The sequence below is a fragment of the Harmonia axyridis genome, chromosome 1 (genome assembly GCF_914767665.1).
Source record: "Harmonia axyridis chromosome 1, icHarAxyr1.1, whole genome shotgun sequence".
NCBI lineage: Eukaryota > Metazoa > Arthropoda > Insecta > Coleoptera > Coccinellidae > Harmonia > Harmonia axyridis.
Window position 1 is genome coordinate 36,167,224 of NC_059501.1, and position 124,089 is coordinate 36,291,312.

At 34.4% G+C, this 124,089-nt stretch overlaps 8 protein-coding genes across 9 annotated transcripts; 7 read left to right on the forward strand and 1 right to left on the reverse strand.

Moving 5' to 3' along the window:
* The first annotated feature begins 18,474 nt into the window (after positions 1-18,474).
* Positions 18,475-21,050, forward strand: LOC123670801 (larval cuticle protein A3A-like). The gene is made up of 2 exons (XM_045604356.1): positions 18,475-18,829; positions 20,251-21,050. Exons 1-2 carry the CDS (start codon positions 18,818-18,820, stop codon positions 20,917-20,919), a joined length of 681 nt encoding a protein of 226 aa, XP_045460312.1. The 5' UTR covers positions 18,475-18,817; the 3' UTR covers positions 20,920-21,050.
* A 5,031-nt stretch (positions 21,051-26,081) lies between these two features.
* On the forward strand, positions 26,082-27,275 carry LOC123670798 (cuticle protein-like). The gene is made up of 2 exons (XM_045604353.1): positions 26,082-26,233; positions 26,317-27,275. The coding sequence occupies exons 1-2, from the start codon at positions 26,222-26,224 to the stop codon at positions 27,178-27,180; spliced, it is 876 nt and encodes a 291-aa protein (XP_045460309.1). The 5' UTR covers positions 26,082-26,221; the 3' UTR covers positions 27,181-27,275.
* A 5,892-nt stretch (positions 27,276-33,167) lies between these two features.
* On the forward strand, positions 33,168-74,189 carry LOC123670803 (ice-structuring glycoprotein-like). Its single transcript, XM_045604358.1, has 5 exons — positions 33,168-33,300; positions 33,355-34,056; positions 40,800-41,502; positions 45,041-45,088; positions 73,834-74,189. Exons 1-5 carry the CDS (start codon positions 33,229-33,231, stop codon positions 74,046-74,048), a joined length of 1,740 nt encoding a protein of 579 aa, XP_045460314.1. The 5' UTR covers positions 33,168-33,228; the 3' UTR covers positions 74,049-74,189.
* Positions 50,347-51,410, forward strand: LOC123670800 (cuticle protein 16.5-like). Its single transcript, XM_045604355.1, has 2 exons — positions 50,347-50,489; positions 50,570-51,410. Exons 1-2 carry the CDS (start codon positions 50,478-50,480, stop codon positions 51,314-51,316), a joined length of 759 nt encoding a protein of 252 aa, XP_045460311.1. The 5' UTR covers positions 50,347-50,477; the 3' UTR covers positions 51,317-51,410.
* On the forward strand, positions 66,621-67,648 carry LOC123670799 (cuticle protein 8-like). Its single transcript, XM_045604354.1, has 2 exons — positions 66,621-66,721; positions 66,802-67,648. Exons 1-2 carry the CDS (start codon positions 66,710-66,712, stop codon positions 67,549-67,551), a joined length of 762 nt encoding a protein of 253 aa, XP_045460310.1. The 5' UTR covers positions 66,621-66,709; the 3' UTR covers positions 67,552-67,648.
* Positions 74,190-79,377: 5,188 nt separating the features above from the next.
* LOC123670796 (cuticle protein-like) lies at positions 79,378-87,601 on the forward strand. Its single transcript, XM_045604350.1, has 3 exons — positions 79,378-79,509; positions 79,809-80,283; positions 86,958-87,601. The coding sequence occupies exons 1-3, from the start codon at positions 79,498-79,500 to the stop codon at positions 87,515-87,517; spliced, it is 1,047 nt and encodes a 348-aa protein (XP_045460306.1). The 5' UTR covers positions 79,378-79,497; the 3' UTR covers positions 87,518-87,601.
* LOC123670797 (cuticle protein-like) lies at positions 86,290-93,657 on the forward strand. Of its 2 annotated transcripts, none has more exons than XM_045604352.1 (2): positions 86,290-86,360; positions 92,645-93,657. In XM_045604352.1, the coding sequence occupies exons 1-2, from the start codon at positions 86,349-86,351 to the stop codon at positions 93,563-93,565; spliced, it is 933 nt and encodes a 310-aa protein (XP_045460308.1). In that variant the 5' UTR covers positions 86,290-86,348; the 3' UTR covers positions 93,566-93,657. The 2 variants fall into 2 exon arrangements, with proteins under 2 accessions (XP_045460308.1, XP_045460307.1); XM_045604351.1 differs by lacking the exon at positions 86,290-86,360 and adding an exon at positions 92,369-92,504.
* Positions 93,658-97,390: 3,733 nt separating this feature from the next.
* On the reverse strand, positions 97,391-98,278 carry LOC123670802 (cuticle protein 7-like). Its single transcript, XM_045604357.1, has 2 exons — positions 98,124-98,278; positions 97,391-97,992 (listed from the first exon to the last, which is right to left on the reverse strand). The coding sequence occupies exons 1-2, from the start codon at positions 98,133-98,135 to the stop codon at positions 97,453-97,455; spliced, it is 552 nt and encodes a 183-aa protein (XP_045460313.1). The 5' UTR covers positions 98,136-98,278; the 3' UTR covers positions 97,391-97,452.
* Positions 98,279-124,089: the final 25,811 nt, after the last annotated feature.

A 124,089-nucleotide genomic window follows, 5' to 3' on the forward strand; every position in this document is an offset into this window, starting at 1 on the left:
AGACAATTCATTGATAAATTCTTCATACGTTATTACTGGGATTATTCCAATTGCAAGAAAATCGAAAAATAATAGAAATTGGCAAGATTGACTTCATTTGTTTTTCGAACATAATAAAATTTGCAGCCTAACAAAAAAATTCTACATAGTGTGTTATTTGGAAAAATCCGGGTAATATGTGATGTTTGAATTGTCTCGTTTTGAACACCCAGTAGAAATCTCAACGACCATCAAATAATTCGTACTTACCTCCGTTCTTTTAGTATTCACTTCCAAAATAGCATTAAAATAAATTCATTAATTTCAGAGTTATTAAGTTCATCCAAAAAACCCTACAAAATATGACAAATCGAATGATCTCAAATCGGTAAGTTTTAAACATATGAAACTTCGAACATATTTGGGTTCATTTAAATTTTTAAATTTCAAACTTTTATATAGATATTAACAAACTTGCTGAATTATTCATTTTCTGCTATTTGAAAATTCAATAAAAAACATGGAGTTTGAGTAGAAAAAACATAAGTTTGGTCATTTATAATGCTTTGGTACACCCTCTCTATTTCCAACTTGTTTAAATGTAGCTCTAATGGATTCTATAATGATTCGGTATTGAAAAAAGTTCAAAAATTACTGCGCTTAATTAAATAGAGATCCGTATCAATGGTGGAACATCCTGTATGAGAGCAAAATCACAATCAAATAATCGGATTCCTAATCACGTAAATTTAGGATAATTTTTCTCCAATTTTTGAAATTTTCCATTTATGATGGTGTGATCTGCATGAAATTCCGCGTGTAGCTTTTTCATATGAACCAAGAATATCAACTGTATCGTTTACAAAAATATTGTGTATTTTTTCTATATTCTTCTGGCATTTTCTATGGTCTGGTTACGCGATCACTATGAAATTCTGCACGAGACATAAAATTATCATTCTAAATCTAAAACCCGATTTTTGGAAACGCCAAATATCAACTGCGTTTGAAATACGCACCAACAGTGGAACATATTTCTATGAACCAATTGAATAATTCGAATGAACTTGGAATTAACGGAAGACATTAATTTGAAAATTTCGTTATCATGACAAAGTTACGAAAACTAATCAATTTCAATGACGAGAAATGCTTGGGAAAATTTGTGTTTTTATTAGCCGTTCATCCTCATTCTAACTATTATATTTCATATTTGCATGAGAGTTTGGTGTTTGAATTATGAAAGAGAATGTGTCAATAATCTATAATCATCAAGATTGAGATATTTGGATTTCGCTAATCCGAGGCACATCCGGAGATGTAATATAATTAGTATTCAATAGAATCCAGAGGATAGTCTTGTGATTCATGAGATGAATATGGAAATTAATTGCGTGCAAGAAAATATTCTCTCAAGTATATTATTTTATTCTTAGAATAATTTACAGAAAAATGTTTAACTCATGCAATTTTCAGTAGGTTCACCCTTTCGTTAGACGTTTTTCGAGGATTTTTGTTTGATATGAATTTTGTGGAACTCTTATCAGCTAGTTGTCCTGAAGAATTTAAACATTATGGTCCCGGTTCGTATAGGAAATAGTTAACACCATATCACCTAGCTGATTGTTCGACATAGACAGACCATTGATCAATATCTGATATATCCATATTTTGTAATGTTAAAAAACACCAACCTGTTGTAATTCTTAACGCAGACTGACAGAAACTTCATTCTCAAAAATAAAAAACAACTAAATATGTTCCTAATCGGGGTTGTCAACCCATGGCACAAACAATATGGCCAACAATTTCGAATATTATGTGCTTATTATTATTATTTCACCAACTAGCACAATTATTCCATATTTTAACAATATACATCAGGGCATAAACCTTTATATTACTAGAACATCAGCAGGCATTTCTGTTGTCTGCAAATATTCAACTTCAATAAAATTTTCATTGATAGCTACTGAATAAATTCAGGATATATATTCACATGAATATCTGGTAGATGAACAGTATCATTAGAATTATTGAGAGGGGTTTATACAAAGTGGCATTCTCGTGATTAGCCAAAGTTCAACTACTCCACTCTCCTCAACGTTTTTGAGATCACACCACTTTTCAGGATGAGTGCAACAAACTAAAACGTTTCTCTGATTTACCGTCCTTTTCTACCACATGCAAGAAATGAAAACGTTTATTAATCTTTATATTCAATTTGAGAAGAACCGCATTTTTAGTCTTCGACAAGACTTTTCGTATATTATTATATGTTTATTGTATATTTTTATGTGAAAATTCAAATAATGAACTGCACCCGTCTAAGAATTGAACTAAAACAGAGCGAGAAACAGAGTGTGAAATCAAGACGTAATGTTTCTTTTGGTCGAAGGAATTCAGAATTGGTAATCTATATAATTTTCTCGACCTTCCCATACGCCTATTTCATAAGTCATCGAAGGAAGTAAAGTTCATCACTGACTATTACATTAATTCTATTCCTATTTTATTTGACACCCATTGGACACACAGCCCAGTTACGCCAAACACTCATATATTAAATCGTTCTGACTAAATGTTGAAATCATGCAAATTTTTTTCAACTTGAAGCAGGCGAAGTAGACTAGATTCCATAATGGGCCCATGTACGAAATCTATTGTCTGCTGAATTCAATTTCTTGAGATGAATAGGCACTTTCACATATGACAGTGAGGAATATTGTGAATATTTCTCTACTAATCATTGATCTTAAAGTTTTAATTGGATTTGTATCTTTACTCGCGTAATAATTTCAATGTTCACAGGAAAAGTTGCTTTAATCTGTTAGAATACTTAAAATTAGCTATATTTTTCTTTATTTAAGTTTGTAGGTATAATCATTCATCGATTCTTCTATACGATGTAATGTAGGATGAGTCAGTAAAGAAGAAAAAACAGAATATCAGAATTATTAAAAAAGTTAAACAAACACAGAAATTGAATAAGTGTATTATTGTTCTGTTATAATTCTGAATGTTTATTTCTCTTTGATTTCTTGTGAATTAGTTATTCATATTATATTAGTTTATTCAGGTTGAGGCTATGATCCTTCGTTTGTGTAAGTCACTTTCGTGAGCGCTCGTCTGTCAACAGATCACTCTATCATTTCCTCAAAATATTTGTTATTTGCGAGTCTCCTACTGAAAATGGTTTCAAACGATTTTTTTTTTCTTGAATCAGGGGAAATCCTTATGGACGGACTACATGAACAACTATGAAAGGTCGAACAGTGTGAGTCTGTTACTCAATAATCTTAAACTAAGACTCTTTTATCCCAATTCCTGATCGGAAAAGGGGTTAAATGACGAAAATTGGGATTGCCAGTCACATTCCGAAAGCTTTCCAAGGAGATTGAGTGATACATTGCTCCATTCAGTGACGATCATCGAAAGATTCGGTTTGGAGTACAAGTTTTGGACGTTTGTATCTGGTGGAAGAGTCGTTGTAGTCGAGGGATTCTTGGACTTATCAGTTGGAGTATTTTTTCGCTTTCCCAATGGAGTTGGGTATTGCGAACAAACCAGGTTGCATTGAAGACGGCCCTTTCGAATGATTTGTAACTTCGTGGCGGTGGTGTGTAAGCCCAACACGTTGAAGTGTAAGCATTGACACTAACAATAGTACTTTACAAGATCAGCTTGCTCCAGGCATGTTAAAAAAAAGACAATTTGACAAGCACAAACGATATGGTTTGACTCACTGATGACGAATCTGTCCTCAAATTCGATTCAGCCTGTCCATCGGTCACTACAATTTTTGCTCATCGGGGCCTGAAAGTTCAAAAACACTAACTGAATTAACCACCGAGATAATGGCTGTTTACGTATGCGCTCAGGAGTGTCTAAAAATGAACCTCAAGGGGGCGCATATCAACATCACCACGGACAGCCAAACCACACTGAGATCCCTGGAATCGTGATGCCAGGGGTCTCTGCTGACTTGAGAGTGCCGTAACACCATAAAGCAACTGGGCAGAGGAAATAAGGTGACTCTACTATGGGTACCAGGGCACAGTGAGGTTGAAGGAAATGAAAAAGCTGATGAACTTGCAAAAAGTGCATCAAGGTTAACACCTGCTGGACCTGAGCCTTTATGTGGGCTAGGAAAAGACCAATTTAAAGCTGCGGTCCAGCTATGGGAGTTGAACAACAGGATAATCTACTGGACTCACACTCCTAGACTTGTTCAGGCAAATAAATTCGTCACGATTTCACCTACCTACGCCAAAAAGCTCTTAAAGCTGTCACGAGCCGAGCTTCGGGTGATGGTGGGTCTGCTGACGGGGCACTGTCGGTACAAACATAATTTTTACCGTATGGGAAAGTCAGCAGACGAGATTTGCAGGCTCTGTAGATCAAAAACAGAAACAGCCGAACGCATGGTATGCAAGTGTCCGGAGCTGGCTGGCCTAAGAACCATTCACATGGGTAAGCCGGTCCTGGATACCAGAGAGGTAACGGCCAAGGCCCCTAAGGAGGTTGTCAGTTTTATTAACCTCATTGACGACCTCCTTGGGTTTCTATGAATGAATAGGGTAGAGAACAAAAGATCTGCATGGTCGCAGTTCCCGGAAGGCTTACCGAACCAAAACGACCCAGTTCAAATAATAATAATAACTGAATTAACCAATTTACAACCTGTATATCTACCTACTTGCAAATTGCAATCGGGGAATCGTCAGCTAACTGAACTGTTTCTCTGGTACCGATTCATAGTCCCTTTCTTCGTCATGGAAAGTTGTTGTCTGAGAAATCTAAATTGGAAAAGTTTTCAAAGTTTATTAGTTGCCCATGGTCTATCAGACCGTTTCCCACTAAGAATAGTCATAATTAAAAAATAACAGACATGAAAATGAACGATAATTGCAAAATAAGTGATTTTGAAGAACTCAAAATGCATATAGGAATGAGTAATTCTACTGAACCCAATACCAATTTGAGTGAGGTTCGGAGTTGAGATACTTTATGTAATATTTGTTGAATAACCAAAAAACATGTTTTCAGAATACAAATTCAACTTTCAATTAGAGCTTTTTAGCAACATTTTATCGTTAACCATTAAGTTTAAAACCGATGAATTTCGGTGATAATTTCGTGCAGATGATTGAGTATGATGCATTGGATTTCTGGTAATGAATTTCAAATCCTTTTATTTGTATACTATGTAGCTATTCTATTGATTAATGCCAAGTGTTTTTTGTTTTGTTACTCAAAATCTAGAATAATCCCTAATAATATACCGAATGAGAAAATAGTTGGTTGTGTATACTGTATTTTTGAAACCAGGAACCGCTTTTTTCAGAATGGTTCCACTAATTAGGGAATTCGAGAAACAACAAATGAGTTGAGGTGTTTCCACTAATTAGAGAATTCGAAGAATTACAAATGAGAATTACATGTATTGTAAGCTGAGGAAATTTTTACATAAGACTGAATGTGATGTAGATTCATATTCTTCTAGAAAGTTAGCTGTTTAGTGATTTTCCATATCTTTGTTATTTTATATTTGAAAATATGTGTCAAGTTGGAGTCCTTGTGATATCAGCATAAGACTACTTAAATAAAACTATAAAAAGTGCATTCGTACTACTTAATGTGGATTTGTACTTGAGTTCTTCCATATTAAAATATCGATGCCACGCCCTAGATACGGCACTGGTTATGATATGTTTCACCCTTGCTTTTTGCCATTCTGTTCAGTGATTACCCATATCATAACATAACCCCCGTAAAGCTAGTAGCACCACTTAAGAATTTTCTATTTTTTTTTCAGTATTCAGGCTAATTCATTATCCTATAAAGAAATTTTTTACTTTTCAGTTTAACGAGTTTAACAATATCATGGGTTCTACTATATTCACTCTAAACTAGCGCTACTAAATGCAAATCAAATAAATAAGGAAAATCATGGAGAAAATCTGATTACACCATAATTTTTGGCTCATTTGAGGTCACTGCAAAACTCGATTTATCCAGGATTTGTTCTGACAACCGTATATTTGAAATACCCAGGTTTTTTTAAGAACGAAAATCAAGAGTTCAAACGTGAGCCTAAAATGAGCTGAAGATTATATAGGTCAATCAGAATTTTCATATTAAACTCTCGTTTACCATTTTCTCTGACATCCGATCAAAATTTCCACTGTGTTTTATAAATAACCGATAAATGTTTCCTATAAAATGTCTAATTTGTTTTTCGGAGAAAATATAATCCGCATAAGATTTGCCACGAAAAGATGCTCCTATGACCAAATTTTCATTGAAATCAATCGAAGAGTTCAAATGTTATCCTAGTAAGTGTATGATCGAAATGAAGATTTTAGATGGCTGTAATTGAAAAAAGAAGCATTTTGGAACATAATACATATGTCAATAAAATCTTTTTTTTAATTTTGATAAGTGCTATCCCCACCTGAACTTTTGCGCCACAATTAGTAAACACCCTGTGTAATCAAAATGTATATTTCGCAATAGGGTAATAATTTTCTATTTCACTTCAACCCGAAAAAACAAATAAAATTTTCATGATAACTGGCAACTCCATTTAAAGAAAGCGGTGTACGATTGATTGTTTTTTAACAACTGCACTCGAGCATTCAATTTCTTGTCGATACGAACTCAGGACATAAACGTAGACCACCTTTCCGAAGTATTTCGCAAGATATTGAAAAGAATAAAAAATATTTTCTTCAACCTTCCAACGTCCAAGGCATGACCAATTACGAAACTCATACATGATTAAAACATTACTCATGACCTACGGTGACGTTCTTGTGAGGAACGTTCTTTTTTCAGGTGTCTGTTCATTTCAAAATTAGAGCACTAAACAGTGTAACAAATATTTGAAATGGAATTAATTCGAAGAAGGCTATATCCTTAACGCATACATAACTAATTATTTCCACAAAACACGTACTTAAATTGGAATAACGATTTCTTACATTCGATATACAGAGTGTCTGGAGATTTAAAGTTTAGGAATATATTTCGTAAGGTGATACTAGCTGTCGGAAAATATGGAAAAAATGTCCTAAGATATAAGCCTGGGAATTTGGAACACCTTTTCTTCCATTATATGTTCAGTTGCCGCTAATAATCAGTAGTATAACTATAATTAGTCAAAAAATTATACATAACTTAACGATAACTTGTTGAATAATTATAAAGAATGCCAGTTTTATAGTTTAAATTGGGGAGAATAATTCTATCAAACTGATTGGATTTGCAATTTTGCAGAAGGTTTGAGAAGTTTATTTTGAAGTAGGTACGTATTGAATGGGATACAATAATATTTTGAATAAAATATAGGAAAACAGGGAGAGATGACGCACCTCTTGTAAAATGTGCCGGAAATCTACTGTTTTTAACTGATCGCAGGGGTGGATCCCGGGGGGGGGGGGCATGGGGGCCATGGCCCCCCCCTCGCGGACCTTATAAATATAAAAGTGTATCTTGAATTACCGAAGACTATTCACTCATTTAGTTTTTAATTTTTTTCCAATAGATAGCTTTAGTTATCTGTATTTCGTGTTTTATAGGTCCGATCGGGTTCCACTAAATGGCGTTAGAAAGATGAGATTTCGTACAACATAATCTTTGTCGACAGTTTTGTGATTAGTTTACTCCGTTTAGTTTGAGCGCGCGTTAAAGAAAAAATACGTTATATTTGAGTTTTTTTGATAAAGTCGAAAATGCAAGCCAAGCGGCTGAAAATTTAAATAATGGTTATGGTTTTGATACTGTAATAGACAATCACGCGCAATTTTGGTTTCGTCGATTCCATTCTGGTAATTTCTAGGTCAAAGATGCATCACGCACTTGAGACCAATTTTCGAAAAGATCGACAAAATCATGGACATTATCGAGTCCTGTTTCCATTGCTCAAGAGTTGAAAATTGCACCAAAAACCGTTTGGAACCATTTGCATAAGGCTGGTCTCAAGAAGAAGCTAGATATATGGGTACCACATGAGTTACCGCAAAAAACTTCTTAGACCGAATTTCCATCTGCGAATCGCAAAAAAATCACCCCGTTTTTGAAAAGGTTGGTGGCTGGTGATGAAAAGTGGACGACTCACAACAACATCAAGCGAAAGCAATCCTGGTAAAAAAGCGATGAGCCATCGGAAACGGTCAGGAAGGTTTTGCTGTGTATTTGGAATGATTGGAAGGGAATTATCTACAAGCTGCTCCCCTAAGGCACAAATGTTGACCCGGAACTGTACTGTCAACATTTGGACCTTCTGAAGGAAGCAATTGCCCATAAGCGACCAATAGGAGAGAAATTGTGTTTCATGGAAACAACGTAAGTCCAAACACATCGATAGTGACTCGCCAGAGGTTCTTATGCATCCACTTTATAGCCCCAAGTGCATCTCTTGCTGTCCATGGCAAACAATTTTGCTGGTGAAAAATTCGTTCCAACAGAGGCTTGTGAAAATAGACTGTCTTCATTTTTTTGCCAATAGCGACAAGGGTTTCTATGAAAGCGGCATACAAAAAAACTTCATAATGAAAACAAGTTATAGAACAAAACGGCGCATATTCGACTTAAATTGGATCATTCTAACTGTGGTAATTGAAGTATTGATTTTATGCAAAAATAATGATTTTTTTTTCATACCTCATATTTTCTTGTGCCTGAGTTTTTTCATGAAATAAATCTACATGTATTCATAAAATTGTTTGAACTTGTTTTTGTACTACAACAATTTTGGAAACTAAATATGATATGAATTATTAAATACATCTTTCTTTAGAAAAAATACTTGACCCAGTAGGCACCAACAAAAAATTCCGTTATTTTGATAATCGAAATGAGCCGTGACTTTTTATGGCCCCCCTCAGACATCGCCTGGATCCGCCCCTGACTGATCGTGGTCCTCAAATCATGAATAATTCTTTGGTTATTATTCTTTTATATTATAACATCAACATGAAAAAAACTCAAAAATTTTTCAAAAATAAAATAAAATACAAAATTCTGATTTTTGCAATCTATCCCGCATTCCACGGGCGAGACGAAGCTTTGGGTTTGGTAGAGATTGCTCAAGGGGCTCAACATAACATGCTTACTTTTCGGCGATTGTTTCATTACCACAGGGTATACAGTAGTTTTCGAAGGATTTGCACGTGTCATAAAGCCACACCTGCCTCATTCCACGTACTGATTCCATTTCACTCTAGATTTGGTATTTTCGTAGCATTCATTTTCGTCAAAAGTTTCGTCGTCTATGGAATCGTTTTCCATCGCACCATTTTCTTCAGATGAAGAACTTACCAAACGTCGTTTTACACGTTTTATTCTAGCAAGGTTGTCATCAACTAATCTAATAATTTTTTTTGACATTTTATTCTTCTTACGGTTTCCTTTTTTTTTTCCCTTACCAATTTTTTTTTTTATCTGCAATCAGTCAAGTTTTGCGCCGACAAAAGCTCAAAATATGTATGCGACCTTCTTTGTTCATACCTTCAGCTCGGGACATGTATACATTTTTGGCCTTTCGAATGCTCAATGTGGGATTTCATTGAAAATAGTGTAAAAAGTCGGTATTTTGAGTCTGAAAATAAAAAACTATTATGCGTCATCTGTCCCGAAATATCATGCGTCATCTTTCCCAAACCCATGGGATAGATGACGCACGACGCACCTGTTTAGGTTATAAAAAATGTCGGATGATAAAACTTCAACTTCAAGCTGAATTCGTTAGAACTTCTACTTTTCGCGGATTTCTAATTAATAATGGATCAAACTAAACACCTTGCGATCTTTTGAGGTACTTACTAACTATATATCACCAAATATCTTGTAAGTATATCTCACTTTCAACCTGATTTTTTCGAACGGCAAGAGTTAACCGTCTGGACTAACACTCCTAGACTTGTTCAGGCAAAGAAATTCGTGAAGATTTCACCTACCTACGTCAAAAAGCTCCTGAAGCTGTCGCGAGCCGAACTTCGGGTGATGGTGGGACTGCTGACGGGGCACTGTCGGTACAAACATCATTTGTACCGTATGGGAAAGTCAGCAGACGAGATTTACAGGCTCTGTAGATCGGAAGCAGAAACAGCCGAACACTTGGTATGCAAGTGTCCGGAGCTGGCTGGCATAAGAACCATTCATATGGGTAAGCCGGTCCTGGATACCAGAGAGGTAACGGCTAAGGCCCCTAAGGAGGTTGTCAATTTTATTAACGTCATTGACGACCTCCTTGGGTTTCTATGAATGAGTAGGGTAGAGAACAAAAGATCTGCCTTGTCGCAGTTCCCGGAAGGCTTACCGAACCAAAACGACCTCAGTTCAAATAATAATAATAATAACCGTCTGTATGCACCTGTCTTGTGCAACCGGCGCTGCGTGTACCAAAAACGCGAATTATCGAATTGCGTCTTGTCTCCCGCCGCGTCATGTCTCCCTGTTTTACCCTACTTAATTTGCCAAAAAGTAGAAAATACAATGCTATAATACGTTTCATAATTTCATGAACATATTCAACTAAAAGAGCATTATTCTCGAGTATGTATCAAGTTAAGAGAAGAACGTTTGAATACCTGGGGCATATTATAAGAAATAAAGAGAGATACTCCCTACTGCTGAAGAATATATTTTTCAAGGGAAAGTAGTAGGTAAGAGAGGACCTGGAAGAAGAAGATCATGGTTGCGGTACCTGAGAACGTGGTTTGGGAAAAGCTCAGCAGAACTGTTTCGAGCTGCTACCAACAAAATTATGATTGCCAACATTCGAATCGGATAGGTACTTGAAGAAGAAAAATGTAGCAAGTAAATATAATCAATGTTTATTATTTTAAATACAAATTGGTACAATGAAAATTACAATTATTACTATGTACGTAGTACCTACTACGTTTTTTTTAACTGAGTTATTTTCTGGACTGTTCAGTGAAGTGCTGGAAATACCAAAGGTTCAAATATTTGGACCTGTAATGTCTTTAAAATTGTATATAATTTTTATGTTCTGGAGATGTTGTTCATTTAACTGTAGTTAGTGTTTGTTATAATTGAAATTACCATTATATTATTAATAAAATACATAATTTTACTTCCTATTTTTATTTCTATGACAATTGTTTCGTCATACCATGACTTCTTCGAGTGAGGATTACTGTTATTAGTTATTACCATGACCTGTTATCTAAAGTCCTTGTTGTTATATCTTCTTTTTATCTAGAAGTCTTACTGGTCATTGGACAAGGACCTACTACATTATGGTTGAGCACAAGTCATTTATTAGTAGCACATCGTTATGCACCTTTCAGGGTTTATTGGTAAAGCTGATCTTAATTTAGGAATAATAGGACATCATTCCCTTTTCGATTTTAAGTCTCTATGCTTGCGGGAATTATTAATATTTCCAGGGAACATTCGAGTTATTGATAATCATCACTTGAGCATTCCTTGATCCATGATGCGCATCGCGTCCTTGAGTGAAATCTTTTGTTTTTATTCACAGGCATTCATAAAAAATGAATATTCGATACACCAAAATTGTTGCTCGAATGGGATACCTACATATTCAGATCGAAAGTTTTCTAATTTGTAGATATACTCAAACTAATCAGTTCTTTACTAATTACGATAATTGAAAATTATAAATTTATTTCACGAGTATTTTTTACGAGCGAATTGAAACACTTCCTTCATTTCTCCCAATTAATGAACAAAACTACGAAAAAGATGCAAAAAATTAATTCGTTTCTGATTTTGCGAAAATCGAAATTTCCATGTCTCTTCTTCACTTCAGTAAAGATGAGATAATATCTGCATTATATATCCTATTCTAGCTAAGTGAAATTTACGGAGGATATTTATTTATATTCTGGAAGCAAGATAATATCTGAATATGAAATGCAGTTTCTTATGTATAGGTACTCGCTGTTCGAATGGACACCTCCTCTAAGTGTTCATACCCAATACTTGAGATTCAAATTGTGCAAAAATTACTACTACTACCTAATACTATAAGCACAGTATGGATCTGTTCATTAAAAACTCTTCGAAGTTTTTTCATTCATAATATCGTTAATTCTACAGTAAAAACGTAGATTAATTTGTTTACATTGAGTTAAGAACTATGTTTATTTCTTTTACATTCTTATGTAAAAGGAGGTTAGGTTGAATCTGCATATCTTTATGGAGATTCAATTATACAATGAAATATGTAGCACATAATTATCCATTGGTCTTTATTATAGTCGTATATATATATGCAGTTAATGCAGGGTTCAATTGAAGCATTTAATGTTCGGTTATTATAAAATTGTAACCTTAAATGTCACCAGAGTCAAAATTCCTAAGGCTTCAAAATATAGTGGTCAATTCTTGTCACTAAACCGAGTTAATTCTTGAAAAATCAAGTCAACATCCAAATGACGAGCTAAAAAGACTAGTTGACAACAACCCTGTTGGGGATGGGGATCTTTCTTGATAGGTTGGTGTCACATCTTCAACTAGGTTGTGCTCAACTAGTCTTTTTATCTTGTCATTCCGGCTTTTCTCTTCAGGAAATCTATGACAGATTCAAATTCTATGTCTCTGTAGATTTTTTGGTTTCTTACGAACCGTATGTTCATTGCAGCTCTTTACAGTTTATTTTCTGTCTCCCCTATCTTTTTGATATGACTTTTGGCTGCATAGAATTAAATTGTTCAAACTGAGGCACAAAAAGCTGATTTATTTCAGCTCAATTAGGTTCATTGTTCATTCCCAAACAGCATTTCATACAGATTTTGCAAAAGTTGAAGGAATAAAGAAGTACATAATTCGAAAAATATTTTTGGTTTTCATTACATTCATTCTTCAGAAATTTTTTTATATTTACTATTGAAAGAAACTCCACTGGAATTCGATTTGATTCAAGGGCGTAGAAATGGGGGGTTCGGGGGGTAATTACCCCCTCAAGATTTCCAAATATAAAATTGCAGAATTCTAGTAAAGACGAAGAACAAAATTTTTACATAAAATGAACCAATAATCATTTTACTTTCCTTTGAAATCCACACGGCAGTTAGAAATCGGACCCGCTTTGTCAGCCCCTCATTTGCCATTTGTGTTTTTAGCATTCGTCGTCGGTATACACTTACTCGTTGTTTTGGTATTGTATCATTCTCGTCACAAAATTTCAATACTGTAGTTCTTCATAGTAATTCGCATAGAAAAATTGTCTGGAATGTGTTTCATTCAAATTTCAATTCATTTGTGAAGACATCAGTTTTGAATTGCAATTGACTATATCGGAGTTGTTGAATTGAAGGTACAAATGAAAATGACAGATGTCTCGGATCATTTTGAGAAAAAAGTCCTATAACACTTGGTTTTAGAGATAAAAGTGTTAAAGTTCAAGTTTTCTTCTCATAGAACCTTCCCTTCATAAGATATTTGATTTGAATTGGCCATAGATATTACAATTTTAAGTTTTCATCATGTGATATGCTAATTTTGAATGCAAATCTACAGGGTGAAATTTTTTGTGGAAAGGTGCCTGATTCCTTCCTCCAGAACTAGTTTTTTGATTAATAAAGATTTTTTATTTATTTATTCATTTAACCATGAACGGACTGGCCATTTCACAAATATTATTAAGTATCGAATGAAAATTAATAGAATAGAATAGAAATTCTTCGAAAAAATAAACAAGCAGAAATAAAACCTAAACCAAAAAAGCTTACAAACTAATGTAACACTTCAAAAAATTGAAAAATTGTAACGTGAAACAAATCTATATCCATTATTAAATGATATAAGCATCACTAAAAAGTACGACATTGTATAAACACCCTGTATCTCGAAAACAAAGCATTTGCGGGCTCATATTCATGGGACTTTTTATTCTTAACATCATCCAAGGAATCTCTCATTTTAGTCCGTAACTCTAATTTAGGAATAACCAGTATGAGGTAAGAACAACCGAATTGGTAATAAAAAAGTTATTTCGAGTAATTTGGTTCAAACTTTTTTTTCTCACATTACAGATATGAGTAAACGTTGTCAAAAATATTTTTTTGATTACTCCCCCCCCCAAAAAAAAAAGGGTCTACGCCCTTGATTCAATTGACTTCTTAACCGAAAAAAATTTTGTGAACTTTAAGAATTGAGTGTTTAGCAGTTTGGTGCAAAGCCAAAGTATTCAGTTCATATCTAACAACTGGTTATATTATAGTTTTTTTCATTCTTATTTCTAAAAACCATCCAGTCATCCAAATTAAATAATGTAAGGAAAACAATAAGAAAAAGTTGTTACGGATATTGCATGAAATAAAATCTATTTTTGGGTTGACTCATTGATTATTGAGCGAGAAACAATGAAGGTAATTGCAAAGTAACGCCCAAATAAGTATATATCAATTCAATAGTCTGAAATGCATTATTCAACAATTATATCAAACTGTGGTAGTATTAGATCACGATTTCATTGAGTACTTTCCGTTTCTACAAAAATGTAGGCTACTGTCTAGGCTCGGGGCTACTAACTACATTGCAGTTGTTGGTTTAGTACCCATGAGAATTAATTATGGTAATTCGTAAACTTATCGAAGATAGGAATGATTCATTCAAGTTTTTGGGTCTGGATGTTTCTTCGAAGTTAATTTTCACAAACAGATATCAATGACATTTCATATGCAGGGGCGATAACTTGATGATTTCGATACGGTAATAATTGCTGTATGTTTCACATTGTTGTTTTCCTGAATAAGATTCGAGATTTGAGATGTTCAATTTTTGCATATAAATGGCGCCCCTTACGAAAAAAGACAGGAGAGATATTTTATCACGCAAAATGTTAGTTGAAATATTTCAAATAAGGCATACCATTTTTTCCTTAAAAAAATTGAGATCATTACCCGTATGCGCGCCAATGATGAACATAAAATTCTTAATTGCATTTCAGAAAATGCGTAATAATTACCTCTTGAAACCCACCAAATTTCATTCGCATATCTCGACCGGTTTCAGAGCAAGAAATAAATAGTCAGTTTTTAAGTAAAAGTTTTACACCCCGTATTTCGAAAAACGAAACATTTGCGGACAAAAGTTATTAAGCATAATGTCATTATTTATTCATGAATGTACCTCTTAAAGTTTGTCGCACTTATTCAATAACACCCTATATAATTAGGTATACAGAGTTAGAACTATTTAGAGGAGCAGTACAAGGATATCGAAAACCGTTAGAGATACAGGTAGCTCAAATTAAAAAAAAGTGTGTTATTTAGAGAGCAGTGTGTTGCTGCTGTTAATAGATCCAAAATATCTTCAATGGTTCTAGAGATATCTCGTACAAACTGAAAATCGATATTTTTTTTCTATCTAACTCGTTGGGTTTTGGAGATCACTTCACGAAATTCGGTTTGTAGGCATAATCCAACATAGAGATTCTAATGATGTCGTCAAATTTCTTCTATATTCCATTGCTTCAGAGACGCGATAGTTAATTTTTTTATGGACGCCATACTCGTTCTCCTTAAGGTGATAAAGAAAAGAATTACGAATAATAATAATAATTAATAATGTAATGTAAATAATAAATGATGTAAAAGCGCCAGTGGGGAATGATATCAACGAAAACTATTCCAATTATCATCTCAACAACTGGAATAGTGCCCAAACATCTCAAGAGGAATATCAAGCAACTGGGACTTAGTGAGTATATATGTAATATAATGCAAAAAGCTGTTCGTTTAGGTACTGCAAGGACGGTGAGAAAATTCCTAGGAAGCGAAGGACAGGTCCAAGGATCACGTGTAAGAGGACCAGAAGTTCGACGAGAACCAGGGGGACCACAAGGACCGAACACGACCGAGCTCTACCCTTCTGATATTTTAAATATCTGGGATTGAGTGAATGTTCCTCTTAGCGAGGAGTGAGAAGCCGACGGCGAGGAGAAATCCTACGCGTATAGGCAAAAGTCGGGGATGTAATGTATAACATTCTACAAAAATGTCGAATCTAGCTACGCAAATTTGAACTTCCTCTTTATTTTTTTGTTTAAGTAGTAAGTTGATGCCAGAATTGTCTAATAACTTGTTACTTCGTTCAGTTGTTAAGTGAATCACGCTGATACCAACACTTTACATAGCGTACAACTGGTAGTGTCTGTAGAAATTGTTCTACATAATTTAAAAATCGCAAGTGATGGTTTCACATACCAACAATAAATGATAAATGATTTAGTAGTATGCTGGAGCCAGAATTGTCAAATAACTTTGTAGGTATGTGAAACCATCACTTGAGTTTTTTAAATTATGTAGAATAATTTCTACAGACATTACCAGTTGTACGCTATATGAAGTGTTGGTAGCAGCATGATTATGTAATTGAAAGGACGTTACTTATCAAACAGGATTAAGGTTTTCACAAAATTTGAGTGATGGTTTCACATAACTACTGAACGAAGTAACAAGTTATTTGACAATTCTGGCACCAGCCTACTACTCAAACAAAAAAATGAAAAGAAAGTTCAAATTTTCTAGACTCGATATTTTTGTAAATGTGATACATAAGGAGAACCAATATGGCGTCCATAAGAAAAAAAATAGACTTATCGCGTCTATGAAACAAAGGAAAATAGAAAAAATTTGACCTCACCATTTGAATCTATATATTGGATAATGGCTCCAAACCGAATTTCGTGTAGTTATCTCCAAAAACAAACGAGTCAAACAGAAAAAAGAAAATCCTAATTTTCAGTTTCTTCGAAATATCTCGACAACCATTGGGGATATTTTGGATCTATTAACAGCCACACATTGACTCCTAAATAACGTTACTCTTCTTCAATTTAATCCACCCTGTATCTCTAGCGATATAATTGTAGTGCTCTTCTAAATAGTTCTAACCCTATAATAATTTCAGTTTTATATTAAATATCAATACTTATTTATTAATCGATTGATCCTTTTGACATAAAAAGTATATAATCTCCAATATATCTTAATTAAATCTACATCATCATGGTATTATTTAGTACTATAGTAGGCCTCAGCAGGTAACAAATTTTTTAATCTGGTCCTGAACACAGGAAACCCCATCTATCTAAGAGGAATAGGTAGGTGATTATACATTCTTGTACTTTGAAATTTTGGTGAATATTCATACTTAGATGTCCTGTGCTGAGACACTAACAATGCTGCGAAATTTCTAGTTCTATATTGGTGGCCATCAGAAAGCTTAAGAAATCAAACATTTTTATATATAGAAGTATGTTACAGTCATAATATTATTCTTCTAAATATTGGTTTCCATGACATCTGCGGATTCAGACCGAAAATAAGGTGCATCACTCGTTTTGTCAGACATAGCAAACGAAGTATTATCTGCAAACATGACAGTCCATTCAGCTATTACATGATCTGGAAGGTCATTTATTGAGAGGATGAAGATGAGAGGGCCTAGCACTGATCATTGTGGGACACCCAGATGGAAATAAAAACTCCGAAACAAAATCATCAACCTTCTTTCACATTATTCTGTCGCTGAGAAAAGATCTGAGCGAATCTAGGAAAATGTCTGGAAAGCCCAAATTATACATTATATTCAATATCAATTCAAAATTGAGACAGTCAAACGTACGCGAAAGATGAAAAAATAGACCTGAAACCCATAAACCGTTGTCCAATGTGTAGAATGCCCCAAAACGAGAACCATGTTGGTTACTTTTCAAGAGATTCAATTTCGAAAGTTAACTTGTTATGCGATTATAATCAATTCTCCCAATCACCTTTGAAAAAACATTTATCAGACAGATCGGTCTTTAACTGCTTATACCAGTTGGATTGTTTTTCTTAAATATAAGAAGGACTATCAAACATGGTTCAGTAATTATCTCTTAGCTATTGCTCTGACATCCAGACATTTCGGTTTTCACATTAGACCTTCAATTATTATTTTTTTTATATAATTTTTCTAAACTCTGATCGCTCAAACTAGTCAGTCAAAATTTAAAATCAGAAAAAATAATTCCCATTCATATGAATAAAAAGGGCGAATAGAATAACTGTCATAAAAAAATTTAGGACAATAAACCTTCCTGAAAACTAGGGATTATGAAAACATTGAAACATTGAAAGTGTTGTTGATATTTCAGTTGAAAGTGTTTGATTCCAGATAATCCAGGAATTGTTGAAGATTTTAATCCTTAGTAAGAACTTATGTTTCCAAAAGTTCAAATTTCAATTTTTAGATTATTTGAAAAAAAGAAAATAATGAAACCAGTTAAATTTGTAGCGATTTATTAGTTTCAATAATAAATAATCAGTTGAAGGTGTCTTAATAAGAGTCATTCTGTTAATTTAACGACGATTCTATCATTCTGAAATTACATCTTTCAGAACCAAATATTATATTCTTGATAACTCGATGAAATCAAATAAATTATTATCTACCTATTTCACTCACTCAAAGTTGTTTTAATCCAAGAAAATACTCTCGATTTGATCATGAACCTGATCTAGATATGAAAATAATTTATGACAGAATTGAATTACTAATCATCCAATTATTATCATATTGAAATCATTATTCATAATTTACTTCATTATCAATCATGATTTAACATAATCAATGTTTGACTAATTATTTCCATGTTTGAGGATTTTAAAGTTTGACCATATCTTGAAAATCTTCAGAAGTGTCTCATAGGTTGTCACCTGTCGGGGGACAGGAGAAAGGTCCCTTCAGATTCCCCCACGGGCGTGGACCATACCGCGCCTCACAGTTGTGCCACTATATAAACATCCAACATACAGGATTATGTCAGATCAAGTATCCACAAGCAAACATGGCATTCAAAGTAAGTGTTGTGCTTCTTGGTACCTAACTTGAAAATAAATAATGAAAATTCAGGTGCTTTCGGAAAATATCAACAAAAATTCTTTCATAATCGTGATTTATTATAGAATTTTGAAAAAAAAACTGTTTTGGAATTTTAAAATATTTCTTCAAAAAATATTCACAATTTTCAATCCAATCTCGAAAATGTTTGATGCAAAATTAAAAATTGAACTTTCGATTAATTGTGAAACAGATGAACCTATGATGAATGAAAATCTTTAGAACTATAACACCATTGGTTTCTTTCATTATAATTGATCTGTTGTTTCTGTTAAAAACCCTCATATCTGGGAGAAAGACCTTTAACCCATTCAGTATCATTGAAAAATTGAAACAAATAGCTTTGAAAATTTGTCAATGTCTATACATCTATTACATTCTTGTGGAATACTTGTTTCACACTTTTCATATTTTTTTTCTCTACATACATTATTTCTCCATACTTTACGTTGTGGAAATAGTCATTTTGCTTATAGCAATAGTCAAATAAATATTATTATTATTGTTATTTTTATTAATAAATTTTGAAATTTTTTCTGAATTTCTGGAACTCCCTCTAGTACATTAATTCACCAAATTATTCGTTTCAATATGATATGATCAATCTCTTATCATTTTAAATTCGTTCATACAGGCTACTTTCATATGGAATCTTCTCAATATTTCATTTAGATCTCCTCTTCTTCAGTGTCAATATTTCTCCATCATATTTAGTTTTTTTTTATTGAATTTTCAGCATCAACTACAAAGGTTCTTAGCCATTCATATTCAGTGTTGTAGATACCTATACAGTTTTATAGACCTTGAAGTTTGTTTTACACAGTAAATTTCGAATCTGCCATTACTTTGTATCAGTAATCTAGAAATGTTTTCAGTTCACTAGGAAAGTACTAACAGTACTCCAGAAGAAATTGCACTTGCCTTATATAGCATTGTTTGCATTTAGCTAGTTGAGTGGTAGCTAATACTTCCTACCAGTAAACTAGCCGAATTAAGATGTAGATTTAGTTTCGTAGCCAGTAAAATTTCTCTCTCATTTTTATTACGCATCACGACATAAGATATAATTTGTACGGTTTTTTCATCTTGTTATCAGCATCTTTTATATTTTCACAAAAAAATGCTCCAGGATATCTATACTCATTAACTTTTTTCAGTTGTTGTCATCTTTCTAATACAGTTTTTCAATTTGAAGCAAATATTGTTGCAAGGGCCCATGAAGCTTTGATTTACCCATCAACTCGTTGATTTCAGTTTGAATTTTATACACAAAAGAGTTCTATTCATAAAATTAAAAAAATATATTCTTCTGAATTTTTTTCAAATGATTTTCTGATGAATAACGAAGATTGCATAATATGAAATTATATTTTTTTGCAGCTTGTCAGCTTCGCAGCTCTTCTGGCTGTAGCCCGCGCCGGCATTCCCTTAGCTGCGCCAGCCTACTCGTACTCCAGTATTTCGTCTCCAATTGCTCATCTTGCACCAGCAGCACCCGCATATGCCAAAATTGCCACCTACTCTTCCCCCACCATTTCTTATGCCTCACCAATAGCTAAAGTAGCCACCATTTCTGCCCCAACTTACCACTACGCTGCTCCAACTTATTCTGTTGCTCATGCACCAGTAGCTTATGCTGCTCCAATTGCCAAGGCTATTGTCCCCGTAGCTAAGACCATCGTTGCTGAACCATCTGCCCCAGCTCACTACGATTTTGGATACTCCGTCAACGACCCCCACACCGGAGACAGCAAATCTCAACAAGAATCTCGCCGTGGTGATGTTGTCCAAGGCAGCTACTCCCTCATTGAAGCCGATGGATCCAAACGTATTGTAGAATACACCGCTGATCCACACAATGGTTTCAACGCTGTCGTACACAAGGAACCAGCTGCAGTTGCTGTAAAAGCAGCAGTACCAGTCGTTGCGAAATATGCCGCTCCATTGACATATGCTTCACCAATTGTTAAATACGCTGCTCCTTTGACTTATGCTGCACCAGCATATGCCAAAATTGCCGCCGCTCCAGCTATCACCTACCACCATTAATTTTACTGGATTTGACCAAACTGATGTTACCATTTTGATTTATATCGTTGACTCGTTTATATAGTTGTAGGCTTATTATTTATTTTTATAGTATAGGCTGTATGAATGCCATAATAAAAAGTTTGATATAAGTATCGAATTTAATTTTGTATCTGATCGTCGATTTTTTCGCAATGTTTCGGGGAAGTTAGTGAAAGAGTCATATTTTTTATTTTTGGATAGAGTATTTGCATCATGAACGAGAAAGTTCATTCAAGTCCATATGTTTTATTCAGTTCAGGGTTTGTACGAGTTGCACTACATGTTATGTAGGGTTTTTATATCGTTGTCTAGGGGTTTATATAAAAAAGGCCGCCGGAACTTAACTATTGTTTATTTACACTTTGTACAATTCAACTTCAATTGAATTGAATTGAAAGCCACTGAACTTTCGTCTATCGAAGTTATTTTATTTCGTCCAATTCTTAATCGTCTAATTGTCTGATTATTCGAGTAGATCCGTCTATATCTAACGTCGAATTATCTAACTAGCTGCGTCTAATATATTTCACGTCGAATCATATGCGTCTATCACGTCGAATTCTAACTATGTCCGTCTATTCTCTCACGTCGAATTCTTTAACATTTTCTGTCTAATCTGTAACGTCGAATACTAACTATGTCTGTCTATTCTTTCACGTCGAATATCACCCTCGTCCCCTTGTATCGTGCTCCAGTCTCAGTCTTAAGTCTCAAGTACCTCTTCCCCTTACGTCTCCCTATATCGATGAAACTGCATGGTCCACCGTTTTGGGAACGATCGTGTAGTTTTTGTTTCGTCGAGTCAGTAGCGTATCATTCAGTTGGGTGGGTTAAGAATTCGGATCCCACATGTTATGTTCAACATTTCATCAAGATTGAGAAATGTTTCAACACAAATCAATTAATTCAATTATCAACTCATAATGAAAGATCGTTATATATTTTTTTAAATATTATTCTGAAATGACTACTATCGAATGAAAACCATTCATTATGTAAGATCCTAAACGAAGCTTTACTCCTGTCACATTAGAATTATTATTGAGTTTGTATGTTTTATATTGGCTATTGTTGATTTTATAAGTTGTATTAAAAATCACGTACAGGCTCACGCCTCTGTGATTAATGTTTATCGAGAATAAACTATATTATTATTATTATTATCAACTCATTCTAAATAAATAAGTAGAACACAACAGCTATTCTTTTCAGGACGAAACATATCAAAGCGGAACAGATTACCCTTGGAAACAGCATACAACAGCTAGAAAGATCCTCAAAATTCCTTGGAGTTTAGCTGGACGACTTCCTGAATTGGGGGGAACACGTGAGGTATGTGTCGGGAAAATTAAACTCAACAACATATGCTCTAAGAAGTATATCCTCCCACATGAATGAGTCAACAACAAAGACCTTTTACTATGACTACTTTGAAGCCATAGCAAAATACGGTATCGTATTTTGGGGGTCCAGCTCAGATATCCAGCATATTTTTGTGATTCAAAAGCGAGCAACAAGATCCATTACAAAAATGAAAGCTAAAGAAAGTTGTAGAGGAGTCTCCAAGAAACACAAAATTTTCACAATATACGCTTTATACATACAGAGAGGGCCATTGAAAACGAAACAGCGGCTCTGTAAGTCGGCAGAACCGAGTTATATAAAAACGCTCGGACACGTCAACAACATTTTCGAGGGGGATATCGTTCGCGATGAAATTCACCCGAAATACATTCCATCCCTCGAAGCTGTGACCGCCACCCCTAAATTTTTAAATGGCACCATATGGCAAGTGATACCTCATTTGAAAAGTAGTTACCTTCTTAATATCAAACAACAAAAATAAATTAATTCTATCGATTCGTTTTCGAGATATAGGAAGTTGAATTTGGAAAATAACTTTTTATTCACTCAATCAATAAAAATTAGATCTAACATTGCAACTGTTTAAAGATAATTATCATTGTCAAGGAATTAAATGATCTAACTGTTTACCGCCCATTTCCATACAATAGTACAAGTTCTGTTCAAAATGAGACCTCACATTTCGTAGCATTGCCGGCGTTATTTGACGGCATTCTTCAATAATTCTACGTCGTAAATCTTCCAGAGATTCTGGTTCGGTTGCATAGATTTTGTTTTTCAAGTGACCTCACAGAAAAAAGTCGAGTGGGGTTAAATCTGGAGATCTGGCTGGCCACCCTATAGCGCCTCTTCTTCCAATCCAACTTCCAGGAAACATTTTCTCTAAAAACTTGTTGAAATTTCAAGTGCTCTTCGTGGTAACGATTGAGTGAATAAAAAGTTATTTCCCAACTTCAAGTTCCTATATCTCGAAAACGAATCGATAGAATTAATTTATTTTTGTTGTTTGATATTAAGAAGGAAACTACCTTTCAAATGAGGCATCACTTGCCATATGGTGCCATTTAAAAATTTAGGGGTGGCGGTCACAGCTTCGAGGGATGGAATGTATTTCGGGTGAATTTCATCGCGAACGATGTCCCCCTCGAAAATGTGTTGACGTGTCCGAGCGTTTTTATATAACTCGGTTCTGCCGACTTACAGAGCCGCTGTTTCGTTTTCAATGGCCCTCTCTGTATATGAGTGCTTGATATTTGTCTCGCAAAATACAAGGGAATTCCAAACTGAAGAAAGCCATAGTTATTCAACGAGAACCAACTACATCATGTATCCAATTCATAGACATTCTCAGAAAAAGTAACACACTTTAGATGTATCAAGTTTTTCAATAATCTACCAAACAAACTACAAAGACTAAGATCACTCGAAACCTTCAAACGAGAACTCAGGAAGTACCTTATTGACTTAGAACCCTATACAATACAAGAATTTCTGGATTCAAATTAAATTTAAGATATATTTCATTCAATTTCGTGCAGTTTCATGTAACTCTTAAAAATAAAGAACCTCATTTATTTATTCCTGGTCCCATCTCCACTTCAGGCACATCCCTCAAATCATGTTCACTCGACAGCAAAATCTTTTCTGTGAAAACTCAAAATTAGTGCATTACATCAACTGAAATATGCTGATCTGTAATGTACTAAAGTTAGAATGACAATTATACAGGATGTATCCGAATAACACCGAAAAAATATAAGGGGTGATTCTATGATAAAAATTCAGGTGATTTGGTATAAAATTTTCTAAAAACCTCACCCCGAAAAGGTTACTTCCCTCCGAAAATTAAAAAATTTCTTTTTTTTATTTTCCATATTCCCTATTCCACTTGATAAATATTACTTGTTGATAAATCTACACATTTCGGAATTTTTTCAACCCAGAAGTATGCTTGGAAGGGGTTGAAATAGTCAACAGCTAAAATATTTTCTGTTACAACTTTTTTTTGGATGAAAATTATCTTTTTGAAAGAACACTGCTGAAAAGCCCTATTTTATTTACATTTTCATTTCCAAAAGTTCAATTAAAACTTGGGCAATTACGAGAAAAACATTAAGCTTTGCAAGCTCATGTTAAATAACACTTTATTGAACAAGGCCAACCAAATTCTGATTCTACTGGGCTGAGACTTTTACCACTAAAACAAAAGTGAACAAACAATAAACAGAAACCTGTCGAATATCTACAATACAATTATAATTTTTGTTGTTTATCTATGGAGGGGTGTAACTTTTCCGGGGGGATTTTATACCAAATTTCCATCTTCATTTCATCACAGAATCACCATATTTTTTCGGTGTTATTGAGATAAACCCTGTATAGTGTACCTATGTAAATGCATTATGAAATAGCACCACTTCGAACATAACTAATTAAAATGAAAAAAAAAAGAGAGAACGTCGAATACCGATTTTGTCTTTTGATAACATGAACTCAGAGTAACTCTGAAAATATATATTTTGAAAGCTGATTATGCACATATCTTCTAGTCCTGATCAATATTGTTTGCCGGTCAAACAATTTTTAGTATTTTCCCATTGTTTTATACGATTGAATCAACCTATGTGATGATAAAAAAAATCGAGATGAGAGCAGGAACCAGATATTAGTCCAAAGAAATGAACACTTGAGTGTATTATTGAGGATACAATATCCTAAGAAATTAAACATTGATCTGCTTGGTGGACAAGCGTTATTGATGGAAAATATTTGCAGATTCTAAATAACGCCTTATACATATAAAAAAGGTTTTTTTCAAACGGATGGTTGCATCAGGATACGCAATAGTATAAACATTTTTTGAACCAATTTTTTTTCTTGATGACTCATTTTTCTTGAGGTACCTTATCATCCTGATCAGCGATACCACCGAAACTAGCTCCAATAAACTTTTGTTTTGGAATGAAAAAAAAATCATTTTCATTTGCAATATGGCATTCAAACAGTTATGAACAAATTCTGTTTAGTTGTATCCGCAAACTCTTGCAACCCTTGCAACAGCCTTTGGAATTCAGTTTAAAGCCCTTTCAAGATGTATTCAGTTTCTATTAGGTATCTTTATTACATAAATATGAAATAAATTAATATACCTCCATGCAATGTATTGAATACACTGAGTAAATTTATGTACTTTCAAGTTTCAATACGGCCGAATGCACTATATTTTGGATTCCTGAACAACCTCCTACTTGAAGAAGTAATAGTTTGTGAAATTAATGGTTATTATAAAATTGCTTTCGCTATCATATCGAAATCATTATGATATATAAATTACCTCCCATTATTCTTTTCAAACATTTTTAAAAATGAATTAGTGAGATCCGATTTAACTGATCGTTTCATTCCCAGTTCGTAATTTCAATCCCAAAAATCTCATTCAGAATACTAGTGATATTTGAGAAAAAAAATGAGTTACGGTAGTCCAAAAAATAAATATCCGGAAGAATGATACATTAATCATAGAGAACAATAATTGCTGATTTTATTCTGCGAAATGCATCTCCGATATTAAACCAGAATAATACGAACAAATTATAATTGATTTAACAACTTAATTCAATGGAATTCGATAGGTAACATTAATTGATACACATTCGAAGGCGTTACATGGAATTATAGCGTAATTGTTATGATCTTACAAGAAATAATTGTCCCGCTGGGTAACCATGAAACAATATTTCTCGCGGCTTCAGGTCAAGTTCAAGTGCAGTTGGGATTTCGGGTGTCTGGCTACCAGTGAAAGGTCCATGGAACTCGAGAAGGCAGGGATCGAACGATTTCGTCATTTTGATATGAAATTGGTATATATAGATTGATGGAATACCAGATTATTCATTCCATTTGGTAGACTACAATCATGGCATTCAAAGTAAGTAGAAGCAATATATGCAAACTGAAAACATTTATTTTGTTCTTATATGAGGATATATTTTAAACCATACTTCATTTCAGTTCGTTACTTTTGCCGCCCTTGTGGCTGTTGCCCGTGCTGGCAACTTGGGATATGCCGCAGCTCCAGCTGTTTCCTACTCCAGCATCTCAGCTCCAGTCGCTCACTACGCTGCACCAGCTTTAGCCAAAGTTGCAACCTATGCAGCCCCAGCCGTATCTTACTCCAGCATCTCGTCACCAGTAGCTCACTACGCTGCTCCAGCTGTAGCCAAAGTAGCAACCTATTCTGCAGCTCCAGCCGTATCTTATTCCAGCATCTCATCACCAGTAGCTCACTATGCTGCACCAGCTGTTGCTAAAGTAGCCACCTACTCTGCTCCAGTCGCTCACACCTACTCTTATGCCCCATCTGTCCAGACTTACTCTGCTCCAGTTGCCCACGCTTACTCTTATGCCCCATCTGTCCAGACCTACTCTGCTCCAGTTGCTCACACCTATGCTGCTGCCCCAGCTATCACCAAATACGCTGCTCCTCTTGCCTACGCCACCCCAATTGCCAAAACTATTGTTGCCGAACCAGAAGCACCAGCTAACTACGATTTTGGATACTCCGTCAACGACCCCCACACCGGAGACAGCAAATCCCAACAAGAATCTCGTCACGGTGATGTTGTCCAAGGAAGCTACTCCCTCATCGAATCTGATGGAACCAAACGTATCGTAGAATACACCGCTGATGCCCACAATGGTTTCAACGCTGTTGTACACAAAGAACAAGCTGCCGTAGCTGTCAAAGCCGCCGTACCAGTTGTTGCCAAATATGCCGCACCAGCTATCTCCTACGCTGCCCCAGTTGCCAAAGTAGCTTATGCTGCTGCACCAGCTATCTCCTACGCTGCTGCTCCAGCTCTCTACCACCACTAAGTGATGAATATCGACCAATTGTTGTGTAAATAGATTGTTTTATTTATTTTGGCAAACATGCCTGAGTGACTCATGAATAAATTTCTTCCTAATTATTTTGTTGGATTTTTTATAAGACATTCATACATACATGATATACGTGAAACCATCCTACCTTATACAGGAAAATCATCTTCAACTCATAAAACTCCTGCCGCTTAATTCTGAGGGTAGCTCAGATCGTTGCAAAATTTGATTGTATTTTGTGTAGGATTTGTTTTTGTGTTTCAGTGCCATTTCAGATATATCACTGTTAGCTGTTTTCTACAATATTTCAATACACAACGTCAGTTAATATTGCTAGGGTACTTATTCAAACAAAAATATCGAAGGTATTGAAATGTTTAAAAGAAATAGTATATTGGGCAACAAGTGGGAAAAGTCCAACTTTTCTCATGAGTGTGGAAGTGAGAAAAGGACTTTCGCCACATATTGCGCACTATACTTTTCTAGAACAGCACAAATTTAAATAATTCAAGTAATGTACTTAATTCAATTCAAAATAACCTTCGTTGACAGCATCTGTTCATTTCCTCACTTCTCAAAAGCCCAATTTCATTGGCCTATCATGCGAGGTGTGAACAGAGTGCCGTGTGGAATAATATTTCTCACAGTATGTGAAATGAAATTGAATAAGCTATAGAAAATACGCTACTTTTCATAGCAGTTGTAGGAAAAGATTATCTGCTAAATTTCGACTTTTCACCAAATAACAATCCACTGTTTACTATCCTTAACTATATAAAATAAAAGATTTAAACTCAATGATATAACAGAGAAAGTTAGACTAAGTAGAGACGTATCGAATGAGGTGATTGGTGACAATGAGTTTAGCAATGGGGTTAGTTTCTGTTGTTGTGCTTATTTCAGTTCCATTATAATATTATGTCCACTTTGAATTTAATGTCAGTTTTCAGCATGGCTCTATCATATGCCAACTCTTGTTTATAGCTAATATTCCAATCAAATGTAAAAGAAATTAAACCAATTTTTTTAACACTTATCCTCGAACAAATAACAGATTGTTAAGAATTTAGTTCTTATTCTGCATAATTTGAGAAAGTCACAGTATGAAGAAAATGAATATAATCAGTGTCTAATGAAACAATTGAGTAGTCATTTAATCCTAATTTATAAATTAGAAAGATTTCAAAATAGTTACACTGTACCACTTGTTTTCCCTTATTTTCATTATTACCAAGCGCTAGTTCCGTGAAAATGATATCAGAAGAGAAATTCTCTTATTATAATTATATAGTTCAGTAGAACTGAATTTACTTTAAAATTGAGGAAACCTATGAATTAATTTCAACTCGAAAAAGCAATTTCAAAAGTTCGCAAAATTAATGAACATCATTTTTTGTTCAAAAATGAGAAATATGATAAAATAAACCATTAGTTTGATAAATTATATATGAATTAAATGCAACTGAGAAAATTATAACTCTTTCGCGATGCATATAATTCTGAAAAATTTATAAATTATAAATGTCGATTATACTATATGTAACATTTTACTAACGATACCAAAGATTTCTTTCTTCTTGTTCCCCTGTTTTTAGGCTCACAGCCTATTTTTTTCCAACTCAATCATGCGATTCGTTAGATGTTGAGATCCAGGAGTCTTTCCATCTTTTGGGTGGTCTACCCACGGGTCTCCTGGTTTCCGGGATCCCATCCCGTGCGATTCTCGCTATCCTGTTGAGTGCCATTCTTTCCACGTGCTCGCTCCATGCTCTCCTACGTTTCCTCCCTCATTTTTTTCAAATAATCAAAATTTTATATTTTCGTAAAAGACTATATTTCTATTATGCTGAACCTTTCATACCCGGATATCTCGAAAGAATTCTGAAATTCCGGAATTTTAGCCTTAGTCTAGTGGATTTTTCAGCTGATGTTTCGCTTACTACTGCCATAAGTATTATTGAAGGTTTCGGAGTCCTACATACCTAGATTGTAACCCGACTCTAGATTTCTCTGATATATCGAAGAAATGCACATCAGGTGAAATCTATTTCAATGAAATTGTGTCAAAAAAAATACAACGTCAACTGGAAATGGGACGCCTATTTCTATGATCATTTCATTCAAGATACTCATGATTTTGGAATTCAGGAGAAATTTCAAGGGAGAGTATGTGGTACAATCAATCAATCCACATATTATAAGAACTGTAATGAGCTAGCGCAAGTTTCGTATTTCGACAATGAATTATTTGCTCGGTCGATTAAAGATAAAACGTGTTCTCGCATCACATTAGGTCAAGTTCAAATTGAATAAGAAATTCAACCGTCTAGTTTATGATGAAAGGTCTTATTATTCTGAAGGGTAGGGCATCGATGCATTCGAATAAGAATGAAATATTCATAAATGTATCAATTGAATGAATGAAATGCCAGTTGATATTTCTCATTAGCCCGTTTGATTTGATTCGATCAGATGATCTCAAATAGTTGAGTGTGGAGTAAATGGTTAATCTTTTGATTTGTAGTCATGGATGCAATAAGGAATTCACGGCTTGGCTTGATTTTCAAGCTACTTGGCTTGAGATTGACTTGATTGCAAGTCAAGCTCAAGTCAATATCAATATCAAGCTACTTGATTTGTAGCAATTTTATTGTGTAGTGTCACATAAATAAAAAAATTATTAAATGAGAAGAAACCTTGCAAAAAACACTTTTATTGATACCAAATCTTTTGTATAAAAGAAGCGATAATATCAACTTTTTTGGAATAGAGACATAAATTAAATCACTATAAATCATATATTCGAAACGTATAGCAATTTTTTCAATCCATTCTCCTAGGAATTACGATTTCTCGGACAAAGTAGAAAATGACACACTCCAATATTTGCCGCCCCTCTAGAGCACGCCCTGCAGCTTCAAGTTCTTCTGCTGAGTTTCGATTTTATGAAACACTTGAACATTTTGTTTTTTCCCCAAGATGATTGAGTAAAACAATCGGATGATGCTGATGAACCATTATTTTACATTCGAATGCGCCCCTCGCCCAACCCTAGTTAATTTGATATAAAAAATCATCTGTAAAATTAATTGAATTTATTCAATACAAAGGTACCGGGTTTTTCACCATAATTTGACCCCCCTTTAACTTTGTTACTATAAGAGGTACAAAAAAATGTTTTCAACAAAAGTTTCATGAAATCGACTAGTGTTTTCTAAAATGATTTCAAAAAATTAAATATATACAGGGTGGGCAACATATTGCATGCAACTTCATTTTTTCAAATGGAACAGCCTGTACATTTTTCTATATTTGACTAGCTCTTTTTCACTGATTTCGAATATATAACATTTGTTTGGTCTATCTCTCTTATTTTGAGTACTGCAGAGTTTCAAATTTTAAGAACCACTGAGTTATTACTGAGCATACTAGCTCAGTAATCAGTTTCCAAGTGGTAGGCTGCGATAACTCAAAATGCCCTTTTTAGAGTTCCAATTTATAATGGAAAACGTATGTCATATATCGTTAACAACGAGATAACTCAAAAAAGGGCATTTTGAGTTATCGCAGCCTACCACGTGAAAATTGATTACTGGAGCATGCTAGGTGATTCTTAAAATTTGAAACTCTGTGGTACTCAGAATAAGAGAGATAGACCAAACATATGTTATATATTCGAAATCAGGGGAAAAAGGGCTAGTCAAATATGGAAAAATATACAGGGTGTTCCATTTGAAAAAATGAAGTTGCATTCAATATGTTGCCCACATATTTAATTTTTTGAAATCATTTTAAAAAACACTAGTCGATTTTGTGAAACTTTTGTTGAAAACATTTTTTTGTACCTCTTTTAGTAACAAAGTTAAAGGGGGGTCAAATTATGGTGAAAAACCCGGTACTTCTAGGAATTCGGATTTCTCGGAAAAAGTAGAAAATGCCGCCCTCCAATATAAGACATTTCGGCGAAAGCGTCTTTCGTCTCTTCCTGAGAAAAATTCCATTCTTTATAGTTTTTCATATAATCACATACAATGTAAGTGTGTGATATTTTTTGAATGAATCCTATTTTCTTGTTTCTAATATTCTCTTTTCCGGATCTTTTTCATATTGAATAAAAACATTGATTAATTTCAATAGTTTTTCAAACCTTTATTTTCAATGTGGCTCCAGCTTTTAGATTTCTGAAACTACTACCAATATATTTCATAGAAATGTGAGAATAAATTCACACTGGCGAATGCTTCAGTCTCTCGGCGCTCGAGGAATCCCCCTATTTAGTCTAAGCGTGCACGAGATTGCAGAAATATATGCCATGCGATGCGTGTATATCAAGCTCAAGTAATATCAAGTAGCCTGATATCAAGTCAAGCAATAAATATCTAAAATCAAGTCAAGTTCAAGTATGCAATTTTTCAAGAGCTTGATTTTCAAGTCAAGTAGTTGGTTAAAATTTCAAGCTAGTTGGCTTGATGAATACTTAATAACGATAAACTCAATTCATCATTACCATGATTTTACTATTATAGTACCTTTCTGATTCATCTTGGTGAATTCTGTACACTTCAAACAAATGATTGATATTTGATATCCACTTGAACAGCTCTAAAAATGATATACAGCGTGTTCTTCACTAGCACGTTAATACTTAGGGGAGCAATTTATGGATACATTTAAAAAACTTCGTATCAACGACTATCAGGAAGTACTGCATTTTGAGATGTAGGTTGATGAAGTTTCAAGAATTTTTTTCTAGAAACACTGTGCGTTGATAACATGTAAACTCTAATAACTTCCGTCAGAAGTACAATAGCGCTTTCAAACTTGAAAGGATGCTTTCAAATGACATTTTGCATAATAAACTACGATATCAAACACATAAGAAAAAGAACCACCCTCTAGCGTGAAAATCAATATTGATACACACAGCTATTCTCATTAAAAAAGAAGTCACATTGAAATCTACAGAAAAAGTTTGTAATAACCAAGTGAACAACATTTTTGAATTTCGTCCATTTCAAAAAATGTGAAAAAATACACAATTTACTCCAATAATAATAATAGCAGCTTTCAAATCACACTAATCTAAATTTGATTTTCATGAAAATTAAATGAGACAGTGTCACAAAAAAAAAGTATCATCTTATATAATTTTCAAGACTATAAGGTCTAAATTAACCAGTTTAACATTAATTTTAGTATCATGGGCATTGTTATACCATTTGGCAAAAGAGTTTTAAATTTTCAGGCCACTGCACTGAGTTTTTTTAATTTTATCTGGAATATAAAGCACCTAGTTATTTGTTGTTTCATAAAAGCTTTTCTGATTCCCATTCTAATGATAAGGTTCACTGATGATGAATCCATCCTCGAATTCCATTCTGTATATCCGTCCATTCGAATACACGATAACTTTCGAACAGAAGGATGTAAAAAAATTTTCAGGGTTGATTCAGGACTCAAATCCGCGGTTAAGTTTTTTTTAGGTTTGTTTGTCTCTTAATTTCAAAACTGCCATTTCCTGTGATCGTGTAACCACAATCATAGAAAATTCGAGTAAACATTTCAAGCTGATTGCGAGGATATAGGAAATAACCATATCGAGCTCAGTGAAAAATTTTATTCAACTTTATCAGAACATGAAAACTTTCAAGTGAAATATCCAAAAATAAAAACCCCTTATTTCTATGACGATAGATCCCACAAAATTGAAATTTTGCGTGTATATATAGAATATCTGAAACAAATAAGAATTAAACAGAATATTTGAAAAAATGAGGAAATTTGTCACTTGAAGCATGTAGCTTTTCATACGCTTGAGGCATATTTCTATATGCAATTCTGTGGTCGTCAAAGGTGCAGTTGACGCCTTCATGAGGAGCACTCAAGAATGCAATCAATTATGTGAATTTTCAAATGATTGTGGAAGTTTAATCGAGATATTGATTAGGTCAAGTTCATCTACTTGAACCTAGTGAGAAATTTCAACAAGACTGTTGGTGAAAGGTGACAGAGAATAGCCGAATTTCGTTAGAGTAGCATGTGATGAGTATAAATATCTCGAACGGATTCAGCCAAAATCATTCGATCTCGTTCGCTTCAATAATGGCATTCAAAGTAAGTTGCTCCCATCTAAGTGAGAATTTATGAAAAATAAATTTCCTTTTACAGTTCGTTACTTTTGCCGCCCTTGTGGCTGTTGCCCGTGCTGGTGTTCCATTGGGATATGCCGCTGCTCCAGCTGTTTCCTATTCCAGCATCTCAGCTCCAGTTGCCCACTACGCTGCACCAGCTGTAGCCAAAGTTGCAACTTACGCCACTCCAGCTGTTTCCTACTCCAGCATCTCAGCTCCAGTTGCCCACTACGCTGCACCAGCTGTAGCCAAAGTTGCAACTTATGCCGCTCCAGCTGTTTCCTACTCCAGCATCTCATCTCCAGTAGCTCACTACTCAAGCCCAGCTATTGCTACTTACTCTGCTCCAGTTGCCCATACTTATGCCGCCGCTCCAGTAGCTTATGCTGCCGCCCCAGCTATCACCAAATACGCTGCTCCTCTTGCCTACGCCACCCCAATTGCCAAAACTATTGTTGCCGAACCAGAAGCACCAGCTAACTACGATTTTGGATACTCCGTCAACGACCCCCACACCGGAGACAGCAAATCCCAACAAGAATCTCGTCACGGTGATGTTGTCCAAGGAAGCTACTCCCTCATCGAATCCGATGGAACCAAACGTACCGTAGAATACACCGCTGATGCTCACAATGGTTTCAACGCTGTTGTACACAAAGAACAAGCTGCCGTAGCTGTCAAAGCCGCCGTACCAGTTGTAGCCAAATACGCTGCACCAGCTATCTCCTACGCTGCCCCAGTTGCCAAAGTAGCTTATGCTGCTGCACCAGCTATCTCTTACTCCACTCCAGCTCTATACCACCATTAATTGAGAATTTTGACTTATTCGTTTTTGAATATATTGTTTTATTTATTTTGGAAAAATAAATTTTCCTCTAGTTAAATTTTGTTGACATGCACTCGTTCCTATGTAATGATTGAGACTGTATGGCTGTTCTGTAATGTGAATTTTAACTGTTCCAACGATATTAATTTTTGATGAAAAGCAACGGTAACTCACAGAATTTGACAGTGTTTTCGCATTTTCACTAAAATTATATCGAATCAACGTCAGCCGAGTATTCACAAGAGCGTAACTTCAAAGTAACTGTACCGGGTTTTTCACCATAATTTGACCCCCCCTTTAACGTTGTTACTAAAAGAGGTACAAAAAAATGTTTTCTACAAAAGTTTCACGAAATCGACTATTGTTTCTCAAAATGATTGCACAAAACGAAATATATATATATATATATATAGGTACAGAGTGGTCAACATATTGATTGCAACTTCATGTTTTCAAATGGAACACCCTGTATATTTTTCTATATTTGACTAGCTCTTTTTCCCCTGATTTCGAATATATAACATATGTTTGGCCTATCTCCCTTATTTTGAGTACCACAGAATTTCAAATTTCAAGAACCACCTGGCATGCTCAGTAATCAGTTTTCAAGTGGTAGGCTACGATAACTCAAAATGCCCTTTTTTGAGTTATCTCGTTGGAAATTTGATTATATGTCATATCGTTGCCCACGAGATAACTCAAAAAAGGGCATTTTGAGTTATCGCAGCCTACCACTTGAAAACTGATTACTGAGCATGCCAGGTGGTTCTTAAAAATGCCCTTTTTTGAGTTATCTGGTTGGCAATTTGACTATATGTCATATCGTTGCCAACAAGATAACTCAAAAAAAGGCATTTTGAGTTGTCGCAGCCTACCACTTGAAAACTGATTACTGAGCCTGCCAGGTGGTTCTTAAAAATGCCGTTTTTTTAGTTATCTCGTTGGCAATTTGACTATATGTCATATCGTTGCCAACAAGATAACTCAAAAAAGGGCATTTTGAGTTATCGCAGCCTACCACTGGATAACTGATTACTGAGCATGCCAGGTGGTTCTTAAAATTTGAAACTCTGTGGTACTCAGAATGAGAGATAGGCATATAACATATGTTATTAATTCGAAATCAGGGGAAAAAGAGCTAGTCAAATATAGAAAAATATACAGGGTGTTCCATTTGAAAAAATAAAGTTGCAATCAATATGTATATCACTCTGTATATATTTCGTTTTGTGAAATCATTTTAAAAAACTCTAGTCGATTTCGTGAAACTTTTGTAGAAAACATTTTTTTGTACCTCTTTTAGTAACAAAGTTAAAGGGGGGGTCAAATTATGGTGAAAATCCAGGTACATACTCTTACCAGAGGTTGAATAGGACTAAGTGAGAAATGTGAGTACGGATTGACAGCAAAAAATTAATTCCTGCATTTCCTCAGAAAGCTATAGGGTGGGTTTGCATATTCATGAAAATATTGAAACCATCATCAGAACCAAACTTATGGGCGGAATTTATCGAAACTTGGGATGTAATTGACACATACCGAGTTCATTTTAGAGAGATATTAATTTTTTCAATATTCTAGGACCGGAATCATTATTTTTCATTTGAAGTGTTCAGGTTAAAAATATCACTTTGTATTTTGAATTTAAAATCATTGTCAATTTTTGAAATTGGGTGACAAAGTTCGAAAAATTTGATTTTTTCAGAAGATATCTCGTAAAACTCGTAAATGAATATAAATAGTAAAAATCTTCTCCGGAACACAGTGCACGTCTAGTATATGATAATAATTTGCTAATATATGAAAGAGTTTTTCAGTGAAACAACAATAAAAAGCAGAAAAAAATGTACTCGAAGAAAAATCATGTTTCGTGGCTATTTTCTATACTGAAAACTGAAATTTGAGATAATTATTACCTATTGGTTGTATTCCATATTGTTATGAAATTTTGGAATCATCAAAATGATCAATTTGACAAATAGAGAATATGATTATACACGGGCGTAGCCAGGTTTCAGTTTCGGGGGGGTGGTTTTACATATTATAAAAAAAATCTTATGTTTTTATTTTTAAATATATCAACTTTAAAAGAGCCAACCCATTCAGTCTATTTTCACTAGTTTTATTTTTCAAGTATGTTTTGAGAAAAGAAGCATTTTCAAAATCACTTTTTGAAATTTAGTTTATTTCTTCACATCGATTCCTATAAATATATTTAGGAAAAAAATACCGTCGTAGTATTTATACAACAGAGTACTCAAATTCAAATTTATGAGTAGAAAGTTTATATGCAAAAAACCGGTAAAAAATGATAGTTATCACCTTTTTTGCATTTTTTTCAATGTTTTATCATGAAATTTTGGTGGCAAACTTCAGCTTTGAATTCTGTACCCCAGAAACAGAGATAATAAATCGAAGAAATTAAAACTACCCCATCAACTGAGTTTTAGCAGAGATAGATATAATACGCCAATTTTGAACTATCGTTTGAGCCAGGTTTTTCGGACAAAAAACTTTATGGAAGAAAACGTCAGAAGATTAAATTTTTTTTGTATTTTTTTTTGTTCCGTCACAGAATTTTGGTGCTAAATCTCAGATTCGGATTCAGAACCCAAAAAAATAAAGGGTGTGTTTTTTTAGAGCTATAGAACTTTAAATTACAATAAAACAACGATGGATTATTCGATTGATATGAATTTTATTTATCCGCAAGATAATCTTGTGGCATTACATTTTAAATATGATTTCTGGCATATGACCGCCACGACTGGCTCGAATGTAGTCCAATCTGGACGTCCAATTTTCGATGACTTTTCCAACATTTGTGGCCGTATATCGGCAATAACACGGCGAATGTTGTCTTCCAAATGGTCAAGTTTTTGTGGCTTATCCGCATAGACCAATGACTCTACATAGCCCCACAGAAAGTAGTCTAGCGGTGTTAAATCACAAGATGTTGGAGGCCAATTGGTCCAAAACGTGAAATTAGGCGGTCACCAAACGTGTCTTCCAATAAATCGATTGTGGCACGAGCTGTATGACATGTTGCGCCGTCTTGTTGGAACCACAGCTCCTGGACATCATGGATGTTCAATTCAGGAATGAAAAAGTTAGTAATCATGGCTCTATACCGATCACCATTGACTGTAACGTTCTGGCCATCATCGTTTCTGAAGAAGTACGGACCAATGATTCCACCAGCCCATAAAGCGCACCCAAACAGTCAGTTTTTCTGGATGTAACGCTGTTTCGACATACACTTGAGGATTAGCTTCACTCCAAATGGGGCAGTTTTGTTTGTTGACGTAGCCATTCAATCAGAAGTGTGCTTCATCGTTAATGGAAGTAGTGCGCGATACATATTCCGCACAGAACCATTATTTTCGAAATGAAATTGCACTATTTTCAAGCGTTGTTCAGGCGTGAGTCTATTTATGATGAATTGCCAAACCGAACTGAGAATAAATCACTTGACAGCCGTTAAATCGGTTGCCATCTTGAACAGTAATGCCAACTTAAAGTTATATACCTCGAAAAAAAACACCCGTTACATACGATCGAAAAAATCAAACTAACCCATAACTTTCCTTTGAGGGGCACATGTGAGCACAAATTGACTGGATTACGTAGAGGTAATTTAATTCAAATTTCACATTACAAATTAATACAGGAGAGCTGTATGCAATCTACAAATCACTCTTTACGCCTATAACATCTGGTAGCAAAGTTGGAATCCTCACAGATTCGTTGTCTTCAATACAGTCCATCACCAATATTTTCTCCAAGAACCCACTGGTGCAAAAAATCCAAGAAAAGTGTCATAATATTATGGAAGACAGAAACGCCTCAATCACTATTGTGTGGACTCCATCCCATGTGGGCATACTTGGAAATGATCAAGCAGACACAGCAGCCAATTTAGCACGAACCTCTGACTCCCCTGTAATAGATATGCAGCTCCAAACTGATCTGAGAAATAAAATCAAGTTGGAAGCTCTTCATGCCTGGCAGGCGCAATGGGATGCAACCGATCAAAAACTGCACTCTATCCAACCAATGGTGCACGACCCCATAAAGTCAGATATGAAGAAAAAGGATAAAATAGTGGCGAGAAGACTTAGAATGGGACACACAAAGCTAACCCACGGCTTTCTTATGTCTTCAGGAGATGCTCCTAACTGTGAACACTGCCCCGACGAACGTCTGACTGTGAAACACCTAATAACTTTATGCCCATACTATGGAGATGCACGCCGACGATATGGTATCAAAGAGCACCTGCATGATGTACTAAGTTCACCCACCCAGATCGAAGCAACCATACGATTTCTCAAAGATAATGAACTGTACTCTATTATTTAAATCTTTTTTAATGTAATATTGACTACTTTCAATGTGATTTTGTGTCAATGACCATAGCTGTCGAGACACGTTAATTTAAATAATAAATAAATAAATTAATTGAACTGAGAGTGATAATTTCATTCACTTTTTACAAATTCCATCAAAGAATATTTTCGAGATTTTGAAAAAAAAACAGTTTTTTTGACATCTTTAACATTTCGGGGGGGGGGGGGGTTTTGAACCTTCAAAACCCCCCCCCCCTGGCTACGCCCGTGTGATTATATTATGTTCGTGTAAATACACGAATACAGTTATGCGTAAGGAAAATAGACGAGGCTCAGTTCACCAAAGATGGCGTGTTTAATATTTAGATTTCTGACAGTCGTTTGGCAAGTTCGGTTCATCTTGACTTCCTACAAAATATTTAACCCGGCATGCTACAAGCCATTATTACAGGAATCTATTTTCAACATGATGGGCTGGACCTTTTCGGTTTAGAAGTGAGGAATTCCCTCGATAATGCTCATTCAACTAGACAGATACGTCGGGGAAGACCCGTTTCATGGTCTTCTCGATCTGCTGATCTTAACCAACTTGATTATTTTTATGGGGAGAATTGAAGGATAAGGCTTATGCTGAACACATCCAGTCAAGAGACTAGTTGACTAGACGAATAAAATAATTAACTGTTAATTAAGAAATAAGCAAATGATTTTCAATTCGAACAACTCTGCAAATAACATTTCTTGAATAACAATATAAGGAATGCATTCGTTTTTTTTTGTATTTTTATGGCTCATTACTGAAATTCGATGTTTTCCATTTTGTTGTTGTTTCATCACTAATTGAGTTTAATGAAACTCCTGACCTCCTAAATGATTTTTCAGGAAGAATTTCACGTTTCATGTTCAATCCTGAGATATCTTAGTCCTGTTTATGTGAATAAATCAAAATTTTCGAACTTCGTCCACATTCAAAAATTCATTAAAAAGAATGTTAGATGTGACAACTTTGAAGGATACCGCATTATGAAGCTGAATTTATGTATTTTTAAAAATGAACAAGGCAATCCGTACTCACCTAGTCCTACTCTAACCTCTGGTAAGAGCATGTACTGTTACTCCCGGGACACCCTGTATATGTAGGTATACACGCAGTTTTTAATATTTTCTTCAGTTCTGATTAAGTTATTTCACAGCTTGGAAATTCTTATTCAGTATGAAGAAACAAAATCTCAACTCTATCGATTATGTGGTCATGAAAATATAGACAATTTTTTTTTAATTCTTCTTGAATATTCTTTATTTATGGTTAAGGTATATCATCATGAAATTCTCTACAAATCTCAAGAAGATTATTCTATATACCAGGTTCATATTTTGCGTTGACATTGCAAAATATCAATATCGGATCCACAGTCAAGGAAATATTGGGTATTTCTTTTCCGATATTTTTCTTGATGTTTCGTATATTTCTAATGATATAAAAACCCTTAAATTGTCCACGGAGCTTGATATTGGCACATTATATCAACGTCAAAATCTCAAATTGACCGGTTTCGTAGTAACAAAAATATTCCCATTAATATATTGGGTAATTTTTTTAAATTATTTTATTTGAAAGAGATGGTTGAATTGTCGTCTCACATTCAAAAACAAATATTCATCTATATCGACTTGCAGTTCCGAAATTATTAGGAAATCGAAATGAGAAACTGCCATATTACTTTACGGAATCGCAATTCAGATGGTGCCCATTATTAACAAACTTGACTGCGATATTCGAACCTAATATGAAAATTTCAAGCTGATAGGTTCATCTGTTCGGTAGGTAGCATGTTTATCATGTGCGTGACGAACGGAAAGAACTGAATTTGGAGACGGATTTGTTAGCAGTTAGTCCAAAGTTATCGTTCGAAACTTTTGTTGGCTACAAATTCAAAAAAGACTGCAGACCGAAATGATAGATTCTAAAATCGAGCGCACAAAAAGAATAATCAAATGATTAATTACAATTTATCTTTTGGAATATCTTTGGTGCGAGTTCAATCTAGTCACTAGGTCAAGTTTAACTCTGCGTATTGAAGAATTTTGCAGACAGACTATCAGTGAAAGGAGGTAGGGTATCGCCGAATTTCGTTATATGACCACGCCAAATTTCGGTATATATATCTCGTAAATAATGAACAGAAATCATTCGATCTGGTTCGCTTCAAACATGGCATTCAAAGTAAGTTACTTTCCCTACATTTTGGAAGTATAATGTGAAATTTCAATGGAAAATGTTTCTGAAAATTAAATTTTCCTTTTCAGTTTGTTACTTTCGCCGCCCTTGTGGCTGTTGCCCGTGCTGGCAACTTGGGATATGCCGCTGCTCCAGCTGTGTCCTACTCCAGCATCTCAGCACCAGTTGCCCACTACGCTGCACCAGCTGTAGCTCAAGTTGCATCTTACGCAGCTCCAGCTGTTTCCTACTCCAGCATCTCATCACCAGTAGCTCACTATGCTGCTCCAGCTGTTGCTAAAGTAGCCACCTACTCTGCTCCAGTAGCCCACACCTACTCTTATGCTCCATCTGTCCAAACCTACTCAGCTCCAGTTGCCCATACTTATGCCGCCGCCCCAGTAGCTTACGCTGCCGCCCCAGCTATCACCAAATACGCTGCTCCTCTTGCCTACGCTACCCCAGTTACCAAAACTATTATTGCCGAACATGAAGCACCAGCTAACTACGATTTTGGATACTCCGTCAACGACCCCCACACCGGAGACAGCAAATCCCAACAAGAATCTCGCCACGGTGATGTTGTCCAAGGAAGCTACTCCCTCATCGAATCTGATGGAACCAAACGTACCGTAGAATACACCGCAGATGCCCACAATGGTTTCAACGCTGTCGTACACAAAGAACCAGCTACCGTAGCTGTCAAAGCCGCCGTACCAGTAGTAGCCAAATATGCCGCACCAGCTATCTCCTACGCTGCCCCAGTTGCCAAAGTAGCTTATGCTGCTGCACCAGCTATCTCCTATGCTGCTGCCCCAGCTCTTTACCACCACTGAGTAATTTCAAACAATTTTGTGTAAATAGATTACTGTATTTATTTCAGATATGCCATAAATAAAATTTGATATATTCAAGTTTTGTTGATAAATATTCAATTACAATAATATTTGAGACAATCAGCTTTTGAAAGAGATGGTTAAATAGTAAAAATATATCTGACATTCGTCAAACAAAATTGACACATTGGTTGCGGAGCTCTAGAGCGCTTGTCATTGTCTAAGAAAAGCAGATACGATATGTGATTCATGATTATGTCTTCTGTAATTATTTCATATATAAAAAATTTCAAGATGAGCAAATCTGTTGTCTCGAAAATAATATATATTTTTTATATTCAAATGGAATTATATCTGGCTCTGGTAACGTTAACAACATTATACATCTACACGCAAAATTTCGACTCGGTCGTATGCTTTGTCATTGCAATTTTAAGTTTTTCTTATATTCTGCTTGAATTATGGCTTGGATGTATGATGTGGCGATCAAGACAAAATTCTACATGAAAGTTCAAAAGATTAGTTAATGTCCACATGAAAAATCTTAACTAGCTCGAAACAGTGCTCACTTGAAAATTTTTCGGTATTCATCTCGAATTTTCTCTGGTTCCGATGATGAGATTGATTTGAAATTTTGCTTGGAATATGGAAACATATTGTTAGAAGTACGAATGAAATTTTATTTCGATCGAATTAGTTGTTTTTGAAACCATACGAAATAACTTTTTCAAACATTTCATCAAATTAAATTCTTATCAAATGAAATTCAATCAGATAAATATTTCGTGATTATCATCCATGTTGGATAAAAACATTGTAATTCACACGTAGAGTTCAACCTTCAGTATCCGCCGAAAAACTCACCACAGTCAAGCTTTTCATCACTTACCTCAAAATTAGTGCTAATGTTGAATGAACATTTTTCTTTCATCATATGAATATAAAAATGTTGACATATTTCGCTTTGAATATTCCATGACTATCTCATAGTTTTTGCGTCAGTCTATTGAAATAGTTATTTTCCTAACAAGTGTGGAAAGTGATACTTTTCCGCAAGACAACCGCTTGTGAGTGCAGAAAAGCACTTTCCACATGAGTTAGGAACAATATTTTTCCTACTAGCGTAAATGAAACTTTTTCACGGAGAGTGTCTTGATACCCACTGACGTTATGAGAATAGTATATTGTGCAACAAGTGGGGAAAATCCAACTTTTCACGCGAGTCTGGAAGTTTGTGGCACAAGCCTGAAAGGCGAGTGCCGCAAACACACGAGCTAGAAGAGGACTTTCTCCACATGTTGCACACTATACTTTTCCTACAACTGCACAAATTTCATTAATTCAAGTAATGAACTTGATTCAAATCAAAATGGCCTTCGTTGACAGTATGTGCTAATTTATTGCGTTTACATAGAAACGACTCAGAAGCCCAATTTTATTGGTCTACCAAGCGAGGTGTGGACAAAGTGCCGTGCGAAATAATATTTCAGTATGAGCAATACATACTTTTGAAATTGAGTAAGCTATGAAGAATAGGCTTCTTTTCATAGCAGTTGCAGGAAAAAGCATGTTTAACTTGGAAGGGGTTTATACCACGTCGCAATCGCGGCATTCTCGTGAAATGTCGTTTAAGAACTCCTCTGCCCTCAGCGATTTTGAGATCCGCACCGCTTTTCAGGTTAAGTAAAGCAATCTCAAACTTTTTTTTCATTTACCGCCTTCTCCAACCACATGCAAGAATCCAAAATCCGTTTTTTATCTTTAAATTGTTATTCTCCACCTCTAAGTGCAAAATTTCATCATAATAAAATTTATACATTGTTCTGAAATTATCACTATAACAAAAATTTGGAACGGACATATTCACGGAACCCCAGCTTGGATTTTGCGTATTAATTAACTCAACCGCGGCATTGGAGATTCAAAAATACCTTGCAAATTATACATCTTTCTGTTTGAAAGTTATCGAAAGTGTATGAGGCCGAATGGATAGAATTGAATTTGAGGACCGATTCGTCATCAGTGAGAAGGACCTTATTGTTCAGTTGAGAGAACGAGGAAACGTCAGGTTCTTGGTTAGAGCAGCTGACTAAGCAAGTTTGCAGGCTTTCCATTTTCCGACACCTATTCCTACAAAAGCATTATTATTATTCTCTCACTCAGACATAAATCTCAGGGATGGACTAAGTTGGTTAGAAGAATTTTTCTAATGAATTTTTTAGCTTCCTCCTGTCGCCGCAAAGTGTTGCAGTTGAGAATATCTTTGATTCAGTAGAGAAATGTACGAAGAATGTGAAATTGTTATATTGAAATAATTTAATAATTTGACTATCCGTTGTGTTCAACGAAAAAAAAGTTAGGTAAAACGGAATAATTGAATGAAGCAAACTAGATTTTCATTGTAAAAAGCATTCTTGATTCACAAAACAGCAGGAGATTCGATCATCCGTTAGGTTTACTTCGAGTCAGCATTTCTCATATATGGAGAAATTGATATATATTCATATTTTCATGGTCGTGAATACGCGTGATATAAAAATTACAAATAATTGATAGAGTGCATTTCAATTGAACTATTCCTACAATATATCTCAGTATTAAAATTTCGCTATATCCACTAGGTCAAGTTCATCTGTATATAGTGAGACTATTGGTGAAAGGTGGCGGGTATCGCCGAATTGCAACATTGGGCCACGCCAATTTGTGGTATAAATACTTCGAAAACGGGGAGTCAAATTTATTCCATTTGGTTCATTTCAATCATGGCATTCAAAGTAAGTAACTCATACAATATGTTGAGAAATAAAGGATGACTTTCTTATTGATAACATTTCTATTTCAGTTCGTGACTTTTGCTGCTCTTGTGGCTGTTGCCCGTGCTGGCAACTTGGGATATGCCGCTGCTCCAGCTGTTTCCTACTCCAGCATCTCAGCTCCAGTTGCTCACTACGCTGGACCAGCTGTAGCTCAAGTTGCATCTTACGCAGCTCCAGCTGTTTCCTACTCCAGCATCTCATCACCAGTAGCTCACTATGCTGCTCCAGCTGTTGCTAAAGTAGCCACCTACTCTGCTCCAGTCGCCCACACCTACTCTTATGCTCCATCTGTCCAAACCTACTCTGCTCCAGTTGCCCATACTTATGCCGCCGCCCCAGTAGCTTACGCTGCCTCCCCAGCTATCACCAAATACGCTGCTCCTCTTGCCTACGCCACCCCAATTGCCAAAACTATTGTTGCCGAACCAGAAGCACCAGCCAACTACGATTTTGGATACTCCGTTAACGACCCCCACACCGGAGACAGCAAATCCCAACAAGAATCTCGTCACGGTGATGTTGTCCAAGGAAGTTACTCTCTCATCGAATCCGATGGAACCAAACGTACCGTAGAATACACCGCTGATGCCCACAATGGTTTCAACGCTGTTGTACACAAAGAACCAGCAGCCGTAGCTGTCAAAGCCGCCGTACCAGTAGTAGCCAAATATGCCGCACCAGCTATCTCCTACGCTGCTCCAGTTGCCAAAGTGTCTTATGCTGCACCAGCTTACTCCTACGCTGCCCCAGTTGCCAAAGTAGCTTATGCTGCTGCACCAGCCATCTCCTACGCTGCTGCCCCAGCTCTTTACCACCACTGAGTAATTTCAAACAATTTTGTGTAAAAAGAGTACTGTATTTATTTAAGAAAGATATGCCATGAATAAAATTCGATATATTTTGTTAAAAAAATATACAATTATAGTGTTATTTGACGCAGTTAAAATATCGTATTCAGCGCAACGTTGAGTCATAATTTAGCTGAGTCAATTTATGTTAATATGAATTTTTCAAATTCTATTCCTTGATTTTTTGCCTTCTTAATTTATGGATCGTAATTTAGGGCGTATCAATAAGGTATGTTTTCCAAAACGTAAACTGTTAAATCGAAGAATAAAAAACAGTCTATCCTTCGTTAACCGTTTACAGCTTTTCTCATAACTAGGAGTTTACGTATTTCCATGGAATTAAGTACAAAAATTGATTGCTGATCCCATTTATTCATAAAAATTCATAAAAGGATAAAATTGAAGTAATCAATAAATAAAATCATTCTTCAGAAACTGGCCAGCATATAAAATGATCTAATCGAACTTATATATCGTCAGGATGCTACTGAATATAATTTCTCTAATTCTGTGGTTATTCCGTTCATTCTTCCACATCTTGTAGAACAAAATCGTGCGAGAATATATCAGAAACGCACAGTTTTCATGGTTATATTTTATTATTCTATGTTGGTACTCCGAACTTTCCGCCACGGCTTTATCTGTCAATTCATCAATTTGCCTTAAAGAAATCAGTTCTGCCAACCAACATTTTCCAATGCAAAAATCACTTAAATATATTTATGGAAATATTTCATTAATTTCAATGAAAATGCAATGAATTAGAGAAAATAATGTATAATACTCGTACAGAAGGCTCATTCTTCCACTCGTTCATTCCAAAACTCGCCACTTCGTGGCTCGTTTTTGAATTTTGAACTCGTGGAAGAATATCAATGCCTTCTGCACTTGTATTATAAATAACTATTTTCACATCTAAGTCCCAATATTGATCTTTTGTTTTATGACTTTTTGAATTCCTAATTCAGATTTCGAAATGAATGAACCCAGATTCGAATCTCGCAACTGAAATCCGAAATTGACCAATTTGAATGCAAATCGTCTTTTTTACATGACGGTACAGATTTCCAGAGTAAACATGCTTTCATTGCGAATGCAAGGCAATTTGAATCATTGCTTACACATGTCCTAAGTATTCGTTAATGAGATGTATCATGCATTCCATAAAAAAACTTACAACCGGTATATTTCTTCAAGGATTTAATAGATTTTTTTGAAAGTATTGAGTCTAGGACAATGACCAATATTGAATCATTTTTAATAATCAGTACTGCAAGCCCGAACTGAGAATATTATATTATCAATGTAACATCTAATAAAACACTATGTTCCTCAATTTTCTCAAAAACAAATTTATGAGGATATCCTTTACTTAAACCTCTTATTGGAATTATTGGATACAGGATGAAGAAACTGTCCATCAAATTCGCCCAAATATGAGATACTACAATCCGGTCTAATCCTAAATCTTGATGCTTGATATTGTTTTTTTTAAACATTTACAGTCCAGATTTTAGTTCGATAAATTTGTCGTCCGAAAGTGATATAACAACTCTTTTCATAAAAAAACTGCATATGAACATATATCCTAACATGCTTCGTTTTCGAGATACAGGGTGTTGAAATTTGAAAAAAAAAATCAGTTTTTCACTAATAACTCTAGTATTATTATATTCATTGTCTTAATTTTTAGGTATTGCAGTCTAAATAATATGGTGTTTCAAATTAGGTGCCAAAATTATTCAGTGGCGTAGACACACGGATGCGATGATCTTTTACCTATTGAACCGGGAGAAGTCAATGCGTTCAGATTGAGGATTCGTTGAGTTCATTCACTGCCGTCACTGTTGGAGTACCCCAAGGTACCATTCTCGGCCCAATTCTGTTTCTATTGTACACGAACTCCTTATTTGGACTTGAGACAAGGTCAAGAATAATTTCTTTTGCGGACGATACCGCAATGTTTCTGGAGGCGGAGACATGGCAAGAATTGAAAATGTTTGCGGAAAGTGACTTCAACTTAATATCAAAATACCTACGATCTAAAATTTTGACTCTGAATATAGAAAAAACTGTTTTCGTTCTTTTCAGCAACTCTGTCGCATTTTGCCCCACTTTTACATCACTGGTGGTTGACGATCACTGCATGATACACTCAGCGGACACGGTAAAATACCTGGGTGTTGTGTTGGACAAACATCTTAGATGGAAACAACAAATTAACAAAATAGTCCAGAAATTGAGAACTCTGATACAGAAATTTAAAAATCTCAGAAGGTTTTGCGATGCCCAATTGTTGAGAACATTATATCTGGTGTTGGTGCAGCCTCATTTGACTTATGGTTTGCTGGGCTGGGGAGGAATTGTTAAAACTCATTTAAACAAGCTCGAAATAACACAAAAGTGGATTTTGAAAATCATATTGAACAAGCCCTATCGATTCCCAACTGACGAGCTCTTCAGGATTGCCGCTGTAATGGATATGAGGCAGTTGTTTTTCCTGGCGCTTGCGATTCACCAGAGGAAGAACATTATGTCTGCAAGTTTCAATGAGCATGGTCATGACACCAGAAATAGAGGACAGCTCATATTATTGCCGACCTCATGTGGGACGAAGGGTCAGAGATCACACCTGTTTCTTGCGCCTCGAGTTTATAATGGTATCCCTCAAGTTTTGAAGATTCCTAGTATAATGACTGCATTTAAGAAGAAAATAAAAAGTTGGATCCTGAGTCAGTCAAGACACTTCATAGCCAGTATAATCGACATAAAGAACACCTATAACATACCGAATCAGTAGTCCTGGAGTCGTCAGTCTACTCGTGTTGCACCTTTAATCTGCCGTCTGTTGAGAATTCGTGGAAATTACGTCAAGACTTTTAAACTTGTACTTTTTTTTTTTAATTCTTACACAAGGTTTAATCCTCCGGGAGCTCACCTTCGAGAAAATTTGATTTCTGTTTGTTTCATGTCACGATTTTCTTTTTTTGCTTTCGGTATTTTCTTACATTGTAAAATGACTGTATTTTGTTTTGAATGTAGACTAATCATGAAATAAACATTATTACTATTACTATTACTATGTCATTGTTTTTTTTTTGCCATTTCTGACATCAACAGAGTTTCACGAGATAACCAAACACTATCCACAAAAATCTACAAATATAAGTTTTTCAAATTTTCCCTACAGTGATAAATGAAAATACAAAATTAGCGTAGTTTTTCATAACGCTTTCAGATGGCAATCAATTCATATTAATATGGAAATGTCGAAATTATGTCTATCTAACTATCCATGGCTATCTATGGGGAAATTTGAATAATTCATTTTTGTGTATAGTGTTTGCATTTTGAACTCGACTATCTCGAAAACGGTACATTCTATATGAAGAAAAAGCATGAATCCTTTTCTTTAGTAAAACTCTGTTAATTTAAGAAATTTTTTTTTTTTTGAAGAAAATATAGTGGCATAGATTTTCATTAGGATAAGGATCATCGCACCCCTATATCTACACCACTGAATAATTTTGGCTGGAGGAATTCATCTAATTCGAAACATTACATTATCTAGACTTCATTACCTGAGGATTTAAACAATGAATGTAATACTACTAGAGTTATAAATAAGGTGTCCATTAATTTTTTGATTCAAAATAAGACAGCGGTTTATTTGAAACAAATCAGTGGCGTAACCAAGAGATTGAGTGAGTGAGGACAGTCCCGTTCAAAACGGGACGTCTGGTCACCTCAGTTATAAATAAAAACTGTATTTTTTTTGTCAAACTTGTATCTCGAAAACATAGCTTTTTGGGATATATGTTTATATGAATATGCCAGAATAGAGACGAATGGTCGATCACAGTCGAACAAACGTCATTACGTCACCATCTCCTTACGTAGGAGAAAGGACTGAGGAGGAGGTTTATATGAACTTTTTTTCATGAAAAATTTGTTCCTACCGACGCCAGAGTTATTGAACTAAAACCTGGACCACACTGTAGATGCCAAATTTCAAGTGGTCCAATCTGCTGACACAGAAATATAAGTTTTTTTTATTTTTTACTTGAATTTCCTATGCTTTTGATGATGTCATCATCTTGAAATTTTGCAGGGAGCTTGAAATTGTTATTTTTATCATTGCCCAAAATCTAAACTATGATTGGGTATGCGATACACTCGAAATTGTAAAAGATGCTTAAAATTGAAATTGGCATTCTACATCTAAATGCGACATTTTATCTCGATCGAATTTGTAGTTTTGAAATTAATGAAAAAAAAATGAAACTTTGAACGGTCATATTTACAGAACTCCTAGACGCATTTTGTCTATTATTAAGGCACTTCACTGCTGCATTTGAGATTCGAACCTGGAAATTTTAGAATTGTAGGACCTTCCGTTCGAAAATTATTGTAAATAAGGTAGTACTAACAGAATCGAATTTGGTGACAGATTTGTCATCAGTTAGTCGAATCTTATGTTTGGATCGAAGAGAGAGCTTAAAAAATTAACTAGACCATAGCCATCAAATTAGGTAGAAAAGCCCTTGTTTGATACGGGGTCGAGAAACTAGAAAACCGAGTCAAAATATTCATTACATTCTAACAGCAACCATCATGTTCTTGGAATTGTAGTTTAATCGACACTTAATCGTAGAATCTCATTCATTATGTATTATTTTATATCATAAATCTTAGTGAGTGATACACTAAGTTGCTTCGAAGCATTTTTCTTTTGAATTTCTGAACTCCTTCAGGTCACAGAATGAATCTAGTTATTTTTTTCAGTAGAGATCAAAAATATATTCCAATTTTCATGAATCACCCCGTATCTCCGAAACTTACAGTCTAAATATGTGAAACAAGCTTCTTTTCTGGAAGGCCCGGATGACCTGCATTCACCACTAGGCTATGGCCAGTCACTCATGTTACACCCTGTTTATCAAACGAAACAATTTTTTTTTTATTTGAAAGTATTTACATTTCTTGATTATTTAATCAAGAATGCGAAGAATATCAAACTCACATAGAAGCAAGCTGCAAATTCAACAAAGCATTTCAATAAAACCATTCCTGGCAATACACAGAACATACCTCAATCATTAAAATTTCGATATATTCACCAGGTCAAGTTCAACTGTATGTAATGAGATAGACTATTGGTGAAAGGTGGCGGGTATCACCGAATTCCAGCATTGGACCACGCCAAATTTCGGTATATATACTTCGAGAGGAGAGGTCCAGATTTATTCCATTTGGTTCGTTCAATCATGGCATTCAAAGTAAGTAGCTCATCTATCTATCATCTAGCTAACTAGATAAATAAACAACGAGTTTCTTAATGATACCATTTCTATTCTAGTTCGTAACTTTCGCCACCCTTTTGGCTGTTGCCCGTGCTGGCAACTTGGGATATGCCACAGCTCCAGCTGTTTCCTACTCTAGCATCTCAGCTCCAGTTGCGCACTACGCTGCACCAGCTGTAGCTCAAGTCGCATCTTACGCAGCTCCAGCTGTATCTTACTCTAGTGTCTCAGCACCAGTTGCCCACTACGCAAGCCCAGCTATTGCCAAAGTAGCCACCTACTCTGCACCAATTGCTCACACCTACTCTTATGCTCCATCTGTCCAAACCTACTCAGCTCCAGTTGCCCATACTTATGCCGCCGCCCCAGTAGCTTACGCTGCCGCCCCAGCTATCACCAAATACGCTGCTCCTCTTGCCTACGCTACCCCAGTTGCCAAAACTATTGTTGCCGAACAAGAAGCACCAGCTAACTACGATTTTGGATACTCCGTCAACGACCCCCACACCGGAGACAGCAAATCCCAACAAGAATCTCGCCACGGTGATGTTGTCCAAGGAAGTTACTCCCTCATCGAATCCGATGGAACCAAACGTACCGTAGAATACACCGCTGATGCCCACAATGGTTTCAACGCTGTTGTCCACAAAGAACCAGCAACCGTAGCTGTCAAAACCGCCGTACCAGTTGTAGCCAAATACGCTGCACCAGCTATCTCCTATGCTGCCCCAGTTGCCAAAGTAGCTTATGCAGCTGCACCAGCTATCTCCTACGCTGCTGCCCCAGCTCTTTACCATCACTAAGTGTTATATTTTGACTGATTGTTATGTAAATAGAACTGTATTTATTATGGGCAAAAATGTTCGAGTGATTCTTGAATAAATGTTCTTATATTCACTTTTTTCTAATAATTTCAGATATTCATCAATATATGAAAAGTTTTTGCATATAGTTATACCATTCGATAAAATTAATTATTTGTTTTCAAAGTCAAAAGTATCGTGCATTCAATTCTCTTCAGAAAATGTTGCCTCTTATCAAATGAGCGACAAATTATATGAAATTATGCATTTTTATTTCCATGGGAACACTTTATTCAGTTATATGTGGAACATTCGAAATAACAAATATAATGGGTTCCAATTACTATCTTCGAAATGAGAAAAAGTACTAAAGTAAAGGCAGGAGCTTTTGCGCGCTTTTTCAAATAAGGATTTATATTTTCTCGAACTTTTACACTTACCATATACAAAACATATAATTCCGTTTTCTGAATGTTATGTGTTACTTTTTCAGTATAATTTTCAGTGAATACAAAAGGGCATATAATTATAGATATTTATACAACGAATTAAATTAATATTTATTCCAGGGAAGAAATAAATCTTCGTAACTCACTTATAGATGTTGATGAGAATTTAAATGATAAATAGTTCCCAAAAAAAAAAACAAGTATTATATGAAATGACGATTGATGTTTGCTAGGGATCATGCCTTCATCAATCTTTCGAAGACTTCTAAAGAAGTTTGCCTTATCATAATAAGATTTTGATTAGTTTTGAGATCATGCAACAGCAACACACATTTAGAGTTAAAAACGGAATATAATAGAGAATAAAATAGAAAAATTTCACGTCATCCAACTCAAACTAATCAACAGAATATACTCAGGCTACTGACCTATCATTGTGAGAAAAAATGTTAACGCAGTAAGTAACGAAATCCAAAGTGCTGAGAAAGAGATTATTCGCGACAAAGGGATAATTATATTCAATATGATATTATTTATTTATTTTATGGTCCTGAAAAATTAGGGAAATTGCTATCAGGGGTGCCGCCGAACAATTCGAGTAGTTTGGGACTTTTACTTCAAGATCTCATTAATTTTAACGCAATTATTTATCATCAAGTTGGCGTTTATAGTCCGAATGTAAATAATGACGACGATAGTCAGATCAGATCGAGCCCATCGATAGAACCGCTGGTTGATCAATTTGTTGATTCAAGATTCAATTTTTGCACGATTAAATTATAGAGCGTTTTGACTTATAATGGAATTCCCCTTGGAGGGGGGGGATTATATATCCCTTATACTCCCTTGGGTACGCCACTGTAGGGATATATCGAATATTATTTATTTTTCTAATAAAAATGATCTAGATTCCATTCCGATGCTCAATCATTCAATGACTGAAAGAACAAAACTTAATAGGGTATGACTGCGGAACCATAGAACAGTTTCTGTCCATTAACCAAATCGAGATATTCGGATACTGCACCTAACTTGAACTTACACTTTATCAAATTCCATTTGAGAGATATCGTCTACACTACACGAAGGACAGAATTGATTTTGATCTCAAATATTCAATTCGTTGGCGAAATCAATTATTTAAGACCAGACTAATTTTAATTTCGATATTTGAAATAATTCTGACACATTTAAATTGTTACATTTTGTTACATTGAAATGGTGACAATAATATTGTTGAAATAAATCTATATTATACGCGTGACAACGTATTGATCTGGGTATAAATTATATAAAAGTAATCAAAATGGAAGAGAAATATATCTTATATCTATACAGGGTTTCCCAAAAAGACCACGTCAAACGAAAACGGAATGTAGATCAGAATGTGCTCTACTTAATATGAAAAAAATCGTTCATATGAAAGTCAAAAAGCCTTACAGTTTTTTGATGTTTCATGAAAATGCTGAATTTTTTCACTTTTTTCACCCCTCTCAGGCTATAACTACAGTTAAATACTTTTTGAACCAGTTTTTTTCCGTGAATATTGTTGAATGATTGCTATTCTGTGATGATTTCGAAAAGGTAAAAAATAAATAATGAAATTCCGGAATAATGTAATATGAAAACTTTTCAGGAATGTGGACAATGCTTCATTTTATTCTCACAATTTAACTTTTGCCAACGTTTTGGAGGCGATTTCCTCCTTCTTCAGGGCTTAAAAACAAAAGTACATTTAACAAACAATAACAAGGACAGCTTCTGAAACTTACCTCAAGAATATCAAGTGTTCGAGAAAACAGCAATTAAGCAATATTTCATAAATTATTTGTTGGATTAAATAATAACAGGTATAAAGTCACCAGAATCTAAACAGAAATGTCAAACACAAAAACATAGACAAACATGAAATTTTAAATGTCAAGTGTTACAACCATACATAGGTCTTTTTCTTTTTGTTAAATTATATTCTACGTGTATTTCTTTGTTGTGTATCACGTAACGTCCAACAAGATATCATAAAAATAGCTGAGGTTGTTTACATCTTCTCTAAAGTTTACAGTGCGGTTTCTCCTGATGGAAATCATCTCACTTATATTTCTCTTGTAACCATTGTTCTCCACATCTTGTATTTCCACATCTTCAAAGTTGAAATTATGACCATCACTGAACACATGATAAGTTAGGGCAGTCTTTTCCTAGTTGTTTAAATTCTTGTATCATATTTGTGTTGTTTTATATGATCTTTCAAAAAGATCTTATAAAACCAAAAACTGTTATTATTTAATCCAACAAATAATTTATGAAATATTGCTTAATTGCTGTTTTCTCGAACACTTGATATTCTTGAGGTTAGTTTCAGAAGCTGTCCTTGTTATTGTTTGTTAAATGTCCTTTTGTTTTTTAGCCCTGAAGAAGGAGGAAATCGCCTCCGAAACGTTGGCAAAAGTTAAATTGTGAGAATAAAATAGAGCATTGTCCACATTCCTGAAAAGTTTTTATATTACATTATATATCATGGACGAATATCAAACTGATGATTCCTGAATAAATTCCTTATTCAGAAAAGAAGATATTCAAATGTTTATCGAATATGGAACATTTCTGAGAAAAACTGATTTTCTCACCTTTTCTATATAATCTTTTATTTTGCACACCCTTCAGAAAATAATCAATTCATTAATAAAATATTAATTAGGCGCCAATTCATTTATTGAGGTGATATTAGTTACTGCGACGCGTGCCCAGCACACTGACTACAATCGTCATGTTAGGGAATTTTTGAACCAAACATATCCTCACCGATGGATCGGGAGGGGCGGTGAAATTTTGTGGCCTCCCTGTTCGCCAGAACTTGAATCGCTGGATTTTTTTATTGTGGTTGTTTTAAATATGACTTTTTTTCCAATTCTATACGAGATGAAGCGTAACTAAGGGGTCCTATTCGTATTCCCGCAGCCAAAATAGCGAAAAGAAATTTGTATCATCATTGAGATCATTTCTCAATCGATGCAGGACATGTATTCGCTAAGAGAGTGGTCATTTTGAACATTTACTCTAATGATAAGTGTGAATTATCTTTCTCACCACATTGTTCATTGTTATGATTTTTATAAAGTGATATTACAATAGACTTTTGAATATTGAAGCTCCTGTGCACACATATCATTGAAATAAATGAATAATTTCACTTTATAAGTAATTTAGGAAGTACCTAATATTTTTTCAATAGAATCATTCAATGAGTTACAGCGGAATGTGCAAAGAAAAATTTTTTTGGAGAAACTGACGAAATTATATTTTCACAAAAATGTTCCATTTTCGATGAACATTTGAATATCTTTTTTTACTTTTTCAAAATCCTCACAGAATAGGCAACTTTTAAACTAAAAGGTCTAGTGCTTTTTTTTAAACCAACTCAGATCGAACTCGGTACAAAAAACACTTTCTTCAAAACGTGAATTTTAAATATTTTTTTCAGAATCCATGTATAATATTTTGTGCTTTTTTTAAATGCATAAATTGAAAAAATCATTCAAAATATTTACGGTGAAAAACTGATTCGAAAAGTATTTCATTGTATAGTATATACAAAGTCACTTGGAGGAAGCCTGAATTTTTCGATTATACAAAGTTTGTCCAAGTTTCCAGAAATTCCTTTGAGGCCAGTGAATTCTTTGCCTAATAATACTTTCAAATGAATCCCGGTATTTGGCGGATCTCGGTATCCACTTCAAAGGGACATCTTGCCAACAGTTTTAAAGGAGTAGTGAAAAATTCAACATTTTCATAAAACATCAAATATATCGAAAACTGTGAGTCTTTCATAAAAAAGATTTTTTCACATTAGGTAGAGCACATTCTTATCTACATTTTGTTTTCATTCGACGAGGTCTCTTTGGGACATCCTGTATATCTTTGAGATATCAAGAAATACTTATGAAATATAAACATCATGCATTAAGGGATATAACGAATAAGGCAATAATAAATGTAGTAAGTGAATGACATGGTTCTTTTTAGCAATTATTTTCAGTTTATTATCGTTATTCACAGAAAGAATGAAAATAAATTTTAGGTCAGTGCTTATAGAGCTTTCCAGATACATTGAAATATCTGAGAATAACTTGTATAAAATCCGATTATATACCCCTAATATTCTCTTTGTTTGAGACTATTGATAAATCGTGAAAGCAAAATATCTACTAGGAAAGATTGACTTCATGAATTTTAATTTACACCATTACATGCCCTGCACTAGACATAATTATTTTAACCGTTTTATTTGATGCGTCACCTGGAAGAAATGAACGAATAGTGATAATATTCATTGAATCAAATTTGAAGAATCATCCCATCATAATGAAAATGGAGAATTATTTATTTGCGATTATCTCATATTAAATAACTTCAATTGAATGAGTTCAATCAATCGATACTTGAGGTCAAGTTCAAGTATTTAATTCGGCAGACAAACTGACGGTGAAAGGTCTTCGCCATTCAAGAGGGAGGGTACCGTCGGATTTCATCATCAGACCACTGCCAATTTCAGTATATATACCTCGAACTGAATGACTCAATATCATACGAACTAGTGCAGTTTAATTATGGCATTCAAAGTAAGTTGGTTCTTTCTTAATACAACAAGTACGAAGATAAAATAAATGATAAGTAAAATTGAATAATGCTCTAATAATGGAATTTCTCTTTCAGTTCGTTACTTTCGCCGCCCTTGTGGCTGTTGCCCGTGCTGGTGTCCCCTTGGGATATGCCGCAGCTCCAGCTCTTTCTTACTCCAGCATCTCAGCTCCAGTTGCTCACTACGCTGCACCAGCTGTAGCCAAAGTTGCAACTTACGCAGCTCCAGCTGTATCTTATTCTAGTATCTCAGCACCAGTTGCTCACTACGCAAGCCCAGCTATTGCCAAAGTAGCCACCTACTCTGCACCAATTGCTCAGACCTACTCTTATGCTCCATCTGTCCAGACCTACTCATCTCCAATTGCCCATACTTATGCCGCCGCCCCAGTAGCTTATGCTGCTGCCCCAGCTATCACCAAATACGCTGCTCCTCTTGCCTATGCCACCCCAGTTGCCAAAACTATTGTTGCCGAACCAGAAGCACCAGCTAACTACGATTTTGGATACTCCGTCAACGACCCCCACACCGGAGACAGCAAATCCCAACAAGAATCTCGCCACGGTGATGTTGTCCAAGGAAGTTACTCCCTCATCGAATCCGATGGAACCAAACGTATCGTAGAATACACCGCTGATGCCCACAATGGTTTCAACGCTGTTGTACACAAAGAACCAGCTACTGTAGCTGTCAAAGCCGCCGTACCAGTTGTAGCCAAATATGCCGCCCCAACTATCTCCTATGCTGCCCCAGTTGCCAAAGTAGCTTATGCTGCTGCACCAGCTATCTCCTACGCTGCTGCCCCAGCTCTTTACCACCACTAAGTTATGTATTCTGACTAATTGTTGTGTATATAGGTTGTTTTATTTATTATAAGCGAAAATGCTTGAGTGATTCTTGAATAAATATTTTTATATTCAAAAATTTATTATCTATACCTAATCTACTAAAATATCGATTTTAAGAGTGAAGATGTTTTGAACGATTTTATTTTTAATAATAATATAAATCACATAAAGTTAAAATTCACTAAGTACATAATACGTCAAAGGCTAAGGAAAAATATGTACATTGTCTTTACAAAAAGTGGATTACATGAGAAATATACAAAAATATTAAGAATCACAGATGCAGCGGTGAGTATTTTCCATCTGATTTATCACTCTTGCTTATATTATTTCAGAAAATGGTCAAAATCGGAGTACCAGCAATAGCATCGGATTATTCTCTATATTTCTGGAACAGGATTATTGATAGATAGGAATAAAATAAAAAACAGAATTTTCTCTTCCTTAATATGGTGCGTCCAAGATTTTTCAGAATAAATATGTTAAACATCTTTTCAATACATTCTAACCTCGATTCTTACTCGATGAGCCGACTAGAATAGTTGGGTCTTGCGAGCTCCCGACAAATTTTTGAATTAATACTTGAATTAATATCCAGTGAATAATAAACCGAGTTTAATACTATATTTTGAGAAAAAACGTGTTTTTTCATCAAATAAATATTTTCTGAATACATAATTTCATATAAAGGGGTTTGGGTTATGAAACTAAGAGTAATTTTTACGCACTGCTATCATTCAAAATAGTTTTCAGGTGAAGTAGCGACAAACTCCTTAAAAAGGCTGTTCTCTTCAAGATTCCCAGTTAAGTGGGCACACCAGTATTTATTAACATTTTTGTCAAACCACAAATAAAAAATCAATGTTATAAAGGTTTAATGGGTCTACTTGATGAAGGATATTAATAATAATAATAATTCTTTATTGCCATAACAAAGTGTTACATCGTGTATTACATTGTGCAATAGGTGAGCATATCACTAAAGCGATATCTTCCTGCCTACCTAAAAATGTGTTAAAACAAGATATGACAAGACTCATTGCTTATGGCCACTAATCTAATACAGAACTAAAATTCGACTACACACGACTGAGGATACAGGATTGGAAAGAAAGGAGAAGGGAAAAGCGAAATTGCACAGCGCGATGAACCTACCTTTATCTTTATATCAAAGTTCGTTAGTAAGTAAGTACTTCTTAAGAGCAATCCTAAACGATGAAAAAGTAACACTTCGAGTGATAGATGGAGGAACACGATTCCAGAGCTGGGAGAACCTCAACGAGAAATTGTTGGACATAATACTAGTCCCATGTGCTGGTATCCTGAGAGTAGTATTGGAATGGGCTCTAGTATTATAGAACTCACCACCCAGACCACGAAGACCCTCGCAGAGATATCTAGGCTCACGAGCTCTCATAACTTTGAAGCCCAACAACAACAGTCGCCAATAACGGCGTTGCTTTATTGTTAGCAATTTGAGTTCCTGACGAAAACTACTAACATGATCGAACTTTCTTAAACCATACACGAATCTTATGCCGGCGTTCTGCAATCGGTCGAATTTGCTGAGCTGCTGCGACGTCAGTCCCATATAGGCCACATCCGCATAATCAATTATGGGCAGTAACAAAGAATAAAATAGGGACTTTCTTACTACAAGAGGAAGAAAGTTCTTTAGGAGGCGTAGCTGGTGCATAGTGCGATAAAACCTTCCGTGGACAGAAGCAACCTGAGCATCCCATGACAAAGTTTCATCAATCGTTATACCAAGATTACTCACGTTGCGAGAATATGGAATATTACTCCCATTGACAAAAATTTCATGTCCCTGTGGATTTATCTTACTCAGAGACATACGGGTACCAATTATTATGGACTGAGTTTTATCAGGATTCAGTAATAGACCCCAACTTGAGGCCACCTGAGATAAATGTGCTAAATCCTCATTGGTCGACAGGACACAACTCGCAAAATTCTCTACAGTAGTGTGCAAATAAACCTGCAAATCATCAGCAAAGAGGTGGTATTTACACTTAATATTTTCCATAAGAGAAGAAATATAAATGGAGAACAAAAGAGGACCCAAAACACTACCCTGCGGGACCCCCACGCTCGCCTGAACCCAATCCGAAATACTAGCGCCCAAGTCGACTCTACTCTGTCTACCTCTCAAATAAGTCTCAAAGAACGACCTAGAGCTGCAAGAAAATCCCATGGAACGTAGCTTAGCAATCAATATGTCAAAGTCCACAGTATCAAACGCTTTACTGAAATCTAAAAGTACCAACACGGTAAGTAGCTTACTATCCATTGCCTCACTTATATCACAGGTTATTTTGGTTAATGCTGTAGTTGTGCTATGTTCTTTGCGGAAGCCAGACTGAAACGGATTAAACAAGTTATAGGTGTTCATATATGATATAATTTGTGAATGAATTATTTTTTCAAATATTTTAGAAAGTGTGGGCAGAATCGAAATGGGTCGAAAGTCTGCTACATTGTTAGTATCATGCTTTTTCGGTAGTGGTATCATCTTGGCATGCTTCCACAAAGTAGGAAAAACTCCGTTAGAAAATGAAAAGTTATATATGTGTTCTAAGACTGGGAGTATTCCATCAACAATAGGTTTGATGAGAGCCGTACCGATATTATCCAAACCTACCGCCTTCGACGTTATATCCTCCAGTGCTTTCTTGATATAATCGGCTTGAACAGGAGCAAAATCAAAAGGAGGTCTAGAAGGCAATGATGTGGTGTATAGTGATTCCAGCGTGGCCCTTTTTTGGTCATCACTCAAAGTGATAGGAATCGAGGAAAAATGATGAGCGAAAACGTCAGCATCGATACCATAAGAATGACTAGGCTTCTGAGATCCTATGCCTACAGAACGAAGGGTTTGCCAAACTTTTTTGGGAGAGACATTGATGAGATTCTTATGGAAAAATTCCCGCTTTTCACTTCTACACAGATGATTACATCTATTTCTCAATACTCGATATGCTTCCCTATTCTCCACAGTGGAGTTCCTCAGATAAAGCGACTTCATTTTATCGCGTTTCTTCATCAACCTTTTTAGACCTTCGCTCAACCAGGGGCATGGTGGGTGTTTTACTCTTACCGGTCTAAGAGGTGCTACATTGTCATAAACTCTTAAAATGTTTGCGTTAAGATATTCAACCTTTGCATCAACCGTAGGCATCCTATATAACGGATTCCAGTCGACTTTACTAATTTCATGTTGAAACACTGTTTTATCAATATTAGTTAGGTTACGACAATTTATGACAAGTGGTTTCTTTTTGGGGCGCTTGAAATTAAGTGCAGCAAAAATAAGGTTATGGTGAGAGAACTGATAGGCGTCACTTTGGCCGTGCGTATAAATTTTGTTAGGACTGGAAGTCACAATCAGATCGAGCAGCGTACTAGAGTTAGGCAAGTGATGAGTCGGCTCTTTATTCACTAAATACAGGTTATAACTATTGAAAATATTACATAGGATTTTAGAGCGATTAGTACTCTGTAGCATGCATGTATTCAAATCTCCCATCATAACAACATCCGGATAATATGGTAAAAGCTCACTCATGACGGAATCGAATTCTTGGAAATAATTGAATGAAGGAGGTGAATAAAGAACGCCGACCAATAAACGCTTACGTAAATTGATTTCCACGAAAACATACTCCAGGAGAGGTCCGTGATCCGGGACCGACTGCTTTACAATCTTATAAGGAATTTCTTCCCTAATATATATTGCCACACCACCACCACGACGGTGGACTCTGTCATTTCTCAACAATCTGTAGCCCTTCACCTCTACCATGGTCGTTTGAATAGAAGGTTTCAGCCATGTTTCACTGACAAGAATTAAATCATATATACAATCAGTGAAAGTGTTCAACATGTCATCACGGTGTGCTACCAAACTTTGTGAATTTATGTGACATATGAGGAAATTATTTGGTAGCACTTCACTTGAATTACTATCACCCGAAGTATGAGGTGGATCATCAGATTCCAGCAGGCTCGAAATCTCGTGCTCAATGCCGCTTGGGTCCAGGACATGGGAAGGGAAGGAAGTATCGAATGTGTAGTCATAATTTTCCATAATAAATCCAAATAAAATTAAAAAAAAAAAACAAAAATTACAAGTCAAGTAGGACTTCTAGACTGTAGTGAAATGAACGAGGGAAATAAAATCAACAATATGTAATAAGAAAAAAAAAACAATGGAAATTCGCGGCCACTGTGAAATATTAAATGAGAAAAAAAAAAAAGAAAAAGATTGCCCTATTTGCTCACATTTTTGCTTCTAGTATTCGGTCTTGAGCCCTTAGTAGGCAAATTCTGGGATCGAGCAGCTTCTGCACCCCCCACAGCAGCACTCCTCAACTCATGGATCTGGGACAAAGATATCTTGATTTTACGTTTACCCACCGCAGCATGTATATAACCATTTTGTGTCCATACATTTTGAGAACCAAAAGCAGTCCTTGCATCTCCATAAAGCTTCTGTCTCTTCCTAGTGAGAAATTCTGTGATGAGTATGCCAGAGCCCTTCAGTTTCCTCTTGGCAGACCACATCGAATTTTTGTAGCTGAACCTGGTAAATGTAACCAGAAGAGGTCTTGGTTTAGAATTATTCTGGCCAGTGGGCCTGCCCAAACGATGAACATCATCTATGCATTTTTCAGAGGGCAGATGGGATTCAAGCTTCATTATAGCAATCACGTTCTCGACCAGTAAAAGAGGGACTTCATCTTCTGTCTCAGCAACACCATGAACAAGAATGCAAGTTTTTCTTGAGTCGTTTTCCAATGCCTCAATGCGATCATCAAAATTCACAAATATTTTCCTTATATCATTCAGCGCACCAGTGATATTCTGTTTAAATGCGGAGAAATCTTCTTGCAGGTGATTTAAGTATGGATCATTACTACTGGTATCAATTGCTCGCTGCAACCTCGAGCTAAAATTGCCGATAGATATGTTAAAATGTTCTTCTAGCCTTCTGAACTCCTCTGGTAGATCCATTATGTTTATGCAGTGATAATATCCGATGAACGCACGAAACTGAAAGTGACAGCACAGATGATCCCGAATAACAGGTGGTGAATGAAAATTCGATGAACGTATGCGCGATATGATTGTTCTTATCGCTTGTTTACAACAATTATTATTGAAAACAATATCCAGAACTCCGAAAGAAAAACACCAAACATCCAAAAATACCAAGCACAGGCACTCAATTGTTGTACTGTTCAATTTCAAACTAAACTTTCCAATTAGATATAAGGTAAAAACAAAGTTTTTCACAGCGCCGGTATGAGTGTCCTCATCCGATCATATCTCGCTCAATGATATATATTCATTATAAATATCAAAAAACTGACAACTTTGTGTCTATTCCTCCACAATAATATATCTTTATGACTTTATGATCTATTTGGTTTATTTTCGTCTTGTAATATAATTCCAATTTTAAAAATTACAAAATTAATAACCAACCAAAAGAAAATTCGAAATAATTAAAACTGTACAAATTGACAAACGGTTAACAAATTGAATAACAGAATTAACATAAAGACAGACGAACGTTTCGGAATTTTTGTATTTAATTACACAATTTTTAATCGTCAGTCCTATAGTGCAACAAAATTACTGAATTTACCAACTCACCACTTGTATATCTACTTCACAAAAATTGCAAATGGGGAACTTCAAACTAAACGTAACTGTTTCTCTAGTAAGGATTCACAGAGAAAGCAATTACTTCGGTTAGACATAGTCATAGATTCCTTTCTTGTTATTTTCATGAAATACATATACAAATCGAAATTTACAACTGAAAACAATTTCAGAAATTTTAAATTTATACTTTGGTTGGTAATGACTCTTAATCAATAAATGATTACTTCAAATTATAAAGGTTTAATGAGTTTACTGGATGAAGAATATTCAATATAAATATCAAAAAATTTTGTCTATTCCTCCACAATAATATATCTTTATGATATATTTGGTTTATTTTTGTCTTGGAATACAATTCCAATTCTGAAAATGACAAAATTAATAACCAACCAAAAGAAAATTCAAAATGAATAAAACTGTACAAATTGAGCCAACGGTTAGCAAATTGAATAACTAAATTAACATAAAGACAGACGTACCTTTCGGAATTTTTGTACTTGATAATACAAAAAAATCAATAAATTTTTGTATCGTTTTGAAATCTTGTCATCGTGTCAACATGGTTTCAGAAAAGGTCGGTCAACCCAAACAGCGATATTCAATTTCATCGATAAACTCTATGATAATATAAATGAAGGTAAATGGAACATAGCATTATACATGGATTTGAGTTGATGTTGTTTCACATGACTTGCTTCTTGAAAAAGTGGATAGATTAGGTCTTCGCGGTAAAATAAACCAACTTTTGAAATTTTACCTAAGTAATAGAATGCAATTAGTGGAGGTCAATGGTTGTAAATCCATTCTGACCATTTCCTCGGGTGTTCCCCAAGGCTCCGTGCTTGGACCCTTGCTGTTTTTATTATATATCAACGACTTGCCAGATATTGTTGAGAATGCTGAGGATCTAACATTGTTCGCAGATGACATTACATACTTATGCTCGGGAACCTTGCTCACTGACGTTTTATGTAAAGCACAGAGGCACATAAATTTATTTTTTGATTGGTTAGAATCGAACGAGTTGTTTCTAAATTCTTCTAAAACGCTTTTTGTTTGTTTTAGGCTTAAGAACTACTTAGAACATAAAAATAAAAGTTTTCTGTTTAGGGTGAAACATAGGTCAATTGAGTATGCTACCATCACAAAATTTGTAGGTATAATCATTGATGACAGCCTCAACTGCTATCAGCATATTGAATGTTTATGTAAAAAATTGTCTTCTGTTTGTTATGCTCTTTATACGTTAAAATCTATAACCAATATGGAAATTCGCATGGCTTATTACAATGCTCAATTCAAGTCAAGGATAATTTATGGCCTTGTATTCTGGGGGACTTCTCACGCACTAAATCGAGTCTTTCTTCTTCAAAAGAGAGCATAACGACACATGGCTGGAGTTCCTATGAGAACATCATGTAGAGAGCTTTTCAAAAAATTCGGTGTTTTGCCAGTGGTATCTCAATTCATCTTGGAAATTGTAACCTATGTAAAAACTAATGACGGTTCATTTCTGCGTATGAATTACAAGCATACTTACTCAACAACACACTCTTCGCAACTAATCATACCACGTCACACTCTGGTGGGATATGAGAGGTCTCCCAGATATATGGGAATTAAGAAAAAAGTACTATAGGGATATTGAAAGTGTACAAAGTTTCAGAAGGGCAGTTAATGATTTCTTAATGTCTCAATGTTTCTATACCCTAACTGAATATTATGATTGTTGTAAGCATATCAGGTTAGGAAGTTGATATATTTAATAGGTTTTAAATAATGGCTAGTTTGTGAAATTTTCCATTCTATTGTTGTTTTATTGACTTGTCTAATACGTATTTGTAATATGTCGCTATGGATGAATAAATTATTAGTGTTAATTTAGTTGCCATTTCTTGGTGTAGTTATATATGTCGCTATGGATGAATAAATTATTATTATTATTATTATTATTATTACAATGTGCCATCTCATTAATCAAATTGACAAGTCGTGTATTATTTGACGACAACAATTTATCATGTACAACATTCACTAATTTATGACGGTAATTAATTATTTTTACACACTGTACATGTATAAATGAATAAATAAAATAAAATAAAATTCTTGTGTCTCTCTTTCCAAGAACTCTCTTCGTATTCGTTCACAATCACATTCATCAATAATATCCTATAACATGTATATTAAAAAAGTTGAGGATATTTCCGATTCAACCAGAAAAGAATATTCAACAAAAAATTGTACATCAGATGCATTTTGCGCCATTGCACTTACCTGCAAAATTTCATAAATATTGTCCTTTTCGTTCAAAAAATATTTACTGGTTCCATACTTTATCCCAAACCTGTATACACTCAAAATATCGAGATGGTCGGATTTGTTGTTACATATTTTTTTTTCGATATTCTGATTTCACACAAAGTTTGAAATCGTTATTCCATTCACCAACACATGCAAAATCTTAACCCGATCAGATATGTTGTCACAGAAATATTGGAATGTTTTTTCCGAATATTTTTCTCGAATTTTTAATAATTTTGATGTGACCAGCTCAAAACATACATATAATAAAATTATTATTTAATTTGGACACTCAAATTCTCAACTACATCTATTTATATTGGACAAGTTTTTTCGATATTCGTCTTGAAATTTCTGTGGTTTTGATTATTTTACTGACTCGAAATTTTGCACGAAGCTTGAAATATTTATTCCATATATACAATAGTGTCGATCGGATTCGTATTCTTGTAAATAAGTATAGAGTTTTATTTTCCAATATTTTTATTAGATGCTCTATGATTCTGATGATTTTATCATATTGAAATCTCACCTAAAATCTCAACGCCGTTAGCTCTGTAGTCAAAGAAATATTAGGTACCTAATTATTTTTCGAGATTTCACTTGAATTTCATTTCGATCGAAATTGCCAATTTGAAATAACCTGGAAAAAATTCCAAACGCCATATTTATGGAACCACTAGTCCTATTTTGCCCTTAACGAATTTCACCGCGACATTCTAAATCGGCATCTACTTTGTAACTTTGAGTTTCTAGGTCCTTCTATTCGGTAGTTATCGTGTATACGACCGGTCAGATAGAATCGAACGAATTTAAGGACGGAATCATCATCACCTTATCGTTCGAGATTCCAGGCTCAAAATTCGAAAATTACACACACATTAACGACATGAAAAAGCGACCATTCGGAGAAGAGTGGTCGGAAAAACATTCAGAGTTATACCAAATGAAATAATAATCAACATAGAAAATGGTGAGTAGATTTCACGGTTCTTCATATTCTCATTGAAAATTAATTTCAGTTCAGTATCATCGTCCACACAATGTTGAAATTAAATTTCAAAGCGCTCCTCAGATATTTTTTCGGACACTGAATAGTTATGAAACTACTTTTTCGAACCTATCAATAGAACCTGAGACCAAGGATATGATAAAAATGAAAAATTACTGACGATAATATCAATATCAATACATTGAAACATATTTATATGAAAGAGAAATTAAATTATTAATTTATCATTATAAATTTTGAATACCATTAGAATGAGTTCAATCGAACTATACCTTAGGTCAAGTTCATTCGCATTAAATTCGAATTTTGGCAGACCAACGAACGGTGAAAGGTCTTCGTCATTCAAGAGGGCAGGGTACCGTCGGATTTCATCATCAGACCACTGCCAATTTCAGTATATATACCTCGAACTGAATGAGTCAATATCATACTAACTAGTGCAGTTTAATTATGGCATTCAAAGTAAGTTGGTTCTTTCTTAATACAAGTAAAAAAGCCGATAAAATTGAATAATATTCTAAATGGAGAAATTTCTTTTTCAGTTCGTGACTTTCGCCGCCCTTGTGGCTGTTGCCCGTGCTGGTGTCCCCTTGGGATATGCCGCTGCTCCAGCTGTTTCCTACTCCAGCATCTCAGCTCCAGTTGGCCACTACGCCGCACCAGCTGTAGCCCAAGTTGCATCATACGCAGCTCCAGCTGTTTCCTACTCCAGCATCTCATCACCAGTGGCTCACTATGCTGCTCCAGCTGTTGCTAAAGTAGCCACCTACTCTGCTCCAGTCGCCCACACTTACTCTTATGCTCCATCTGTCCAGACCTATTCATCTCCAATTGCCCATACTTATGCCGCCGCCCCAGTAGCTTATGCTGCCGCCCCAGCTATCACCAAATACGCTGCTCCTCTTGCCTACGCCACCCCAGTTGCCAAAACTATTGTTGCCGAACCAGAAGCACCAGCTAACTACGATTTTGGATACTCCGTCAACGACCCCCACACCGGAGACAGCAAATCCCAACAAGAATCTCGCCACGGTGATGTTGTCCAAGGAAGCTACTCCCTCATCGAATCCGATGGAACCAAACGTACCGTAGAATACACCGCTGATGCCCACAATGGTTTCAACGCTGTTGTACACAAAGAACCAGCTACCGTAGCTGTCAAAGCCGCCGTACCAGTTGTTGCCAAATATGCTGCACCAGCTATCTCCTATGCTGCCCCAGTTGCCAAAGTAGCTTATGCTGCTGCACCAGCCATCTCCTACGCTGCTGCCCCAGCACTTTACCATCATTAAATGATGGACATCGACCATTTTTATTGTAAATAGATTGTTTTATTTATTTTGGCAAATATGCCAGAGATTCTTGAGTAAAGTTCTTATATTTATTTAATTGGGCTATTAATTATTTATCTAAAGCATTCCTTCAAATTTTCATCAATTCATTTCATTGATCACATCGTTTCTGTCTTATTTATATTCTGTCATGTAAAGTCCGATTTGAATTTCAGTTATTCCTGGACAGGTTCTAGAGAATACGTTCAACACCTACCTAGTTACATGAGTTTTCTTCCACTTCTTCATTTGACAGATTGCAAACATATTTGGCAGAATATTCAATTCTATTGATTGACACTATTTTATTTCGACAGGTTTGGTCAAGCATTCACAGTTGTGTTAACAACGTGATGTGCCTTGAGTAGAGTCGGGAAACTTTGATTAGATCTATAGCAGAAACAAGCTATTTTTGCCGCTAATTTAATCAAATAAACAATGAAGAACTATGAAGCAAAAGTATAGAGCTGGCTCTTCTAGCATTTCCTACTCATCCCACTCTGTGGAGCTGAGAGATAACTGTGTGTTGAAGCAAAGAAGAATGTTTGGAACATCGTCAAGATATTTCTTTTAAATTCAACTTTTATAATTGATGTAGAGGATATTTACGAATCAAAAGTTTCAGTTTCTCAGATGTAACACTCTCAGATTTCTTTTACTTTTGGTACATTTAAAGAGCAGCTTTTATCAATTTGAAAATTTTGAAAAAATTTGATGGTGTTGAATCCGGAGGCTTCAGTGGCCACCGAATTTTTTAATTATCTGAAGTTCATAGATTATAATAGATAGACACTTGGTTGATTTTCTGTGTGAAACTGAAACTTTTGATGATTTATTTAGTTTGATAAAATATTCATTTATCATATTATATATTTTTGAAAAGAGAAAAAAAAGCTATTTTATTATTATAGAAATTTTTATGGTTCCATTAACAAAAAAACGAAAGTTTGTATTATAAGTTTGAAACTAATGAATACAATGAAAAACAATTGATTACACCAATGGATTGAACTGAAAAAAGTGACTATAGCATATTTTTGTTTTATGTTAATAGCACCAGTAATGAAGAAGTTATGAGAACTTTTCATTTCATGCCATTTTCTCATATAGCTTGAAAACAGTTGAACTTAAAAGGTTGCGGTTTCCATCAAAATAATTACCCCAAAAGTCGAACCTCAAAATGTGCTATTCATTTTTTTTTTCAAGCTCAAGGGAATTTTGAATTCAAGACACCCGATACATCTAAAACCGAAATCTCATCGTATATATACTTTTGAAATGATCCGAAGAAACTAAATTTCAATCAGCTATGTTCACGGGACCTCTAGTCGTATTTGGCTCATTGGCGCGCATACGGATAATGAACTACTTTTTTTGAAAAAAAAATTGTACACCATTGAGATATTTCGAGCAGAAAATCATTTCTGAATTCCTTATTCAATTTCTGACGTAATTCATCATTTCGCATTTATAAAACATCAAGAAAACAAAATTTCAAAAATTCATTTTCCGAAATTCAACAGAATATAAACATGAATTTGATTTTATGTATTGCCGCCATAATTTCAAACACAAAATTACATTTCTTTAAACCAGTATCTTCAGGTTATATTATTAATTCAACTTGTTTCCCTATGTAGTTGATAAAACTCTTATGGAATTTCTATAATGAATTTCTCATTTTATTGATTTTTTGGTAATTCCCCTATTTTCATAATTTATTTATTCATTTATTATTTATTGAGTAATTTATCAAAAACAGTTTATAGCAATCGCATGAGTACCTTGACATAACGAATTTCAGTATTTTTTGTAATTTCACAATTTAGATATGTTACACTACTTTACTCAGGCATAAAATAATTAGTAATAATTACGGTACAATAACCAACAATTTCCTTATGTATATTCTGAAGTGATTCTATTATATTTTGTGTGATTTAGATTTTCAACTTTTATTTCGTATATAATATATATACAGGGTGGCCACTTTTTCAATGGGATTGTATTGGTAACTTTTAAACCATAAGAGTTAGAAGGTCGGTCAAATGGAGAAAAAGTTGCATGCATAGAAGCATTATCAAGCAGTTCAAACAAATCGAGATTATCAGGGCCGGTTATTGAGATATCATAAGAAAAGTAAATTCTGTCATTTTGATTTTTCTTTTTTCCCCACTTTATTACAAATATTATTCAAAAATGTTACGGGAATTTTTTATTCGACAGTAAATTATCCTCAATTTGATGTAACCAGATTTCGTTTCCAACGTTTCGTGCTCTCTGGGTCACCCTCAACCTCATTTTTTCAATACGAACCTGTATATTTTATGACACTTTTCGAAATAACTTTTAACGCTGAATTCAACGATATATCATACAATGTCATTCAAAGTTGATTTTCAGGTGATTTTGACCCTTATCCAAATTTCTCTGGGTCGGATCTGTATTACATTTCGGTACCTTTAGTTTAATTAACAACATGCAATACATTTCGATGAGAAAATCAACTTACTCATCTTGAACTGAATGGAACATATCAGAATCAAATCAAGAAACAAGTAATACTTATTTATTGATTTATTATTTACCCTGTTCACTTTACAAATAATAATTATTTACATATTTCAATTCATAATAATTAAACGAATTATCATTTAATGAAAGAAGAATCGAATGATTATTCGAAAGTAAATGAAAATGAATGAATTAAGTGTTCGAAATGTCCACCATTTTGTGAAATGCACTTAACGGTTCTGGAACCCATACTTCTTATACATTTGCTTATTTCGTCTTCTTGAATACCTTCCAATACATTCTCAATCTTCTCGCGAGAAATCACTATTGTTGGATTTGTCATTCATTCCGTTGAAACAAATTACAGAATCGAACTTTATTTTGATATCATTACGATATAAGTTTTGCAAGGCTTGGTATTCAAATTTAAAATTATTGTATTGGCGTCTCTTGACTATTTTATTAACAGCAGTTTTTGATAAATTGCATTGACTACAGACCCGACCCAAAGAATTTTGGATAAGGGTCAAAATCTCCTGGAAATCAACTTAGAATGACATTGTATGATATATCGTTGAATTCAGCGTTAAAAGTTATTTCGAAAAGTGTCATAAAATATACAGGTCCGTATTGAAAAAAATGAGGTTGAGGGTGTCCCAGAGAGCACGAAACGTTGGATACGAAATCTGATTACGTCAAATTGAGAACAATTTACTGTCGAAAAAAAAATTCCTGTAACATTTTTGGATGATATTCGAAATAAAGTGGGAAAAAAGGAAAAATCAAAATGACAGAATTTACTTTTCTTATGATATCTCAATAACCGGCCCTGTTAATCTCGATTTGTTTGAACTGCTTGATAATGCATGCAACTTTTTCTCCATTTGACCGACCTTCTAACTCTTATGGTTTAAAAGTTACCAATACAATCCCATTGAAAAAGTGGCCACCCTGTATATAATTCATTGCGAAATTTCTATAAAATTTCTGAGAAATAACTCATTACTTTCATCGTATAATTTTAACATTTGGTCACTTTTTGAAAATATCCCCTGCTCAAATCCAGACCAATACACATAATACATACAAAAATATGTATGTTGTGAGTATCCAGATATACTCAATAACTTGGTTGATTTCAAATATACAATGTCCCGTTTGATGTCGGTCTAACGTACTACTAGTTATGCTTAAATTTCATGTTATGAGCAACAACAGAATGTTTATGGTCACTAAAACTACCTTATCTTGGTAACCACAAATAGAGTTAAAATATATTAACTTGTTTGATATAAATGTCAGTCCAACATGCATAATCATGCTCAAAGAATTCAGCACAACGTCAGGATTTAGACGATGCCTTGTTAATTCTTATGTGAATTGAGTGAACAGAAGAGTGAAATAATTGCAACATTAATTATTTCCATACTTTTCGCTATTTTGAAATGTAAAATACATTCAATAGGAATTTATACTCATTCTGCTCATCTTGCCATTGATAAATATTATCAGCAAAAAAGAACTCGATTCAAATACTTGATTAATTCGATTTTCTTGATATCTACAAATAATTGTATTTGGAGAACATAATGAATTTTGAAATATCTCAAATATATGATATAACGCAATAAGATTATCTCTTTTAATAATAATATTTTATATGCTTTTCATTTTTTGAATTTTGGAAATTTATTGTGCTTACGTATTGTAAAAAACTACATTTTGATATCCATATTTCTAATATTTATTCATTTTTATCGATACCTATGCATTTCGAATTTGAAAACTGTTGAGATTAATGGTCAAATTATAGCTTTATGAATGCCGTCGAATCGCTGTTGCACCAGTTGGATGAATTGTGCAAGGTTCCCAACTTAAAAAAATTTCAAAAGAATTGGAAAAATCCCACTAAGGGTTCCGTAACGTAAATATAACCCCTCCATTAATTTGGAAACTAGAGATTCGATCGAAATGAACATTTGTGTTTGGATGTGTAATAACAATGCTTGCATTTGAAATTTGAGTTTAAAAAACATTGTTAAAAGGTTCCAGCCTTCTCACTGCATATAGAGAATTCTTATATCAAAAATTCCTTTATAGAAAACAGCATAATAATACACAATTAATAAAAAACTAAAAAGTTTTAGTAAACGAAATTAATTACCGTCGATTAAAATCTAGCAATAATATTTTTCAAGCAAATTTTCACCATTAAGTTCAAATTATGAATTGAAGAAGCAATACTAATTATACATCATGTGAAATGAATAGATAATATTCTTTTAGTTTTAAAGTCCTATTCTACAGTTTTCAAAAGTATGAAATTTCATAGGAGGTCATTTTTTTTTTCATCTTAAAGATTTTGAAGGTTTGTCATTGAAAATATTGAAACTAGGTATACAGGTATGTGTATCATTGTATGATTATGTATGATTTCACAAGTGAACTTGCATATTTTATGTTATTCAAACTTGAAAATTGAGAAATTTCCAACTACTTGTTAGATGAATTATCTTTTTATCGAATCACCCCAAGTAAATTCACTCGATTTCGATATCAAGTTCAAGTATAAGCGTCGAGAATTTCGGCGATGTCTCTGCAGGTGAAAGGCTGGGGATTCAAAGAGGGCGGGGATTTTAGTGTTTCGTTATAGCGCCTACCACCATATGGGATTCAGTATATATAGATTGGCTGATGCAGGGAACTATCACAACCGATACATACTTCGATCATGGCATTCAAAGTAAGTTAGCCGTTGTTGACATATCCAATATGGACCTAGAGTCTGAATTGACGTTGTCGAAATTGTTGAAATATAATTATTTTTTAATTTAAGATGAGATGAAATTTCTGCACTAATTATAAAAGCAAACAACCAATATTAATCGAATAACTAAAGACGTTTTTTCAAGAAATGAGATATTTTGATAACATAATCATATTTATTTCAGTTTGTTACCTTCGCTGCTCTTCTGGCGGTAGCCCGTGCTGGTGTACCTCTGGGATATGCTGCTGCTCCAGCTGTGTCCTACTCCAGCATCTCAGCTCCAGTAGCCCACTACGCAACTCCAGTTGTCTCGAAAGTTGCCACTTATGCCGCTCCATCTGTATCTTATTCCAGTATCTCAGCTCCAGTAGCTCATTACGCAAGCCCAGCTATTGCCAAAGTAGCCACTTACTCTGCTCCAGTTGCCCACACCTACTCTTATGCTCCATCTGTCCAAACCTACTCAGCTCCAGTTGCCCACACCTACTCTTATGCCCCATCTGTCCAGTCTTACGCAGCTCCTGTTTCTTATGCTGCCGCCCCAGCTATCACAAAATACGCTGCTCCTCTTGCCTACGCCACCCCAGTTGCCAAAACAATTGTTGCCGAACCAGAAGCACCAGCTCACTACGATTTTGGATACTCCGTCAATGACCCCCATACCGGAGACAGCAAATCCCAACAAGAATCTCGCCGTGGTGATGTTGTCCAAGGAAGCTACTCCCTCATCGAATCCGATGGAACCAAACGTACCGTAGAATACACCGCTGATGCCCACAATGGTTTCAACGCTGTTGTACACAAAGAACCAGCAGCCGTAGCTGTCAAAGCCGCTGTACCAGTTGTAGCCAAATATGCCGCCCCAGCTATCTCCTATGCTGCCCCAGTTGCCAAAGTAGCTTATGCTGCTGCACCAGCTATCTCCTACGCTGCTCCAGTTGCCAAAGTGTCTTATGCTGCACCAGCTTACTCTTACGCTGCTCCAGTTGCCAAAGTAGCTTATGCTGCTGCACCAGCTATCTCCTACGCTGCCCCAGTTGCCAAAGTATCTTATGCTGCACCAGCTTACTCTTACGCTGCCCCAGTTGCCAAAGTAGCTTATGCTTCATCACCACTTATCACCAAAACTTACGCTCCAACCATCTCTTATGCTGCTGCTCCAGCATACTATCACTAAGTCACTAAGTCATTACCGATTATAGAGATGTTTTAATTCTCTTCTCATTTCTATTCTTATGTATATATCTATAGAAAATTAATTTATTTTCAGGATATTCCTGATATTTTCTCTGAAGTGAATAAATTTTCGAAAATAAAACATTGTATTTATTTTACCTCATTCTGCCAGAAATATTTTCAGTTGATACAAAGTAGTAGGTATCATTTTTTATTTCTGAGCGATCGTTGATAGAACAGATGACGAGTCCGCCATCAAATTCATTTCAATAAACCAGATAAATAAATCAAAGCAATGACATCATAAAAAATAATCTCCGATAAAAACAGTTCTATCGTATTCATGGGCGCATAGGAGAAAATAATGATCCATCTCATAAAATTCACAGATTATCATTTCGCCTGAATTTAAAATGTAAAATCACTGAGTATATTGAATATTGAGAGAAAAATTGTGGCGAATGATAAATGAATAAGGTAAATGCTTCTAATAATGGCTGGGTTTTTCGAAATCCTTATAAATCAATTTTGGGATTATAAAGTGTCAATTTGTAGAACATTACGATCAAATAAACTGTTTCTATTCGAAAAAAAAATAGCACAAAAACAAGAAACCATTGACCAACCAATGACAAAAAATCCGAAATCTTGTCTATGGTCCATATTAGGAACTAGGTCCTTCCTTGAATAAGGTCCATAATTGAACTGCGAAATTGAAGGCGTTGTATTCTAGAAAAAAATATCTTTAGGAAGCAAAGGCTATAAACTGCTAATGAGTTCGTGGTTTCCGAATAATGAAACTTATACTAATCAGTATCGTAGCCCTTGTAAAGTCTTAGGAAATATATATGTAAAAGATATATCTAATCTATTTTCAATTTATAAATACAACAAAATAATCACAAGATGTTATTAATCAGTCTTACTTCGTTAATCATGGTCTTATTAGGATTTTATTAGGTCCTTAAACATGGACCACATTAAGTATTTGTAAATAACAAACATTAAAAATGCTACAGAAAGATTAAAAGATGAATATAGATTTATACATTTGAATAAGATTTAGAATGGCAGATTTTCATCTTTGTGAGTGTTCAAAGTTCGCCTTGGTATATTGTAGTTTATGGAATGAACTTTATTCAATAAAAAAATTCATGAATCATGACATTAATGTTTGAAAATGATTTCAGCCACAAGTATCAGATAATGTCTTTTTCTAAACGCCGAACCCTTGACAAGGTCTGGCCTTTATTTCGAGACAACAATGTGGAAATTGTTTGGTAGATATGTCCGAGAAAAATATCGAGATAAAAAATTTTGATAACCTAACTGTCAATCCACGTTCAGGTGGTATTTCTAAATTTACTATTACTCACATGTACAATTTTGCTTCCGCCGTTATGCAATACTATTTTACTGATCTATTGGAAGTATCATTAATTTAAGGTAACTTTATGAAAATATAGGATACAAATATATTATAAATATAAGATTATAATGAAGGATTAGATTAATTAATTATCGTACCGAATTTGCAAGCAAACATTTCCAATTTTTCCTCGGTATTTTTGAATTGTTCATAAAATAAATTTCCTTCAAGTACCCGGTATTAGTTTCAACCCAATAATTCGTTCAGAAGGTTGCAAGGGAATTCCAACTGGTCGAAACTACTATATTAGAACACACCCAAGACGAACCAATAATTCTCGAAGCCAAGGTTGAAATTTAAATGGTTGAGACACCATGTGTAATCCGCTTCACGTTTTTGCGTAGTCTCATGATTTATGAAATATTTAATTCGAAAATGCATAAAAATGGATATAGGATCATTCTAGTCGCCTACTCAAGTAAATCAATGAAAAAGATTACAGATAAATTTTCTAAATTGATCCAGAATATCACGAGTAGTAATAATTCATTGATTTAAATTGAGAATAATTCAAGAATAATCTGTAGAATCGTTCACGTTTTCTTTTTGCATTCTTAAAATTCAAGAAAAACACCAAGTTAGCTTCATTAGATTCACCTTAGGCTACAAAAAAACTGTATACCTAAATATGTATTAAATATATCTGAAATACAGTGTGTCTACTTTTGTAAGATCCTAATATCTCGACCCCCAAACAAAATCAGAAAAAATTCAAGAGGAAGTAGGTGAACTTTGGTTAGGAAGGGGACATTTTTGACGGTTGATTCCAATCAATTCGTATCAACCCTGTGAGCGTAATGACAGCCACCCTTAAAATCTCAAATGGGAAGTCAGGTTGAATTGTGTGACACTTTATTTTGAAGGTAATTCGTTGGTTTTTTTTTTAACCTTTTTTGTTGATACCTACTTCTGAAAAATAAAAAAGAGTGGAATAGTTATATCAGTCAGAGTTGCAATGATACATGAAAATAATGAAAAATTTTTACCATACAGCATTTATTGTCTATTATTTTGTAGACAAAAATATAACCTATTTTTATGTGTTCCTATTTGGAAAAATTCAATTTGAAATTCTCGGCATGCTGTGCGTATTCTTAGGAAGTCAAAGCATTCTAACTGACCTCTTCATTTCCAGAGAAATATGGAATTATAGATTTACGTTTCTCATATTTTTGTTGCACTATTCCACCCATAAAAAATAATTAATTCCAGCTCATTATCCTGATAATCAACACATAATTTTACCAACTACCTTGTTAGTCACTCTAACCCACAAACCCTCCTATTGTTTAATTTTTACTACTTGTTTGCTAGGTGTGCAGTATTATGAATATATATGAGGCATTTTAATCATATGTTCTATTACCCCCGCATTATTGGCAACTGATCAGTAGTAGATCATCTTGAATAATTTCGAATGAAGAAGAACAGGACAGTGCAACATAACTCATTAGGATAAATCGATTGACCCATACCTATTTATTCTGTATGAATACTGAATAAATCAATTCTTTCAGGTCATTTGAAAAGTCCCCGGTCCGTATGTACAGTGCATCCCATTTTGGGTGAGACAGCCAAGTTTCTCGCTTGTTATTTAAGATAGAGTTTTGCGGTTTTCACGTTCCTGTCCTACTTTTTCGTGAAACTCAAGTTGGTCTAATCAGATTTTGCGTAACTGTTTTCGTTCAAGAGATACAGGGTGATTTTGGAAATTGATACTTTTCGGACCCCTGCTTTATCTCCGAAGTTATTAGAAATAATGCTGAGGTAAAAACTACGTCTGAATCAGAATTCTGCGTAGAATCCAGTGGCGTACTCAATATTTTTTTTCGGGGTATGGTTTTGAAGATTCAACACAAACCTATATTTTTTCTAATGGAACACCCTGTATATCATTACTTCGTTGAATTCGTAATTTTTTTCCCTTCAAAATGATGTATGAAACTATGTAGGTAGGATGTTCAGAAGTGTTGAAATAAATACTAAAACATTAAATAATGATGATTTTTTGTTAATGGGCAATGGATTTCCCATATAAAAGAAGAATCAATAATAATAACAATAATTCATAGCGATGACAGCTAGATCAGATCAGTTTTTTCCCTCCAATGCCTACTTGATAAAACAATGCTCCCAAATGCATAGTAGCCATAATAACAACTAGGATGTTTGTGTCATCAATGACCTACTACTTTTTAAAATCGAAAGTCATAATCCTCTTATTGAAACATAGGAAATTCATGTCCCATTTACAAAAAAATCATCATTATTTGATGTTTTAGTGTTTTTTTACCATTTCTGAACAACCTACCTACATAGTATCATACATGATTTTGAAGGGAAAAAAATAACGAATTCAACGAAGTAATGATATATAGGGTGTTCCATTAAAAAAAATATAGGTTTGTGTTGAATCTTCAAAACCATACCCCGAAAAAAAAAAATTGAGTACGCCACTGGATTCTACGCAGAATTCTGATTCAGACGTAGTTTTCACCTCAGCATTATTTCTAATAATTTCGGAGATAAAGGAGGGGTCCGAAAAGTATCAATTTCCAAAATCGCCCTGTATCTCTTGAACGGAAACAGTTACGCAAAATCTGATTAGATCAACTTGAGTTTCACTAAAAAGTAGGACAGGAACGTGAAAACCGCAAGGCTCTATCTTAAATAACAAGCGAGAAACCTGGCTGTCTCACCCAAAATGGGATGCACTGTACAGATGACGGTGCTAGTATTAAATCCATTTGATTTTTAGTTAGTACCAAACTTCAAACGTTACGTGTCAAAATTTGACAGAAGTCCGTCCATTAGTTTGTAAGATATTTCGTTATTTGAAAAAAATGAACAAAAAATTTCGTGTGCTGATAAAATATTGCTTTTTGAAGGAAACAACAGTTGAAGCGAAATAATGGCTTGATGAGGAGTTTCCGGGGTCTGCACCAGGAAAATCAACCATCATTGATGGGTATGCTAAGTTTAAACGTGGTGAAATGAGCACCGAAGACTGCGAACGCAGTGGACGCCCAAAAGAGTCACCGACGAAAAAATCAAAATAATTTTGAATGACCGTAAAGTGAAATTGATCGAGAGAGCAGACATTGTGAATATATCATCTGAACGTGTACATCATATCATTCACGAATATTTGTACATGTAAAAGCAGTGTGCAAAATGGGTGCCGCGCGAGCTCATAATTGATCAAAAGCAACAACGTGTTAATGATTTTGAACAGTGTTTGAAGCTGTTTTAGAACAAGAAGTGTGTAGAAGCTCACCTTTCGATGCTATTTCTGGATCGAAATTCGGAAAATTCAAACATGGTGTCGAAATGATAGAGAGATCTGTAAGAGGGACGTCTGCTCGAAAATGAACTTGAAGTTTTGAAAAAATTTTTCACGTTGATAATTATAATGGGAATGAATCATCTCAAATCAATTATGAAAAAAAACAATGTCCTACCCTCTTACCTTAATTCGTACTTAAGCTATGTCAATTGAAACTTTCTTGAATAGGTTCATACTGTACCTGTTTCAATGAATAACGATAAACTTTCTGAGGATACCACAATTCATTCAATTTTCAAAATGCGTTTCAAAGATGAAACCTCGTAAATTTAGTAATAGGATCGATTGTTGAGCCTCTGATGAGTGCTGATTCTTCATATCGAAATTATTCAACACCAAACAAACGAGCACGGCGACGACTGAGGAAAGAAATGTTTCCCAGAAATAAGATCGAATGAAGGACTAACCCATTAAAAGAGAAAAGTAGTAATACAGAGGAGTAAACAGGACGGGATTTAGAAAACACTCACACATTTAATGTCATTGAACTATGAATATACCGGAATAATTATTGAAGTCGAACAGGAATTAAAAAATGAACCTTGAGTGATTCAAATTGCTATCTTGTTAACTAGTGGGCCACACCTTCCTTTAATCGAAAGGGTAGATTCCTATATAAAGAGCGGAAAACAAACATCTACATCACAGTTTAACTAACTGAGTATCACAATCGAAATGGCATTCAAAGTAAGTACATTTTCGAATAAGCGATAAACATTGTGCAGTACATCCTATTCAAGAACACTTAAAATACTTCTTACGAATATATTTTCACTAATTCGATAAAATTTTCATCCACTCACTAGTTACTACAATGCTTTCTAGAAAATGCAATAGACGGAATTTTGTACTAATCGTTAATTTGAATTGAATAATTTCACGACACATACCTGAATCACGAAATTTATTATTCACCTAAAAAAATCAGAAAACAATATACTTTTTATGTTATATAAGACTTATACCAATGCTATATTATTTTTCAGTTCGTCGCCTTCGCCGCTCTCTTGGCTGTAGCTCGTGGAAGCGCCATCCATGGTGCTGGAATCGTCGCAGAGACCTATGCCGCTCCACTCGCTTTTGCCCCAGTAGCCAAAACTGTCATTGCTGAAGCTGAATCCCCAGCCCACTATGACTTTGGATACTCAGTGAGCGACCCCTACACCGGTGACCACAAATCTCAAGTGGAATCTCGTCGTGGTGATGCTGTCCAAGGTAGCTACTCTCTCGTAGATTCTGATGGAACCAAACGTACTGTAGACTACGCTGCCGATGCTGTTAATGGATTCAACGCTGTTGTACGCAAAGAACCCCTTGCTCATGTTGCTCACGTTGCCGCCGTTGAAACCGTTGCTGCTCCTGCTGTTGTTGCCGCCAGAACCATCGCTGCCCCTGCCGTAGTTGCCCACCATACTCCAGCTCTTGTTGCCACCAGAACCATTGCTGCCCCAGCTGCTGTATCAAGCTCTTACCAATCCAAAACCATCACCCACAACGCTCCAGTTGTAGCTCACTCCTACGCTGCCCCAGCACTCTATGCTGCTCCAGCTGTAGTTGCTCACCAAGCCCCTGCTGTTGTTGCTGCTAGGACTGTTGTTGCCCCAGCTGCCGTATCTTCCTCATACTCATCCAAAACCGTAACTCACAGTGCTCCAGTAGTAGCTCAAACCTACGCTGCCCCATCTGTTGTTGCTCACACCTATGCCGCTCCATCAGTTGTTGCCCACTCCTACGCCGCCCCATCAGTTGTTGCCCACTCTTACGCCGCCCCATCTCTCGTAGCTCAATCCTACGCTGCTCCATCTGTTGTTGCCCACTCTTACTCTGTTCCATCAGTGGTTGCCCGCTCTTATGCTGCCCCCGCTGTTGTAGCTAGATACGCTGCCCCAGCCTACAATGCCTGGTAAATGATAACGGAATTTTCTATTTGAGTGAACGAATGCCTTGACTGTATATATTGTTTTTAAGTTGTAATTAAAAACAAAAAAAATTATAGCTGGAATTTTTTTTCACCTAATTTCTTTGAATCTGAAAGATCCTTCGACGAAATATTTTTCGTTGATGTAGTAATTTTGTTTCGTCATATACTATATCAAATTCTCACATATAACTCTCCGGTTAATACTCGGTACCATGTCATATCGAATGTAAATTTTCATTTATACTAAACCCATCTGCTGTAAATAACGTTTTGGAATTGAAAAAAATATCATTGAGTTTACATGAAAATTTTACAGGCATGAATTCTTTGAGTTTTTCAATATTTATGAAAAATATTATTGTTTTTTGGACACTTGTTCAGAGAGAACCTCAGTCTCTACCTGTCATTTCACACAAGTGTCCCCTATATATTCAAATTTTAAGCCAAGATTGATCTTCAAGGGTTTGGTTCGAATTAAATTTCGTGGAAAGCTTTACCAAAACTATTGGAAGAAAAATTACAGGCTGATGACATTATTAAAACCAAAGGAAATTCAAAAAAATGTCGAAAAATATACTCAATCCAAAAAACGGGATATTTCCATGATTACAGGTCCTATCAGGTTGAGATTGGGTCAGTATGTTATATATTTTGATATTCGTTCGAAATTCCGTGCTGAACTATTACCCAATATTCACGTGACCACAGAACCGCTAGAGTTTATATTTAAGGTGATCATATGAAATAACTATTTTCAGCTTTCCGCCAAATATCGAGCTGATCCCTTCAACAGCACCAAAGAAAAATTACAGAAAAAATACACCGTATCGTAAATCTATTCCAATGTAATTACACAAAGATAGCAAATATTCAAATTTCATACATTTTCCGGAAATAAATTTGTTTCGAACAACATAAGTGTGTAGTTACTCTGCCTGCCCTAGAGGTGGCGTTATCACACCTCTCCACGATGGTGTGAGAGGGTGTCCAAGGCAGAGATCACTGGATTTCCTAACTAAAGAGTCCACCAGCGATTTTAGGACGAAACACCTTAATCCCTTGGGAGAGGGCGAACGTACACAAACTTGGCTCGAGAACAACTCGCCAACACTGGAATCTGTTACATGAAATATAAGTATTAAAGTAAGAAAACTCACTTTAGATTCTGATTATTAGGTGAATTATATTATATAATAATAATATAATTCTTTATCGTCTGAAGACGAATTATAGCCTAATTCATCTTCCTCATTTGCTCATATTGGATTTTATCATTAATAATATAATTCTTTATCGTCTGAAGACGAATTATAGCCTAATTCATCTTCCTCATTTGCTCATATTGGATTTTATCATTGAGGAATATTTCTGTGACAAACTATGGACCTTGCTGATTCTAACGGCAACTCTATATTATAAGGCAATTTTCGAGGCAATATATTTTTCAAACCTCCAAAATCTAGGTTTGTTCGGAGAACAGGGAAGGGAAAAATTGAAATTTTGAAATATTCTCGATTGCATCAGTCCCCATTTTTAGTTGAATGTACAGGGTGGGCAAATTTCGATGTTTTAGCACTACAACTTTTAAACCAGGGGAGATAAACAAAATCTGATACCTACTTCTCCGTCTCTTTTCCTGAGAAACTAAAAAGGGTAGTATTAATTTTTGGCCACCTTCTTTTGTTTTCGAGTTATAAGCAAAAATTGGAAAAATGGCGATATCGAAAAACATCTATATCTCCGCTAATACTGATGATAGAGCTCTGAAATTAAAATTTTATACAGGCACTTTGTTACGGGAAATCCAGTGGCGTGCTCGTCTTTTCAAAAGAGTTTTTAATTACGAAGCTATGACTCAAAGTTATGTTTTTTTCAAATGGGAACACTAGATTTCTGCGCTATTTTTTGAAAGCTTAATTTTTCCTGATTTCAAAAATATATAACATCATATGGTTCGTATCAATATGAATAATAGAAAATGGTCAAAAACCTTTTTTTACCTAAGATTCTCATTATTTCTATGGTTTCAACTGTTGACGAGCACAGAAAAATTGAGCTTCCTATAACAAGAGTAGTGTCCTTCCATCAATCTGATTATTTCTATGCTTTTTACTGATTTATACAAAATTCGAATCTAGGTAAGTATAGTTTATAACTTTTTTATCTAAAAATAGATTCGGAAATAACGAAAAGATCCACAGGATCGATTGTTTCAATCGAAAGAGTTGTAATGAGATGGATGCATCAGAAGATTATTTTCATAGGTCTTCAGAATGAATACGCACAAGGATAGTTCATTCAAAGTCACTTCAACTATTCCATAAAAACTCTTGGCCATAGATGTCCCTTTGAAGTGGATACCGCGATCTGCAAAATACCGGGGTTTATCTAAAAGTATTGTTAGGCAATAAATTCACTGGGCCCAAAGAAATTTCTGGAAACTTGGACAAACCTTGTATAATTGAAATATTCATCTTCCTCCAAGTGACTTTGGATATACTTTACCAATCCATTTCAAATAGCACATGAAACAATTCATATATGATTGAACAATTTAATTACGAAGGGAATTAGTAAAAATCATAGAAAAAATCAGATTAACGGAAGGAATCTTCTCTTGTTATAGGAAGCTAAATTTTTCTGTGCTCGTCAACAGTTGAAACCATACAAATAATGGGAATCTTAGGTAAAAAAAGGTTTTTGACCATTTTCTATTATTTATATTGATACGAACCATATGATGTTATATATATTTGAAATCAGGAAAAATTAAGCTTTCAAAAAATAGCACAGAAACATAACTTTGGGTCATAGCTTCGTGATTAAAAACTCTTTTGAAAAGACGAGCACGCCACTGGATTCCACGTAAAAAAGTGCTTGTATAATGTTTTAATTTCAGAGCTCTATCATCAGTATTAGCGGAGATATAGATGTTTTTCGATATCGCCATTTTTCCAATTTTCGCTTATAACTCGAAAACAAAAGAAGGTGCTCAAAAATAAATACTACCCTTGTTAGTTTCTCAGAAAAAGAGACCGAGAAGTGGGTATCAGATTTTGTCTACCTCCTCTGGTTTAAAAGTTGTAGTGCTAAAACATCGAACAGTGTTCAATCATATATGCATTGTTTCATGTACTATTTGAAATGGATTGGTACTTGTGCGTATTCATTCTGAATTGGGGTCCTTGAGAATTTTCATTTTGTTTTTGAGATTCATTCTGTGAGCATCGATTCAAGATTAATAATGTAGAAGGTGCCCCACCTTCTACATTATTAATCTTGAAGGTGTCAGAAACTCGAGATTCTCACTTAAGTATTAGGGTCAGAATACATACAGTTCAATCTCAGCATTATTTCTAATAACTTCGGAGATAAAGAAGGGGTCCGAAAAGTATCAGTTTCTAAAATCACCCTGTATCTCTTGAATGGAAACAGTTACGCAAAATCTGATCAGACCAACTTGAGTTTCACGAAAAAGTAGGACAGGAACGTGAAAACCGCAAGGCTCTATCTCAAATAACAAGCGAGAAACCTGGCTGTCTCACCCAAAATGGGATGCACTGTACATTAATTTTTCCAGAAACAAATAAACGTTTAGAAAGTATATTGAATATTCTATCAAATTAGCATATTGGCAATACTGGCACACTTTGTATTCGCATTTTATGTAGAATTAAATATGGAATATACTTCATATTCAGTTCAGTATGTATTCTGACCCTAATACTTAAGTGAGATTCTCGAGTTTCTGACACCTTCAAGATTAATAATGTAGAAGGTGGGGCACCTTCTACATTATTAATCTTGAATCGATGCTCACAGAATGAATCTCAAAAATAAAATGAAAATTCTCAAGGACCCCAATTTCTTTTTTCGAAATAATAAAACATCAGAAATCAGATCGTACAAATCTTACTTCGTCTCAACTTAGAAGACCTTTCAAAAAAATTACTATTTCAAATACATATTTCACTCTATGTTTCTCTTCCCTTCTCGAGTTGGAGTTAAAAATGAGAATTACAGATTCCTCGCATTAATTCAAGAAAAAAAAGTTTCATAAACATGTAAACACTTTATTTTCAGGACACAGGAGGTTGAAGTTGTTTTCTCCCTTGAACAAGATATTCAACTTAAATTAGGTATAAATATTCCACTTCAATGTTTCATCATCATGGAAGAATACTGTTTGCTTCTTTCCTCAGTTTTTTTTTTTTGAGGACCATTGGTAGTTTAGAAAAATATAAAAAGAAACTTTTTTCCGGTTCTACACTTTTTGGTGTCTTGTAGTTTCTTCGAGAAAAAAGTTGAGATAATCCTCAGAAAAATCCAAATAATTTCAAAGATCCAGTTAGTAAGCTGTGATGAATAAATTGATTATAAGTTTTACCCAACCTTTAGAGAAAATTGATAAAGATAAAAAAGATAATCATCTCAAAAAAGTAGGGCTACTAAAAGAACACCCTGAATCTCGAAAACAAAGCGTTTATAGAACTTTTTTCAAGTGATCTCTCGTCGAAAAACCCAAATTCTTGGAAACGGATGACATTTTTGAAAAACCGAAAGCGGGACGCTTTTCGACAAATCTGCGACTCAAAATCTGCTTGGAAAAATATAGGACGTCCCATAAACACCAACTCCTCTTCATATCTCCAAGATGGTAATTAATTCCTATGATCTGTTTTAAGTATCACATAAATCATAAAAATTTCTAAAAAAAAAAAGAATTTTCCGAAAATTTTCAACAGAAAACAAGATATAGCGATATATTCAAAACAGTCTTTTTTTTGAGAATTGAAATCACATAATCAGATATCTGAATTTTTAAAAATTAATGAAATTTTACGCAGAAATATTTATAATTAGAGATTAAACGCATCTGCATTCAAGTGTGAATTCTATAAGGAAGACTGTGGTTGAAATTTTCGTTCTTACTCTGTGAAACTCATTGGTTTCTAGGATTTCAGAAATGTACCCATCGTTGGGGATGTACCCCAAATATGAAATATTTTTTCTTCTCATTTTTGAAAGTAATAACGGTGAGTATAATATCCTTTCTGTTCCAATTTTCAATTGCTATTCTAACAAATCAGAATAATATCCCAAAATGAAATTCTTATCGGAAAAATCATCGTAAAATGCAAGTCAGTTTTTATAAAAATTTTTCTGAAAAACATATACAACAAGTGATAATCAAAACATTCAAGGTAGAAATATTGTCATTTCATTTGATAATATAGAATTCGGACCTATATTCATTGAGCTTTGGCAAAAACTGTTTTTTAATTCAATAAAATGCTATATATTGGGAAAAAAATATTGAATCAAAAAATGTTCCTGTACGATATATGATGAATAATGAGTTTTTATAAATAATTCCTATTAACGTGTGATAATATCGACAACTGGGTGAAATTAATCTCTCAAAACCGGAATTGTCTTTTACTTGCTACGAAAATTGATAGGGGACCTTGGAAGACATTGAACTATTATTAGTAAAAACTTGAGGACCACACCTACCTTTTTGCAAATTCGAATGAGTATATAAACCTGTGGACACCGATATTTCGACATCACAGATCGACCCTCATTCAGTGTTATAATCAAGATGGCATTCAAAGTAAGTAAAATTAAAAGATTCTCAATATGATATGAATAAATATTTTCAATAATTTACTGGAAATTTATGCCAATGAAAGAATAATTCGTAACTATTCATATAAAAAAAATATATTTCTCTATCGAGAAATCCAGCAAATTATGTTCAATTATTGTTAGTTATTTAAGGTTATCTTCTCATAAAAATAAACTGCAGTAGGAACAGAGAAGAATGATTATCTTTTTTTTCAGTTCATCGCCTTCGCCGCTTTCTTGGCTGTAGCTCGTGGAAGCGCCATCCATGGTGCTGGAATCGTCGCAGAGACCTATGCCGCTCCACTCGCTTTTGCCCCAGTAGCCAAAACTGTCATTGCTGAAGCTGAATCCCCAGCCCACTATGACTTTGGATACTCAGTGAGCGACCCCTACACCGGTGACCACAAATCTCAAGTAGAATCTCGTCGTGGTGATGCTGTCCAAGGTAGCTACTCTCTCGTAGATTCTGATGGAACCAAACGTACTGTAGACTACGCTGCCGACGCCGTTAATGGATTCAACGCTGTTGTTCGCAAAGAACCTCTAGCTCATGTTGCTCATGTTGCCGCCGTTGAAACTGTTGCTGCTCCTGCTGTTGTCGCCACCAGAACCATCGCTGCCCCTGCCGTAGTTGCCCACCATACTCCAGCTGTTGTTGCCACCAGAACCATTGCTGCTCCAGCTGCTGTATCAAGCTCTTACGAATCCAAAACCATCACTCACAACGCTCCAGTTGTAGCTCAAACCTACGCTGCCCCAGCACTCTATGCTGCTCCAGCTGTAGTTGCCCACCAAGCTCCCGCTGTTGTTGCTGCTAGGACTGTTGTTGCCCCAGCTGCCGTATCTTCCTCATACGAATCCAAAACCGTTGCTCACAGTGCTCCCGTAGTAGCTCAAACCTACGCTGCTCCATCTATTGTTGCCCATTCTTACTCTGTTCCTTCTGTGGTCTCTCATCAAGTCCCCGCAGTTGTTGCTGCTAGAAATGTTGTAGTTCCAGCTGCCGTATCTTCCTCTTCATCTTCTTCATATGAATACAAAACCGTCACCCATAACGCTCCAGTAGTTGCTCATAGTTATGTTGCACCTTCTGTATATGCCCATTCATACGCAGCTCCATCTGTTGTAGCTAACGTATGGTAAAAGGTGATACATTTGATTGTTTTGATGAAAGAATGATTCCGACTGTAAATAAAATCTTTAAGTTATAATAAAATGAAAAACTTATATGGCTTTTTAGTAAAACATTATACTTTATGCAGGCAATATTCACTTCATAATCCTATTGAGGTACTGCACCAATTGAGGTAATGCACCACCAGTTAGAGGTATTGATAATTAGGAGACTGGAAACGATTTTTTCTTCTCCTGAAAACATTAACCAGAATTTGTATTTTTGCCAAACTAGAATATCATGATGGCACGAGGGATCGAAAATAAATGAATATGTATATAATAAGCACAGTTATACACACGTTTCATTAATTTTTAGAAACGTTTAAAGAGATTGTTCCTTCTGGGCTAAGCATATCATTTCAATTCCTTTATTTTAGTCGATGAACGAATTGCTCTGAAATTGAGAATATTTTCTAGTTATTCACATAACTTTTTTTAAATTTGGGTCCAAGTTATTAGAAACAATCAGTTTCATATTAATCAGTCGAAAACTTTCTGGTTGATTTCGGAAAAATTTGTCATACAAATTTCTGGCAATGAGAAGCTTATTCATATACAGGGTGGGCTTTTGAGAACGAAACAGACGAGATAACAAACGAAATTAGTTCATTTCGAAAAAATACTCTATTTTTGATCCGAGAAGGAGAATTTTTAAAATCAAATTCAAAACCATATCTCTGCAACCCTTAGTTTTAGAACACCAACCCCTAAATTTTGAAAAGGAAAAATGGGGTCAGTGATACCTCATTTGAAAGGTCTTTTTTATCCAAGTTCAGAACATAACTTTTTTTTTTAATTTAATACATTCCCCTCCGAGATATTCAAATGTGAATTTTGAAAAATGAAGAAATCATTTCAAGCCTTTTTGCCAAGGAATGAAAAATTTCAACCTAATTGTTGATGAAAGTAATAAACAGTAATTATTTTTTTGTCTAGTGTCGTTTACGATTATCATCGTAACCACATCATAAATTGGTGAAAATTTCTTTAATTCACACATTATGCTTAACGTAATGACCAATACCGTATTGGAATTGAAGAAATAATTACGAAAACACGTCATGAAAGTACGTTTAAGAACTAGCACAAAATTTCACCACTCAATTTTTTTTCTGGATTCATCTAAAGAAAAAAATCATCTCTACACAGCTAGTACCATTGTAGGAATTTGGTCGAAGAATTGAAGAAGAATGTTAAAAAATAAAGCCAATAATGCTACGAAAAATTCGAGCAGAATCTCTGCTTGTGGGCGAGGCAGGAGAACCCTTAACATTTAATTTACAATTATACAGTGTTCCTGCAATTATCTATGTTGTTTTTTCATCGAAGGTTCTAAAACATGTCTTTTTTTACCTTTTCAAAATTAAGAGGTAGGGGTTGTAACACTAAGGGCTAGATTGATATAGATGTGAGCCTGAAAAGTTGTTCCCCTCGAATCAAAAATCGACGTGTCCAATCATTTTTTCGAAATGACTTCATTTCATATCCGTATGTTACGTTTTCAAAAGCCCACCTTGTATGTTCCGTATGAATATAAAGGAATAATAGAACAAATAATTGTAACAAACTTTTTTGAGCGATAGTTCCTAAAACAGATATCATTTTGTTCTATGGTGTTTTCCGTAAAAATCCGAATGTCCCGTGAATGAGTTCATTTGAAATTTTATTTTCCTGTTAATTTCAAAACTGCGAGATAATTCTGTACTTGGATGTGAGATAACAGTTTCTAGCCTCATAATAAATTGCATGACTCTTATGCAATGTTTTTCGCGTTACCAGAACCAGAGAAAATTCAATAAGTAAATATATTTCAATGATAACAGATACCACCTTAGTTGAGATTTTGTGAGCTGATAAGTTCCAAGTTGAAAGCTTAATCCAAAAAATGAAAAAAATTCAAGCAATGACAATAGATGTACAAAGTTGAAATTTTGGATGTGGATGCAAATTATTGGTTTGATGATATATTCAAAGTTTCATGTTGGAAGCGACACTTAATCAAAAACTTCAAGCTGATGAACATGAAGAATAAAATCCTTACATTTCCTCAACAATAAATGTCATGTGATTCACCGCGATGGTCCATTAAACCTTTATAGAAGACTAATAATAATTCAGTGCTGAAAATTAACATGTTAGGGTTTGAGACAGTATTTCTCTCACTGAAATATTTTCGGATCTCTACAATTTTCTGTTATGTCATACCTTGGGTAGAAACTCAACGGTTTTTGAGTCAATGGGATTCCTATGAAAAAATTGGTAGCGATGAGGACCCTTTTACATTTTCGATTCTGCGATTACGTAGTATTATAAGAATGTTTGATTTGGACCAAAACTGTACAGGGAGTTTATCAGGTGATCATGAAATTGGACAACTCAAATTCATCAAAACTCAAGATTTTCAAATTATAATAAATACAATAATATACTGGTTGTGCCATCAGAAAGAAGGAAGTAGCAGTCTGTTTCCGGTATAACCGGAAGTTGTAGATATCTTTAAATATTTCAGGGAGAAAAATCTTTGTCCCAAACCCCAAGATGCAAGTTTTCAGCACAAAATTATGATTATTTTTCCATAAACGTCTTATATAGGCCATCGCGGTGAATCACCGCGAGTCACATCATCACAGGGCGTTAGTGAATAAGAGTGACAAACTTTACGAGGTGATTTTGCAAGAAAAAATAATGATAGTTCGCTATACTATTCATATAACTTTAGTACGAATATTCGTTTTTCGAAACACCAGGTGTTTTCCTTAAACACTGATTATTTATTTATTGCTCTGAAACTGGTCGTGATATTCGAATGAATTTGATGGGTTTCAAGAGGTAGTTATTGCGCATTTATTAACATGCTATTAAGAATTTTATGTTTATCATTTGCCCATATACGGATAACGATGTCTTTTTTCTTGGAGAAAAAAATTGTACGCCAATGATATATCAAATGCTAACAAAAATTGTTGAATATTTCGTTCAATTCGAGCCAAAAAATCTCACGCTTTTTTTTTTTTTTTATGCAAAAAAAATACATCTTAACGCGTATTTTTCACTTTTCTTATACATTATATTTTTATTTTATTATTTTTTTCATTTATTATTTCTATTCATTATACATTGTGACTTTTTGTCACAAATTGAACGAGGAATTCAAGATTTTTAGTTCGAAATATCTTTCGAATAATTGAAACTAGGTAATAACTAGCATTTTTTGAGAAAATCTTTATCACCCTGTATCTTGGAATACGAAGCATTTGCGAAGAAATGTTATATAGCAAACTTTCATAATTTTTTCAATGCAGATCAACGCTTGAAGTTTGGTGTAGCTATTCACTAACACCCTGTATAACTACCTAAATTCAATTCTGTCATTTCTAACGGAGTATAAATAAACGAGCGATTTAAAGCCTCTCGTGCCAAATGAAAGCTTTCTTCGATTTTTTTTTTGTGTATTTATTTTTTTGACCTATCCTACCTTGAATAAAGCATTATAATACAAATGATGAGTTTCGACTCACTAATGACGACTACGTAGTCAAATTCAAATTAAGTCATCCATCAACACGTTAAAATTTTCAGGGAAGTTCTCTCTCTCTTAATCTAACCCTCGTAAGGGTGTAGTGAGTCTTTGAACGAGCTGCTTCCAGGACTCCCTATCTTGGGCATGATCAGGGAAGTTATATTCTATGTTTTCGTGATAAAGGGTGTTTTTTGTAGTCCTACTTTTTTGTGATAGTTCATCGAGTTTCATGAATCATAGATAGAAATCGGGTAAATAAGCACCGAAACTAATTTAATTTTTTCATCTCTGGATTTTCATGATATTTTGATTTTCCTGAGGATTTCGAAGGAATTGTTTCAATTTTTTCTAGAAATCAGTAGCAGATACGACAAAACTTCAAGTAACCAAAAAGTTTGGTACTAGATCTTAGTTCATTTTTACATTTTTTCAAACAACCATTGGTCCACAAAAAAGATTTTCAGGAGAAAAAAGCGAATACTGTTCCAGAAATAATATCATATAGTATATTTGCAATTGAAATCTGCATATCGCGTGATGTAAACTTCAAATTGGAATATTTATGGCTATCAAGAAAAAGGCGTTTGCGGACCATTGTTTATAGAACTTTTTTCTTAAATTATCCGAAAAATCTCCCATTTTCATTTGCACTTTCAATTCAGGAACAACGTTTATATTATTCCATTTCTGTTAATATCAATTACTGGGAGAATTCTCTGAACGATAGGTTTATTCAACAAGCTAACCCTTCGGCCTTTTTAAAAAAAACTGCATATTGAACAACAAGTTTATTTCTACATATAAAAATGTATAATTTTCTTCATACAGTAAACATTTCCGATATGAACAATACTCATAGATTTCGCTGTTTTATTATGTTATTCGCAGTTATGAATAATATGAAGAGAATATCTTGTTTCTAATTTCGACTCGAATTGTACTGAACGCGTTTTACAATATCTATATTCGAATAACCCAAGTTATAGGGTAAGGTCGTACATTATCTATTTTCAGTAAAAAAAGTGGGTGTTGAATTTTTTTGGTTCATCATCTTTGTGACGTTGATGGAAATGTTGGTTTTCTTATCTCACAACAAAATCAGATTGTTTGATTTTGATCAACCGAACAGGAAGAAAACCAACCTTGTTCCTTGATAACCGAAAAACAACTATTCCTGTATCGAGAGAAACATTTTACTCTGCGAAATAAGATATTCAAGAAATTTTGTGCAGTTCTTTGTTGAATACCGGAATTGTTTTTCAAGGTAGTTTTCAAATCGGCGTAGGACCTTGGAGGACCTTGATCTCTCTAATTGGCAACTAGGGACCACGCCTTGTTCTTTAACAATTTGGTGAAGTATATAAACCAGGGTCCACATCCGAATATCATCACAGATCAACTTCGTCAGTGAAATCTACCGAAATGGCATTCAAAGTAAGTGAAACATTCATACAATGTGATATTCAAAACATTTGAAATAATCTTGTGAATAGTATAACATTCAACTCAGAAATTATTTAATTTTCATCTTATTTTTTATTCATTTATAAAATTATATGCATTTTTGTTTTCAGTTCGTCGCCTTCGCCGCTCTCTTGGCTGTAGCTCGTGGAAGCGCCATCCATGGTGCTGGACTCGTCGCAGAGACCTATGCCGCTCCACTCGCTTTTGCCCCAGTAGCCAAAACCGTCATTGCTGAAGCTGAATCCCCAGCCCACTATGACTTTGGATACTCAGTGAGCGACCCCTACACCGGTGACCACAAATCTCAAGTAGAATCTCGTCGTGGTGATGCTGTCCAAGGTAGCTACTCTCTCGTAGATTCTGATGGAACCAAACGTACTGTAGACTACGCTGCCGATGCCGTTAATGGATTCAACGCTGTTGTACGCAAAGAACCTCTTGCTCATGTTGCTCATGTTGCCGCCGTTGAAACCGTTGCTGCCCCAGCTGTTGTCGCCGCCAGAACCATCGCTGCCCCTGCCGTAGTTGCCCACCATACTCCAGCTCTTGTTGCCACCAGAACCATTGCTGCCCCAGCTGCCGTATCAAGCTCTTACCAATCCAAAACCATCACCCACAACGCTCCAGTTGTAGCTCACTCCTACGCTGCCCCAGCACTCTATGCTGCTCCAGCTGTAGTAGCTCACCAAGCCCCAGCTGTTGTTGCTGCTAGGACTGTTGTTGCCCCAGCTGCCGTATCTTCCTCATACTCATCCAAAACCGTAACTCACAGTGCTCCAGTAGTAGCTCAAACCTATGCTGCCCCATCTGTTGTTGCTCAAACCTATGCTGCCCCATCTGTTGTTGCTCAAACCTATGCTGCTCCATCAGTTGTTGCCCACTCCTACGCTGCTCCATCTCTCGTAGCCCACTCCTACGCTGCTCCATCTGTTGTCGCCCACTCTTACTCTGTTCCATCAGTGGTTGCCCGCTCATATGCTGCTCCCTCTGTTGTAGCCAGATACGCCGCCCCAGCCTACAATGTATGGTAAATGATAACGGAATTTTCTATTTGAGTGAACGAATGTCTTGACTGTATATATTGTTTTTAAGTTGTAATTAAAAACAAAACAAAAAATTATAATATTATGTTTTATTTGATCTAATACTAATCTCATGTATGAAATCATAGATAACAATATTTGAAAAGACTCTAGATATATCCAAGGTCTGTGTTGTCTGATGAAACTACAAGCACTTTGAGGTATGACAACTCATCATAAAACATATAGATGGCCAAAATATAATATAAAAATAAGTGAACTTTTTCAGTCATTACTAGATAATTGGTAGATAATAATTAACGCCACAGATTTTTGTTAATTTTGACATATTATAGCTGCCTGTCTCGGCTCCGCACATTCTGTCAGGCAACCCAAATTATGTACATCCTTCGAAATGTAAAATTCTATCCTATAATTGTTCACTCGGTCGGAGGAAAAAGGAAAGCCTTTTTTTCTCTGTTCGATTTTTTCGAAAATATTTTGTTGCATTAACCTCCTCATGACACTAATGAAGACAACAAAAAATTATTCAATTTGGTCCAGTCCTCTGAACGTGATGCCCTCGCATTATTATCCATAGATACTCTTCCATATATTCAGATGTACCACCAAGTTTAATTTATATTAGTTACATACAATTGTTACAATTATTCTTAATATTTTGACGCAAATGAAAATCACATAATTGAACCCCATAAAAAGTTTATTGAAATTCCAGATATTCTAAAGTTCAAGGAAATCACACGAAGTGGTTTCGGTGTTTCCGGAGATCACGAAGGTAACACCCACAAAATTGTTGAAAGTTGTTCGCTCGTTCAATAACACTCTAGTTTCGTTATATATTCATACACATGGGAGGTACCAGTAGAATGGAATGACATCAATAAATAGTTTTTTAGATCATCTGCATTCATCGAAGGACAAAAAACTCGTTGAATAGAATCGTTATTTCGACTCATTAACTTAACGGAGTGATTTTTTTGTGCACTGCTTCAGAATCAAATATGACAATTGAATTATCGAAAAGAAAAGTATTGGAAGACCCTCAAAAGTATTCAGGATTAAGGATTTTTATTTCATTGTTCAAGGTGTAAATCGCCTATAAGTCGAAAGACTTTAATGCATTGTTTTATAAATTAAAAAAAAATTGAGGAACAGAAAAATTTTGAAAAACTCTAGTATTTCACAGGTTTTTGTGTGAAACCTATATATGTATTTCGAAAAAATTCCATTCGTCAGCATTCGCCATCACTTGTTCATTTATACCATTGATGATCCATTAAGTTGCTTGGTGTTTATCTGGATGAAACATTGAACAGTATGAAGCATATTGATGAAGTATGTAAATCACTGTCAAGCGTTTGTTTCTCAATGCAGATGATATCAGGTTATTTGAATTTTTCCACTATGAAAACTATATATCATGGAGTTTCGAAGCAGAAGCCATAAGAGACATGCAAAGGGGGTTTAGGGATAATAGGATTCTAACAGTCCGAGCGATCCAAGTTCAGGAATGTCTATTGTTACTTCATCAGAATAGAATGGAATAGACATGATTTCATCGAAGATACACCCAAAACACATCAGACTCAGTCAAAATCGTCTTTCATCCACTGCAAAAAGTGCTCATTACTCCTGCATAAAGTAAAGGGTGTTTTTTTTAGAGCTATAGAACTTTAAATTGCAATAAAACAACGATGGATTATTCGATTGACATGAATTTTATTTATCCGTGGCATTACATTTTAAATATGATTTTCTGGCTTATGACCGCCACGGCTGGCTCGGATGTATTCCAATCTGGACGTCCAATTTTCGATGACTTTTTCCAACATTTGTGGCCGTATATCGGCAATAACACGGCGAATGTTGTCTTCCAAATGGTCAAGGGTTTGTGGCTTATCCGCATAGACCAATGACTTTACGTAGCCCCACAGAAAGTAGTCTAGCGGTGTTAAATCACAAGATCTTGGAGGCCAATTCACAGGTCCAAAACGTGAAATTAAGCGGTCATTGAACGTGTTTTTCAATAAATCGATTGTGGCACGAGCTGTGTGACATGTTGCGCCGTCTTGTTGGAACCACAGCTCGTGGACATCATGTATGTTCAATTCAGGAATGAAAAAGTTAGTAATCATGGCTCTATACCGATTACCATTGACTGTAACGTTCTGGCCATCATCGTTGTTGAAGAAGTACGGACCACCAGCCCATAAAGCGCACCAAACAGTCAGTTTTTCTGGATGTAACGGTGTTTTGACATACAATTGAGGATCAGCTTCACTCCAAATGCGGCAGTTTTGTTTGTTGATATAGCCATTCAACCAGAAGTGCGCTTCATCGCTAAACAAAATAAAATGGACGTAGTGTGCTATACGTATTCCGCACAGAACCATTATTTTCGAAGTAAAATTGCACTATTTGCAAGCGTTGTTCAGGCGTGAGTCTATTCATGATGAATTGCCAAACCAAACTGAGAATAAATCACTTGACAGCTGTTAAATCGGTCGCCATCTTGAACAGTAATGCCAACTTAGTTATAGTTATATACCTCTAAAAAAAACACCTGTTACTTCAACAAGTTGCCTATTCCATTAAGAAGAGAAACAAATTATATGAAATTCAAGAATTCTCCCTTCTTTGGGAATTAGAAACAACTCTTACAATTTAATCACAATTTACTGAGCTTTGGCACAGCTCTGATATTGAAGATTTCATCAGAGTTGACATTCTGTTTTGAAGAATTCAGATCACTCTCAAAACTCATGTTTAAATAAGTTTTCACAAAATAATATCGTTATAAAATGACACAAATCAAGCAAGATTTGAAAATCCCACTAAAGGCTACTGAAACTGAATATTAATATCTATAGGTACATCAAATCAAACCACACATCAAACCAAACCAGTTCATACTGAATTACATTATTATGTGATTGAATACTTCTATACTTTTGATATTCGATAATTGTTGTTTTTATTCGAATGGCAATGTGAACAAACTGAATTGCCTTATTGCAGCTATGATAAAGTTTTTAAGGAGAGTCATACGAAAGACTCTGAAAAGATTAATGTTTGGGCAGCAATATTCAGTAATGACATTTGGTCCCATATACTTTGGAGATAATTTTAGAGAACATTATTGAAACCTTGAAAAAGTTGCGAACCAAGTAGATAAAGAGAAGAATGCAGTATTTATACAAAATCATACTAATTTTCATCAGGATTCTTCTGCCTCAAAGAGGACCAATAGAATGGTCACACAAATCACCTGATCTTTTTCCGCTAGAATTTTTTTTGTGGAGACGCTATATGAGGAGCCAATTATTGAACGACGATAATATATAAAAGAGGCCTGCCATGAAATTATTGTCAAGTACAAGAAGATGTGCGGAAGGAGATTGAGAATAGACTTATTGTCTATCACAAAATGGTAATTATTTGTAACAATTCTTATGAGAATTACTACCGAGTTCGGTCGATGGTTGACCGTCATCGCATCAAGCGGCTTACAGGTCCAATATAGTTGCAGCCTAAACGACTAGAGAGTAGCATTTTGAGGTTATAAGGGCACTTATTGCGAGTAGTATATCTACGACTAATTTATTGATTTATGATAAGAAGTATAATAATCACATAAGGTATTAATATTCTTAAATACCTATCTTTTATGGTGTCTCCAGATTTTTTTGGAAATGGCTTTGATTCAAGGCACTTCAAAGATGTTATGTTTCATATTCACGTAAATAAATTCGAATATCAAGTCATTCTTAGCAGTCTCAAGATGATTAGGATCGAACCACATATCGAATATTAATTCATACTTTCATTTTATTATACAAATATACAAATCAAATATCAGCAGTCATTGTCATTTAGTAGTGGTACAGATTGTTGTATCTGTTGTAAGTGTTGTAAGCATTGTATGGGTGAGAGTATCCAGAGTATGGCTGTACGTATCCGGCGTAGGGGTTAGCGAATCCAGCGTAGTATGGGTTGTATGCCCTGATGGATGGTACACCAGAGAATTTGGTGACCAAAGGAGCAGTAGCTACTGGAGCGATAGCGTGGATTGGAGCTACAACTGGTTTCACTACTCTAGCTACTACTGGAGATGGAGCGGGAAGAGGGGCACCAGCTGGTTCTTTGTGTACTACAGCTTGGAATCCATTGATGTCATCGGCAGAGTATTCTACAATACGTCTAGAGCCATCAGCTTCAACCAAGGAGTAACTACCACGAACTGCATCTCCTTCACGGCTTTCTTCTTGGTGTTTCTCATCTCCAGTTGTTGGATCACTCACTTTGTACTCGAAGTTGTAGTGGGCTGGAGCTTCTTGCTCGGCAATGATTTGACCATTAGGCAAATCTGCTGCTGCAGAAGCGGCAGCTACGAAAGCGAACAGAGCGATGAGCTGAAAATAAACAGTTCTGCATCAGCAATTTTCGAAGGATATATATTCATATTTATAGTCACGAATAATTGAAAACAAAACATACAAAATAAACATTGAATGAAAATAATTACAAATATATTTCAACTCACTTTGAAAGCCATGGTGATGTTCAGAGTTCGAGATGAAGATCTGTACTGATTTCCGATAATCCAGATCTGCTATTTATATTAATGGAATGAAGACGCCCCTCTAAATTAGGACAGGATTCACAAATTTATTAATTTTTTTACGATTCAAAAGGTTAATGGGCATTCTTTGAATTATTCGAAGTAGATTCATCTGTCTGTGGGACGAGCAGGATGGGTCGACGAAATTTAAATTCGCGATACCAGTTTATGAATCTGCGTGACATTTTCTGATGAGCTGAAGAAGGTTGGCTCATCCATTTCGTCCTGATCTATTTGAATATATAAATAAAATACATGTATTCCTCATTAGTGTGTGATTTATGTGATCAAGTCGCAATCTTCAGAATTTTTCTTCTTCGATCATTTCTGAAAATACCTTATCATTAGACTCCATACACAAATTCGAAGAAAGCCAATTTCATAGGTACGCACATTTTTTTATTGAAATTAAGATGAAAATGAGGATGACACCTTCAGTTTCCCATAGAATTTTTTTCACTATTGTATATATATTATTTATACTTTTGGAAATATTAGTAAGCGACTTATATACTTTGGCTAATAATTTCACTGATTTTGATTTTTAATCATCATCATTTTGCGGCTAACTTAAAGAATGTATTTTTATGTTGATTGCTGTGCACAGTTAATATTTTAAACTTAACTCTACAATATTTTAGAGTCTATTCATGTAATATTCTGAATAAACTCTCTTATTATTATTATTATTATCTAAATGTGGTCTGGTCACCAGTGAGATAGTGCTCAGGGCTCTTGTTTTTGAGGTATAGGAAAAAATGGTTACGAAAATGGCTCTATCTTTTCATCTAGGACGAATCGCAAAAAATGAAAGGAAAAAGTGTTTCTTTTACCTCAAGAATCTACTGTTAGAATATGTGTACAAGTCAAGGACTCATCCTATATAAAGCAATTCATTTCCAAATTTCAAGATACGGGGTCCGCCGCAAACAGAACAAGAAATCTACCTAAATTGTTTAATGAAGCTACACATGACGAAATGCTCTTACAATTGACAATGGATACCACTAGTCAACTAAAAAGTAAGTACCTACTCTAATATCGTAGTTCTTTATAAAAGTTGTTAAACTGAAGAAATTGCATCCATATGAAATGCAAATTCTACAGGAACTGGCTGAGGATGATCCAAATCGGCAACTTCATTATTGTGAATTATTTTTTAATTCGAGATATATTTTTCTTCCGTAAAAATATGAGGAAAACCGTATCAGTATACTTTTTCATAAAACAATAATCGCCAGAAATAAAATCATTTTTGAGTTACGTTATTTTGCCTAAAAATAATTTTTCGAATTTTGAACTTGGAATGGGTTCGACTAACTGATGAAGAATTCAAGGTGAAAATTGATTTTATGTGTCCGTTAACCATGTACACCAGTACACTTGAATTGAATATGCTAAAGACATGAATCCGTTCAATGGTTCCAGAAGTATACTTAACCATATGAAATTTTGTTTTATCAATAATCAAAAAAATACATATCCGATTGAACTCAAATTTAGTCACGATATAGCAAAACAATTAACAAATGTTCAAAATGTTGTGAGGATTCTATCCATGACTGAAAACAAATTTTTCCGTAAAATGTCGATATAATATAATATAATGTCAGCATTACATAAAATTATAATGGTACCAGTATATAGTTAATCAATAAACTAAACATCTGACAATTTCGCTGTTACTTTCAACTTGGAAAAAATAATCAGGTATTTCTGATATGATTTCGAATTTTTGGATTATTTGCACGGGGAGTCGAAGAAATGGCAAGATACAAAAAGTAACTTTTCTGAGTTGTCGAGTTCATGATTAATTTTTTCAAAAATTGAACATTTCAATAAAAAGTTCTAACTCATATGAAATTAAAAAAATTCGATTGATATTGTCCTTATTCCATGGTTTGCTACCAATATATAATGGTATAAATTAAAATTTTTTTTGTCTCTCTTTTCAAAATTCATGAAAAATTAGATTACATTTTCAATACCTATTTCCACTTCATAAATACGATAAAAATAAAATGTTTAATTTTTGACCAGTCGATATTATTCATCAAATAGACGGAATTCGTTCCCACAAATACACGAATCAAGGAAAATGAATCAAATTGCGTTAATTCAAGTTTTTATTCAACACTATATTTGGATATTTGTAATCCACATGAATTCGTTTGAATTTTTAACTCCGAAATTATTACAGTTAGGTTTAGGTTAGGTTAGGTTAATCATTGCACCATTGTGCAATGATGATATTCAATATTATTGGATAAATCATAAAGTTAATGTTATATGAAAACATTGTCATTTCTGCAATATACATATAGTTTTTGTGAGGGTGTTGTCCGAACATTATGAGCAGGGAACGGTCTCAAATGATGAGCTTCGACTAACTGATTACGAATCCGTCCGGTCGGAACACTCTTATAGTTATATTTCAATTTTCGATTCCCATCAAAACTGTATGTATCCATCCTTTTCCTCATTCACATAGGAAATTTCGTCTTTCTGCAACACTTGTTAAGGATAAGGAATTAATTATATCATCTTGAATCGAATATATTTCGAGAATGGTATTGCTATTTCCATAGACTCCATTGTTAGATTTGTGCAACAATGCCGAATTTACATGCTCTCTAATGTGGGAGAGTAATATTACGAATTCTTCACTTTATATCATCATATAAAGTTGTTCTCATTTTTGGGAATAGTGCAGATCTATTTCATCTTCAAAATGAATCACATGGTGAGTTAGTACCTGTTGTAATTTTTATTATTTTCCAACAAAATGCAGTTTAGGACTATTGAGTACTATTAGCTGGATGATTACAAGTGCACCACCGGAATTACAGTTATTTGCATTTGTAATGATCGATTTATCTCGCTCGTTTATGTCATAAAAATATACATCATTCGTTGAAATGTAAATTTTGATTTCACCAATAAGTAGAAATTTTATTCGCTCTTCCCCGAAAGTCTCAATTTTCAAATTTTGAGCCGGAAATTGTCTCAAACAATGAGGTTCTACTGTCACGAACGGAAGGATCTAGGAACTTGAAATTTTTTGAGTAGGTTCGAATCTCGAATGCCATAGTTAAGTTTGTTACTGGGTAGAACTCATAGAGTGATAAACATAGATAGAAGAAGTATAAGCAATTTTTACATGTCCTCAGCATGGTTAGAATATATGTATATTATATTGAATGAAATATATTTATTTGAGTGATTCCCGATTAATTATGCAAATTTGAATATTTGGAATATGATAGTTCTTCTAACTGTCGAATTCATAATAAGCAGAATATTCATTATTTTCTGTATCTACCTGCTGAAATCCAAGGTTTGCCAAATTTTGCTCTCCTAGTGTCGTCGATTGTTTTACGTCGTTTGGCGTGCTTGAAGTTTGTTTTCTGAATTTCTGGTATATTTAGGTGTTCATTTCAATATATTTTGAGTTAATATGCAACGTTAATTTACTACGGGAGATGAGAAGTGCGTTCTTTGTGGATAAACTCGCGAATTGAGTGAAATATCGTATCACTGATATGTTTTCATTTCCGCGCGCTACATGTCAATATTGATAGTTCATGTTAGGGACAAAATTTGCGTACTGAAAATGACATATGCCCCCTCTATCTATGTTTATTACTCTGAGGAAATACCCAATATTTCCGAGACTAAGAATCTGATCGGGTTGCGATTTTCTATTCAGAATAGACATTTCAATCTTTATGCACAATTTCTTGTGGATAATTTCGTCAGAACAATTCGAACAGAATATAAAAAAAAACTGTGAAAAGTACTGACGTGAAGTCAGAAGCTTTTGAGCACTCATTCAATCATGATTCCTTGGGAACCACATATTCCTTTATGCAGTAGGTACCATGGTCTCCGAAGGCACAATGGGAGCTCAAAAGAATGTGACTTCATGGCAGAGCTTTCCTTAGTTTTTGGTTTAACTCTTTTTTCGGACTAAGGCCAAATTATGAATTTTCTTCAAAACATAGATTAAAAGCTTCTTGATAAGGGTGTATTCATAATATTTCAGCAATTCCGCATATTGAATAGTGAATGATTTTAAATTGTCTCGGATTCTAAGCATTTTTTTTTTTGAAAATTGCCTTCTTCTTTCAACAATTTGAATGATTTTACTATTGTGGTATTACGCTATAACATTATTTGCGAAATAGTTATACTATAGATTGTGAATCTTCAAATTTTTACAATATTTTACAATGGATAAATTGATAAATATGCTCATATGACATATCTGATTCTTGAATTCACATACTTTCATGAATTTATTCGTTCAAAATTTATTTTCATATTTTTTTGTTCCAGGTTTTTATTTTATTTTTACTTATAACTACATTTTCCAATGCCGAAGAATTTCTGAAATGTTCAGCCGTAGGAAAAACAAATGATAAGTGTTTCAAAGATTTCTATCCAGACCAGGAAGCACAAGAAACCAATGTATTCAGTACTTATGAAGATGAATACCATAATGAGGCATTTCAAAGAGAGTCATCTCCCCCAACACTTCATTTTTCTCATCAAGATCACTACATTCAAGGGCAAGAATATGATTATGGATACTCTGTGAACGATGTTTCAACAGGAGACCAAAAATCACATAGAGAATCCAAATATGACAATGTTGTACATGGCACGTACTCTTTGATTGAACCAGATGGCTCTAAAAGGACTGTTGTTTATACTGCAGATGATATAAATGGATTTAATGCTGTTGTGTACAGAGATCAAGCCAATACGTTCAACTATAGGGATGATTCCAATACAGAGAATTATATTGGAAACAGAAATATAGAGACTTTCACAAGGGGTTCATCCAATGAAAATATTCATAATGCGGATACCATACCAACCCCGTTCGTAGAGACTGGATCACCTAGAATCGAATCACCTTTAATTGACTCATTTGGGAATGTTTTAAATAGTCCAAATCAACATCAATCCAATTTGCCTCCTATTTTATTCAATACCAACTTGCTACCAAATCCCTCAATATATAATTCCAATGATCAACTCTCACAGAATATTCCAATAAGTATTAATGCATTAGAAAGTATTTTAGGAGAACAAACTGTTGTGAATGCTTTGAACGAAGAAGTGAATTTTACTCCAAACCCCATGTTGAGGACCTCGCTACAAGATCACATTACTCTTGCAACAGATGTACAGGAAAAATATAGTGAAAAGCACAATGCCCAAATTTCGAGTACCACATTAAATCCTATAATAGTCCAATTGAATTCAGAAAAGGTTGAAAATCTGAACTCTGATTTGATCCGAAAAAATATACCAGTGAATATAAATCAAGAAAAGGCTGAATTCAATTCAACTCAAGAATCTTTCAAAGGAAATTTTGTTCCAGAACAAAATGTACCAAACAATCCTAAACTATACCCTACATCTCTTCCTCAATTAATATCAACCACTCATAACTCTAGTAGTTGGGAGGAAAGTTCAATTTCAAATTCTTTGGCACCAGTGGAAAGCCCACATCTTAGTGTAGTCACAACTCCAGTTCCTATAACTGCAAATGTTATTCCTTCAAGATTCAATACTTTGACTGACGGAGAATTCCCATTGTTAGCACATATCTCGCCGTCTTATGCTAGGAGATATGCTCGCCATTATGCCTAAGAATTAATTCATGTTAATGAATAATATTTTTTTACATATATTTTTTTAATAAAATGTTTAATCATATGACTTTTGTTTGCTATCTGATATTGTGACCAGTGGCTGATTCGTGTACCAGCAGGCTGATGAGGATGAAGCCTAGGGAGGCAGAAGTTAGGGGGCGGCAAATTTGACCCAAAAATTAATTTCAATCCAACAGAAAACCAATAAATAAGTTATTTCTCGGCTCTAGGACTGTAAATGGTTATTGAATTTTTTCTTTTCATTGGAATAGGAAAATTGTACGGAAAAAATTTGAGAAAACAACAAACATAAAAGAAGTCAAGAAAGATTGTTATAAATATAAAAATACAAATCATTTGCATATATGCAAATGAATTGAATAAAACGTAACCATTTATATAGAGTTCCAAGGACGTGTTTTCGGGATACAGGGTGTGAAGTTCTTTTTTTTTTCAAATTTTTTTCATTTCGATAATCAATTTCGCGGACCTTTCAACGCGAAATGAAATTGAACTCATCTGTGCTTACTTTACTCTATAGAGTAAAGTAAGCAATATTTTTTAATTTTCATCTCGTACAGTTGTCTAGACATTTCTTGTATTATAACATATGAAATTTTATCAACCACTTTGTAAGTAGTGATACTGCCTAAAGCAATTGGAAATTCGTAAAATAATGTATTCCCCAAAAATTGTAGTAATCTGGCAGTATTGGAATAGTTATTTATAATACAAGTGCAGAAGGCATTGATATTCTTCCACGAGTTCAAATTCAAAAACGAGCCACGAAGTGGCGAGTTTTGGAATGAACGAGTGGTAGAATGAGCCTTCTGTACGAGTATTATACATTATTTTCTCTAATTCATTGCATTTTTATTGAAATTAATGAAATATTTCCATAAATATAATTTAGTGATTTTTGCAGTGAAAAATGTTGGTTGGCAGAACTGATTTCTTTAAGGCAAATTGATGAATTGACAGATAAAGCCGTGGCGGAAAGTTCGGAGTACCAACATAGAATAATAAAATATAACCATGAAAACTGTGCGTTTCTGATATATTCTCGCACGATTTTGTTCTACAAGATGTGGAAGAATGAACGGAATAACCACAGAATTAGAGAAATTATATATTCTCCACTTTTATTCCTTATAACCTGAAATCGGAACTAAAGATGAAAACATGACTATAATTAAGTATCTAATCAGAAGAAGATTAATTTTTATATTTATTATCGTCAATACCTATAGGTATTATTCAATGAAAATAACAAAACAAAAGTTATTTATGTCGACTTCATGTGGAATTGATTGTATTGAATGATGAACAAGTAAGTCTACATAGATTTTGTCTAATATCCATTAAATTCAAGCTCATTTCATAATACGTATCAAGAAATTTTAATATTTTGTAGTCCTAGTCCGAATCTGGAAATAATGGAGTTTTCATGCGCCTTCAATCGATAACTGTTAATATCCAATGGTGTTTAACTGGTTGCCGGTTAATCCAGATGGATATAACACGAGTTTGACGGAATAATGGCTTTCCTATTCCTGTAGATAGGATGAAATTTTTCATTTGGATGATATACTATAATAATATATATTTTCAACTATGTAGTCAGGACACGAATACCAGTGATGAATAATAATATATATTTTCCAGAGAAACTTATTTCTAACAAGCAGTAACGGTCTTTGAGAGTGATGAGCAGGGCATCGCTTGGTTGCTCAATACTCCCTATTCCCATATTAAAAAAAGAAATAATAGGGTAAATGCACTGGTTAGCCGACCGGCACTGGTTCTCGACCATTCCGCGATTTGAGATAAAATAATAATAAAAATATATCATGTAGTGCGAAATATTTTCGCGGTACGTGTTCTCGACCATTCTACCCTTCCAAGATAGTTTGCATAGTAGGGGTATAGGTCAAAGTTTTCGCGCTAAAAATTAGTTTATAATCGTCTATCATAGAAAAGGGTTCTTTCTCGTCCTCTCTTAGAAAAGTGCTTCGTGATATATGACCAGAAAATAGTAATTATTTCTTATTTTAAACGAATTATTTGTGTATATTTGGTTCCATATCAACTATAAGATATATTTTTGAGTGTATTTCAATCAAGGAGCGAATAAATGTATATTTTTTGTTCAATATTCGGCGGTCGCGAACTGGTATTGGAAAATTTGTATCTTTTATTTCTCGACCAAAGTGGTCGAGAACCAATATGTTACTTCAATAATTGTTTATTTCAACCGATATATTTCTGTTGGATCATTTTCGTTTTTTTTTCGATACCCTGATTCATTTATATATCTACTTTCTGAATATTAGTTTGCGACCCCCGAATTAACGTTGAAACACTTATTTCTATCCTTTATATATTCGCGGTCGAGAACCAATTTGATTGTACTTAATTCTCGACCACTGGTGGTCGGTGTTTTATATTTTATTTACTCATCTCATTAGTTTCTAAATAGATATTACGAGCAAAATAACCAAATAATGTTGTATGAGTTGCTATTTTGAAATATTTATAGAAAGTGGAAACTTTTGCAAAATTTTTTTTTTACATATTTAATGGATTCGGTCCTTACTTGGCGGAAATTCATTATAAATAAAATAAAACGAAGTAATTTCCAATATATTATTTAATTTATATTATTTAAGTTCGGCGAAACAATTGTTACTAACAATTAAATAATATAGTGGAAATTACTTCGTTTTATTTTATTTTTTTTTTACGTTCCGAGTGTTTCTAACTTGATTACCTCATCTGAAACCCATCTGAGTGATAGTTAGTAATGTCTATGGTACGGTACGAAAGTAAGTACTTATCACTCATCTCGCTCTAAAGTTTTTTATAAAATTTTCAAGTGGAGCGGCCACTATTATTAGTGGTCGAACACTAACACAAAAATGGTCGAGAACTCTGCGGCGTGGTCGAGAACCGAAGGTTATTGAGATTTTTTATATGTTTTCACATTTCAAAGGTTAAATGCGGAAAGCGCTCAAAATTATATGACAAATCATTTAAAACACGCCAAAGAATCGATGAACACCATTAAAATTTGATAAGTTGATGTGTGAAAAAATCGTGCTCGAAATCGATGTTTCTGTTAACTGGTCGAGCACCAGTGCATTTACCCTATAACGAATAACGATTGTTTGGGTTTAGTTTTCCCGATTGAATTTCTTCCATAATCCTATGGAAGAAATTCAATAATTACGGTAAACAGTGTGTCTTCGGCAAAAGGCCACTATAAACTTTCCCTTTGTTTTATCTGAAGATTATTCTGCCGAATATAATTTATTCTTGATACTCGATACTTGATAGTTTGAGTATTTGACTGTTGTATTTCACGAGATAATTGATTTTATTATATGTTATGTTAAATACGAATTTTAATTATGTATGATAAAATGAAAAAGTCTGACTTGCAAATCGATAGATACCGTTGCAATCCTAACTATGACAGACATTATGGGCATTATCTTCAACACGTAGTGGTACCTACCTAGATAATGGATCGAATAACATTAAGAAAATAATTTCTTTTCTGTATACAACTGATTTCTAAATAACGTTGAATTGAATAAAATTTTCAAATAGTTAATAATTAAAATTTTTAAATAACTATAAATTGGTGGTGTACGTTCATCTTTACTCGATATTGTGTGGTTTACCCCAAGGATCCCTACTGGATCCAATGGCATCCCTGATGCCATTGCTGATTTGCGAATAACAACACAAACAATTTTATGTATTTTTAAATCAAGTTCATGATGCTGTCACTGAAGTACCTGATAACATGTTTGGAATTTCTGATTGGTTCCTCAATAATGAACTTTTTAGAAGAAGAATTGATTCGCATTCCATAAAACAAGTAAATTCACGTTATTTCTTGGATTTACTATTAACTCTATAATTAGTATAATTCAACTACCTAACTGAATGTTAGTGTCTAAACGTATGCGCATAAAAACCAATATTTCACGAACATCCAGTTTTAAAATTATAGTCTGTTTTTTTCATAAAATTTGTAACTCTCTGTAGAGTGTAGCAGTTACATTATCCACTTCAGCCTTACCATTTTCGAGCATAACATGATTTTATTGAATTTAATCAACATTATCAGCACGGAAGTAGCACGGTGTACATCTAAGCTTAGTAGCAGGCTGTGGAAAAACAAAGAGTACCAGTAATTGTCAAATGCACAGGGACGGTGTTAGGGGTGAATTAGTGAAGCGACTGTTTCAGGCGCCTCTATTTGATTTTCATATTTCATCCTTGATTTTTGAAAATCTGCTTCACTGTGTTCATCAACATTCCCTTGAATAAGAATCTCCAAACCTCCTTAACTAAGCCGCCAGTATAATAAATAACATATGGAAGCCCAACCAATATTTAAAGAATTCCCTATTTCCCTCATTGAAAAAGAGATATAATCATTATGTATTTCACAAAGACGAAAAATAACACTACCTGCGCTTTCGAATTATTTGGAAATTGATGTTCACACATTCAACATATAGAAAATTATGATAATATTGTAAAATAATGGATTTTATGCGCATATAGTTTACACACTAACGTTCAGGAGGAAAAGATCTAACATTAAAAGCAAAAGTCTAAATCGTACAATTAGTTTTGACGAAAATGAATCTAAATTTATTGCCTTATTTCAATCGTACGTTAATTTATTGGCAAAGTGTATTATTTGATAGGTTATATTTCAAAAACTGGCGCATTCGCCATTTTGTCACATCTGACTAAATTTGATAAGGTCACCTGAAATTATTGTTTTCCATATGAAAATTCATGTTTTCAATGAAAATTATTCGATTTATATTGATAAAATCAAATATCTTGATGTAACGTAGTTCTATTTTTTATAACATCATAACAACGCACCATAGCCAAGAATAAATTCTCTTGAGTTATTTGAAATGTTTTTATTCCATAGCAAACCTCAAACCTACGTATCGCTCGAGAAACTGAAACATACTCTCAGCGCGTACATCTCAAGAGATCATTATACCAGGCTTCAGAACAATGAAATCAGAAAGTGTAGAAAACACGGGATACGGCAGGAGCTGCCAGAAAACACTCAAACTCCGGAAATAATCATTGATATGGTTTTACATTTTGTTGTATTTGTTCAGCGTGCACGTCGTCCGTTTAACGGGTGTTTAAACGTGAAAAAGCCGAACACAAATTACTGGGTGTAAAATAACGAACCTCGCCGGTTGAACGAATCCGTTGGGGAAAATTCCGGGACAATATGCACTAGAAATAACGAGATCAATTATTAACTGGAACAAAATAGTGGGAAAGGCAAGAAACATGGAGGTTTTCCATTCATTCGCCTGAGGGAAATTATTATCGAATCGAACTGTGAATGAGATCGAAGTTTTCAGTCGTTGGAGCGATGTAACAAGCTTCGTTTGAAGAACTGTATAGATGGAACATTTTAAAGTCCGTTTGGAAAACAGTGCTACCCAAATAAAGGAATTTTTCCTGCAATTTTGATTTCAAATGGGCAACGTTCTTCCTACAGACAGTTGGATAGTGTGCAATAATCTGGATATAAATTGAATATAAATATTGTGTCTAATAAATTCGATTAACTCTCTGTTACTACATCTTCGTTTGTCTTGTTAGAACTTGCCTTCCCAATACGCTTGAAAGAATGGTAAAAAAGGAAAAATATATTTTTTTTTGTTCAATTGTGTGTCGCATATATTGGCTCTGTTATTTTGCACTGTTCATGAAATTGAGAAAAAAATTTAATTTGGTTGTTCATCCCGCTGACAGGCTTAGCCTTTGTGGGAATTTTGTTTTTTTGTAGATTGTATAATATTTCTACGAATAAATTTATTATTATCATTAATAAATATCCTCTATTTCTGGAGGAGTGAGACGTTCTTAGTTCATAATATGAATATATCCGATATTTTTCCAAAAAATTGTTAAACTATGATTATCATGAACATATACATTTCCATAGCAACCAACCATTCCAACAGTTGCGATTTCAAACAAATTTCGTTTTAATTTATCACTATAGGAAAACTTAAAGATAGTGGGAATAGGGATGTTGCGTCATATAATAATATCAAAAGAATTTAGGTTTTTCACGTTGAAGGCCGTTTTTAAAATACTAAAATAGCATTTTCATTACCTTATTTCTCGAATAAGATTGACTGCCTTGGCTGAATTCCTAGCCGAGCGTAGCGATGAACTATCAGCCGCGGCAGTCAATTTACTACTTTGCTGTCTAGTAAAACAAATAACTATTTCCTCTATTTTCAAAACAAATTTCAAATTGCAAAACTATATTTCTAGGAAATGTGAATCAAACCGTGTAATGGAAATGGTACTCTGGTACTTCTGTAATATGTGTTGCAGCTATCATAGATCATCAGGCGCTCATCAGTATCAGAGTTACTTCAAAAAAGTAATAAAATACCTACCAAATGAATTAATAAATTAATGATTTTTTTTCAATAACTTCAGACATCTATGAATGAGTAGATCAGAAAATAATAAGGACAAAATAAAGTGAGAAGTTAAAATAATAATATTTTTCGACATATGAAGATTTATCTAACAATATTTCCAGTGGAGGATTAAGACGAATTGAGTTAAATCTGGAGCCCCCCTGATCAAGATCATAGATATTTCAGATACTTCAGAATAGGTTCAAATGCAGGATTAAGTGATTTCATTTCATGCATAATAATCCAAATGAAATATATAGAAAATATAAAATAACATCACCAAGGATGAATTCATCAACATCAACATGAAACAACCATATAAAAAAAATAAATAGAAATGAGAAGAATAAAATATATAATATATAAAATAAAAAGTAGAAAAAATATATTCAAAAACTCGAAGAAAAAAAAATTAATAAATGAAACGCATGAAATATAACTCTAAAACAAATAAAGAATATCAAAAACCCTTTCTTCCGCTACTAAAAAATCAAAAAACAATCTAAAAAAATCATGAAAGAACTTTCCTAGCTTCAGATTTGGAAATTATACTCAATTTCTTCTAGTGAATCAGATTCGATGAACAATATTGCCAAAGCATTCGAATTTGCTTCAGATAAACTATTCCTCAAATACTTCTTCACTCTTCTGGATGCCGAAAAACATCTTACACTACTGGCATCACATTCAAAATTTTCAGAACAGATTCTACATTTGGAAACGTAGACTGTGAGCCATTAATAAGGAGTTTATAAATCTCTACCGGAATTGTCATATTCATTTCTTTGTATTTTCGTGACGTTTTTTTAATAGAATACAATCAGTATAAATCTACGGGCGATGATTCCCTAATATAAGGGGCCTGTAGCGATCCTGGTACACCCGAGGATTCGAAAAATCATCACTTGGAGAATCGGTCCTGGTTGAATAAACCCTCCCGATTTTGGAGCAGATTTGGTACCATTCACTTGAATATTGAAGGGATTTCTAAGAACAGGAGTGATTTATTTTGTCGACATTGGTCATAGACAATGACGTGGCGGTCATCCTTCTTCAAGAAAATTTACTGAACAACAACTCCGTGAAAGAGGATTTTTAGCAGGTTATGTATTGATATATTGCCTATTGAGTTCTGTTTGTTCTTTGGCTTATTATGTTGGAAAATAATTAGTAAGTTTTTGGCCTATAAATCTCGATTTGATTCTTTCTTATCCTTCAATTTATTGTAGTGATGTCAATTGTCATCATTCAATGTTTTATAGGATGGAAATTATAACATTTATTGCTCCTTTCTGGTTCTTTTCTTTTTTGTTTTCAGATTTAATTACAATATATCCGTGGTCAACTTCTGGTGAAGAGGAAGGATGAAAGGATTTCATTTGAATCAAGAAGAAGCCCTTCAATATAAATGTGTCAGCTTATTTTGTAAACAAACAGATAAACCAATCACCACACCTATACGGGGAGACAGAGTTTTTGCTGAGGTTTTTATCTGTTCTCTTGTATCATACGTTGAAATGTATGATGCCCCGTTACATTTCCTCTGCTAATACTGAGATTCATAGACACATATTATGCTTCATTGTTTGTATGAAATAATTTGTATTGCTCTTTCTCAAAATAATATATATGAATTTAATGAAATGAAGAACTTCATCCTTGTGTTGGATTTTGTCGATATCCCTAGTACTTATATTTCGCGATTAATTTTTCACTCCGTAAATTGATTCCATTCTTGGAAACATTCCGATCGCAAACCATTCGGAAATCATCGGCAATGTGCCTATATACTCTAGACTCCGATGACTCAATTCCATGAGGAATGCATCACGAAAAGCATTACGTACATTAACAAAAAACGCATGTTTACCGGTTAATCAGTTACATAAGTTCCGTAAAAATCCGCTTTCCTTTTTCGGACCCTTTTCCTTTCATCTCTATAATCTGTTATCCATTAATTTTTTCGAAATAATTTTTGATATCTACGATAAATTCCAAAAAAGAAATTTGTACCCTATTCAAATGTGTTTTGTTTAGCCGGGCCAGTCCAACTGTTTTTCAAAATGATCTATACTCTATAGCGTCTTGTTGAAGCAGTGAAATATACATTTAAAATTTTAAAAAGCAAAAATAATGTGTAGCATGATTCGGCTGTCGAATTTTTAAACAACTTGGACTGGAATGACGCTTTTACAGTATTGCACTGAATTTGTGACTTTTGATTGAACTAATTTTACAATTCGCCTTTTGCTGTAAGAACAAGAACCCCAGTAATTATGTGATTACAATCGAGGTTAGAAGCGCTCTTATTTGTTTTTATTTAAATAGCCCCATATTCCCACAACCAGATATCTACAATCCATATAGCGAATTCCCAATTAGTGGTAAAATCAGAGGGGGTGGAAAGAAATGTTACATCATGACAGTTCTATGACCTGAACCAAAGGGATTGTATGATTGGACGATCCTATTATTATTATTAGGTTTTGTGACCCCACTGCTCCCCGGGTCCAAAGCGCGCTTATTGCGCCTATATGGTGATCCGCCACTGAATATTTCCTATACCTAATCCTTAGTTTTAAGGGTCGGGAAAAAATGTTCTGGTGTCGGGGGTTTTTCCAACTATACGCTATTGGGTAGATACTAGTGATCCTGAAGACATAGTAACAAAGCCTATAGAGCTTATAAAAGCGCCTGGAGAAGTCGAGATGAAAAACATCAAACTACTAATGGAATTCAATAATGAAAATTTTAATTTCGTAGATGGTAATATTATGACCCTTGCATAAATAGTAAAAAATTCATTCCATATTGGTTTTATACTTATTATTTGCAAGATATCTCAAGATATCTCATTAAGGGCCAGTTGCACCATTTGCCTAAACATTGATTGAAATTTAAACATTGAGTAATTTCTGATTTCTCTTGAGAAATCTTAGAGTAATCAATGTTTAGGCAAATGGTGCAACTGGCCCTAAGTATCTCTAGGAAACCTGAAAGATTCGGCGCATCCACCAAAACCATAACTTCAATCAAATCTCTATATAATCGGGGTCAAAACGTCATTCAATGTTGTCCAATGCCTTTTCGCCACCCCTTTATATCCTGCCAATGGTCTTGTCTTGAATCCCTGGAAATCATAGCTTCTATAACGTCCTCATTCCAAGTTTTCTTTTTTCGTTCTCTTTTTCGGCTTTGGGTGGTGATCTATTCTAACACCTTCTTTTGAAGCTGCTCATCGTTTAGAGTGCCTATACCAGATCAGTTGTTTCGCTGCTTTATCTTCGTACAGCCTTCCTTCCACCCCCATTTTCCTCGTTTCTGATGTTTTGTAGGCGTGATGATCTTCTGAGTACGTGCATTTCAACTTTTTCCAGTCTTCTCTTATTTTCCTCCGTTATCCTCCAAGTTTCAGAGCAGTACAGTACATTTCTGTTTATCATTGTGTTGTATATATCCAGTATTTGTTTTTCACCAATGAAGGTGTGCCAGAATATGATTCAACCAAATATGGAGGTTAATAATGTAGGTACCCAACTACCTACTCCTCGTTAGACAAGAAATAACTATAAATAATGATGATTCATTAATTCAAAATAACCCAAGGACTGATTAATAGGAAAATATGTATACCTAGTATTGAATATTCAGTTATACATACCTAGCTAGCGGGTTCCACATATTATTTATTATGGTTCGATTAGGAAAACAAGGGCTCAATTGGCGAAAAGAAGGAGAAAATATAGTAGATCCAGATACTGCTACTGACGTAAAGTCAGGAGCTTTTGAGTGCTCGTCATTCTCACGCCAAGTCAAAAATGTGTACCGAGCTTTCGGGGGGGGATAGTTCCATGAAAAATAATTATAATTTGATGACTGAACTTATGACCCAAAATGCATATTGAAGGAGATATATCCTTCCAAAATTGATAAATTTTGTGCATGAATGTACGTTATTGAAATAAATTTTTTCATTGCTTTTCTACATTCCTGATATTGTTATAAAGGATGTTTTTAGAGGGTGAGAAGGCAATGATTTTATAGGGACAACTTCTTCGTTGTATTTGTTTTGGTGAAAAAATAGAAGCATTCGTTGGAGCGAAGAAAATCACATGAAAGAGGTACTCTTATTCAAATACAAAATATTGAACCGTTTTCGAGATATTTGAGTTTTTATAGTCACATTCAGATTCATTCATCGCGAGATTCATCGATAACGATAGAAGATGTCCTAAAAAAAATCATGACTTACCCTCTAAAAACATCCATATAACAATAGCAGAAATGTAGAATTCTAATAAAATTTTTTAACAACATACATTTAAGCACGAAATTTCAATCTGGTGGCATTCACCGTTTAGAAGTTATGCGGAGGAATTTTTTTAATTTTATCAACTTTGGAAGAATATTTCTCCCCCAATATCCATTTTGGGCTATAAGTTTATTCATCAAACTATAATTATTTTTCGATGTAGAAAGCTCAGTACACAGTTTTTTTTTTCAATTTAATTATAAACTATACTAAAAATTTCAAGTCCCTTGACACCTTTTTTGGCTCAAAATTTGAAAAATGCAGACAGACATCATAACGAAATGAAAAATAATTTATTCGGCTTCAAAATCATATAACACAGCTTCATCAACAAAAATTTAACTTTAAGCTATTTTTCGACAATTCACAAAATACAAATAATTGATCGAAATGAAATAACCATGTTAGTTATAGAGAATCAAAAATGATAATATTTGTTTTATGTTTAACATCCTGTTTATTGTTTATTATACACGCACTCATTTGTTTATACCAAAGAAAAAAATTCCGAACAAAAGATGTGATCTTTTTATAGGATCCTGTACTTCTCGAACGCTTTCCTGGGACTATTTTAATAAGATTGAGATCGCTTGGGGAAGGTATTCATTTCATGTATCCGTCAGCAGGGTAGGTAACTCAATATTATTATGGAATTGTCAGGGTTGCTGATAGGTTTCTTTCATAGGAATTACATAATAAAGGCTACCAATTAAGTATAATGTTTCCAAGACCATACAAGAAAAGGATTTTGTTCAATGAAATTGAAATGTCATTTATTGTTTCGAACCCACTTTTGTGGTTTGACAACAGGCTGCTGGTTTTTAACCATTCTTTCTTTCTCTGCTATTATAACTATGACATCATTTGAATGGTATCACGTTCTATTTGTGATTTAAGCTTGCGCCCGGAGCAATCCACATGGGTCTGAAAAAAAGACAGATTATGCAACTAGGGATTTTATTGACAATTTATCCTTTGTATATCATCAGAGTTGCATATATATATTGCTTATTTCTTTATTTGTAATAAATTATTTTTAGTAACGATTCTTGAATTTATTTTCTAATTCCATTAAATAACACTTTAATTAAGATATTCCAGTGAAAATTGTATCAACAATAACAACAACGATCAACATAACTTTTGTTCAAAATTCATTTTTCCTTCTTGCTTTGGTGAGAAGAAGAAGAAATAAAACAATTTTATGATATATTCCCTCAAAACCTAATTCATCTGAAACATTTCATATTGAAAACAAAAAATTCGCAAAAAGCACTGACTTATGGAAACCATGTAAATGATGTGATTTATCACGGAGTGATTTTTGTGGGTTATTTCATCTAGATGAGCGTTTCTGATGATAGGATCCTCACAAAATTTGACATGCACATATACAAGTGATTTCAATTTCAACCTGGTTTTGTCTATTGTTACAGAAATATTGAGAATGTTGTGTATGTTTTTGCCTTAATTTTCCTTGGTACTATTAGTGACGCGATAAGCAAGGAATTTTGAACTTAGTATGAAATTGTTATTTTACACTCAAATACGAAATTTTAATTCGGTTGGTTTTGTGTGTGTTTTGTTTTTTTAGGTTTTTTTAGATAAACAAGATATTTCGCTCAAAATTTCTTGTGTCTATACTGTTCTGTTACAAACATATAGTGTTTACGGCTAACAGGCCGACACCACATAATTATAATACTAACTGCAATTGCTGCGAAACGATAGAACGATCTGTAGCCTATTACACCAAAATATTCTGTAACTTTTCGTTTTGACGAATTTAAAAAGTGCAAATTTTCGATTTCCTCAATTCTGAATGTTTTCATTCGACGTAATATATTTGAAAAGTGAAGTTGCAAGAGTTGTGATTTGGAAAAAAAAAAGTTTTGATAGAAACTCATTCATATTTGAACGAATATTAATATTTAAATACCAAATATTAAATTCGCTAGTGGTTATTGTCAATGAAGTATCAAATTGTTACTTCAAGTCTTCAAATTTAAATTTATTACAAGAGGATTAAATTTCAATGGTGATTTTTGGTCACCCTTGTTTTTCCATTTTCGCGCTAGTTTTCACCAGTGCAAATGCTGTGCATCTTATGAATATGTTTGTTCATTCAACAAATTTTTATCTTTCTAATATTTCTTCAGAATTTTGTGATGAATGAGTTTACAGATAGACAAAAAAAGATTACCTACTTGAAACCAATACTTGGATGGGCTGGATTCCGTAAATTTCATAAATACTATGAGAAAGTCCAGGACTGTATAATTCACAAAGCTCAAATTTTCATGATAGGTCGCTGTCGTAAGTCATATCGAATTTCATTGAGATACTCACCAAAATATAACTTTAGCATTGACGGGGAAAAAAATAATAGCTATGTATTCATCAAAGGCGTTCCCACGTATTATTTCTGATGATGGTTGTATAAACGACATAAAAAAAGTTGCCCATTGATCTGTCCGCAATTTTGGTCCATTCACGTCAAGAGTGAATGAAGAGGAGCAATCTGATATTCGCAGGTAGGGTATTATGATTTTGTTGGAGCTGAGGACTGAGGAGAGAAAAGAAGAATTCTGTTTTAATTCTTTTCGAGAAGTTAGCCTAATGAAGAACGTGATTTTTGTATGATTTTGTATTACTATTCTCTATTACAGGGACTCACTGCACAATTATTGGTATCACATTTTAATACTTTTCTGTTTTGCATTATTTTTAAAATTAATTCAGGGTGTGCAATCTTAATAGAAAAGTTATTCGTATAGGTATTGAATCTTAACAATTTTTTGTCATGTTTTTGAACGCCTCTTTTCCGAACCGATCTATGTATAATTCCATCACAATGACTGTTATAGAAATTAAATGACTGTTATTCTATTTCCGAAAAGAGGAAATACAATAACTGTAATTTAATTTCGATGAAAATGAATTTCATAATGTAAAGATCGATTCAAAAAATATTTCAAACAATGCCTGAATTTTCGAATTTATTTTAAGCCGGGTTTGGTCTAAAATGATTGGATTGACGAACCCGTCCTCAAATTCGATTCTGTCCACCCGTCTGTGTGCACGATAATTTTCAAACGAAAGGCCTAGAAATTTCAAATTATACAATTGGCGCATGAATGAGCGACTAACTTCTCGTTAGTGCTTACCTTGTATATTCTTACAATAACTATACAGGGTGTGTAACGATGGGCTGTTACATATTATGCTCACCACGTAATAGAAGCTATTCAGGTAAACATGAAAGAACCGTTTAAAAGTGCATTCTCGTCTACATTAATTTTATATAGGGTGTTTTTCGGTTCTAAACGAAAACTTTGATCCGTCATAACTTTTGAACGGTTATCGCAAGTCAATTGAAATTCTCAGAGAATATTGCCTTCGAGTAACTCTAGGAATACAAATTTGTTGTCGCATTCTTTCGCAAACATTTCACGCTATATATGACTTTTTCAATGTTTGATGAGGAATATTCAAACCGTAGTAAATGGTGAATTACCAAAAGGATTTCTCCTTACTCTAAGATAAGAGTTTCCATTAATTAATGAATTTCAGTCTATATAATCACTAACTCACTCAGAAAACGGTTTATGAAATTCACGTATGTTGAATTTATTTTCAACATTGAAATGCCCTGTTTGGCGCTTTATTGGAATCGAATTAGTTCAGAGCTGTGAGATTCACTTTTTTTTCAATGAATTGCTCTATACGACCTACATTCACAAGATGGATAGATAAACAGACTTCGGAATTTCGTTTAGTGTTTTGAGAACTCGAAAGATCTTTTAGATCGTTGAATATCTTATTCGAACCATAACGAGCGACGTGGTGCAGAATCCTCATGCACACGCCAAAAAATGAGAGAAAGAATAATAAATTTTTCCAATATTATAAGCAACAATTAGGAAGGCAGTCATCTCATAATAGGTATTGACTTCAGAAGATACTTGAGAATCATTATCTCTAATAATTTCAATTGATTTGCGATAACCATTCAAAAGCTATGACTTATCGAAGTTTTCATTGAAATGCATTTTCAAATGGTCATTTGATGTTCACCAGATGAGTACGTGGTATAATTCCTTGTGACTGTATTTAGGTACTTATGTCCTGACGATCCTTTAATTTTATAGAGGAAAAATAAAAAATTAAATTTTGAAAAATTCGTATCACCAAAAATTTACCACACCTCAATTGTGTCGACCTCACGCCTTGGTAGATGAATGGTGAATGTATTTGTACGGAAATACTTTTGGATTTGGAATTTATAATATTTTCCTTTTTTTTCATATTGATTTGCACATAATTCCAATTATGAGTTCAATTACACTATGTATAATCGTTATGTGCAATAACCTTGCTAAAAGGTAATTTTATGAATTTATATTCATGGCTGAAAAACGAATTATCGCAGTTAAGTTCTTTATACTAAACAAGAAAGTATTTTTATTATTCACCTTGAAGTTTAGGTGGGTACTAAATAAATCAAGTTCACACACAAAATTAGTATAGTATTTTTTTCAGTTGCATATTGCGAACATGAGTTTTTGAATTGGTAATTACCTTCATGTAAATTCCTCTTGAAGAGGGGAATTGGTTCAATTCTGTTTTAACCTCAAAACTTGGATGAATTCAATGATTTTAGTCTGAAGTCAATAGTAAATGATAATATGAACTGAAATTATTTGATCAGAGTGAAGAATTTCCAATAATTAATCTTTGAAGTCGCCTTGGAAAAACCAATTTCAGCACCACCTGAAATTTTCACACTTCAAGTTTTGCGATATGTAGAATTGAAAAATCGAAAAAAAATATCCGTATGTTCGCCGAAGGCCGTCCAAAGCTTGTCACGGGAACTGTAAGAGCATGAGATTTTGTACGAAAATTGCTATACTGCATTGATTCTCTTAGCTCAAGAATGCGATCCATGATTTTTTGAAGTAAAAAATCGAGGAACCAAAATTCAAAATCTTGATTTTGCGAAAAAACACGTAGAGACAATCTTGTATTGCTATAATGAATTTGAATATATTTTTTCACCGGCATATTTCCTTAGTTATGAATTTTTCCAATGAATAATATTTCAATATGATCGTCATATAATAGCAACATTGTCAATATTATGAAAGATTGGTGGCTTCAATAAGGTTTGCCTACCAGGGCATAACGGATTCGATTCCGCCGGTAACAACCCAACTGTTTAATCTTTTTTTGAACAGCCCCTTTTATTGAGGAAATTATAAACCATAGTGTAAATTTTGTAGTGTCTTTGAAAAGAATCAAAATACATTTAATCGCTTCAATACAACAGCAGGAAAGGTTTGAGACTATCGCAGTGGATATCTTGTGACCCCATGGAGTTTCTAGGTTATTTTGTTTTTCATTAAAAGTGAACTACAAGACTGGTTTTAGATGAGATATTTTGGAAGAGGTTTGATACTGAAAATAAAAACTTATTAATTACACGTACCAATTTTCAATGGGTTGGTTGTTGGATCTGTTGCCAATCAAATATTAGATTTTGTTATGCTTAAATTTACTAATGACGCGATCAACATTAAATTCATTCAAGAAATTATTAGCTACCTTATATTCACACAACAAAACCTCAACATGATCAATCTGTACTGAGATATTTAGTAGGTATTATTTTTTCCGATATATGTATTTTTTGAATTTTACTTATTTTCTGGTGGTGCGATTAACATGAAATTATTCAAGCATATTTTAACTGTTATTATTGACATAAATGCATTATTGAATATCCTTCCAATTTGTAGTTTTGAAATTATTAAGAACACAAGATTTTGAGTATACATATTTTAGGAACTCCCAGTCGAATTTTACCCATTAACCAACTTATTGACAGTATTCGAGAGTTATTAAATTGTTTATGGATGGACGAACGGACAAACAAAATTTAATTTAAGGATAAATTCTTCATAAGTAATAGGGAAATTTTCATCAGGAACTTAAGTTATAAATTGAGCAATTTGCTGTCTATTGAGAATTTTTGATTTTTTTACTGGTATCCAACATTCAAAAATGTAAACAAGTTTAAATAATTGCTGATACAACATTCATTTAATGGATTCAGTCCTTACTTGGTGGAAAATCATATTGATTTGGTAGAAAATAAATGTGAACGCTATATTACTATATTACTTTATTTGATGCAATTTGCATTATATAAAGTAATATTTAAAGTAATAATTAAAATCTGTGGAAAGTAGTAAGTGTTAACATTTATTTTTTACCAAATGCTGATACAACATTATTTTTGATAGCAATACTGGCTGCTATCATAGAAAAATGTGATCAGTGTAGAAGCCTTAAATTGTCTTTTTTCTCACCGGCAAACTTAGAGAAACGCACAAAATCTCAACGATGTTTATAGTTCATGTTCTTTTGAACCCATGTTAGCAATTTTTTTTTAATAGTAGCTTTAATAGTAGCTTCGGAATCTTCACAGGAGTGAATCAAAAAAGTGCAGAGCAAATTTTGTTATTTTAATTTTGTTGATTTTCATAATTTAGTCCAGTAGACAAAGCAAATAAAATAGGGTCTGCTGAAAAAAATTCCGAACTTAATGAAACTTCTACATGTTGCTCGGAGGTATACTGTGGGATGATTCTTGATACTGTGCTGTGCTTACTTGAGGAGGGCCGAAAGAACCGAGGAAAGAACCTCATCATTTCCGGACTTTTTTCAGTTTTTTCCTCATTACCTCTTAACTAAGTAGTTTTCGACCAAAACGTTCATATTTAAATTTGTAGAGAATTATATTCTGTACAATTTTGTATTCGTAAACTTTTTCGTTAACCTAATATCAATTGAGATACAGTCGATCAAAGTTATAGTCCAGTAGACAAAACAAAAAAGTGGGGTCTGCTGGAAAAAATTCCGAACCTAATGAAACACGATAATATTGAAATATCTATTGCTCTAAGTTAAAGCTTCCTCCCTCTTTCACCTCCCTACGTTTCAATATGTCGATATTGAGGAGTAATTACCATAGAATGGATGGTAATTGATAGAAGGTCAAAACCTTTGTTTTTTGACATATTGAAAAAATTCCTCTGATTTTGATTGGCTGCATCTCGGTTGACATAAGGTTTAGAAAAAAGTTTATGGAAACAAAATTATAAGGAATTCGATTATTTACAACTTTCAAAATGAACGTTTTGGTCGTAAACTAATTAAGTTAAAAGTTTTAAGCAAAAAACCGAAAAAGTCAAAAAAATGTTAAAGTTCTTCGGCCCTTCTAAAGTTAGCACAGGGTCCTCATGTTGAATAACTTGATAGAGTCATCCCACTGCACCCTCAAACAAACTCTAGAAGGTTCATTAAGTTCGGAATTTTTACCAAGTAAAATGTACATCAATATATTTGATTAATCAATTAATTAATTTACACAATATATTTCATCAATTTGTTATACGAACTATGCTTCAACTTGACAATAATTCATTCCATTCATATTTAATCGAAGTTGCATCACAACTAACGAAATGAAAGGAGGAGAAAACCTATCAAGAAAGAAAAAGAAGCATTCTTATTGCAGCAGACAGGCAAGCACCCTTCATATTTTGCGCCACGATCATCTTTACGAACTTGTACAACGATCCAAATAAGTCAAATTAATAGGGTGAGTTTCTGGCGTTTGGCACTGACAATAGCTGATAAAACTGAGTGAACTTCAACACTCTTAATTCTCCCAAACTATAACCTCCCATCTCCGGCACTCGATCAAACTTTCATATTCTTTACAATTTTGAGTTTCTAAAACTTTATATTCCGTTGTCTGCGCAAGACAATAAACGAGATTCATCGGATGAATTGGTCTATTCTCAAGCATGATATTAAATATAATTCATTGCTTTTATATCCACCTACCTGAAATTTTTGCTCGAGAACTTTGACTGCCTCGCCTCAAGACTCTCAAAGCTCCAAGAGGAAATGTTAAGTATGGCTCCTACATTCCTGTTCATAAATGGATTCCTCGGAGTAACACCCATCATTATTCTTTCAGTCGAGTTATTAGTGATTTTACGCTCGTTTCACCAATTTGAGAATTCTATAAGAACCCAAACTTCTAATTCGATGATATTCCTTGTGTGAAATTGTTTGGATATCGATGTGGTCTTAAAACTGAACACGAGAGGTTAGAAGCCTCATTGTTTATCCATGTACATACTTGTATGAAACTACTCTTGAAGTTACATAAAATGATTAAAGTATTCCATATTCTCAACATCTCTCACAAGTTTCAGTAATGTATAAATGATAATATGGGAGGAATCGTTCAATCTTAAGATTCCGAAGTTTCAGTATTAGCTGATCCTTTCAATTCCAATAGTCGAAGCACACTATTTTAATATACAAGGTGAGTCAAAAATGTGTTCTGAGCTTTATGGTGGTACATTGAAAAATAGTTTGACGAATAAACTTATGGCCCAAAATGAATATTATGGGAAATATATCCTCCTAAAGTTGAAAATTGAAATTAAAAAAATTTCTCCACATAACTTCTAATCGGTAAATGCTACCAGATTGAAATTTCGTGCATTAGGTTGTTAAAATACATTTTTTTATTATACTTCTACATTCCTGGTAATGTAATAAAGGCTGTTTTTAGAGAGTGAGTCTTTATTTTTTTGAGGCATTCGTTGCATTCGTTCTGCTGCAAAATAGAAGCATTCAATGGAGCGAAAAAAATTACATGAAAAAAATACTCTCATCCAAATACAAACAATTTCGAGATATCAGAGTTTTTGTTGTTACATGATGTCAACAGACTCATTCATCGCGAGATTCATCGATAACGATATTTTAGCAGGCCATGAACAATTTCCTTCTTTATTTTGTCTATGATATTACTTTCCTATGCCGTTGATAAACAATAATAATGAATAAATAATGACCAATTTTTCAATTTTATAAACTTTGGAAAGATATATCTCCCTTAATATACCATATGTTTATCCATCAACTATACTAAATTTTTGTGCCATTTTCCGAAAGCTTGGTTTTTCCTGATTTCAAAAATATATAACATCGCATGATTCGTATTAAAATAAATAATAGAAAATGGTCGAAAACCTTTTTTTACTCAAGAGGCTCAAAATTTCTATGGTTTCAACTGTTGATGAGCCTTTCTATAACAAGAGCAGTGTCCTTCCGTCAATCTGATTATTTCTATGTTTTTCACTTTTTTCTACAAAATTCGAATCTATATTTATTTTATACAAATAGTTTCGAAAAGATAAACGAACTTGGAAAAAGTTTCCTAGATAGCTTGAACACAGTTTCAAATATTCATCTATTGAAATATCGATAAGAGGTGTCGACTGTGCATTGTGCAATTATTGTCATTATTAGGTTAAATA

Excerpts from the sequence above, each read along its gene's own strand:
- LOC123670803 (XM_045604358.1), top strand. The coding sequence starts at position 33,229 with ATGAGTATAAATATCTCGAACGGATTCAGCCAAAATCATTCGATCTCG. Across the intron at positions 34,057-40,799 it reads CTATCTCCTACGCTGCCCCA|TTTGTTACTTTCGCCGCCCT; the intron begins GTTGCCAAAGTA and ends TTTCCTTTTCAG. Across the intron at positions 41,503-45,040 it reads AGTAGCTTATGCTGCTGCAC|CAGCTATCTCCTACGCTGCT; the intron begins CAGCTATCTCCT and ends AATATGCCGCAC.
- LOC123670796 (XM_045604350.1), top strand. Across the intron at positions 80,284-86,957 it reads TGCTGCCCCAGCTGCTGTAT|CTGCTCCTGCTGTTGTCGCC; the intron begins CAAGCTCTTACC and ends TTGAAACTGTTG.